Consider the following 144,179-nt stretch of genomic DNA (forward strand, 5'->3'; position numbering starts at 1 on the left):
AAATGTCCTACGAACACATTCTTAGTACTGATAGAAACGTAATAACCGTGGCATTCTATTACAGGTGTACAGTAACAATGTGACTATTACAGAGCCAGAGAAACAGCAGGCAAAGAAAAGCTAAATAAAATAAAATAAAATAAAAAAATTTGGGGGGGGGGGTTTGGTTCCAAATTGTCCCCATGTTGGGGAATAAGAGAATTTAAAGTCTAGATTTTAAGTAAAATATGTCACCAATTACCGTTCAGAAAAACATTGTCATATCTTTTACCTGATGGTGGCAAATTCCCATAGGAACACAGCCATTTTTTTTTAAACAGTTGAAACCAGATGCATCTGGTTTGATCTGGTTTGGGTAATACCTCACCTCAAGCCTGACATCGGGTAATCGGGACTTTTCAGTTATTCTTTTTTGTTGTTGTAAATAACAGACAGTTGAGGAAACCCTCAAACTTATTTTCCCAGTCATTTTTGTCATAGGAAACGATGGATCAACGGATGCATTTGAGGTAACGTCATATTAAATGTGGATCAAAAAAGAAATGCATTGCATTACGATGACTACCAGGGTGTACCCTTTCCACACATACAACATTTTTGCACTTTTGGTGACTTGACCTAAATTGCATACTCTATGAATATGACCACAGTTCATGGGGGGCATTCTTATGACATCACCAGCAGTAAGATTTGAGCTCAATTTTCAAAAAGACAAGTGCTTTAGCTTTCAAATGATATGTCACTTTCTTAAGCTCCGGAGGCCCGGTACCGGGCCCAAAACAACACTCAGAGTTTAACAGGTATGACTGTGTGTGTACATTCCAAAGGCTCAAGCAACTACCAGAGGAAGTGTACTGCATGACATGACTGTTGTGTATGGTACGTCGTACTGTACGTTATGGTTTACAACAGTGTGCTGCTTTGCGTATGAATGGGTTATCAGAATGAGTGGCACATGTTATAAAACATCAGAGTGATGTACAATGTGAAACCGTGCAGATGTGCGTTCTTCTCCAGCTGAGCTAGATACAACAATTACTAAATGCAAAGTAACAAAGTCCAAGGCCTTGTCCAGAAACAACCCCTATGTCCTGCCCCCTGTCCTCGATGACCTCATTATAAACCTTCATGTAGCAATATACGATAGCAAATCCACCTAGACTATCAAAGGGCAGAGCTACTATAGATCTACTGTACTCTATACAAGTGCCAAGGAGGTAGGGTCAAGGGGTTGTTTCTGGAACGGATTCAAGTCTTGAGCAGCAGTAGGGCTGCAGTCTGCAATGCATTTCAAGTGCCTGTGCATTTTATTAGGAAATTAGGTATCGTGTTCCTCAATTTCCTTTCTTTAGGACCATAGGCTGCTTCAGGATTGGGGAGAATAAATCACTAGATGTACTAGCCGTGCAGAACAGTCTCCTACAGTTCAACAGCTGATAAGTTACTGATAATGTAGAAAATGCTTATTGATAATGGAAACTTTGATGAGCCTTATTTGCGTCTCTCATCACAATCACACAAAGTACCAAAGCAAATGGTAACTGTCATCACCCTCATCGCTCAGGTTCCCTTAAATGTTCTTGTTGAAACAGCAACTTTGTTCCAGTGTTTTGATTGCCCTTGTAGTACACTACTGTAGTTAGTGTTCACATTCAAGGGTGCACATGCAAGTGGTTTGTGTTGCTTACATTGATCTGTGTGTTGGTTACATTCTGGATGTTCTCGAAGGTGTATTTCTCGGAGCGCCTCTTGCGCTTTTCAAAGAGGAGGGAGCCCCTGTTGGAGGCCAGAGACAGCTCCTCCAGCATCACATCCTTAGGGACACTCATCTTCTTCCCCAGGTCCATCTCTGCATCTGGAAGAGACACAACAGCTCTGAGAAAGTGTGAATGTGTGTGTGTGGGGGGAGGGGTTCTGGTGTGTGTGTGTATTGTGTCATACTGTACCTCCACATGTATATGCACTTATTATGTGTAGTTGTCAGTTTATCTGCGTTTGACTGAGCTAGTGTCCCATACGCCATTACTTTTAAATGACCCTATTATGCATATTCTGTCAAAGCAGTTTCTCATTATACTGACAATATGCACATTTTGCTAATTACATTCTACTGATTACCTTTCAATGTAAAACACATTTTACACATTCCCAATACCCACCTCACTGACTTAGTATACACTGAGTATACAAAATATTACATTGAGCAAGCTATGATCCCTTATTGATGACCCTTGTTAAATCCACTTCTATCAGTGTAGATGAAGGGGAGGAGACAGGTTAAAGAAGGATGTTTAAGTATTGAGACAATTGAGACATGGACTGTGTATGTGTGCCATTCAGACGGTGAATGGGCAAGACAAAAGATTGAAGTGCTTTTGAACGGGATATGGTAGTACAGTAGGTAGCAGGCACACCGGTTTGTGTCAAGAACTGCAACGCTGCTGGGTTTTTCACACTCAACAGTGTCCTGTGTGTATCAACTATGGTCCACCACCCAAAAGACATCCAGCCAACATGACACAACTGTGGGAAGTATTGGAGTCAACATGGGCCAGCATCCCAGTGGAAGACTTTCAAACACCTTATAGAGTCTATAACCTGACAAATTGAGGTGTTCCTAATGTTTGATATACTTTGATATAGTGTATACTGTCAATATGAGTAATGATGAATCATTTTCTCGTGTCAGCCAGCCTCTCATGTTGACCCCCTTGTTTGCGAGTAATACCTAATGCATGCTGATCATGGAGGTGTCATAGGCCTATCAAATCAGCCAAAAGCAATCTAGCCTGCCAGAATATGCTTCAGCTGTCAGTGACCCTCAGCCCCCCCCATCCCTCCCTCCCTACCGCGACAAGCCATGCAGTTGTCCACGCCCAGAAATAGCTTGTTCAAAGGACAACGACAAAGAGATTAGTTACTTTGAGCAAATAAAATTCTTATTTATATACAGGGCCTTAGATGGTGGCGAACTAGATGATACACTGCTACAAAGTGAGAGTGTTAAGTGTGTGTGTCAGAGGAGGCTGGTGGTGGGAGCTCTGGAATTAATGGAATGGCATATGTGGTTTCCATATGTTTGATACCGTTCTATTCATTCTATTCCAGCCATTACAATTAGCCTGTCCTCCTATAGCTCCTCCCAGCAGCCTCCGTTGGTGTGTGTGTGTGTGTGTGTGTGTGTGTGTGTGTGTGTGTGTGTGTGTGTGTGTGTGTGTGTGTGTGTGTGTGTGTGTGTGTGTGTGTGTGTGTGTGTGTGTGTGTGTGTGTGTGTGTGTGTGTGTGTGTGTGTGTGTGTGTGTGTGTGTGTGTGTACGCACGCGTTTGTGTTTGTTCACAGGCACTCACGTGTATTTATGTCTGTGCAGTATGTACACTATGACTGCAGTTACATTTATTCAGAGAATGAGAGGGGTACCTTCAGGACCCTGTATCTCCCTACAGATGGCTGCTGCTTGTAGCTTCCTCTCATTGGTTGTCATGGTAGAGAACTGTGACATTGCTGCCGCTGGGGAAACACAATATCACAAGGGACAGCATGTTACGGCACACCTCGTTCAATGACAGCTAGCTTAACATCACCCCAAAGGAGGCAACACTGTGCAGCATGCTATTGATCTGCTAACATTACACTCCCCCTGCCACGCACAAACACGCGCCGGGGCCGGTTGCATTTATTGGAGGCGCTAAAAGGGCAAAGTTAGCACATCCCTTTAAATAACCTTGGCATCACTTTAAATAACCTTGGCATCCCTTTAAATAACCTTGGGCCGTTAAAAGCTGAGCACATACTCATCAGACATGGCAGGAGCGAACCACGGTAGAACAAGGATCGATATGCTTGGAATTACCCATGTTGGTCGAAAATGGACAGGGGTACAGGACAGGACACAACAAACAGATGTGACAGTTGAGAAGATGGGGCGAGCAACAGTCCACAGCAAAATACACATTTTGCCCAAGTCAAGCTATAGCCTACTGCAATTTCCCAATTCTGGTCCTTGAGTACCCCAAACAGTACATATTTTTGTTGTGGCCCCAGACAAGCAAACCTGATTCTACTTGTCAGCTAATCAGTCATTTTATGTCCGGGGCTACAACAGAAATGTCTGCTGTTGGGGGTACTCGAGGACCAGAGTTGGGAAACACTGTATGCACCATCTTGTTTTTATTCAAATCTGAATTAATATATATATATATATATATATATATATATTTTATGAATAGGTACTCATAAGTAAAGTAAAACAACTCAAAACTGATCTTGTCCACTAATTTGGCCTTAGAGCCATTCATAGCTATCTGACCAGTCGATTAAAGCATGCTCACATGTTCATTCATAGCTTTAGTGTCAGCTCCAAGAAGTAAATCCACTTCCAAAGAATTCTCAATGTTCGTTCATACTCTGTTGTAAATGTAAAAATGTTAAGGGAATAGCACCAACAAAAGATGTATGGAGAACTAAGAAATAATGTGAAATTGCTGCACATTGTCATACATAATTAAATTAATCAACATAGAGTAAGTCATTCCAGCCTGGTCTCATAGACTCAATGTCTAGCAACCCAAAGGTTGAGTGTTCGAATCTCATCATGGACAAATTTAATTAGCAACTTTACAACTACATACTACTTTTTAGCTACTTTGCAACTACAGTACTTAGCAGGTTAGCTAACCCTAACCCTTTAACCTAACTCCTAACTTTAACCCTAAATTAGCCAACTAGCTAATGTTAGAGTTGACCACCTAACTAATGTTAACTAATTCGAAACATAGCATACGCATTGCAAGTTAGCAACATATTGTACAAATTGCAATTGGGAACATATCATACGAATTGTAATTCGTAACATATCATATCATATGAAATAGATGATGGCCATCCACAAATTAATACATATGTAACATATACTAAATGGTGGGAGACAGATTTACATTTACTATGTTACGTCTACCCCTGAGTCCAGGTTGGTCATTGACATAATGCCAGGTTCTATTAAATCTTAGGGGGTTCAGATGGACCTTACATATTAGCAAGACATTGGGATGCAAAGAACTTGTTAAATTGACAATAGTGCGGAGGGCAGCTCTGTCCCAACGGTCTATTGAGTGTCCCCAACAAGCTTGACTTGAAACATCAATGTCACCCTGTACAATCACACAGCAAAACATATAGGCACAACACCTAAGAAGTGGCCCTATGGTTATGACACCTTACCTGTGTGTAGGTCCCTTTAGGGGGATCTCAAGATATGTCTATATCCTTACGGAAGCTAGGAAGGCGTGGGGCGAGGAGGTCAGACTTGGTAGTGCGGCCTAGACGGGTCCTTGCGCTCCCCAGCTCTGAAGATGTTGCGGGTGTGGGTGGGAAAGAGGGGGAGGGGGTGGGGATCGGTGGCTGGCTGGGATGGGTGAGTGACTGGGTGGGTGTCAGTGTCTGTTGTCATTGGTATGTGGTTTGGCCAGCGTGGGAGGTGGCTAAATATAGCAGGCCTTGGCTACCACTTCACTTCCCGCTCTCTCGTGGACCGGTGTCTGTACAGTAGCTTAGATGGAGGTCACTACCAGACTAGCTCAGTCTTAGCTACTACTTCCCCCTACCCCTTTTTGATTCCATACCATCTCCCCCTCCCCGTTTGACAAGCAAGGACCTGTGGGAATGTTGTAAATCTCCCTCCCCCCAGCTGAACCAAGTTTCCAAACCCTTATATTACTGATCCTTCTCATATGTATTTATAGTGTAGATCTCAATGGTCTGCCCAGGGGGCTGAAACGATTGGATATGTATGAACTCTACCTAAGCCGCTGATTGGAGCTGTTTTGGTATTGGGCCCTAGGTGGCAGGAGAGGTCATTGCGAGGAGTTTTATATTTCCGGTGCACCAAATGCATCAATGACTATGGGACTACCAGTACGCTATGATAAAAAAAATATGCCTTCTGAGCTTAGAACCTAAAATATAAGCTTGTTTTACTCTAATGTTTGTAGACATTTTAAATGTAACCAAATACTGTTTAGCCTCATAACATGCTTAAAACTATTATTTAAATATATTGGATGGTCTGTCAAATCAAATCAAATGTATTTATAATAGCCCTTCGTACATCAGCTGATATCTCAAAGTGCTGTACAGAAACCCAGCCTAAAACCCCAAACAGCAAGCAATGCAGGTGTAGAAGCACGGTGGCTAGGAAAAACTCCCTAGAAAGGCCAAAACCTAGGAAGAAACCTAGAGGAACCAGTCTATGTGGGGTGGCCAGTCCTCTTCTGGCTGTGCCGGTGGAGATTATAACAGAACATGGCCAAGATGTTCAAATGTTCATAAATGACCAGCATGGTCCAATAATAATAATGCAGAACAGTTGAAACTGGAGCAGCAGCAGGGCCAGGTGGACTGGGGACAGCAAGGAGTCGAGTAAGTCGCTCTGGATAAGAGCGTCTGCTAAATGACTTAAATGTAAATGTAAATGTCAGGTAGTCCAGAGGCATGGTCTTAGGGCTCAGGTCCTCCGAGAGAGAGAAAGAAAGAGAGAGAGAGAGAGAGAATTAGAGAGAGCACACTTAAATCCACACAGGACACCGAATAGGACAGGAGAAGTACTCCAGATATAACAAACTGACCCTAGCCCCCGACACATAAACTACTGCAGCATAAATACTGGAGGCTGAGACAGGAGGGGTCAGGCGACACTGTTCCCCATCCGAGGACACCCCCGGACAGGGCCAAACAGGAAGGATATTACCCCACCCACTTTGCCAAAGCACAGCCCCCACACCACTAGAGGGATATCTTCAACCACCAACTTACCATCCTGAGACAAGGCCGAGTATAGCCCACAAAGATCTCCGCCACGGCACAACCCTGTCCATGCATCCATGGCTCTGTCTATGAATCTGAGAGTGGTTACATTTCTCCAGACCCATCGCTCAGCGCTTTACCAAAACCGAAGTTCTTCAATACATCTATTCTAGTCTATCCAACTAAAAGGAAGTGTTTCCCAAACCTTCCATAACAAAGCCATCACCTACAGGGAGATGAACCTGGAGAAGAGTCCCCAAAGCAAGCTGGTCCTAGAGCTCTGTTCACAAAACACAAACAGACCCCACAGATCCCCAGGACAGCAACACAATTAGACCCAACCAAAAATATAATTTCTTGACACATTGGAAAGATTTAACAAAAAAACTGAGCAAAATACCTGACCACTGTGACTGACTCAAAGGAAAGCTGTAGGAAAGGAAAAGGAAAGCTGTAGGAAAGGAAAAGGAAAGCTGTAGGCAGACCTGACTCTCAAAAGAAGACAGACAATGTGCACACTGCCCACAAAATGAGGTGGAAACTGAGCAGCACTTCCTAACCTCCTGCCAAATCTATTACCCAATTAGAGACACATATTTCCATCAGATTACACAGATCCACAAAGAATTTGAAAATAAACCCAATTTTGATAAACTCCCATATCTACCATGTGAAATACCACAGTGTGCCATCACAGCAGAAAGATGTGTGACCTGTTCCCACAAGAAAATGGCAACCAGTGATAAACAAACACCATTGTAAATACAACCCATATTTATGTTTCTTTATTTTCCCTTTTGAACTTTAATTATTTGCACATCGTTACAACACTGTATGTAGAAATAATATGACATTTGAAATGTCTTTATTCTTTTGGAACTTCTGTGAGTGTAAAGTTTACTGTTCATTTTTATTGTTTATTTCCCTTTTGTTTGTTATCTATAGTTGAAGTCGGAAGTTTACAAACACTTAGGTTGGAGTCATTAAAACTAGTGTTTCAACCACTCCACAAATTTCTTGTTAACAAACTATAGTTTTGGCAAGTCGGTTAGGACATCTACTTTGTCCATGACATAAGGAATTCTTCCCACAATTGTTTACAGACAGATTATTTCACCTATAATTCACTGTTTCACAATTCCAGTTGGTCAGAAGTTTACATAGACTAAGTTGACTGTGCCTTTAAACAGCTTGGAAAATTCCAGAAAATGATGTCATGGCTTTAGCAGCTTCTGATAGGCTAATTGACATCATTTGAGTCAATTGGAGGTGTACCTGTGGATGTATTTCAAGGCCTACCTTCAAACTCAGTGCCTCTTTGCTTGACATCTTGGGAAAACCAAAATAAATCAGCCAAAACCAAATTGTAAACTTCCACAAGTTCATCCTTAGGAGCAATTTCCAAACACATGAGAGCCGTTATGATGTAAGTGTTAGAATTATCAACAACAAAAAAACCTGTATTGTTTCTCAGTGCTTTTACTGTGAGTCAGGATAAGAGTATCTACTTGAAAGACCTACGTTTGCTCTCTGTTTGAGATTGTATGTTCATCTGTACGAACAATAGTACGCAAGTATAAACACCATGGGACCTCGCAGCTGTCATACCGCTCAGGAAGGAGACACGTTCTGTCTCCTAGAGATGAACGTACTTTGGTGTGAAAAGTGCGAATCAATCCCAGAACAAAGTAAAGGATGGAGGAAACTGGTAAAAAATTATCTACTGTATATCCACAGTAAAACGAGTCCTATATCGACATAACCTGAAAGGCCGCACAGCAAGGAAGAAGCCACTGCTCCAAAACTGTCATAAAAAAGCCAAACTATGGTTTGCAACTCCACATGGGGACAAAGATCGTACATTTAGGAGAATTGTTCTCTGGTCTGATTAAACAAAAATAGAACTCTTTGGCCATAATGACCATTGTTATGTTTGGAGGAGAAAGGGGGATGCTTGCAAGCTGAAGAACACCATCTCAACTGTGAAGCACGGGGGTGGCAACATCATGTTGTGGGGGTGCCTTGCTGCAGGAGGGACTGGTGCACTTCACAAAATAGATGGCATCATGAGGGAGGACAATTATGTGGATATATTGAAGCAACATCTCAAGACATCATTCAGGAAGTTAAAGCTTGGTTTCAAATGGGTCTTCCAAATGGACAATGACCCAAGCATACTTCCAAAGTTGTGGCAAAATGGCTTAAGGACAACAAAGTCAAGGTATTGGAGTGGCCATCACAAAGCCCTGACCTCAATCCTATAGAACATTTGTGTGCAGAACTGAAAAGGTGTGTGCGAGAAAGGAGGCCTACAAAGCTGATTCAGTTACACCAGCTCTGTCAGGAGAAATGTGCCAAAATTCACTCTACTTATTGTGGGAAGCTTGTGGAAGGCTATCCGAAACGTTTGCTCCAAGTTAAGCAATTTAAATGCAATGCTACCAAATACGAATTGAGTGTATGTAAACTTCTGACCCACTGGGAATGTGATGAAAGAAATAAAAGCTGAAAGAAATCATTCTCTCTCCTATTATTCTGACATTTCACATTCTTAAAATAAAGTGGTGATCCTAACTGACCTAAGACAGGGAATTTGTATTAAATGTCAGGAATTGTGAAAAACTGAGTTTAAATGTATTTGGCTAAGGTGTATGTAAATTTCCGACTTCAACTGTACTTCACTTGCTTTGTCTATGTTCACGTGTTTCCCATGCCAAGAAAGCCCTTAAATTGAAATGGTTCCAATTTTTCCACCATAATTTTTTCCCATACATGACTTTAGAAACACTTCAAATAAGGGCTGTGTTTCATGTAGGCTTACCGTAACATTTTGATTAAAAGATGCCGAAAAAATGAAATGTTAATTAGCTGCTAATTTGGCCATCATACAGAACTAGAAATGCCTGTCTCAAACTTCACGTCACTCACCAAGGCCATGATTATCTGGACGAGACTGTCGAATCGAAGCAGTTAAGACTCTCTCGATTAACTATCTAATGGTAGCTACATTTAGTAAATAATAAATTGGCTAAATGTGTTTAAATGGACAATTATGTGAACTGTCTTGGGAATGTTTAACATTTACACAATACCTGTTATCTAGCTAGCTAGCTCGCTCATGGTTAGCTATCTAGTTAGCAACATTAGCCTGGCAAGATGGCTGCATGAGCTATGTATTTGTGTATCCATTTAAATGCATGACAAATTCATAAAAACTAGTTTCTTTCTTTGGCTTTTCTAAACCAACTATCTAGCTTGCTAGTTAACTAGCTAGCTGACTTAGATGGTGAAGCTAGGCATTCTTGATGTTTGTTTGTGTCTGTGGCTGAGGGGTGGGTAGCCTACTTCAATTAGACTTCTCCGGTACTTGACATGTAGCTAACCGCATTATTTTGGTCTGGCTTTTTGAGAGGTTTCAGAAATGGCCTGATTTAGTATCTCTTCAGTCAACAGTGTACTTACTTTACTGCAGGAAGACATTGATCTGCTTGCTGTTAGCCTCTGGACAGCAAATCATTAGTATTGCCACTAAGCAAGGTTATGTAACCGTATTTATTCCTACTTGCTGTGGTGGGTTTTAATTGAATTGGTATTCACACATTTGTTTTTCCAGGTCAAATTACTGTCATGTTATTGATGCCAAATTGCAAACCTTATTTCTACCTTATCTACTCCAGAAGCAATGGGTGTGCCTGAGTCTTATCACCTCTCAACTAGGTATGCTGTTTCAACCTTCAACAATACTCCTGCTTTGGTCTGCTTCAGTCATTGCAGGAAGTCCTGAAGAGCAGGAGTGTGTGAAGGGCTCAGCCCAGCTCTAACATCCAACTTAAATAATCAACATAACGAATCACGGCGATAGGCTATGATTTGTTATCAGGTAGGAGCTGGGCTGGAACAAAGGCTTATACACACTCCTGCCATTCAGATCTGTAGATGTCCACCATTGTAACTCATTATTCTGTACTCTGGGTATAATTGGTGTGTGTGTGGGGGGTATAATGCATGCTTCACTCTTTAGTTGAAGTTTAATTTGTTGACTGATGCCAATGCAGCGGCTGCTTAGAAGGGGGCAGCTGCAGACCAGAAGACTGCAGCCAAGGCAGCGCCGGTCCACACCTGCCCTGTCTGTCGGGTGAGTAGTGTTGGTTGGTAATGAATTTGTAGGCTATTGTACTGGCCTGTGTGATAGTCTTTCATATGTGTAGTAGGTTGTTGCATCGTATTGCTTAGCTTATCATTTGCGTCAACTTTTAATTCAATATAAGTCACAGATGAACGTCCTCCATTTTGTAATTGATCTTTACAGACGCAAACCCAAAAACATTCAAGCAGCATTTTGAAAGCAAGCATCCCAAGTCTCCAATGGTCCCAGTACTGGTTGATGTGCAGGCCTAAGTGACCAAACAAACTCAAATGGACCTACTATTCCATCATTCACACACAGTGTGAACCACCATGTTGTCAACAAAATACTGTTGTCATTGCTTAAATTCTATAGTGCAAACACTACTCAATTTATTGGAAACGCTGTGATCACTTTTCGTCTTTAAAGTTGTGATTCACAGACACACGATGACCACGATTTTAATGCTGCAACTGATAGGGAATGAATGCAGGAACACACGCTGAGACCCCGAGTATGACTGGACATGGAAGTGATATTTGAGACAATAACCTAAAAGGGGTGCAGAAGCACACCAGCACACCATTTTATGTTTAATCCATGGCCAACCATCCCTCTAGCTACTACTTATTCCACACTATATTTTATGCCCCATGGTCCCACAACTTTGGACATTTTGGAACCTACACTTATTTTCCCTATGCTGCTTCCTTCACTTGTTCTTTTCCTGATTTGATCACTTCTAGACAGAGTAAAACATTTTAAAGTATTGTGGTGTACTGTTTCTGCCACCTTTTTATCACCTGTGTAATGATGTCCTCCTGCTGCATATTCTGGGGTTCAGTTCAGACTGAATGCAGTGTTAAATGTGCTGCTCACAATTGACAGCAGCAACATGGGATATTTGAATTGACAAGAACGATGTTGATATACAGTGCCTTGAGAAAGTAATTACACCCCTTGACCTTTTCCATATGTTGTGTTACAGCCTGAATTCAAATGAATTGAATTTAGATTTTGTTTTTGTCACTGGCCTACACACAATACCCCATAACATCAAAGTGGAATTATGTTTATCAAAATTGTATTAATAAAAAATAAAAAGCTGAAATGTCTTGTCAATAAGTATTCAACCCCTTTGTTAAGGCAAGCCTAAAACAGTTCAGTTATAGAAATTTGCTTAAGTCACATAAGAAGTTGAATGACTATCTCATCTAAGTACCCCACACATACAATTATCTGTAATGTCCCTCGGCTGAGCTTTGAATTTCAACCACAAAAACCAGGGAGGTGTTCTATCCCTTTGAGTATGGTGAAGTTATTAGTTACACTTTGAATGGTGTATCAATACACCCAGTCACTATAAAGATACAAGCGTCCTTCCTAACTCAGTTGCCGGAATTTCGTTTAGTTTATTAGGATCCCCATTAGCTACTTCACATGCAGCAACTACCCTTCCTGGGGTCCAGATAAAGAGTACAAATACATGGCAAAGTACCCAACTTCAATAAAAAAATGATGTTGGCCGCCAAACTATATATGCATGCTAAGATTTTCTCACATCTGAGGTATTGCCTCACATGCTGGTCACAAGGAGGAGCTACTATTCTGAAACCAATTGAATCACTCTTCAAACAAACACTTAAGATTTTTGATAAACCAAACTGTTATAACCATTGTCATATCATTTACAAACATAATAGTTTTAGTCTGGATAGCTTTAAGCAGTATGTACAGTTGAAGTCGGAAGTTTACATACACCTTAGCCAAGTACATTTAAACTCAGTTTTCACAATTCCTGACATTTAATCAGAATAAAAATTCCCTGTCTTAGGTCAGGATCACCACTTTATTTTAAGAATGTGAAATGTCAGAATAATAGTAGAGAGAATGATTTATTTCAGCTTTTATTTATTTTGTCACATTCCCAGCTGGTCAGAAGTTTACATACACTCAGTTAGTATTTGGCAGCGATTGCTTTTAAATTGTTTAACTTGGGTCAAATGTTTTGGATAGCCTTCCACAAGCTTCCCACAATAAATTGGGTGAATTTTGTCCCATTTGTCCTGACAGAGCTGGTGTAACTGAGTCAGGTTTGTAGGCCTCCTTGCTCACACATGCTTTTTCAGTTCTGCCCACAAATGTTCTAGAGTATTGAGGTCAGGGCTTTGTGAGGGCCACTCCAATACCTTGACTTTGTTGTCCTTAAGCCATTTTGCCACAACTTTGGAAGTATGCTTGGGGTCATTGTCCATTTGGAAGACCCATTTCCAACCAAGCTTTAACATCCCGCTCAGACTTTTTAAAACATGACTTAAAAAACATAAGCCTATGCAACATTAACCAATTAAAAACAGTTCTGTAGCGATGAGGTTTGTGCAGTAGGCTATAGGCCCAATACATTATCACTGCATATTGTCTATGCTTGAATTGCCCTGCCAATGTTGTTCTTATATCATTTTGAAGTTATATTTTTAAAAATGTAGGTATATGATCATAGATCATTTGTAGTATTACCTGTGAGGCACAGCTGAGTAAGCATAATAATTAGTTTAATTTGATGGCCTGCATCTGATGGTCAGTCTGAGGGGAGGGAGCAGCAATCCGATAATAATAACGCAAGCTTATCGGAACACTTTGCTATAGTCATTCAGTGCAGCTGCAGTGTTCGTTGTAGCGTGAGTGGAAGGAGGGAGAACACACATTTTCTGGATTATAAAAGGGTTGAACAGTGTTGACTGCAGAATAAGAACTTACTCATTAACTTACTCATAAAAACAGCAGCTCTCTGCTATATTCCTTGTCTCTTTCTAGTCATGGTTTTGAAATCAGACGGTATTAACTTTGCTGTGCGTTCTACCTTCAGACACATGAAATAGTCTTTCCCGGAGGTAGGGCTGCTGAATCAAGTGCACCTACCGCCAACAGTGCGAAACGAATACAATAAATAGGAACGCAAGGCTTTATCATTGAGTTTTTTACAGAAATGTTTGGCAACCGGTTGGTGACCACTGTTCTATCTTATGTAAGCACATCAAAAGTAACATATCATACTAATTTGAGTGTCCCAGATTTGCGTTTAGTATGTTAAGTCTAGTCTATGAGACCAGTCTGCAGAAACATGTCAGTCCCACAACAACACAACAACACAAATACGTAGTCAGTAGGCCAATGCGTTTTTATTTTCCGAAATGCCTCATACAGCTCAGAATAGTAGCCTACTGAAATCCAATGAAGAAATCAAAATCAACGAAAAGAACACTTTGAACTTCGGAATTATACAGTTCAAAAAGACATTGGCTAATTGTTTGGACAGAAAGTGTTTGTGTAAAATAATCAAAAAAGGAAAAACCATGAATACATCATTATCACTCAAACATCATTGCTGATGCCACAAATACAGTGGGCATCTAAAATCACATGATAGAGAGATATTAGTGTTCACTCTGTGAGACAACAATTTCAAATCTTGCAACAATAAGAGATGATACATGAACATTCAGAATTTGATCCATCGCATTCACACATACAGTTGGTAGGCCTGCTATGAAAAGTAATGAAAGAAATAAGTAACACAGACAAACGCATGTGATGTATCTCACAATTTCAACTTCATACACATCCATTAACCAAATAATTAACATACAATCATTCATTTTCTACTTTATTCTACATGATCTATTTGCTCGAAGCCTATTTCTCACCAGCCACGGACAACAGCAAATATCAAAGTCCAAGAACATCATTTCCATCCCTCACTCTATTCTCTCTAATGTGCCTGGTGTTAACACTGTTACATACCTGGAGATTATTTTTCCAGGTGCCCACAGTGTAATCACTTGGATAAATATCTTGCAAGAGAAAGAATGTCCTGTTAGATAAATTAGAGAGCTTGATGCTCTCCCCTTCATTCCCTATATAGTTCACTACTTTTGACCAGAGCCCCCGATCTACCCTGGTCAAATGTAGTGCACTTTATAGGGAATAGGGTGCCATTTGTGACACAACCCTTGTTGTCTGCCACATTTTCATGTAGTACATAAAAGGCAGCCAGGGAAAATAATGAATTGATCTCTCTAAGTGGAGAGCGTACTTAATAACCTGTCTTCCCAACTTGCTGAGTTATAGATTTATCCATTTCCCAAGTTTTAAGCCTGGTTTAGACCCATAATGCATCAGCAGTATTTCTTCTCACTATGCAGTAAGTGTTGAAAAATCCTGGCCTTGATATATTTATGTAAAGTCTTCTAAAGGACTTACCTAAATATTTATGATTTATGTGGATGTTTGAGATGTGATTTATATCCCAGATCAGTATTCAGCCCTGTGTCCATAGCTCCTTGCTCTGGGTGTAAAATGTGGCTTTCTTGGCTTTAATTGACTCCCTAAGCATTTCCCAGCATCATAGTGACACATTTCGTTTGACAAGACATGCGAGTACACAAACACCACAAAAATCAGGATCCATTGTAAATACATCCACAGTTGAACTTCAACATCATAAAACCATCCAACCTGAACCTTTTGTGTCTAACGCCACCAACCACTATCGTAGCACCTGTGCTTTGCTGTGTGTTTCTCACAGCTTTAGTGTCCTATCAACTAACGCTATCGTACTAGGTTTTAGCTTGTCGACGCACATTATTGTACTGCACCGCAATTTCACACTTGCCTTGTGCTGTGTTCATTGGTGAGAGTGGGTGATCTGTATGATGCACAGCAAACATAGCAGGTATACTTCCCACAGCATTCAAGGTCTTTGACACAAATATATACTTTTCAAAAATACAAACGCAACATGCAACAATTTCAAAGATTTTACTGAGTAACTGTTCGTATAAGGAATCAGTCAATGTAAATAAATTCATTAGGCCCTAATCTATTGATTTCACATGACTGGGAATACAAATATTCATCTGTTGGCCACTGACACAGTACCTTAAAAAAAGGTAGGGGCGTGGATCAGAAAACCAGTCAGTATCTGGCGTGACCACCATTTGCCTAATGCAGCACAATACATCTCCTTCGCATCAAGTTGATCAGGCTGTTGATTGTGGCCTGTGGAATATTGTACCACTCCACTTCAATGGCTGTGCTAAATTGTTGGATATCGGCAGGAACTGGAACACATCAATCCAGAGCATCCCAAACATGCTCAATGGGTGACATGTCTGGTGAGTATGCAGGCCATTGCCATCGATAAAATGCAATTGTGTTCGTTGTCTGCCCATGCCTGCCCATAACATAACCCCACCACCATACGTCACTCTGTTCACAACGTTGACATCGGCAAACCACTCGCCTCCACAACGCCATACACGTAGTCTGCGGTTGTGAAGCCGGTTGGAAGTACTGACAAATTCTCTAAAACAATCTTGGAGGTGGCTTATGGTAGAGAGATTAACATCATATTATCTGGCAAAAACTCTGATGGACATTCCTGCAGTCAGCATGCCAATTGCATGCTACATCAAACCTTGAGCCATCTGTGGCATTGTGTTGTGTGACAAAACTGCACATTTTCGAGTGGCCTTTTATTGTCCCCAGCACAAGATGCACCTGTGTAATAATCATGTTGTTTATTCAGCTTCTTGATATGCCACACCTGTCAGGTGGATTGATTATCTTGGCAAAGGAGAAATTTCAGCTCATTAAACATGAAACCAACACTTCACATGTTGCGTTTATATTTTGTTCAGTGTACCTGTCCATTCATTACTACTGTCCTTTCATTTTTATACATACCAATTACACATTCTGTCTTACAACATACTTTATGCCCATTACGTCCTCTAAAGAAATACTATTGGTTTCACTTATTTCGAATGCCACTATCGCCTCACAGTGTTGGACGAAATGAAAGCCTCTGAAGCAAAAAGAAGGGTGGAATTGCACCGTCAATCACTCATTGATTTTTGTCCAATGAAAACTTGATAAAGTTAAACTCAATAGTGGCCCATTTGCTAAAATAGAACCATCATTGACAGTGTCCCCAATACCAAAACATTTACTGGCTTAATCTGTCTGGTATTTATGCGCACTTGAATGCAATGCAACAGTCTGTCTCTCTCAACTAAATTCTGGTGCGGGAATGTCATCATCTGTATACTCCTAGCAGTATTCTCAGTGAAACCGAATAAGCAGATCTAAAACAGACCTCCCTCTTAAACTCTCTCCTATACACATCACAAACATAATAGCTAGCCCCTCACTCACCTCAATCAATGTGTTATCCCATTGTCCCAAGTTTTATTTAATGGTGATATATATGGCCACAATTACCAGCTTCATCTGAATATCCTGGAGTTACTTTTTGGTGTTGTTATGAAGTAACCATCATGTTTGTCTGCCTCTAGCGTCTCCAGCTCCAGTTAGTGTGGTACACAGATCTGTAGCTCGGCTGCTGCTGGCCCCCAAGGGGCCTTCCGTACCCATGAATAGCCCCAGAGGGCCCGATGTTGGTCTCCGTCAGGGACCTCTGTGGCTGCCACTGTCTTGGCAGCGACCTGTAACCAGTCGGACCAGTGGGGGCCGAGGCTATGCTCTTGGTCGGGGACAGGAACGGAGGCATAACTCTGCTGTAACTCCGACTCTGATCCTGGTTCTGACCCTGGCTCTGACCCTGGCTCTGACCCCAGCCCTGTCTCTTGTTCCATCTTTGGTTCGGGTTCCATACCTCAGTCTTCCTGGGAGGGTCGTCAGACACCCTAGCCTTCCACTCGGCAGGGGGCTCAGGGAGGAGCTTGCGCTGGGCAGCCGAGCGAACGTTGAAGGCGATGGCCTGCTGGAGGTTCTGGAAGGCGAAGGCCTCATCAACCAGGCCCATGGGGTGGTGAGCTGCGGCCTCCCAGGGGGAAGGAGGCTTGTGACTCCTGTCCAGCCATGACGTCTGCCTGACCGGGGGGGCCTGAGCAGACGAGGCCTGTACCAGGGGTTTGTATGAGGGAAAGGGGGATCCAGACGATGACCGGAGGCCCAGCGATGGTGCTTTGGCGGCGGGTGGGGACAGATTGTAGCTCCGGCCAAACTCCTGGAAAAGGGACATTCAGACATGTTTACTTCAGACAGAGGCAGATTTTGATATTCTTGTCTGTCTACTAGCAAATAGCAGAGTTTAACTTTGAAAATGTCTTCGACAAATTTTGAGAGCTTCCTTTGAGCATTTAAAATCCACATATAATCCACAAAGCTCTTCAATCTCATGCAGCACAATAATGTGTAACTATAAAACGTATGTTAGGTCATCGTTTCAAGTAATATTTTTGACCTGGTATATTATTATTATCATTAAATCGAGAATCTAACTAAAGCAATTCGATGTTTAGAACCCTCATTAGTTATGTTATGAATCATTTGTGTGTGTTCTCTTGAGTAAATGGAAATAACACAGCATTTGTCTTACATATATGAGGAGTATTTTGGTCATCAGAATCTTTTAGGAGTTAAGATTCATGCTGCGATGTTCTCTAAGAACAAAACTACCACAGTCAACCAGATAGAGGACGACTACTCAAGGAGGCTACTTCACCATTTTCTATTGTCTCAATTCCAACACTTAGACAGTCTTTGGATTTCTCAGAGCAATTGGCTTATGAGTATGTGTTTCCATTGAAAGTCACATTTAGCTTTTGAATTGGATCAGACTGGCTTCGTGGATTACATGCTTCACTTTTAAGGTATCTCAATGAGTCAGCAAATCTCCCCAATGGCTGTTATCTTGTGCCTCTCATTGTATCAAAGACCAGGGTCCTTTTAAGTCCCCATTAGAATGCCTGCACAGGCGGAGGAAATGTGTCGAGTGGGCAATGCTGGCAGCGTCTCTTGTACGATCGAAACAGTCTTCCTGTAATTTAAACCGCTCAGATGGGAGTGTGCTGCCATCTGGTGAATATGTGTAAAAACAGCCAATAAGATCAGCTCCTATAGAAACTTGTGACTCATAGGACAGCAAGAGAGTGAAGTCAATTGCAACAACATGTGAGTAATTTTAGGGCGAAATTCAATGAATAACTTGTTTAGTCAAGATATCCTGTAAGCTGTAAGAGGAATCCAAGATCCAGCTGTCTTTGTGATCCAGCTGTCATTATTTGGACTGGGACACATATGAATGGGTTTAACTAGATTAGAAGACAATGTAAACTCATATTTAATTATAAAAATGATGTTAAAGAGGATTTGTACGGCCTCCCGAGTGACGCAGCGGTCTAAGGCATTGCAGTGATTGGGGTGTCACTCCAGAACCGGGTTCAATCCCAGGGAGATCCATAAGGCAGTGCATAATTGGCCCAGTGTCGTCTGGGTTCGGGAGGGTTTGGCCGGATGGAATTTCCTTGTCCCATCGCACTCTAGTGACTCCTTGTGGAGGACCAGGCACCAGCAAGCTGACTTCGGTCGCCAGCTGGACGGTGTTTCCTCTGACACATTGGTGTGGCTGGCTTTTGTAATTTTGTAATGATTTTTCCCACTGTTCAGAGAAATTAGTAATTGAAGTTGTTGGGTTTATGTCTCATACTGATATTACCAGGTAGTGACCACTAGATTGTGTTGATCCTGAAATTAGGTGATTATTTTTTATAGTTCACCCAAATTACATATTGGTTTTCTTGTAAGCAGTCAATGGACCAGGTATGACAGCAACCCATGCTTTGGTTTTGTTTACATGGCCACTGTTTCAAATGCTAACTTTTTAGCATTTGTGTCACAAATCCAATGCAACTCAATTGTACCTATATTTTCACACTTCCTGTATCAACAAATGTATTGTGTAAGTCAATGATGTTACTTATAGATGATTTGAAAATGAAGTGTGAAAGGGCTAATATAGGTACTATTGACTTGAGTTGGATTTGTGCTACAAATGCTGAAAAGTTTGCTTTTTAAACAGTGGCCAAGTAAACAAAACCAAAGCATGGGTTGCTGTCATACTTTTTCCATCGACTGGTTAACGGGTAACCAATATGTGTTTGGTGATTTGAGTGAACTAACCCTTTAACAATAGGGGGAAGGGGGGTTCTTTAAAAATCATCTAATAGCAGGAACAGCATCATCTAGTGGTCAGAACCTGGCAATATCAGGATATCAGGATATATATCAGGATATATGATAGGACATAAACCCTAATTTCTCTGAACAGGTAAAAGAAAACTCAACAAATTTACTGAGAATATATTGCTCAGAAGGAAGGAAGGCCCCAAAAATTGTCAAAGACTCCAGTCACCCAAGTCATAGACAGTTCTCTCTGCTACCGCACGGCAAGCGGTACTGTAGCACCAAGTCTAGGTCCAAAAGGTTCCTTAACAGCTTCTACCCCAAGCCATAAGACTGCTGAACAATTAATCAAATGGCCACCTGGACTATTTACATAGTTTATTTAGCTAGTATTGTCTTAACTCTATTTCTTGAACTGCATTGTTGGTTAAGGGCTTGTAAACTAAGCATTTCACAGTTTTTATTTATTTATTCTATTTAACCTTTATTTTACTAGGCAAGTCAGTTAAGAACAAATTCTTATTCACAATGACGGCCTACCAAAGGGCAAAAGGCCTCCTGTGGGGACGAGGGCCTGGGATTAAAATAAACAAATAAAAACAATATAAATATAGGACAAAACACACATCACAGCAGGAGTGGCAAAACAACACTACATAAAGAGAGACCCAAGACAACAACAAAGCAAGGCAGCAACACATGACAACACAGCATGGTAGCAACACAACACAACAACAACATGGTACGAACACAACACGGTAGCAGCACAAAACATGGTGCAAACATTATTGGGCAGAGTCAACAGCACAAAGGTCAAGAAGGTAGAGACAACAATACATCACACAAAGCATCCACAACTGTCAGTAAGAGTGTCCATGATTAAGAATGAATGAAGATGATTCAGATAAAACTGTCCAGTTTGAGTGTTTTTTGCAGCTCATTCCAGTTGCTAGCTGCAGCGAACTGAAAAGAGGAGCGACCCAGGGATGTGTGTGCTTTGGTGACCTTTAACAGAATGTGACTCGCAGAATGGGTGTTGAATGTGGAGGATGAGGGCTGCAGTAGATATCTCATATAGGGTGGAGTGAGGCCTAAGAGGGTTTTAAAAATAAGCAAAAACCAGTGGGTCTTGCGACGGGTATACAGAAGATGACCAGTTTACAGAGGAGTATAGAGTGCAGTGATGTGTCCATACCCGAGAGAATAGACATCAAGAAAGTCAGTCAGTTGATTATTGACAAGTTTTTCAAACACTTTTGATAAACAGGGCAAAATAGAAATAGGCCTATAACAGTTAGGATCAGCCTGATCTCCCATTTTAAATAAAGGACGAACTGTTGCTGCCTTCCAAGCAATGGAACCTTCCCAGAGAGGAGAGACAGGCTTGGCAATTAAAGGGGCAGCAACCTTAAATAAGAAAGGATCTAAACCATCTGATCCAGATGTTTTTTTGGGGTCAAGTTTAAGGAGCTCCTTTTGCACCCCGGACTCAGTGACTGCCTGCAGGTAGAAAGCGAGACAGGGGAAAAGGAGGGAGAAGCATCGGGGATGGTCGCATTAGAAGGGGTGGGAGAGAGGAAATGTTGGACGGGAAAGGAGGCATGGCTGAGTCAAATAGGAATCCTGACATAATGAAGTGGTGATTAAAGAGCTCAGCCATGTACTTCTTGTCAGTAACAACCACATCATCATTAAGGGACATGGGCAGCTGTGAGGAGGAAGGTTTATTCACCAGGTTTTTAACTGTTTTCCAGAATTTATTGGAGTTAGACCCATAGAGAGAGAACTGCTCCTTAAAGTAACTAACTTTGTCCTTCCGGATAGCCTGAGTGCACTTATTTCTACATTGCCTGAACGATAGCCAGTCAGCTTGAGTAGGCTTGTGCCATATGCCTTTCGCCAAATGCAACTCTTGTGGTGGAGTAACTCTGCAAGATCACAGTAAGGTCTACTACACCTGTTGTATTCGGCGCACGTGACAAATCAAATTTGATTTGATTTGATAGAAACAATACTCCAAGCTGCAGCTCCATACTACCTTTCAAACATAGAGAATAGATACTATATACTCATTGTTTGGGTTGGATTGGTGTGGGGATCCGTGTATGGCTTTTGCCCACTTCTTTGGATTCCTCATGTCTTACTCAATAGCTAGGTTTCCATCCAATTGGCAACAGATTTTTATGTGAATATTCTAATATTCTAAAATCCGCATAAAGCAAATATGAGCATTTTCCCACCAGTGGTGTTTCCACCAAACAGACTTGTTGTGGATTAAAATCAGTGCCTGATGACATAGTGCACACAATGTACTTTTTTGCTTAAGTTTTCATGTAATAAAAACAATTTAAAAATTCAGTGTGTTTCCAAAGCATTTTCAACTCCCCCGATAGTTTTTCCAAAAAAACTGTTGTATTAAATAGCAAATGTGCCTACTCTGGTCTTGGCACGTGCGCTCTAAGCAACAACTCGCAGATACAATGTGGGTAGGCTAGTCTACAGGATGAGATTATTATGGATTCTTATTTGTCAAACTGCAGTCAATCATCGATCATCATGTCACCAGAATCTTACCCTCTATATTTATTGGAAAGGAGCATCAAGATCAACCTGTGCATCAAGATCACCCTTCACCACCCTGTGAAGTTCATCATAAGTTATTTCATCTGTAGCCCAGTAAAGTGCATGGTTTCCTGAGTGGTAGTGGGAGGACCACACACCATTTCATCACATGACTCCAAGTTAACTTTGATATGATGGTTATTATACTGAACAAAAATGGCCCTCAGAATCTCGTCAGAGTGTTTTTGTTCCTTCAAATTGCCATCGATAAAATGTAATTGTGTTCATTGTCCGTAGCTTATTCCTGCCCATACTGCCAAATTCTCTAAAATGACATTGGAGTCGAATAAATGGTAATGAAATGAACATTTAATTATCTGGCAACAGCTCAGCATGCTAATTGCACACTCCCCCATAGCTTGATACATTTGTGGCATTGTGTTGTGTGACAAAACTGCACATTAGGGACAGCAGGTAGCCTAGTGGTTAAAGCATTGGGCCAGTAACCAAAACATTGCTGGATCGAATCCCAGCGCCGACAAGGTAAAGTAGTGCGCTGAGAGTCAGGAAGCAAGTTCAGGGAGGGAGTGTTTTAATAAACACAACACAAAATAAGAAACACGAATAACACAGGAACAGAAACAATAACGTCTGGGGAAGGAACCTGTGTAATGAGTGACAAATATAGGGAATGGAATCAGGGAGGTGATGGAATCCAGGTGAGTTGGATGACGCGCAGGTGCGCGTAACGATGGTGACAGGTGTGCGCCATAGCAGCCTGGTGACCTAGAGGCCAGAGAGGGAGCACATGTGATAAGGCAGTTAACCCACTATTCCCCAGTAGGCCGTCATTGTAAATACGAATTTGTTCTTAACTGACTTGCCTAGTTAAATAAACATTTTAAAAAATTAAAGAGTGGTCCTTTATTGTCACAGAAAAAGGTGCACCTGTGTAATGATTATGCTGTTTAATCAGCTTCTTGATATGCCACACAGGTCAGGTAGATGGATTATCTTGGCAAAGGAGAAATGCACACGAACAGGGATGTAAACAAATTTGTGCACAAAATCTGAGATCAATACATTGTTTGTGCATATAGAACATTTCTGGGATTTTTTATTTCAGCTCATGAAACATGGGACCAACACTTTACATGTTGCGTTTATATTTTGGTTCAGTGTATGTCAATATTTGCACATAAAGGTATTTCCACTGCTATTTCTCGCATAATTAATTATAACGACACAAAAAGATCCCACCATGTCAAATTAACAAATGATCTCCATCACAGCTGTTGATTTATTTTATACGGTATAACTTTACTCGCATAAAAACAGTGGATAGAAACGTGGTTATTGTTAGAATTTTTGTTGGGTCCAAATTGGATGTTAGGTACTATAGTTATTGAATATTACATGCGTCCTATAAATTGAAATTGGCAATTTGGGTGCAATCAGTTAGCTTAATGTCTCAGAGATCAATTATATTTCAACAAAATATGGTTTCCGGAATGCCTATCTTATCTGTTTCTAACTATAGAAACGATTTCAGAACAATCCGAGATGGTGGGTGTCATGGCTTGCTGAAATGACATGGAATGACCCAGTAGGAGATTGAGAGATTTTGAAAATGATTGGAAAAATGGTTGTGGCGTGTTCTATTTAACTTTTCTATCTGTTTTCCATTGCTAACCCATAGCTTAAGTTTACTTATTCATAATGTATCAAAAATGTATATGAACAGAATGAAGGTTGTTAAATGTGGGTAGGATATGAATAAATCAAATCAAATTGTATTTGTCACATTTGCGGAATGTGGGAGTGGGGGGGGGCATGAACTAATCACTGATTCCCAGCCACAGCCAGGGGCGCTTGGGTGTCTGCCTTGGGTTGGAGGGGGTGACGGTAGGGGATGGAAGGTCAAACTTAGATGGGCACCATTGAGTCTGGCTCTACCACACCATTGGGGAGTCCAGTTAGCATTGCGTGTCACCGTTAGGAATTTGATGATGTCATGGCAACTGGGGCCATTAGAGAGAGAGTTTCCTGGTCTGTCGTGATAGTGCTACAAATGGATTTGATATTTTCTATGTTTCCACTTGGCTCCTACGTCACTGGTTTATAAGCAAGCGCTGTCTGTTGACTACCTGTTGACTACCTCAGGATTAAAATACTGAGATGAGGGCATTTGTTGGCAAAGACATAATGTGTGAACAACATACACATTTTGGGGTCTTGTCTCATATAATCTACCAGGAAACACGTTGTGCATCAACAAATGCATTTCTGTTCATTCTAGAACTCTCCCATTCCTTAGCTATAAGCCAGCCAGTTTTAGTCTTGATTGCGACTTTCCCGTAACTCATACAGAGGTCTATACAGTAATTAAAATGGACAAGCAAGTAGAACACATTTTACATTTCAAATCTAGTCATCTAGCAGACAGTCTTATCCAGAGCGATTTACAGAAGCAATTGTGGTTAAGTGCCTTGCTCAAGGGCACAACGACAGATTGTTCACCTAGTCATCACTGGGATTCGAACCAGCAACTTTTCAACCAACAGTCTTAAGTGTTAGACTAGCTGCCATCCATCTAAATAAGTATTCCTTAGCATGCATAAAATACATAAATCTACATGAGATTAAGAAGCAGGTGTAGCCAACAGGCCAGGACAGGACTCTTCAAGTCAGGTCATTCAAGTAGGGATCAAATTTCCACCCGATATAGCCTGTTCCTGCAGCCTGCTCTGGGCACCGATTGATATTAAGACTCCCTCTAAACAGATGACATCCCCTTGACAACCCCTCTAACATGGATCCCAAAACGACGTGATGATGCAAGACTGACGGGTAAACACTTAGGTCACAGCTTTGCTCATCCTCCAATCTTATCCAAAGAGGTCACTCCAAGCTCCAATTCGATGAGGTCGTCAAAGATCGAAATACCCTTGATGCAGAATCAGTGACCATGCGTTCAGGGATGGGAATGTGCCTTTTGAGCACTTTCCTAGCAATCTAGATAACTCTGGAGTTTGGGTGAGGAACATATCCGATTTCTAAGCAGGGGCAGCTGGCTGGTTACAAGGCTTTTATAGAAGGCGAGCAGTGAGCTATTATTGGAAAGTGTTTGGCTATCCATTGAATTTACAATAATAAAACACAGTGGTAACAGTGGTAGCTATATCCACTCTGACAGTACAAAATCATGTTGGCTATGCCAATAAACATGTCAGTTGTTTAGAAGGTGACATGGATTACCTGCACAAGTTTCTTCTCCTCTGTCCTAGTTGTCTCTATGTTCTCAAAGTCCCTTCGGCTGTGCTTATTGAAAGTACGATTTGTACTTTGCTATGACTGAAAATAGTCCAAGATGTGTTGCCGTTTTGTAAATCTAAACCTACAATCCATCCGTTGTCATATTTGAGTAAAGAAGTAACAAAACAATGAATACATATTTTAATTGTGTGGGTGTGGTCAATTGTTTTTTTTAAACAGAAAATAGGGTGAAGTGGTGACAAGGTGGGAACAATGTTGTGCCAAGCATAACGAAGGTATAGAGGAAAAGTAGAGTAACAAACAGAACGGGATCTAAACCATGCATGCAGAAGAGACCAACCAAGGAAACGCAAACAGAAGGATAAAACACATTTTAATTGCACCGATGTGAATCTTACAGAAAGTGCACTATGGAGAAGAAACACACAAAAGGAAACGAAACAGAAACAACTTGAAAAAAAACGAAAGGAAGCAGCCCTACACGAAATGATACCCTTTAACATTTCAGGGTGGTTTCATCCTAAGCTCACCTATTTTCAGTAACTGTGCTTATTTAAATATCCCTTTAATGATGTTTGTTTTTGGCATGACGTCAAATCAAAGAGCAGGTGGACAGAAACATAGAAGAAGGATGCAAAGCTGAAATCAGAAAAGTGAGAAAAGACAATTGTTCGTAGGCCAAAGCTAGAGAGGTAGTGCGTGACTGCCATTCGTGTAGGTGAAATACAAGCCGACTAACCCTCCCAAACCAACAGCTCTCACTACACACAAACATATGATCTGTGACATTGGGACAGTTTAAATGTAGGAACCTAACATGACGCAACAGCTGGTAAAAAGTTTAAAATAAAACCAAACCATTCAAGTAGGGTCTTTGGAAGACGCTGAAGGAAATTGTACACGATCTACATCCTACATTCGTCCAAGTACATTCCACCTCTCAGAGATGGGGGCCAGACACACACACACACACACCCTTTAAACCCCCTATGCTCCTTTGAGACCTCCCTTTCAAGGTCACTAAGATATCTTCTAGCCACGGTAGCCAAAATAATGGGCAACTGGGCATTTTTATACATGACCTTATGCATGATGAGATTAACATTTCTTAATGGACTTAGGAACGACACCTGTGTGGAAGCACATGCTTTCAATATACGTTGTATCCCTAGTTTACTCGTGTTTCCTTTATTTTGGCAGTTACCTATATACTTCCATAAAATACAATACATTAACTTTTTGCAATGTAATTTATGAATATTTTTCTGTGAACCTTATTTCGGCAGGTTTCCTATTCATTATAGCATATGAGCATTATATCCACCAAATCGAAATAATTTCTCTATACATACAAAACATACATATCCTCCTAAGATCCAGGAATTCATTTTCGTCCTCTCTAATGGACATTCATTTTTGGTCCGTATCTCTTAGGCCATACATGCCACTATGGTAGATCCTGTTGTACCTTTGAGAGGACATTCTGGGCTTTCCAATGGTAACATGTGTGGGGGTGTCACCTTGATCATTTTTTTCTTTATGATTATTCAAATTTCATAGTAAGTGTCTGTAATTGTATAATTATCATTTTTGTGAGTTTGATTTTCAAATGGTTTCTAATAGGTAAATATCTCAGGAATAGTTTGGTGAGTTTTAGAGCAATGTAATCATATGTGACATTAAATAAGAGCTAAACAATGTTCTTTACCTACTGCCCCCACCTACTGTAATCGTTCATATTTTTTCATATTTACTAACAACACAGTCCTAATGGCCACTACAGTGAACATCCTTTGACATGTTTTTTTCTTCTTCACCCCAAAAACTTAATAAACTTAATAAAAAATGTATAAATGATCTAAAACTGGGTCTCAGGAGAATATGTCAAATAAAGTCAGACAGTTCTCAAACTTGTCTCTAAATATATTTCAACTGACCAGTCCTGGTCTCCCTTACCATGTTTTAAACCTCTTTAGTCACTACTAATCATTTCGTCTTCTCTTTGTCATCAAGGTCAATTTTGACAAACTATTATTGCACATCTTAACAGCTAACAAATACACTGTTGATATTGCAGAAGAGATTCTCAAAATTAGCACTCGCTCCGGCACCTCCTTAGTACTCATCACCAACATTTTCTTAAATCACCTTTCAATCTACTCTCATTTCCATCTTTTCTCAGCAATAAACACTCACCTGTTCACATTCTGTCAATGCCTGCTCACAGACTCCGATGAATCAACACTGATTCACATCATAAGTCCATTGAATGCATTTCATGGCTTTCCTGAAAATCTACATTTTATCATTTTTGTTGGCTCGGGTAAGTAATAAGCTATACCAATATCATATACTTCATGTTCAATGTGTTTTGCATTGCATTAATGCTAAGAAACACACTTTGAAAAGCTTTGCTTAGCTGGTGGAAAACTGCATCTGAACTTTATGATATTTGACATTCTAAAATGTGTCATATTGTGACATCATTTAAAAAAATATGTTGGCTGTAAAATATTTAGAAAAGCCATCTTAAAAGCCTTCTATTAATATATTGCATTTGTATGAATGTCTATTTTAACTAGATCTTATGTTGTTTCAAGCAAATATCACTTAGTCATCCTATCAAAATCACTCTTTCTCCACAGGTGCTGGCTTCCATACCTGGGCTGAACTCTTTTTGGCCATGAACCTGGGCTTTGGAGCGGTGCTGCCCCCAGAGATGGACTCAGGCTTTGCCGCTATTGGAAAGCTGGGGACCACATAGGTACTGGGAGGTAGTGGCTGGTAGGGGGCTTGGGGTGCTGCTTGGTAAGGGGGGCTATGGGCTGGCTGATATGGACCTTGGGGGGGTCGGTTGGTAGGAAGAGTTTGGAGCTTGGGGCTGGGGATGGTGCTGGGGTAGATAAGGGGCTGGAGGGGCTTGTTGGTAAAGGGGATTATATGGTTGTTGGTAAGGGCCAGCAGGAGCTTGCTGGTAGGGATTATTAGGTGGCTGGTAAGCATTAAGTGGGACTTGGTGGTAGGGACTATCGTGCATGTGTGGTTGAGGGGGCATCCCATAGGGCTGCTGGGGCTGCTGTGGATAGGCAGAATTCATTGGTCCAGCCGGCTGGACAGGGGAAAGTTGCTCATAACTGATTGGTTGGTTTTGGTTTTGGTTTGGAGGGACTGGGGCAGGGGCTGGGGCAGGCTTTGGTGCAGCGGCCTTGGCAGCCTCGGCAGCCTCCACTGCTGGGCCATATGTAAAAAGGGAGGCATTGAGCTGATACGGCTGATGTTTCATAACATCTATAACAGCAAGGGGTTTGCAGGCAGGTTTGCCTTTCCCTTTCTTGGCTTTGGCCATAGGGCTAGATGGAGGGGGTTGCTTAATGGCCCCTGGTGGGTAGGACGGGGACTGTATGGGGTTGTAATTTGATGTAGGGGGAGCTCTGCAATTGGGTGAATATTTCCACGACTGAGGTACGGAGGGAGAGGGCGATGTGGACCTTGCCTTGTTTTCCTGCGCAGTGGCTGCCTGGGCTTGCTGGGCTGCCTGTGCAGTGGCTGCCAGCACAGTGTCCGAATCCACTACATACTTCTCCATACGAGACTGCCTCTTGGCGAACAAATCAGCTCCTTTCCCTGTAACAGCCGGCATCGACAAAGCTGAGCCCATGCCTCGCACTGGTACCAACACGCTGGCCATTGGATTGATGAGGGGTGACGATGACCTTTCTCCAAGCGTGTAAGAATTCATTCGCTGTGGGCGAGGTGGAGGAATAGAACGGGGAGCATTTTGTGGCGCATTCCCAGGTTTCGGAGAAGGTTGAGCCACTCTGTCCATCGGGGTCTGGGTATTTATTGGGGCTTGCTGTGGTTGTGGGGCCCAGGTACTTGTGTGTGTCTGAGGCTGTGCCTGAGCCGGGGCCCATGCATTAATAGGTGGCTGTGGGGGTGTCTGCTGTGGAGGTGGCTGTTGCCAGCATTGCTGGGATGGGGATTGGGTTGGAGTTGTTTGGGCCCAATGTGACTGTGGCTGGACCTGATTCTGATCTGGGGTCCAGGCATTAATGGGTAGCTGCGCTTGAGCCTGAGCCTGAGCAGGTGCTTGAGCCTGAGCAGGTGCTTGAGCCTGAGTAGGTGCTTGGGACCATGTATTCATATGGGGTTGGGGCTGAGCTGTAGGTTGGGGTTGGGCTGATTGAGCCCAAGGTGGCTGTGGTGGCTGGGCCTGGCTCTGTGGTGGTGTCCATGCATTCATTGGAGGCTGAGGTGATGACACCCAAGGTGGCTGAGGCTGGGCCTGGGCCTGGGGCCAAGCCTGTTGTGGAGGCTGAGGTTGTTGACCCCATGGTGGCTGGGGCTGTTGCTGTACATGTTCTTGAGGCTGAACCCAAGGTGGCTGGGGCTGTTGCTGAACTTGTTCTTGAGGCTGAGCCCAAGGTGGCTGGGGCTGTTGCTGAACTTGAGGTTGAACCCATGATGGCTGGGCCTGTGCTTGTACTTGAGGCTGAGTCCATGGTGGCTGGGGCTGTTGCTGAACTTGTTCTTGAGTCTGAGCCCAAGGTGGCTGGGGCTGTTGCTGGGCTTGTTCTTGAGGTTGAACCCATGGTGGCTGGGCCTGTGCTTGTTCTTGAGGCTGAGTCCATGGTGGCTGGGGCTGTTGCTGAACTTGTTCTTGAGGCTGAGCCCAATGTGACTGGGGCTGTTGTTGTACTTGTTCTTGAGGCTGAACCCATGGTGGTTGGACCTGTGCTTGCTCTTGAGGTTGAGCCCATTGGGGCTGGGCAGCCCAATAATGAATTGGTGGCTGAGGCTGAGCTTGAGGCTGAGGAGGAGGAGGTTGGGGAGTCACCCAAGGGAGCTGTGGTGGGGACTGACTTGGAGCTGGAGCTTGGGGCTTCATTTCAGCAGGTGTCCAAGTACTCACGGGTGGCTGCAGTTGTGGCTGCTGTTGTGCCTGTGTTTGTGGTGAAGCCTTAGAACTCACTTGAGGCTCGGGTTGTGAATGAGGCTGAGGTGGAGAAGGTCCATTTCTTCCCCAGGCTGGCGCTTGCTGGGGCTGCTGCTCTGCCTGGGACCCTGGGGGACTGCATGTGTGTTTTTCTGGGAGGGGGTGTTGGCAGGAACTTCCTGGGGTGCAAGAGGGGGGGCGGGTTCTGGGGCCGGTACAGGGGTTGGATCCAGTTCTGGAGCAGGGGCGGACTCCGGGTCGGAGGCTGTAGCAGGTGCGGAGACACTATTTTCAGCATGCAGTGGCAACTCCTGGTTGGCCAGCTCAGGCTGAGGGGACCAAGGCGGAGAGTTGGGATTAATGATGGGCTTGGGAGCGACTGGTGGAGGCGTCTTATGTTTGACCCTTGGTGACTGGAGAAAGTTGCAAGCCTCAGCCCCCAAGCTAAGGTAGTCCTCTTCCGTAGCTGACTCGAAATCCAACTTCTTGTCACTCCTGTTGAGGAGATTCATAAGCTCCGGGTTGGGTGGAACTTTGGGAGCCTGTTTGAAATTGAACATTGGCTTGCCCTTGAATCTGTTCCTTGTGTCCTGCAAGATCCCAGACTTAATAGCCGGCGTTGAAATGCGCTCGTCGCGCGAGGCAATCTGCTCCCCCTGACTCATCGCTTCTTGGTTGTTCCCACTCATTGGGGTAAGAAATGGGACGGGCACCTGGTTTTGTACCGAGAAGGGTTGGGGGGTTCGATTGCTCATGGAACTCTGCATTTCATTGCTTTGGTGGTTGGCGACGCCATTTATGTTAGATGAGTACTGTTGAATTTGCTGCTGCTGGTGGTACTGCTGCTGCTCGTACTGTTGTTGTTGCTGGTATTGCTGCTGCTGGTTGTATTGCTGCTGCTCGTACTGTTGTTGCTGCTGGTATTGCTGCTGCTGCTGGTATTGCTGCTGTTGCTGCTGTTGCTGCTCGTAATACTGCTGTTCTTGGAACTGCTGATACTGCTGCTGCTTCTGGTGCACGTTCACGTCCATGTAGGCCTGGCTCTCTGTGGTGGCCTGCATGTACGAGCGCTCCTCCATCTGCTGGTAGGCTGCATGCTTCTCCACCTCCTGCACTCCCTCCACAGGAATCCCCTGGCGCCTCATCTCCTCATGTTCGGCAGCGATCTCGTCCATGCGCTGGCGGCGCTGGGAAAACATCGTGGCCCCCTTGCCCGTGGTGTTGGGCAGTTGCTCCATCTCCTCTCCGGAATTGAGCTTGCGCTCGATATTGAGTAGTCCCGTGTCCCAGTCGCAGGTTATCACTCTGCCTCCACCATGGGCATTAGTAAAGAAGTCCTTGTCAAGCTCTGAATCGCTGGTGGTAGCTAAGAGGGTGAATTTGATCGCTCGGGGGTCTTTTTCCTCGTAGTCTTCCTCACTGTCGTCTTCCTCGTACTCTGGTTCGCTCTCACCAGTGCCGTAGCTGACGAGTGTGTACTTCTTGGCCCTCTGTCGATGCCTCTTGAACATCAACACCCCCTTGTTGTTGGGGTTGGGAGCGTCAGCGTTCAGAAGAATAGCAATGCGCTTACATTTAGACTTGGCCTCCTTCACCTGCTTGTCTGACAGGCTCTCACTGCGCCTGAGCCCTGCAAAATAAAGAGAGGGAGAGAGATAGCGAGAGAGAGACAGGTGGAGGGAGGGAGGAAGAGAGAGGGTAGAGGGAGAGAGACGAGGGATATTTCAAATGGTTGCTTCTTGTGGCCTATTTAATTGAACTGCATATAATGGTTATTAATAGCTTGGGTCTAATTGAGACGACCACAAATCATTCCATTTGGATGAACATCCATCGGAAAATGTTTTCCACACCAAGTTACACTGTTTTTAGATACCAGCAGGCCTGCAATGCAACCACATTTTCTGATGAGTCTTATGATAATCTTGAATACACCTTAACACTGCATGTCCACCCTAATGAAATTGTGAAAACATATCTTAATACATTAAAGCAACCACTCACTAATTACTTCCACTGATATTTCAGTGGAATCGATCACTGTTTAAATGGCAGACATGAAAAATAGCAGAAATTCTGACAAACTGCAAACTTAAATCACACCATGCTATTAGATAGTAAATTAAAAGCAGTGTTAAATATCATAGCAGACAATTGTATTCACCCCATTATATTGAAAACCGGAATCTTTTTTTCAAGCAAAACACATTTGTAGAAATCCCTCAAATGACATAAATGCAAACAATAACCTACACATTTCCATAAACATACATAAGAGCTAAATCTAATCCATTCATTCACTCATTCATTCAATATTTTCCTGGTCCTGATCTTATACTTGGTTATCTATAGCCCAACAAAAAGGCTTACCTCAGTGCCGAAACTTATCACAGATTTGATCATTCAATCTCCAAAATCTCTATTAAATCAACACAAAAAGCAATTACCTAATTCTCTGACCAACTGTCTAATATCCTCCTAGTTTGTTCCCCGATAATACACGATATTAACAAAGCTGTGAAAGCCTATTCAAATGGGTGGTCCCCCATAGTTTGAGCCAATGGCAGAGCATAGAAGAGATAAAATGAATTAAAAATAGCCTGTGGGACGGGAGTGCATTCACCAGCACCCAAGCACCTTTCCCACTCCTTATCTGTAAGTCCACCCTCGGATCTGTCACCTAAACCCGAGGCCACAACAGTCATGTCCACACACTCTTTCACAGCACCAACCCTACACACACATACGCAAACATAAAAAGCGGTGATTTAAAAAAGTACCCCGTCCTTACATTTTTATTTCTCTCAGTACGACTAACCTCAAGGTGGAGGAAGACTGGGAGTAGTGAGCGAAGCTCGCTTTACGGCTCGGGCTAAGACATACGGTTTTAAAGGATCGGGTAACGGGCTAGTGCAGCACATGCTGGTGTCCGTCAAAGAGCACGTCTGCAGGCATCATCAATGCGCTGGCATTCAATTAAATGTCATACTTATCACCCTGAAAGAGACATCCTCATCAAGCCACTATTCTAAGCTAGAGGAAAACATTTCTATATTTTTTTTAAAACATGATCATTCTCTATCTCTACCCATTATATTGCCACAATCCTGCCCTCAGTGATCTTGGATACTACAAACTGGATACTATTCAGGCTTGAACTGGACCTCTCTGCTTCAGTCCAAACAAAACCCCTCCCAAGTAAGAAAGAGCATCTACTATTTTTGGGGCCACATTTTTGTGTGCAACGGGGCACCGGGCTAAGGAATGCACACATGCCTCCCAGAGTTGAGTTGACAAATGCAGTTCACAGCAGTGCTACAGTATGTCAGTCTGCTATTAGTCTGTGCACCCTATAAGACAACAGTAATTTGACCCTCGTAAATACACACACAAAGCAGGACAAGTAGCAGTGGAAACAAGCATAGAGTACTCACTGGCGTGCCTGGCCCGGTGCTTGTTGGGTTTCCCAAGGTCCTTCTCCGAATCCGAGTCTGGCTCCTCTGCCGGCTCGGCACCCTCTTTGGGAATTCCGAAGGAGACAGTGAAGGAGGCAGGAGCTCCCTGGCTTTGCCCTGCTCCTTCCTCCCTGGGGGCTCCACCAACATTTCCACTGGCCCCACAGGCACCCTCCCCCTCTACCAGACATGGAGAACCCCTTCTGGCTGCGGGATGCTGCAGGGTGATCTCCACCACTCCATGCTGACTTAGGGGCTCCCTAGCTGGGCCACAGACGTAGAGCGAGTGGGTGGTGGTATGGAGGAGGGCCTTGTTCTGGAGGGCCTCTCTCGCCTGGATCTCCCCCTCTATTCCAAGAGCACTCCCCAGGGAGGTGCAGACAGGATCCTCCAGGGTGTGTTCAGAGAGGGACAACTGGAGCTCCACCATTGCCCCTGGGGAGAAACCCCCTCCCTGGGGTCCTACTCGACCTCCGTATTCTCCCCCTCCGAGTAACTGGGACTCTGGGCCGCAGAGCTGGGTACGGACTAGATGGGTCCCTCTGGCGGCCTCCGTGTCACTCTCCGTCTCCCCATAGTAGGTCTCATTCTGGGACTCAGCGATGTAGAGCTCTCTGGGTGGTTGGGACCTGCAAAGGGACAGGATGCGGAGGTTGGTGCTTTCCAAAGCCTCACCAGAGGACTCCCTTGTGCCAAAGTAGGTCTCCTCTGAATGAAATGCCTCAGGGGTTAGTGCCCAGCATCTGTATGAGCAGAGGGGGGGGGGGGGGGGGTGGAGAGTTAGGTGCATAACACATCATACAATAGTTCAATGAAAATCACTTTGAATTTACAAGTGTTTAGACTGTGCATAATAAGAGTATGGTCATTTGGTTTGAAATGGGATAGATAGATAGATAGAGAGAGATAGATAATATGTCTCAGTTTCCTTTTCCCTTGTAGACACAGGCAAAAGGTTATCTGGGGACTGGCATAAAACATCTAATTTTAAAAAAACAAACATGTTTTTTGATCTCATGGTTTGATTACCTGGATTTCCAATATGTAATATCGTTGAATATTGTGCTGCGCACCAGAGCACTTGACGTTTGTGTTAACTAAAGCTATCTCACCACTGGCCCCTCAAGTGGTCACCATAATCACGCAAACTCAATCTCTGTCCCTCATGTTAAATGACTAGAGTGAAGCACTAAAGTGGAAGGTAATCACATTTCAATTGGGCCCCACTTCATTTCTCCTTTCAGCATCATAGAGAAATGTAGTATGTCGTTGTGTCACTACAATTATTGCATTGGAGTCAATTAGAACCTAGCAATCAAAAGGGAAGGGGGTGAGAGATGTGACCAAGCATATTTAATTAAGTGATAATGCCCTCGAAGCCGGTGTTTGGAGAATATATTGGCACGTACTAATGCCAAAATAATACACAAAACAGGCTCTGCCCCACATGCCCTGAATTTTATTTATTTTTATTTCACCTTTATTTAACCAGGTAGGCTCGTTGAGAACAAGTTCTCATTTACAACTGAGACCTGGCCAAGATAAAGCAAAGCAGTGCGACATAAACAACAACACAGAGTTACACATGGAATAAACAAACATACAGTCAATAATACAATAGAAAGAGTCTATATACAGTGTGTGCAAATGAGGAAGGATAAGGGAGGTAAGGCAATAAGTAGGCCACAGCGGCAAAATAATTACAATTTAGCAATTAAACACTGGAGTGATAGGTGTGCAGAAGATGAGTGTGCAAGTAGAGATACTGGGGTGCAAAGGAGGAAAATAAATCAAATAAATAACAGCATGGGGATGAGGTAGTTGGATGGGCTATTTACAGATGGGCTATTTACAGATGGGCTATGTACAAGTGCAGTGATCTGTGAGCTGCTCTAACTGCCGGTGCTTAAAATTAGAGAGGGAGATATGAGTCTCCAGCTTCAGTGATACAGTCTATCACAGTGCCATCCGTTTTGTCACCAAAGCCCCATATACTACCCACCACTGTGACCTGTACGCTCTCGTTGGCTGGCCCTCGCTTCATATTCGTCGCCAAACCCACTGGCTCCAGGTCATCCATAAGTCTTTGCTAGGAGGCTATTTTGTAAATGACATCGCCGAAGTCAAGGATCGGTAGGATAGTCAGTTTTACTAGGGTATGTTTGGCAGCATGAGTGAAGGATGCTTTGTTGCGAAATAGGAAGCCGATTCTAGATTTAATTTTTGATTGGAGATGCTTAATGTGAGTCTGGAAGGAGAGTTTACAGTCTAACCAGACACCTAGGTATTTGTAGTTGTCCACATATTCTAAGTGTCCAGAGTAGTGAAGGTGTGAGCAGCGATCGGTTGAATAGCATGCATTTAGTTTTATTTGCATTTAAGAGCAGTTGGAGGCCAAGAAAGGAGAGTTGTATGGCATTGAAGCTCGTCTGAAGCTCGTCTGGAGGTTAGTTAACACAGTGTCCAAAGAAAGGCCAGATGTAACGGCTCTCCTCTTCGTCTGATGATGAGGAATAGGAATCATCGGACCAACACGCAGCGTCGTAAGTGTTCATAGTAAATTTAATTAAATAAACTGAGCACTGAATGACAAAAAACAACAAAGAGAGTGAATGACATGAAACAGTCCTGTAAGGTGAAAAACCACAAAACAGGAAACAACTACCCACAAAACCCACGTGGGCAAGAGCTACCTAAGTATGGTTCTCAATCAGAGACAACGATAGACAGCTGTCCCTGATTGAGAAACATACCCGGCCAAAAACAAAGAAATACAAAAACATAGAAAAGGGGACATACAATGCCCACCTTAGTGACAGTAACACCCCCCCCCCAAAGGTGCAAAACCTGACTCTAAAGGGGAGAGTCCGGGTGGGCCTTCCTTACGGCAGCGGCTCGGGTGCGGGAAGTGGACCCTTGCAGCGGGTCCCGGACTGAAGACCCTCGTAGAGGGCGCCACTGGACTGAGGGGCGCGTCTGGACTGAGGGGCGCGTCTGGACTGAGGGGCGCCTCTGGACTGAGGGGCGCCTCTGGACTGAGGGGCTGCGAGTCTGGCGGCTCCGGAGTGAAGGGCGACTCTGGCGGCTCCAGAGTGAAGGGCGACTCTGGCGGCTCTGGAGTGAAGGGTGGCTCTGGCGGCCCCGGAGGGAAGGGCGGCTCTGGCGGCTCCGGGCTGACGGGCGGCTCTGGTGCGATGGGTGGCTCTGGCGCCTCCGGACTGACGGGTGGCTCTGGCAGCTCCGGACTGACGGACAGCTCTGGCAGCTCCGGACAGACGGGCGGCTCTGGCAGCTCCGGACAGACGTGCGGTTCTGGCAGCTCGGGACAGACGGGCGGCTCTGGCAGCTCAGTTCTGGCTGGATGCCAGCTTCCACCCGGCAAATGCGGAACGCTGACACTGAGCACACCGGCCTGTGAATACTCGGCTGAGACACAGTGCGCATCACCCCATAGCACGGGGCCTGATCAGTCACATGCTCGACCCGGTAAGCACGGGGAGTGGGCTCAGGTCTCCAACCTGACTCTGCCACACTCCCCGTGTGTCCCCCCCCAAAATATTTATTGGCCTCTCGGGCTTCCTCGCCAGCCGTGTTCCCTCGTAAATGCTGGTTCCCTTCTCCTGCTGCCTCCACTCTCCTGACTGCCTCCACCTGTTCCCATGGGATGCGATCCCTTCCAGTCAGGATCTCCTCCCATGTGTAGGATCCCTTCCCGTCCAGAATGTCCTCCCATGTCCATTCCTCCTTTTCTCCACGCTGCTTGGTTTGTTTGTGTTGGGTAGTTCTGTAACGCCTCTCATCTTCATCTGATGATGAGGAATAGGAATCATCGGACCAACACGCAGCATGGTAAGTGTTCATAGTAAATTTAATGAAATAAACTGAATGACAAAAAACAACAAAGAGAGTGAACGACACAAAACAGGAAACAACTACCCACAAAACCCATATGGGCCAAGAGCTACCTAAGTATGGTTCTCAATCAGAGACAACGATAGACAGCTGTCCCTGATTGAGAACCATACCCGGCCAAAACAAAGACATACAAAAATCATAGATAACAAAACATAGAATGACACCCTGCCCAAACCAAATACAGACATAAAAAGGCTCTCTAGGGTCAGGACATGACAGTACCCCGGCACATGCGGGGCGCAGGCACAGGATGCACTGGGCTGTGCAGACGCACTGAAGACACAGTGTGCAGAGCCGGCGCAGGATATCCTGGGCCGTAGAGATGTACTGGAGGTCTGGAGAGCAGGACTGGCACAATCCTTTCTGGCTGGATGCTCACCCTAGCCCGGCAGATGCGGGGAGCTGGGATGTAGCGCACGGGGCTAAGAATGCGTACTGGAGACACCGTTCTGCCAACAAATTTTCTATAGGATTTAGGTTAGGGTTTTGTGATGGCCACTCCAATACCTTAACTTTGTTGTCCTTAAGCCATTTTGCCACAATTTTGAAAGTATGCTTGGCGTTCAATGTCCATTTGGAAGACCCATTTGCAACCAAGCTTTAACTTCCTGCCTGATGTCTTGAGATGTTGCTTCAATACATCCACATAATTTCCCCTCCTCATCACGCCATCTATTTTGTGAAGTGCACCAGTCCTTCCTGCTGCAAAGCACCCTCACACCATGATTCTGTCACCCCCGAGTAGTGGATTCTAGCTTTCACTTGGATTCACCTGGTCCGTCTATTTCATGGTAAGAGCATGTGTTGATAATGTTTTGGACACTTGTGAAAGTGGAATATTTGTCCCCATACTTTTGGTCCCCTAAAGTGAGGCGACTATGTACAAAAAGTGCTGTCATTTCTAAACAATTCACCTGATATGAAAATACCCTCAAATGAAAGCTGACAGTTTGCACTTTGTCTGCATTGTATCATTTCAAATCCAAAGTGCTGGAGTACTTAGCCAAAACAACAACAAATGTGTCACTGTTCCAATACTTTTGGAGGTCACTGTATGTGTTCCCTTAAATATGGGCATCGGCACAAATATCCGATGGCACACCAGACACGCATGGTGTGTGAGGCTCACTGAGTAACTGTTTAAAAGCTGCTTGTTGAGTGTGCACACAAATCTGCAACAGCTGGTTCGTCAGCAGCCAAGACACTCAAAGGTCAACGCACTTACCAATGAACCACTATCTGTCCGTCCGGCCACCATGTTCCAGGCCACTCAAACGTGTACATGCAATTTTACAATGGTTGGGTCTAAACCTGAATGCTGATTGGTTAAAACCGCATTCCAGCCGGTGTCTGTTCCACAAGTTGACGTTAAAATGCAATCCACTGTCTCATCATCCCAGCCAGGCAACTTGATCGCCACTATAAAAAGCATCTAGACATTAACTCACATTTTTTTTAGACTAACATCTACTTTTCAAGAGCGGAGATTTGTATAAACCTTACTGTCTGTCTTTCTGACTTTTGCAGCATTGTTTCAATATTCAAATTTGTTCTCCTGCTGTCCTATAGTAATGAATGTGTCGGGACGAGAGACAAGCAGGCAACGTTTCTCAGCCAGTTAAAATCATGAATCAGGTGGCATCATTTTTATGGATATATACAAAAATAATAATAATTAAAAAGGTCAAATGAAATGCAGCTTTTGAAGTCTTTCCAGCTTCAGTTTGGAGTGATTGTGTTACTGTAGCTGTGTTGTTGGCTAGCTCCTCTGAACAACTCTGTCCTGACGAGTGAGCACATTTTCCATGCCAGGCGAAATCATTGGCTCATTGTTATGGATGTATCCAAATAAATGTCACTAGAAAACAGCTTAAACAAATGCAAATGCAGCTACTTTGCTGTTATTCTGGCTGCACGTTTTGGCGTGACTCTAAATTAGCCGTCGTTCTCTAGCTAGCAAGCAAGGTATAAGAATCTTGCCAGGCAATATGGAAATGGACATTTAGAACGATCGACTGGATGCAGAACTAGCAACCCTAGATTTGTGTCGGGACTATATCTTGTAGAAGGATGAAATAGTATAAATTAATGAATCAGAATAACGTCTTTAATGAAAATATGTCAATTGTTATTTTAATATGTTGGTAACTCATTATATAAAAGTGATAATACTCTTGAAGCCGGTGTTTGGAGGATATATTGGCATGGTTTTCCGGCCCTCAACTTACTGTAGCCTCGGGCCGAACAACACCCGTGCCAATATATCCTCCAAACACTGGCTTCTCTGCCATTATCACTTAAATAATACACCCATGCTTGCTGTGTTGTGTTGACCCATGCCCTGTAGTATATGGCCCAGTTTATCACACCAATGCAACATTAAGTTATGAGAGCATTGACATAAACCTGGATAAACCTGTAGCACCCCAAGGTTGTGGTGTTAACTTGGCAGTCATTGTTTCCAAAAAAAGAAAACGAATCAAACGGCTATGTATATTTTGGGGTACATAATTCTGGATATTATGTGCAGACCCTGGTTTGAGAAACCATGGCGTAGTTAATGGTGTAGTTGAAATGGTGTAGTTAATGGTGTGGTTAAAAATCCAGCCTTTTGGGGTTACCTTTTGACCAGTAATTGCAGGCAGTTGACGCAGGCGTCAATGAGAGCAATAGCTTCTGGGAGGGAAAGGTCACCGCAGGGTTCTCCATTCAGCGACACCACCTCATCCCCCTCACAAACCCCGGCCAGGGACGCACGACCCCCCTCTTCCACCTGCGGAATGACAAGCAGTGGTGAGTCCCCAGGACATGCCTCACAATAACAAATCACCTACACCTATTATTCAGGTTAGTGTATTTACTTTATGTAACTGAGGTAGTTTTGGCCAACCACAGTTGTTTGATGAGGAACATTGCCTGAGATCTGAAGGCTTGTGTTAGCTCACCGAGTTAATGCCTAGGACTTTCTCGAAGCAGGCTAACACGGCCGTTTGCCACAAAAGATACCCAGGTTCAAACTCCACATGACTGTAGGTAACATTTTCAATAGGACATTTACATGGATAAAAGACAGAAAACATTCCCTATTGGACTATGAGGACAGTCAGTCAAACAGTTTGAGTATGTTTAACCAGCTGGATATCGGGTCCTTGGCAAGACTGCGATGATGTTAGTGATGCATTAAGCCAACTATTTTGTGTCACTGGTCTACACACTACCCCATAATGTCAAATAGGAATTATGGTTTTGGAAATGTTTACAAATGAATTTAAAATGAAAAGCTTAAATGTCTTAAGTCAATAAGTATTCAACCCCTTTGTCATTAAGGCAAGCCTAAATAAGTTCAGGAGTTTTTGAACGACTGCCTCATCTCTGTACCACACACATACAATTATCTTTAAGGTCCGTCAGTTGAGCAGTGCATTTTAATCACAGATTCAACCACAATGAAGGGCACATTTTTTGTTGTTGTTGAAAAAGCAGAAATTGACTATCTCTTTGAGTAGTGAATTACTAATTACACTTTGGATGGTGTATCAATGCAACCAGTCACTACAAAGATACAAGCGTCCTTCCTAACTCAGTTACTGGAAAGGAAGGCAACCGCTCAGGGATTTCACCATGAGGCCAATGGTGACTTTAAAACAGTTACCGAGTTTAATGGCTGTGATAGGAAAAAACTGAGGGCGGATCAATAACATTGTAGTTACTCCACAATACTAACCTAATTGACAGAGTCAAAAGAAGGAAGCCTGTACATAACATGCATCCTGGTTGCAACAAGGTACTAAAGTAATACTGCAAAGAATGTGGCAATGCAATTAACTTTTTGTCCTGAATATAAAGTGCTATGTTTTGGGCAAATCCAATGCAACACATTACTGAGTACAACTCTCCATATTTTCAAGCATAGTGGTGGCTGCATCATGTCATGGGTATGCTTGTAATATTAAGGACTGGTTCAGTCGGCTTTCCACCAGACACTGGGAGATGAATTCACCTTTCAGCAGGACAACCTAAAACACAAAGCCAAATCTACACTGGAGTTGCTTACCAAGAAGACAGTGAATGTTCCTGAGTGGCCGAGTTAGGGTTTTGACTTAAATCTGCTTGAAAATCTAAGTGCAAGACTTGAAAATGGTTGCTAAGCAATGATCAACAACCAATTTCAGAGAGCTTGAATCATTTTTAAAAGAATAATGGGCAAATGTTGCACAATCCAGGTGTGGAAAGCTCTTAGAGACTTGTTGTCTGATGCAGCCCTCCCGAGAGGACATGTCTATCCCCTCTCCTATGCAAAGACTGAGGCCATGGAGAGCCTCCAGCAGGGTTTCATCTGCCCCTCTACATCACCAGCCTCCTCAAGCTTATTTTGTGTTAAAAAGAAAGATGGGGGACTGCGCCCCTACACTGAACAAAGCCACCATTAAGTTCAGCTATCCTTTACTCCTCATCTCAACCATCATCCAACAAATGCATGGGGCGCAGTACTTCAACAAACTGGACTTGAGGAGCACTTACAATCTAGTATCTCATAATGCCCTTTGGCCTGTCTAATGCTCCTTCAGTCTTCCAGAACTTTATTTAACAAAGTGCTTCGGGACATGCTGGAATGGGGCATAGTTGTTTATATAGATTATATTTTGGGCTATTCTCCTGACCGCGCCCAACATGTCTTGTTAGTCAGGTCTGTGCTGGGAAGACTGTTGGAGCATGATCTATATGTTATACAAGAGCAATATTTATTTTTCCACCGGTCCTTGTCCTTTTTGGGCTACCTCACATCCACGGAGGGAGTGGAGATGGAGATGCAACGCGTCAGCGCAGTCAGGTCAAGTCCATCCACATCTCCGTGAAAGCAGTCCAACGATTCCTGGGGGCTGCCACCTATTTCCAAAGGCTCATCCGAGGCTTCAGCATGGTGGTCACGCCTCTTACCTCCCTGCTGAGAGGAGGTCCCCAGCGGCTTCGTTGGTTGGAGGAGGAGAGGGAATTCGAGACACTGAAGGCATGCTTCACCACTGCTCCTGTACTGGCACATCCCGAGCACTCAATTCCCTTCATCGTCGAGGTGGATGCCGTCGAAGTAGGAGTTGGGGCAGCGCATAGAAAATCCCTCCCAAGCTGTGGCCCTGAGCCTTCTACTCCAAGCAGCTGAACCCTGCCCAGAGGAACTATGACTTAGGGGACCTGGGAACTCTTGGTGGTCACGAAGGCTCTGAAGGCAAGGAGGCACTGGTTAGAGGGGTCCAAACACCCTTTCCTGGTGTGGATGGACCACCGCAACCTGGAGTACATCAGGGTGACAAAGAGGCTAAACCCGAGACAGGCCAGGTGGGCTCTATTCTTCGGCAGGTTTCAATTTACGCTTTCTTATAGGCCAGGCTCGAAGAATGTGAAGGTGGACACCCTGTCTCACCTCTATGACACATAGACCCCCATCATCCCTACGTCCCGTATCATCACGTCAGTGTTGTGGGACGTGGATGCCGACATACGGCAGGACCTGCGCACGGAACCTGCGCACGGAACCCGCACCTGCACAGTGCCCGGACGACCACGCCTACATGCCCACGGGTGTGCGAGAACGTCTCACCTCTCAGTGGACTTTGTCACTGACCTTCCCCCCTCCCAGGGGAAAACCACCATTCTCGTCGTTGTGGACCGGTTTTCCAAAGCTTGTTGCCTCCTTCCTCTGCCTGAGCTCCCGACGGCCATGCAAAACGCGTACATTTACATTTTACATTTAAGTCATTTAGCAGACGCTCTTATCCAGAGCGACTTACAAATAGGCTATTTTTACGCACGTCTTCCGGCACTATGGGATCCCGGAGGACATTGTGTAAGACTGTGGCCCTCAGTTAACCTCACGCGTATGGAAAGCGTTCACGGAACGCCTGGGGTCACTGTTAGTCTCACCTCCGGGTACTGTCCTCAAGCTAATGTGCAGGTGGAGAGGGTAAAATCAGGAACTGGGCAGGTTCCTGTGTTCCTGTCAGGACCGGCCGAGGGAGTGGGCGGAGTGGGCTGAGTATGCGCAGAATTCTCTCAAACACTCCTCCACTAAACTAAATCCTTTACAGTGCATGTTGGGGTATCAGCAGGCTTTGGCACCTTGGCATCCGAGCCAGACCGAGGCCCCTGTGGTGGACGAGTGGTTTCGGCGCACTGAGGAGACCTGGAATGCTGCACACACTCGTCTCCAGCGTGCCATGCGTCAGAACAAGGAACAGGCCGACCACCACCACAGTGAGGCACCTGTCCTTCTCTCCAGGCGACCAGGTCTGGCTCTCCACCCAGAACCTGCCCCTCCGCCTGCCCTGCCGGAAACTGAGCCTGCGGTTTGTGGGGGTTATTGAGGGTTATTGAAGTAACGTACCGTTTGCAACTCCCTGCTGATTACCGCAATATCAGGAATTTTCATGTGTCTCTCCTCAGGCCAGTGGTGCCTGGTCTCCTCGCTGAGGCTGGACCCAGTGATGCCCCGGCTTCTCCTCTGGGCATCGAGGCAGGTCCGGCAAACTCGGTCCGTGAAGTCCTGGATTCGAGGCATCAGGCGGGGCGTCTCCAGTACCTCATCGACTGGGAGGGGTACGGCACAGGGGAGCGGTGCTGGGTTCCTGCGGTGGACATCCTGGATGCTTCGCTGACCAGGGATTTTCACAGTCGGCACCCTGACTGACCCGCACCGTGTCCCTGTGGTCATCCCCGAGGCCGGTGTCATCCCGCTGCTAGTGCAGCACGTCAGGGGAAGGGACTGTCATGGATCCCCCCGGTACTGCTGCTCATTCCGTTCACCAGCTCCGGAGGTCTACGTCCCCAGCCTTCTATGCGTCACTGAACTGGATTCATTACCACCAACCCCGGACTGTCTTGTCTCATTATGTACGCCTGGTTCCCATTCGCCCTGATTAGTATGTGTATATAGGTGCCCTATGTTCCCCATTGTCCTTGTCAAATCAAACTTTATTTGTCACATGCGCCGAATACAACAAGTTTAGACCTTACCGTGAAATGGTTACTTACGAGCCCTTAACCAACAGTACAGTTCAAGAAGAGTTAAGAAAATATTTACCAAATAAACTATTATAAAAAGAACACAATAACAAGGCCACATACAGGAGGTACTGGTACCGAGTCAGTTTGTGTTTTTTTTTATTTTATTTTTTATTTTACCTTTATTTAACTAGGTATGTCAGTTAAGAACAAATTCTTATTTTCAATGATGGCCTAGGAACAGTGGGTTAACTGCCTGTTCAGGGGCAGAACGACATATTTGTACCTTGCCAGCTCGGGGGTTTGAACTTGCAACCTTCCGGTTACTAGTCCAACGCTCTAACCACTAGGCTAAACAGGAGAGGTTGAAAATGTCAGTGAAGACACCAGTTGGTCCACGCATGCTTTGAGTACAAGTCCTAGTAATCCATCTGGCCCCGCGGCTTTGTGAATGTTAACCTATTTAAAAGTCTTGCTCACATCGGCTACCGAGAGCATTATCACACAGTCATCCAGAACGGCTGGTGCTCTCGTGCATGCATCAGTGTTGTTTGCCTCAAAGCGAGCATAAAAAGCATTTAGCTTGTCTGGTAGGCTCACGTCACTGGGCAGCTCGCGTCTGGGTTTCCCTTTGTAGTTCGTAATAGTCTTCAAACCCTGCCACATCCTATGAGCGTCAAAGCCAGTGTAGTAGGATTCAATCTTAATCCTGTATTGATGCTTTGCTTGTTGGATTGTTCGTCTGAGGGCATAGCGAGATTTGTTATAGGCATCCAGATTAGTGTCCCACTACTTGAAAGCGGCAGCTCCAGCCTTTCACTCGATGCAGCTGTTGCTTGTAATCCATGGCTTCTGGTTGGGATATGTACGTACGGTCACTGTGGGGACTTCGTCGTTGATGCAATTATTGCACTTATTGATGAAGCCGATGATTGAGGATGTATACACATTGAATGAATCCAGGAACATATTCCAGTCTGTGCTATCAAAACAGTACTGTAGAGTAGCATCCGCATCATCTGACCACTTCCGTCTTGAGCGATTCACTGCTACTTACTACTTTAATTTATGCTTTTAAGCAGAAATCTGGAGGATATAATTATGGTCAGATTTGCCAAATGTAGGGCAGGGGAGAGCTTTGTATGTGTCTCTGTGTGTGGAGTAAAGGTGGTCTAGAGTTTTTTTCCCTCTGGTTGCACATGTGACATGCTAGTAAAAATTTGGTAAACTGATTTAAGTTTGCCTGCATTAAAGTCCCCGGCCACTAGGAGCACCGCTTCTGGTGAGTATTTTCTTGTTTGCTTATGGCCTTGGTTGAGTTGGTTGAGTGCGGTCTTAGTGCCAGCATCCGCCTGTGGTGGTAAATAGACTGCTACAAATAATATAGATGAGAACTCTCTTGGTAGATAGAGTACCTTATGATAAGCTGTAAACCACACTACCTCAGGCGAAAAATACCTTGAGACTTCTTTAATATTAGACATAACTCACCAGCTGTTATTGACAAAAAGACACACACCCCCACCCCTCGTCTTACCAGACGTAGCTTCTCTCTTCTGCCGGTGCATTGAAAATCCCTCCAGCTCTATATTATCAGTGTCGTCGTTTAGCCACGACTCAGTGAAACAGAAGATATTACAGTTTTTAATGTCCCGTTGTTAGGATAATCGTAAATCATCCATTTTATTTTTCAATGATTGCATGTTAGCAAGTAGAATTGATGGCAGTGGGAGTTTACTCACTCGCTTACGGATTCTCAAAAGGTAGCCTGATCTGCATCCTATTTTCCTCCGTCTTTTCTTCATGCAAATGACGGGGATCTGGGCCTGTACCTGGGAGAGCAGTATATCTTTCTCATCGGACTCGTTAAAGGAAAGCTTCTTCAAGTTCGCGGTGAGTAATCACAGTTCTGATGTCCAAAAGTTATTCTTTGTCATAAGAGATGATAGCAGCAACATTATGTACAAAATAAGTAAAGAAATAAGTAACAAACAACGCAAAAAAACAAACAGAATAGAACAATTGGTTATGAGCATGTAAAATGTCATCCATCCTCTTCGACGCCATCTTGTTCCATTTCCATTGTCCTGTGAGTACCTGTGCTATGTTGTATCGGCCTCCATGCTACGTGTTATTATGCACTTGTTTTACAGGTCTCGTCCCGTGTATTATTTAGAGGGATACACCTCGCTCTTTTGTTTGGGTGGAGAAATGAAAAACCCTATTACGTATTCCTGCACTTGTCTCCTATCATTATACAGTGTGACACTTACCCAGAAAGACTCACAGTTGTATTTGCTGCCAAGGGTGTTTCTACAACGTTTTGACTCGGGGGGATTGAATACTTAAGTAAATTATATATTTCTGTATTTCATTTTGATTACATTTGCAGAAACATGTGTCATTAAAGGTTATTGTGTGTAGATAGTTGAGAACAAAAAATATATCATAAAGAATAAAGATAAAGAATCACCGTCAAGGACATGAGGGGAACAGAGGGTTAAATACACAACATGTAATTGATGGGATTGGAACCAGGTGTGATGGAAGACAAAACCAAAGGAAAATGAAAAGAGGATCGATGATTGAAAAGGTCGGAAAATGAAAAGGTCGGTGACTTCGACCGGCCGAAAGCTGCCCAAACAAGGAGAGGGGCCACCTTCGGCGGAAGTCGTGACAGTGTGAATATTTTATGAAGGCACTTTTTTGTTATATATGTTTGTAATGTTTCTGCTATTGGGAAGAGAATATGATGTTTTGCAGAAAAATATGTTGGAAGGACATGGCTATGTATGTTTGAGCACATGGAAGTGAGTAATTTATGTTTACTATAGGTTAAATGAGGTTGTACGAATGTGATGTGACTAAAATGAAAGGCCATTTAGTTGACTAAAATGGCCCACTGTTTTCGTCATTAACTACACTAAATCATTATTCAACTGACAAAAATGTGACCAAGACTAAATTCTATTTTAGTCAAACTGACTAAGACTATACTAAACCTAAAAAAAGAGTGCCAAAATTAACACTGGCCTTAAGTCAAATGTCTTTATTGATATGAGTCCAAATGGAACCACTATTAAGATATCATTGACTTAGATGACAGCACAACAATACATTACAATACTCCTCCACACCACACATCTTCAGTGTAACTGCTGACAGAAAAGTGGTGATAAGAAATCACCACTGTATTCACATGTTAACCCAGTGCATATCTCAATGCTAGTGTGACCGGCCAGTGTACAGTCGTGGCCAACATTTTTGAGAATTACACAAATATTAATTTCCACAAAGTTTGCTGCTTCAGTGTCTTTAGCTATTTTTGTCAGATGTTACTATGGAATACTGAAGTATAATTACAAGCATGTCATAAGTGTCAAAGGCTTTTATTGACAATTACATGTAATATTGACAATTACATGATGCAAAGAGTCAATATTTGCAGTGTTGACCCTTCTTTTTCAAGACCTTTGCAATCCGCCCTGGCATGCTGTCAATTAACTTCTGGGCCACATCCTGACTGATGGCAGCCGATTCTTGCATAATCAATGCTTGGAGTTTGTCAGAATTTGTGGGGTTTTGTTTGTCCACCCGCCTCTTGAGGATTGACCACAAGTTCTCAATGGGATTAAGGTCTGGGGATTTTCCTGACCATGGACCAAAATATTCAATCTTTTGTTACCTGTGCCACTTGGTTATCACATTTGCCTTATGGCAAGGTGCTTCATCATGCTGGAAAAGGGACTGTTCGTCACCAAACTGTTCCTGGATGGTTGGGAGAAGTTCCTCTCAGAGGATGTGTTGGTACCATTCTTTATTCATGGCTGTGTTCTTAGGCAAAATTGTGAGTGAGCCCACTCCCTTGGCTGAAAGGCAACCCCACACATGAATGGTCTCAGGATTCCTTACCGTTGGCATGACACAGGACTGATGGTGGCGCTCACCTTGTCTTCTCCAGACAAGCTTTTGTCCGGATGCCCCAAACAATCGGAAAGGGGAATCATCAGAGAAAATGACCTTACCCCAGTCCTCAGCCGTCCATCCCTGTACCTTTTGCAGAATAACAGTCTGTCCCGGATGGTTTTCCTGGAGAGAAGTGGCTTCTTTGCTGCCCTTCTTGACACCAGGCCATCCTCCAAAAGTCTTTGCCTCACTGTGAGTGTAGATGCACTCACACCTGCCTGCTGCCATTCCTGAGCAAGCTCTGTACTGGTGGTGCCCCGATCCCACAGCTGAATCAACTTTAGGAGACGGTCCTGGCGCTTGCTGGACTTTCTTGGGTGCCCTGAAGCCTTCTCACAACAATTGAACCACTCTCCTTGAAGTTCTTGATGATCCGATAAATGGTTGATTTAGGTGCAATCTTACTGGCAGTAATACCCTTGCCTGTGAAGCCCTTTTTCTGAAAAGCAATGATGACGGAACGTGTTTCCTTGCAGATAACCAAGGTTGACAGAGGAAGAACAATGATTCTAAGCACCACCCTCCTTTTGAAGCTTCCAGTCTGTTATTCGAACTCAATCAGCATGACAGAGTGATCTCCAGCCTTCTCCCTCGTCAACACTCACACCTGTGTTAACCAGAGAATCACTGTCATGATGTCAGCTGGTCCTTTTGTGGCAGGGCTGAAATGCAGTGGAAATGTATTTTTTTTGCAATTCAGTTCATTTGCATGGCAAAGAGGGACTTTTCAATTAATTGCAATTCATCCGATCCCTCTTCATAACATTCTGGAGTATATGCAAATTGCCATCATACCAAACTGAGGCAACAGACTTTGTGAAAATGTATATTTGTGTCATTCTCAAAACTTTTGGCCACGACTGTAGACAAACCCGTCAGGTCATTTCTCCACTGTCAGAGTTCTGTGACATCAGAGTGTACAGTGTCCACCAGTAAACATACCACAACAGGTGCTCGTCGTGTGACACAACAATGCAAATTCAGACCCGTAACCCAGGCATTATGAATAGCCAAGGAGCTGGAGGGTGTTCAGGTGCAGGAGTTGCCACTGACCTTCTCTGGCACTTCAGATGTGGCAGTGATACTATATCTACAGCAAGAACACAAGTCAGCTCCGTAATGCTGTCAGCTCCAAACCATGTCAACTCCATAACTCAAGCATCAGGTGAGGTATAATATTAGATGCATGGACATACCTAAAGTAATAGGGACAACATAAGGTCTCAGCTGACACTGATACTTATTTTATTTAATATAACTGTGTCACTTGTGTATTGTTGGCACAGCAATATTAGGTTACTGTACTAATTGAAACTACATTCACCTCTAAAAATATTTGAGAAATACAATGTGGTGGGTACAATTACATCATGCACTGTAGATTAATATAACATACTACTGCAATAACGCTTCACATTATAAAGCTGTAGTAAACCAACTATAAATAGACTGCAGCTAGTTATGGAGTGATACAATTACCACTGTGCTGTGATAAAACAATATAGGGTAAAAGACACACAAACATGTGGTTATTAGTGGAATTAGTAGGATTTGGAAAACGTTTTTTGTTAAAAAAGGCGCAATCTGTGATTGCTAAATCAATTTGTTTTACTTTTAAATGAATGATATACGTGTATCCACAAATTCTTGAAGAATATACCTTATAAATGCATCATGAGCTCAGTTCAATTGCCGTACCCCATTAGAACCCAAAGTACAAGACTGTTTTGCTCCATTGTTTGTAAAGAATGTAATTATAAACAAACACTGTAAACATTTAAAATATGGTTAATTTGGCATACATAGCTGTGTCTATGAGAGTGGTTACATTTATCCAGCCTAATTATTCAGCAGTTAATCGAAAGAGTGGCAGAGTGGCGGCTTTGTTATTGTTTGAACTGCAGATTGCACCTTTAAACAATATCCAGCACTGGCAGTCAATTGCTTATGGTCCGTGTAGCACCTACTGAAATGGCCAGTGTTGTTTAAATGGAGGTTCTCAAGGGGAGTGGAGGCCAAAAGGTGTGCATAATTATTCATACAAACCATTTATATGCCAGCAAATCATGCAAACGCAACCATCACTTTTCATCCGTTTGGTAGTGAATCTGCTTTGTTCTTTATTAAACTCTCCATTAAATTGTATATTGCACAAATGACCCAAAAAGTGTTTTGAAGCAAAATGGTTTAAAGATATTTTATAATATGTCAATTCAAATGAATGATAAGGATCTGTAGTCAACTTTCAACAAAAAGAGTAATTGAAACATTGCTTATCATTGAAGCAAATAACAACCATTTCATGGCATCTGTATCCAACTAATTAAACAACTAAAGCCTCGATTGAAAGCATTCCCCTGGTCACACTTTATTTGGATATTCCAGCTGTAGATGCTCTACAGATGGTCATACTATCAACAAACTATCTGTTGATAAGCAACTGCTTGCTAAGGTTACGGTTAGGGTAAGGTTTAGAATAAGGGTTAAGGTTAGGGAAAAGGCTAAGTTTATGCTTAGGATAAGGGCTAAGGTTAGGGTTAGTAGATAGTCTGTAGAGCATCCACTGTACAGATGCACTATCCAAATAAAGTGTTACCATGTGTGGCTACATACGACGGTGCTCCATTTGAACAAATGTAAAGGGAACCCCTACAGAAAAACTAACTGGTTGAGGTTTTTCTCTCTTATAATTGGCTCCAAGACCCCATAAAATGGTTCATTAATATGAGGGATGTAATAAGCAGAAGTGTGTCATAAATTGTTCACAAAAGGCCATTTATACAGGATTAATTCTATATGTTTCAATGGGGGAGAGAGACGAAACTGGAAAAATGACTCAGTACAGATAATGGTGTGAAAATGAAATGAACAGATTTGTACTTTGTTATTTTTCAAATATCCCGGTAAATGATATATAAGCATATAAGCATTTACTGCATTTACTGCATTTACTGCAAGTGAACTCTAAACTGTGTGCAGTGGTAAACCGCATTCTAAACAAAGAAGGCATTCCAAACGGAACACGCCCAACAAATAACGTGTAGCTCTTATATATCATTTACTAATGACATTATTCCCAATTTCAGAAACAAATTATACTGAACAAAAATATAAACACAACAAAGTCTTTCTTAAACATATTAGTATTTATTCCATTTAACTAGGCAAGTCAGTTAAGCGAAAATGCTTATTTACAATGATTGCCTAGGAACAATTGGTTAACTACCTTGGTCAGCGGCAGAACGACAGATGTTGACCTTGTCAGCTCGGTGATTCAATCTAGCAACTCTAGGTCCTACTCTATGGATTTTACATGACTAGGATACAGATCTGTTGGTCACAGATACCTTCAAATAAATGGGCCTTACAATGGGCCTCAGGATCTCGTCAAGGTATTTTTGTGCATTAAAATTGCCATCAATAAAATGCAATTGGGTTCGTCGTCCGTAGGGTATGCCCATACCATAACACCACCGCCACCATGGGACACTCTGTTCACAACATTGACATCTGCAAACCGCTCGCCCACACAACGCCACACACGTGGTCTTCGGTTGTGAGGCCGGTTGGACGTATTGCCAAATTCTCTAAAACTAAATTAATAAAAAATGATCTGGCAACAACTCTGGTGGACATTCCTGCAGTCAGCATGGCAATTGCACACTCCCTCCAAACTTGAGAAATCTGTGGCATTGTGTTGTGTGACAAAACTGAACATTTTAGAGTCCCAAGCATAAGGTGCACCTGTGTAATGATCATGCTGTTTAATCAGCGTCTTGATATGCCACGGAGCACCATTTAATCCATTATTAAAAAGTTGAAAGAATATGGCACCACAACAAACTTGCCAAGAGAGGGCCGCCCACCAAAACACACAAACCAGGCAAGGAGGGCATTAATCAGAAAGGCAACAAAGAGACCAAAGATAACCTTGAAGGAGCTGCAAAGCTTCACAGTGGAGATTGGAGTATCTGTCCATAGGACCACTTTAAGCCTAGAGCTAGGCCTTACGGAAGAGTGTCTAGAAAAAAAAGCCATTGCTTAACGAAAAAAATAAGCAAACACTTTTGGTGTTTGCCAAAAAGCATGTGGGAGACTCCCCAATCATATGAAAAAAGGTACTCTGGTCAGATGAGACTAAACGTGAGCTTTTTGGCCATCAAGGAAAACGCTATATCTGCGGAAACCCAACACCTCTCATCACCCCGGGAACACCATTGTGAAGCATGGTGGTGGCAGCATCATGCTGTGGGGATGTTTTTCCCATCGGCAGGGACTGGGAAACTTGTCAGAATTGAAGGAATGATGGATGGCGCTTAATACAAAGAAATTCCTGAGAGAAACCTGTTTCAGTCTTCCAGAGATTTGAGACTGGGACGGAGGTTCACCTTCCATCAGGACAATGACCCTAAGCATACTGCTAATGCAACACTGGTTTAAGGGGAAACATTTAAATGTCTTGGAATGGCCTAGTCAAAGCCCAGACCTCAATCCAATTGAGAATATGTGGTATGACATATTGCTGTACACCAGCGGAACCCGTCCAACTTGAAGGAGCTGGAGCAGTTTTTCTTTGAAGAATGGGCAGAAATCCCAGTGGCTAGATGTGCCAAGCTTATTGAGACATACCCCAAGAGAATTGCAGCTGTAATTGCTGCAAAAGGTGGGTCTACAAAGTATTGACTTCTGTTTATGTCTTGTTTGTTTCACAATAAAAAATATTTTGCATCTTCAAAGTGGTAGGCATGTTGTGAAAATCAAATGATACAAACCCCCAGAAAATCTATTTTAATTCCAGGTGGTAAGGCAACAAAATAGGAAAAATGCCAAGGGGGCGGAATACTTTCGCACACCACTGTAAAGTCCCACGGTTGACAGTGCATATGAGAGCAAAAACCAAGCCACAAGGTCGAAGGAATTGTCCGTTGAGCTCCGAGACAGGATTGTGTCGAGGCACAGCACTGGGGAAGGGTACTAAAACATTTCTTCAGAACTGAAAGTCCCCAAGAACACAGTGGCCTCCATCAGTTTTAAATGGAAGAAGTTTGGAACCACCAAGGCTCTTCCTATAGCTGGCCACCTGTCCAAACTGAGAAATCGGGGGAGAAGAGGGAAGTGACCAACAACCCGATGGTCACACTGCCAGAGCTCTAGAGTTCCTCTTTGGAGAAGGGAGAACCTTCCAAAAGGACAACCATCTCTGCAACCATCTCTGCAGCACTCCACCAATTAGGCCTTTATGGTAGAGTGGCCAGATGGAAGACACTCCTATGTAAAAGGCATATGACAGCCTGCTTGGAGTTTACAAAAAGGCACCTGAAGACTCTCAGACCTTGAGAAACAAGGTCTTTTTTCCAAGATCGATTATACAATGCATGCGTTTTTGTTCGTCCTCACGATTGCTGTACACCTTTATAACATGTTAAAGCTTGATTATGAAGTTAGTTTGACAAGTTTAGTCGACATATAATATGTAAGTTCAATGTTTTGGTGCGCATCCACTTGACTTTTGGCTACATTTCAACCGAAATGTGTCGTGCTTGAGAACCGAAAGACACAGACTGCAAAACTAAATGCTGTTTTTGGTAAGTATAATTCCTTCCAGGTCTTCTGATGGAAGAACAGCAAAGGTAAGGGAATATTTATGTGGTAAATTTGGGTTTCTGTGGACTACAAGATAGAGGAGCCATAATGCTACTTTTTGAGCGCCGACTCATAGTATAGCCTAATGAACGAAACCTGTAACGTTAAAAATAAATGTAACACAGCGATTGCATTCAGAAGAAGTGTATCTAACTATATATATGTAGAACATGCATATTTAGTCAAAGTTTATGATGTGTATTCCTTGTTAGCTGACGTTATCTACCGGAGCTATCGTCATTTCTCAGGACATTTGAGTAGCATTTTTTGAACGATGCATCATTGTAAACAGAGATTTATGGATATATATAGCATATTATTGAAAAAACATACATGTACTGTGTAACATGTTATATTACTGTCATCTGATGAAGATTTCAAAAGGTTAGTGCATTATTTTTCTTTTAATCCTGCGTTTGTTGATTGCATATTTTTTTCAACTTGGCTATGCAAATTAGCTGTGTCTTCGGTGGTGGTTTGACATAAATATGTGCTATGTTTTTGCCGTGAAACATTTTAGAAATCTGACTTGCTGGGTAGATAAACAAGGTGTTTATCTTTCATTTGAGCCATTGGACTTGTTAATGTGTGGAGGTTAAATATTTTGGGGAATATTTTTGCGTTCCATGCGCCACCTTCCAGCTGAACGTGGGGGGGGGGGGTGTTCCAAAATTGGAACCCTAGTCCCCTTCTGGGTTTAAAGAAGATCAGTTTTATTGCTTCTTTAATCAGGATGACAGTTTTCAGCTATGCTAACATAATTTCAAAAGGGTTTTCTAATGATCAATTAGACTTTTAAAATTATAAACTTGGATTAGCTAACACAACGTGCCATTGGAACACCGGAGTGATGATTGCTGATAATGGGCCTCTGTACACCTATGTAGATATTCCATTTAAAAAATCTGCCTTTTCCAGCTACAATAGTTATTTACAACATTAACAATGTCTACACTGTATTTCTGATCAATTTGATATTATTTTAATGGACAAAAAATGTGTTTTTCTTTCAAAAACAAGGACATTTCTAAGTGACTAGAAACTTTTAAACGGTAGTGTAGGTGTGCCAAGCTTTTAGTGTCATACCCAAGAAGAGTCGATGGTGTAATCACTGCCAAAGGTGCTTCAACAAAGCATTGACTAAAGGTTCTGAATTCTTATGTAAATGTAATATTTCCATTATTTATTTATTTTATTTTCAAACATTTCTAAAAACCTGTTTTTGCTTTGTCATTATCGGGTGTTGTGTATAGATTGATGAGAAAAAATAACAGTTTAATCAAGTTTAGAATAAGGCTGTAACGTAACAAAATGTGGGAAAAGGGTCTGAAAACTTTCAGAAGGCACTTTATGGCAATACTGACAGTTGTCTTGTGAACATCTCTGATTTCTGACAGTTCTCAGTTCTCTCTGACTACCATAGGTCATATATTTAATGCCCCCTAGCTGCCATGATAGTAATCCATTCTGAGAGGTCCATTTGTAACCTAACACCCTTTTACAAAATAAGCTCTTCCATTTGCTATATTTATAGCCTCGTTACCCAGAGTGACCTCCGGCGACTGCTTTCCACAAAAAAATCATGTTCAGCTCTCCTTCCAAGCATAACATTTAGGCATTTATATACAGGCAATTACCAGGGACGATCCCCAAGGACTCTCTGACTATTTAAACAACACAGCTGTTTGAGGCTAACTGTAAATAACACTTTCCCATGCCTCGTAGGAGTCTCACAACAGTCAGTCCAATGAATAATGAAAGTAGAAATTAAAGTGTGACATTGGATTCATTGAATTGAGTGTGATATTAAATGCTTACGGGACAAAACTGCTAAAGGTTCAACCTCAATTTTGCTTTGTTGCTCTGTCCCCAACTGCCCGAAAATGGCACTCCCTTCACTGGTTATTGCTCTCAGATCACATGTTTTCCTGTGTACAATCATTGTGTAAATATTGTTTAAGGACACACAGCAGTATTATTACTATATTGTTACTTGTTATTTGCCATGGGATGTTAACCACTGACTAATCTCTCGTGGACAGCTTTGCAAGAGTTTTACTTCTGGGTAACCAAGATTAACCACTGACTGTCAGGGTTTTCCTGTGATGAAGTAGAGGACCAAAACACAGCGTGGTTATATTGACTCATGTTTCATAAAAAAACAGATAAACATGAACACAACAAAACAATAAATGTGGAAAACCAAAAACAGCCCTATCTGGTGCAAAACACAGAGACCGGAACAATCACCCACAAAACCAAACCTAAATATGGTTCCCAATCAGAGACAATGACTAACACCTGCCTCTGATTGAGAACCATATCAGGCCAAACATAGAAATAGACAAACCAGACACACAAAATAGAATGCCCACCCAGCTCATGTCCTGACCAACACTAAAACAAGGAAAACACATACGAACGATGGACAGAACGTGACACTGACAACAAACACAGCAGTCAATCCTGTTTTAGATAATTGTTCACCTTTGGGTGGGTCACAACATCTCATCATTTACTAAGAGGTGAATAACAAAGTTGATGACAGTGGAATTTAAAAAAAGAAAAAGTTATTTCAAGGGACACTAATTCGGACAAAAACATGTATTTCCCATATAGGAGTACTGCACATAGCCTTGTCTAGTCAGTCATAACCTCTTCCCCAGGCTATTGCACATTTGGACGGAAAGTGTCTGGGAATGAGATTAAGTCACTCACAACACTGATGTTTGTTCCTCTACTCTGGCACTAGAGGGCAGTGTACAGCCAATGTAGAGGAGCACAGGTCATAAACTGCATGAATATAGATTTTTCTCCCAACAGGGAATAAAGCTGGGATAAATAAAGTTGTCTCTACTCCCTTTATAAAAAATCAATAATTGGCTATTGATTAAAGGTAAAGGTCCAAGCTGTTAAGGTGCAGCTGTTTTTATTTCAATATCAAATCATTTATGGGTAACAATTCAGTACCATACTGTTGTTTAATTCAAATGCAATAAATTGTTTAGGAAAAAAAAAGCTTCTTAGAAAATAGCTATTTCCCAAGCAAGACTTTTCCTCAGACTGTCTAGGAGTGGTCTGAGTGGGGAGGGGAAAGCTATCTTTTATTGGCAGAGAGGTTTGGAACTTTCTTGTTGGTCTATTAACTAATTTGCTACCTGGTGAGACAGGCCAAAACTCCATCCCACCAAAATAGGATGAAATTTCAGGGTGTCTTTTCAAACGGTTCGTACACTAAAAGGGCATTATCATCATTTTTATAATTTCACAGAATTATTCCAAACTTATAGTGTGGAAATATATATATATATATATATATATATATATATATATATATTTGTATAACGTTTTGGACTGCACTGGGCCTTTAAACGCCCACACAAGTAGAAATCCACTTTTTGGATGGTCAGAGTTTACCCATGATGTTGCACAACGATTTAAGTCAATAAATCAAGTTTTAGTTGAAGTATGATATATTTTTGGCTTGAAGTGACAAATCCGAATGTGTGACATTGGATGTTTCTGTGAGTCTTATGTGTCTTTTCCTATGATATGACATGCAAATTATTTTCAGCCTACGTTTCGTTTCAGAGCTGGGTTTTATTTAAATGTTACCACCCACCAGCATGGCAATGTTTATTCATCAGAAACACCTACAGCAAAGTTCTTCCTATTCGTGAGTCAGAGAGCCCAACAGCTTTTCTCTTTAGCCTACAGTTGGGTTTCCACTAGATAAAAAAGCCTACAAGTCCAAATGTGCTATATCATACAAATTAATTAAAACAAAAATGAGCTTTTTTGTCTTAATTTAAGGTTGGCAGTGTGGTAAGGGTTAAGGTTGGCGTTAGGTTTAAAATCTGATTTTAAGAAGAACACACTTTTAGAAATAGACGGGGTATATGACGTTTCGTCTGTGTTAAATAGTGACGACCCTACCCTTGCACGCCTTACCATGGAGCAAATTCAAATAGCGGATGCAAACTAACGTTTTTGCACCTCCCCTTTTTACCAGCTAATTATCTTGATCCATTTGATAATTGATCAAGTTTCACTTTTTTTTAGCTAGTTTGCATTAAAAACATATGACCATAAAGCTCCTCCCGTCGCCGCAAGATGAATGATTTTCATAAAGTTTTAGGCAAATTCGATTAGCATGGCCTGGCGCCCCAGGTGTGCATGTTTTGCTAATTTTCAAAAATTCCATTGATCCTAAGAAAAATCTCCATCCCCCGGGGCACCGGTCTATACAAACTGAACTCGCTCATTGATTTCATACAGGTTCCAAACCGTTCAATAGTTAGGCTATCCATATTACCGGAGTTTATGTTCTTTATATTTCTATCGTGGATTTGCGGCCGCAATTTATACTGAACAAAAATATAAACGCAGCATGTAACAATTTCAACGAGTTTACTGAGTTACAGTTCATATCAGTCAATTGAAATAAATTCATTAGTCCCGAATATGGATTTCGCATGACTGGGCAGGCCCACCCACTTGGGAGCCAGGCCCAGCCAATCAGAATAAGTTTTCCCCCCAAAAAAGGTCTTTAATACAGACAGAAATACTCCTCAGTTTCACCAGCTGTCTTGGTGGCTGGTCACAAATTATCCCCCGTGTGGTGGTCTTGGGCTGGAGAGGTTTACACGTGGTCTGCGCTTGTGAGGCCGGATGTGAGGCCAAATTCTCTAAAATGACGTTGGGGGCAGCTTATGTTAGAGAAATTAACAAAAAATGATCTGGCAACAGCTCTGGTGGACATTCCTGTAGTCAGTACACCAATTGCATGCTCCCTCCCTGAAAACTTGACTTAACAGTCAGTATCTGGAGTGGCCACCAGCTGCATTAAGTACTGCAGTGCATCTCCTCCTCATGGACTGCACCAGATTTGCCAGTTCTTTCTGTGAGATGTTACCCCACTCTTCCACCAAGGGACCTGCAAGTTCCCGGACATTTCTGGGTGGAATGGCCCTAGCCCTCACCCTCAAATCCAACAGGTCCCAGATGTGCTCAATGGGATTGAGATCTGGGCTCTTCGCTGGCCATGGCAGAACACTGTCATTCCTGTCTTGCAGGAAATCAAGCACAGCACGAGCAGTATGGTCGGTGGCATTGTCATGCTGGACGGTCATGTCAGGATGAGCCTGCAGGAAGGGTACCACATGCGGGAGGAGGATGTCTTCCCTGTAATGCACAGCGCCCCAGACCATGACGGACCCGCTCAAGAGTACAGGCCTCGGTGTAATGCTCATTCCTTCAACAATAAATGTGAATCCGACCATCACTCCTGGTGAGACAAAACCATGACTCGTCAGTGAAGAGCACTTTTTGCCAGTCCTGTCTGGTAAGAGACGGTGGGTTTGTGCCCATAAGCGATGTTGTTGCCGGTGATGTCTGGTGAGGACCTGCCTTACAACAGGCCTACAAGCCCTCAGTCCAACCTCTCTCAGCCTATTGCGAACAGTCTGAGCACTGGAGGGATTGTGCATTCTTGGTGTAACTCGGGCAGTTGTTATTGCCATCCTGTACCTGTCCCACAGGTGTGATGTTCGGATGTACCAATCCTGTGCAGGTGTTGTCACACGCGGTCTGCCACTGCGAGGACGATCAGCTGTCCATCCTGTCTCCCAGTAGCGCTATCTTAGATGTCTCACAGTACAGACATTGCAATTTATTTCCTTGGCCACATCTGCATTCCTCATGCCTCCTTGCAGCATGCCTAAGGCACGTTCACGCATATGAGCAGGGACTCTGGGAATCTTTCTTTTGGTGTTTTTCAGAGACAATAGAAAGGCCTCTTTAGTGTCCTAAGTTTTCATAACTGTGACCTTAATTGCCTACCGTCTGTAAGCTGTTAGTGTCTTAACAACTGTTCCACAGGTGCATGTTCATTAATTATTTGTGGTTCATTGAACAAGCATGGGAAACAGTGTTTAAACCCTTTACAGTGAAGATCTGTGAAGTTATTTGGATTTTTAAGAATTATCTTTGAAAGACATGGTCCTGAAAAAGGGAAGTTACTTTTTTTGCTGATTTTAGTTACATTTAATTTACATTTTGGTAATTTTGGGACTTTCTCTTACTGGTTTGACATTGGGAATGTTCTCAAATAGTTCAAAGAATGTTAAGAAACAATGTTCTTCTGTAGGAATTTCACTAAATCAGGATAACATTTCCAACAAGTTTCCTCAAATCAAATCAAATGTTATTCGTCACATGCGCCGAATACAACAGGTATTGTTGTGAAATGAAATGCTTACTTACGAGCCCTTAACCAACAATGCAGTTTGAAAAAATATGGATAAGAAATAAAAGTAACAAGTAATTAAAGAGCAGCAATAAAATAACAATAGCGAGACTATATACATGTATCATGGTTCTATTTAAAGTAATGTTCTTAAATTGTTCCAAGAACATTAAGAAACAATGTTCTTCTGTGGGAGTTTCAGTACTTCAGCATTACATTTCCTATGGTTTCCTCATGATTCTATTTAAAGGCATGTTCTTAAATTGTTCCAAGAACATTAAGAAACAGCGTTCTTTTGTAGGAATTTCAGTACTTCAGCATATTGTTTCCTACAGGTTTCCTCGTGGTTCTATTCAAAGTAATGTTTCTCAAATTGTTCAGGGAATGTTAAGAAAACTTTCCATAACAAAACATAAGAAACTTTTGTTACGTTCAGAGAATATACAAACATATACATTCCATTCAAATCAAATCAAATCAAATTGTATTTGTCACATACACATGGTTAGCAGATGTTAATGCGAGTGTAGCGAAATGCTTGTGCTTCTAGTTCCGACAATGCAGTGATAACCAACAAGTAATCTAACTAACAATTCCAAAACTACTGTCTTATACACAGTGTAAGGGGATAAGGAACATGTACATAAGGATATATGAATGAGTGATGGTACAGAGCAGCATACAGTAGATGGTATCGAGTACAGTATATACATATGAGATGAGTGTGTAGACAAAGTAAACAAAGTGGCATAGTTAAAGTGGCTAGTGATACATGTGTTACATAAGGATGCAGTCGATGATGTAGAGTACAGTATATACATATGCATATGAGATGAATAATGTAGGGTAAGTAACATTATATAAGATAGCATTGTTTAAAGTGGCTAGTGATATATTTACATCATTTCCCATCAATTCCCATTATTAAAATGGCTGGAGTTGGGTCAGTGTCAATGACAGTGTGTTGGCAGCAGCCACTCAATGTTAGTGGTGGCTGTTTAACAGTCTGATGGCCTTGAGATAGAAGCTGTTTTTCAGTCTCTCGGTCCCAGCTTTGATGCACCTGTACTGACCTCGCCTTCTGGATGATAGCGGGGTGAACAGGCAGTGGTTCGGGTGGTTGATGTCCTTGATGATCTTTATGGCCTTCCTGTAACAACGGGTGGTGTAGGTGTCCTGGAGGGCAGGTAGTTTGCCCCGGTGATGCGTTGTGCAGTCCTCACTACCCTCTGGAGAGCCTTACGGTTGAGGGCGGAGCAGTTGCCGTACCAGGCGGTGATACAGCCCGCCAGGATGCTCTCGATTGTGCATCTGTAGAAGTTTGTGAGTGCTTTTGGTGACAAGCCGAATTTCTTCAGCCTCCTGAGGTTGAATAGGCGCTGCTGCGCCTTCTTCACGACGCTGTCAGTGTGAGTGGACCAATTCAGTTTGTCTGTGATGTGTATGCCGAGGAACTTAAAACTAGCTACCCTCTCCACTACTGTTCCATCGATGTGGATAGGGGGGTGTTCCCTCTGCTGTTTCCTGAAGTCCACAATCATCTCCTTAGTTTTGTTGATGTTGAGTGTGAGGTTATTTTCCTGACACCACACTCCGAGGGCCCTCACCTCCTCCCTGTAGGCCGTCTCGTCGTTGTTGGTAATCAAGCCTACCACTGTTGTGTCGTCCTCAAACTTGATGATTGAGTTGGAGGCGTGCGTGGCCACGCAGTCGTGGGTGAACAGGGAGTACAGGAGAGGGCTCAGAACGCACCCTTGTGGGGCCCCCGTGTTGAGGATCAGCGGGGAGGAGATGTGGTTGCCTACCCTCACCACCTGGGGGCGGCCCGTCAGGAAGTCCAGTACCCAGTTGCACAGGGCGGGGTCGAGACCCAGGGTCTCGAGCTTGATGACGAGCTTGGAGGGTACTATGGTGTTGAATGCCGAGCTGTAGTCGATGAACAGCATTCTCACATAGGTATTCCTCTTGTCCAGGTGGGTTAGGGCAGTGTGCAGTGTGGTTGAGATTGCATCGTCTGTGGACCTATTTGGGCGGTAAGCAAATTGGAGTGGGTCTAGGGTGTCAGGTAGGGTGGAGGTGATATGGTCCTTGACTAGTCTATCAAAGCACTTCATGATGACGGAAGTGAGTGCTACGGGGCGGTAGTCGTTTAGCTCAGTTACCTTAGCTTTCTTGGGAACAGGAACAATGGTGGCCCTCTTGAAGCATGTGGGAACAGCAGACTGGTATAGGGATTGATTGAATATGTCCGTAAACACACCGGCCAGCTGGTCTGCGCATGCTCTGAGGGCGCGGCTGGGGATGCCAGCATCAACAAAACTATCTCTATCCTCTATCTTGTTAAGTGTGTTCAGGTGTGTTTGTGCCCACTAATTGGCCACATCTGATCTTAACGAGTGCTTGTTTCTTTTAAACTGAGGTCTGTTTGAATAGAATAAAATGAACAGCTTTTTATCTGTAAAAAACATGGCATGCTAGCTCCATCCTGGTGACGCAGGCAGGTGGCTAGTGCACTAATTCCGAGGATAGAGAAGATTACAGGTTTTAATTTCACTGATGCCGTGTCACAATAAAAAAACACATGTGTTTGCATGATTAATGCTTAAGGAAATACATTTCCATGTGTCTGTGCTTGGAGTTCAAAAAGGTTAACCCAAAATATGCTAGCTGTGTTATTAAGGCTTATTGAAACATTTAGTGAATGTTTTAAGGAAGTTATTAAAAAAACTCAAAATAACCTAGAATTTCCGTTCTAAGAGAGTTAATAAAACCTCTCAGGTAAACTTCAAAAGAACCAGAGTAAAACATTCTCAGAACCTCCCTGCAACCTAAAAATAAATGTTCCCAGAATAGGCTAAATGTTCATTTCTGTTCTCAGAATGTTTAAAAAAACATCAGGAAACGTATGGTTTTGTTCCCACAACCAATGTGAAACCAAAAACATACATTCCCACAACTTCCAAGGAACCAAATTTGCTAGCTAGGCTGTTTCCCCTAGCTGTCACTCATTCTGCTTACAACTGTAGCCCAGAATTTATTGTCGTGCCTTGCCTACATTATGTTGATCTCCATCCTAGCCACCTGCCTCTGTCAGAGTCAAACCAGAGTTCCCGGTCTGTCCAAAATAGTATCAACATGACACACATATGTATACCATACCATAATAGTAATATACTTCTACTCCTACAAAAGTACAATTTACAGTACATCACATTATCAAACATTTCAGAGCATAAAGCCAAAAGGTGAAAAGGCTACTACGAAAAGGCCACTACCTGACAATCTGTGATAAGAACAAGACCTTGCTATATATATACAGATATGTTTTATGGGTTTCTTTTATGAGCTGGTAACCATCTGATAAAACAGTGTGACTCCAGCCTGGGTTTTAGGAGCAGTCTGTGTGCAAACAGGGCCCTATATGGAGGCCTCCTGTGAGCCTGTGTTTGGACTCTCTGTGGGAGGAAAGTCTGTCTGGACCACCACAGCACCATTCCTCCCTCCCTCCTCCAAAAAAGGAGGGGAAACCTTTCATTTCTTTCCCCTCCTAAGCCATAGTGATAGACACAGATGTCAAACAATGTTCTGGACAGGACTGCTTTGCCACTGTTAAATGTCAGCCATAGATTGCTTATAAAATGTTCCTCAGGGTACGCTATATGTTCCACTGCAATTGTTATTTCTTTTTTGCTCTTGGTATAGAAAGATCAACATAGGAAACACTCGCGTATTAGTGTTCATAAGAGTGTTCATAAGAGGTTTGAATCTGTCATTTATTTGTCACGTGCGCCGAATACAACGGGTGTAGACCTTACAGTGAAATGCTTACTTACAGGCTCCAACCAATAGTGCAAAAAAGGCACTAGGTGAACAGTAGGTAAGTAAAGAAATAAGACAACAGTAAAAAGACAGTGAGAAACAGTAGCGAGGCTATAACAGTAGAGAGGATATAACAGTAGAGAGGCTATAACAGTAGCGAGGCTACATACAGTAGCGAGGCTATATACAGTAGCGAGGCTACATACAGACACCGGTTAGTCAGGCTGATTGAGGTAGTGTGTACATGTAGATATGGTTAAAGTGACTATGCATATATGATGAACAGAGAGTAGCAGTAGCGTAAAGAGGGGTTGGCGGGTGGTGGGTGGCGTGACACAATGCAGATAGCCCGGGTTAGCCAATGTGTGGGAGCGCTGGTTGGACAGGCCAATTGAGGTAGTATGTACATATGTACATGAATGTATAGTTAAAGTGACTATGCATATATGATAAACAAAGAGTAGTAGCAGCATAAAAGAGGGCAGTGTTCAACACAATCTTGTGTAGTTACAATGTGGCATTTACCATACATAAAGATTTTAACAGTAACACATTTTATATTGCCAGCTGTAGGGCTTAAATGAGACGATCTATGCTCACGGCCTGCTTGACTGCTCCTCTCCCAATTTTCCAACATCATTTTTAGTGTCTTAAACACAACACAAAACCACAGGAAATACATTGTGCATTGAACACATAGCTTCAGGCAGTTCCAACTCCATGCAGCTTTAAGTAATGATGTTTTTAAATCTCAGGCAAACACATTCCATCTGTCTGACAGGTAACTATGGAAGTGGGTTCTGCTGTATAGATTCATTTAATCAATAAGGCAATGAGTACAGTATAGAAAAACTCAACTTTGATATCAAGCACTGATTGACCTCCACAGTGAACTCCCGCAATCACCACAAATGAATGGACCGAGCCATTTGTCTCTCTCTGTACCAACTCTGCGACTGCAGGGAATGCTTGAGAAAAGCGTATTTGATAGTACAGCGTCTTTATCAAGCTCATGTGGTCTACCATTAGGACCAATGCACAAGTAACAAATGGCCTCTATACTCTCAGGGCAGGTTTCCTGGACACAGATTAGGACAAGTCCTGAACTAATAGGATGTTTCAAAGAGATTCTCTACTGAGCATGCTTTTTAGTCTAGAAGACCGGTCAAAAGAAGGTGAAAACGGCTCTGATCCAGGGGCGATATTCCACCGAATATGGGGAATGACTTTACTGCCCCCTTCTGAAATTACTTCCGTGCGCCTCAAATTCAAAGACAGAGCTATGGATGCCAGGATTGGCCATCCATGATATCCAAAATATACACTGCTCAAAAAAATTAAGGGAAAACTAAAATAACACATCCTAGATCTGAATGAATGAAATATTCTTATGAAATACTTTTTCTTTACATAGTTGAATGTGCTGACAAAATCACACAAAAATTATCAATGGAAATCAAATTTAGCAACCCATGGAGGTATGGATTTGGAGTCACACTCAAAATGAAAGTGGAAAACCACACTACAGGCTGATCTAACTTTGATGTAATGTCCTTAAAACAAGCCAAAATGAGGCTCAGTAGTGTGTGTGTCCTCCACGTGCCTTTATGACCTCCCTACGCCTGGGCATGCTTCTGATGAGGTGGCGGATGGTCTCCTGAGGGATCTCCTCCCAGACCTGGACTAAAGCATCCGCCAACTCCTGGCGTTGGTGGATGGAGCGAGACATGATGTCCCAGATGTGCTCAATTGGATTCAGGTCTGGGGAACAGACGGAGCAGTCCATAGCGTCAATGCCTTCCTCTTGCAGGAACTGCTGACACACTCCAGCCACATGAGGTCTAGCATTGTCTTGCATTAGGAGGAACCCAGGGCCAACCGCACCAGCATATGGTCTCGCAAGGTGTCTGAGGATCTCATTTCGGTACCTAATGGCAGTTAGGCTACCTCTGGCGAGCACATGGAGGGCTGTGCTGCCCCCCAAAGAAATGCCACCCCACACCATGACTGACCCACCACCAAACCGGTCATGCTGGAGGATGTTGCAGGCAACAGAACGTTCTCCACAGCGTCTCCAGACTCTGTAACGTCTGTCACGGGCTCAGTGTGAACCTGCTTTCATCTGTGAAGAGCACAGGGCGCCAGTGGCGAATTTGCCAATCTTGGTGTTCTCTGGCAAATGCCAAACGTCCTGCACGGTGTTGGGCTGTAAGCACAACCCCCACCTGTGGACATCGGGCCCTCATACCACCCTCATGGAGTCTGTTTCTGACCGTTTGAGCAGACACATGCACATTTGTGGCCTGCTGGAGGTCATTTTGCAGGGCTCTGGCAGTGCTCCTCCTTGCACAAAGGCGGAGGTAGCGGTCCTGCTGCTGAGTTGTTGCCCTCCTACGGACTCCTCCACGTCTCCTGGTGTACTGGCCTGTCTCCAAGTAGCGTCTTCATGCTCTGGACACTACGCTGACAGACACAGCAAACCTTCTTGCCACAGCTCGCATTGATGTGCCATCCTGGATGAGCTGCACTACCTGAGCCACTTGTGTGGGTTGTAGACTCCATCTCGTGCTATCACTAGAGGGAAAGCACCGCCAGCATTCAAAAGTGACCAAAACATCAGCCAGGCAGCATAGGAACTGAGAAGTGGTCTGTGGTCCCCACCTGCAGAACCACTCCTTTATTGGGGGTGTCTTGCTAATTGCCTATAATTTCCACCTGTTGTCTATTCCATTTGCACAACAGCATGTGAAATTTATTGTCAAGCAGTGTTGCTTCCTAAGTGGACAATTGGATTTCACAGAAGTGTGATTGACTTGGAGTTACATTGTGTTGTTTAAGTGTTCCCTTTATTTTTTTGAGCAGTGTAGTTTTAACAATGTTTTTAGGCTGTACAGTGTTAGTTTACGTTTACTTTGTTTACAAACATGGAGTAAAACAATTGTATATTGTCAGTTCTGATGGGGTACGACAGTTGAACTAAGCTCACATACAAGTTATATTCTTCAAGAATCAATGAGTACATAGCATTAATTTGTACATCCAAATATAAATGTAGAAACTGCAGATTGCCCCTTTAACATTGACATTTACATAAAGGGAGTCAGAAGGTCTTTATATTAAGAAAACATTTACTCTGGTCTTTGGACGACGGGATTGACTTGATACGCAGTGACATACTGTATCTCAGTAATTGGACGGCCCAAATAACCCTATTCATTCACTTACTGCCATCTGTGTAGACTACGTAGGATGGTAACTTGAGGGTAACTGTCAGGATTTCTGGATTCAGTATGGACACAGAATCAGGTTAACTTACAGTTCTTATCTCATAGGATTTCATCATGTTGTGCTTTCAAAAGAGCTGTATTTGAATCCAAGGCCAGAAAGTAGCCTTCATGGATGAATTCCCAGGGAGTTCATCATCTCATGCATTTTCCCATGTCTGTCTGTCTGTCTGTCTGGAAACTGATACCATTTCAAGGGGCTGTAGAAATCAAAGGACTCCGTTTGTCACAACCCCCTGCACTGTGGCAGGAAATGCCACCTGACAGTAATTGTTTAATCAACCATGTGTTTCAAGCACAGTGAATGTTACTCTTTAGGACTATGACCATGAGAGATAGGGGAAAGGGAAACATCCATGTGGACTGAAAGTGAGTTTGGTGTGGTGCAAGTGTTGTAATGTTTCATTGTATGATTAATTCAGTAGCTAGACTGAACCTGAAAGTACTAGTTTGGTCTCTTTATGCTTTTATCAGAGGTAGGCCTTTCCTTTGGAGTTACAGTCCCCTCCATATGTATTTGGACGGTGAAGCAAAATGTTACATTTATCTCTATACTCCAGCATTTTGGATTTGATATCAAATGTTTCATATGAGGCGACAAGACAGAATTGTCACCTTTCATTTGAGGGTATTTTCATGCATAGCTCCAGTGATGAACAAAAACTGTGATAGCCACGCACAGACCTCTGCGTTTTAAGTCAGTAGGCCTAATAGATATTATTTTTCTGTAGGTGTTTTTGTCTATTTTTCTCCAACGGCATAAGGACGGACACAGTGGTCAAATGGTAGAGTAAGTTCAAATGACATTTATTCAACATGCTGACTTGTAAAGGGACTGTTCCGTCTTCATGAATCTATATGGTAGCAACGAGGAGACAACTCCACACTAGGAAGCCTAGAGGCCAGCACTACGACGTCAAAAGTTGTCAGTCAGCATCGGCGTAACATGTTTCACAAATTCGGTGTGGCAGGATGTGGAGACACCGATGTGTTCAAGTATAATACAATTTCCAGATGCAAAATACTTCTAAATTGAAAGTAATTAATGTAGGATTGTCTTTACAGTGAATCAGTTAAGGAAATTAAATGAAAATAGACCATGAATAAAGCCAACAAAGAAATATCCCCTACTTATTGAAATGTGGCTGCATTTCAGCCAGGCCAAAGACTTTCTGCACTTTAAAAAAATGAAGTGGGTTGTGACTTCACCAAGTTTGTTCTCCCAAAAACTCAGATTAAAAAACAACTTCCCATATATGGACAACAGCTTCTTGAGTGTTACGAGACCCCCTCGCACTGTGGGCCTATTGCATGTCAGTACATTCAACAGTCACTTTCTCTTTAGAAAGGGAGCCCTGCTCACACAATCCAACAGAAGCTTTGAATAACTCCAATTTATCAGATATGAAAGTGCCCTAACTCTGCTAGTGGAGTATTTCTCACAATCTTGGTATGTTAGCTTTTAAAACCTATACTGACAGCTCTTCTCCCCACTCTCTGCTCCAACCCTCCTCAAAAAGTCTCGAGACAAGCTTAAAGTTATGTCTTCCAGATGACTCGCTGTTACCACGAGGTCACTCTTCAGATATCCTCGACTGAGGCATAGACTCGCAAGAGACGTCATCTATTGCCATTTCACACCGGTACAGGCAAATATTTGGCAGTTAAGCCAAAGAAGACATTAACACAGGGCTTATATAACAATGTGCTCAAACTTTGGAAAGGCCTTCTTTTGGAACTTGGCACCCTTGACCCTAAAATACTGCAGTTTAATCAAACTTCATTTGTTTGACAAATCCAAAAACGAGTTCAATGAGGATGTCATGCGCAAAGCCCTTTTCTTGAGGAGTGGTGCGCGTTTTCATTCCACTTCCCTACAAATGTAATTCAACTTTCATTTAATTCAATTTGCCCCTATTCCTTATGCTACATTAGAAAGGTCTCGTTCACAGCTGCCTTGCCTAAAAAAAGGCCTATTGTTGCTGTCTGATGTGAATTAAGCCAAGTTTCTCCACATCAGTCTTTTTTGGAATGTCAACACACTCCGCAATTCTGAAAAGAACAAGGTTTAAAACGAGACTATTTGTCTAAAAATGGATGGTCGTTTGACTTATTTACAGATGAACATTACTGGAGTGGCTGTGGCCGAGTGAGGCTTGTCGTGGATGATACGATACAGAAGCGTTGTAATACTGTCAATCAAAAGCTATAGAACTTGCTCTGCCCTAAATAAATAAACTAAATCAATTGAATGTCAACATCAGTAGAATCAAGGATGACATTAGTTGAAATGGAATTACACAAAAAGCTAACGTTCTCTAAATAGCCACATGTCAGTGCAACGTTGCATGTCCAGAAGTCTGTGTATGTACTGTATTTATGTTCCGTTAACATTTCAAGTAGAACAGGACCAAACTACAAAAACTCACTCTGAAACACATATACCCAGAGGCTAGCATAGGTTCATAAAAGCAATGAAGTTACGGTAGCATAGTAACTGAGTGTTTGTCCAGAAAAACAAAGATATTCCCTTTGATCATGCTCCATGACACTGAACAAGTGCCAGGCACTTAAAGCTCGGTGATAGGCGATTCCTCCCACTCTCTTTGAATACCAACCTGACTTCTATCAGATTCTTCTGACCTTTGTGTTACACTGCAATGCTGTTTTGTTGAAAGGCCACTGAGCATATAGGTAAATCGATAATTTAATAGTTTAGGATTGACCTCAATCAGTAGAACAAATTCAGACAAAGTCAATAGGCTGAATTAAAATATTATAATATATTTTATATAGAGGTAAATGCCAAAATAAAGGAAACACTTGAGTAAAATGAGGGTTCTGGTGCCTCTTATGGTGTCGGGTGCATTTTACTGAGGGGTATCGTACAAAGCAGGTTTGAGGAGTTAGAGGTAACATTGGTGGCTCACCTTCTAGCCAGCTAAATTTCTATGGCAACAAATCCTTCGGAACTAAGCTGCTCCAGGCCAGGCTAACTCCACTCACCCAGAATGAAATGACTGAGGACCAATGAAATCCGATTCCCTCCCTCTTGAAAAGATTGCGTCATCCACAGGTGGCTGGTGTCATCATAATTGGGGAGGACGGGCTCATAGTAATGGCTGGAACTGAAAAATTGGAATGGTATCCAACACCAACACATGGTTTCCATTAGCTCCATTCCGGCCATTATTAACTAGCGTCCTACCCTTAGCAGCCTCCTGTGGCATCATCACCTTCATTTCTTGGAGACTACTGATTACATGTTTTATTAATCAAACTGTTTTTTTTTCCTTAAATAACACCAAAATGTAACACTTGTATCAGGAGTGTTTAAATGTGCTTGTGCATTGATAAGCACACCAAAGACAGCATTAAAGATAAGTAATAAAATAAAGATGGCACTTCTAAAAGCCTATTTAACACCATAGCCTCATGAATTTGCAAAATAACATTTCATTTTCATTTCGGCACAAATTAAAATGTGGCACTGACTCGCTCATGGATTCACGTTTTCAGCATTGTCTCAATGAAGAGTCTAGCGTTCGACTAGTATCGTGCAACATGCACAAGCAGTTATAAGTGTCACGATCGTAGTAAGGATTGGACCAAGGTGCAGCGTGGTACGGATTGGACCAAGGTGCAGCGTGGTACGCATACATTTTATTTTATTTAAATGAACACCGAACAAAAACAACAAACTACTGACCAAAACATGCTGCTACTGGTGTGCACACAGGCAACTAACTGTAGACAAGATCCCCAAAACACAAATGAGGACATGGCTACCTAAATATGATCCCCAATCAGAGGCAACGATAAACAGCTGTCTCTGATTGGAAACCATATCAGGCCAACATAGACATACAAAAAACCTAGAGGACCCAGCCTAGTCACTATCACACCCCAACCAACATAGAGAATAAACAGCTTACTATGGTCAGGGCGTGACAATAAGCCTGCTAGAGTTAGCAGCAGGAGGACAAGCAATATCCATACTCGTAGTATGAATGAAGCCTGACTTAGGAAAGTGAAGCTAACTGAAGCTGGTTAGCTTTAGAAAACCCTGAGTAGATCTAGGTTGCTTCGTAGGATACCGCTGTGGTATGGTTTAGGTCCACTCAAGGTGAACACAAATAAATACACAGCCATTCTGAGTGAATCATTTCTATCCTGATAGGAAAATGCCCCCATCCACAGGGCTCGCCGTGGCCCAACACTTTAAGACACTTTGTTGGTGTTTCCTTTATTTTGGCAGTTACATGTATATTATATGTTATAAAATATGTCAGAGTTCATAAAATATTTGATTTTCATCTATTGTGGGGATTTTTTGGCACACATTTTTGATGTCACAGGAATGTATTTACGCTCTCTCTATGGTTGACAAGTTGATGACAGATTTCCATAAACAAGACCTGGGGAGTGTAACATTCCAACACCTGGAAGAGAAAATTTGAATTATTATATGAGCATTCTAGCTTCAAAGTCTAACAAAGTAATGGCAGTAGCCTTGTGGTTAGAGAGGAAGGTCAGTTACCACCCACTGGGCACAGATGTCAATTCAACACCTAAATTTTTTTTGGGTTCAACGTAATTTCATTGAAATTACGTGAAAAAAACATTGATACAAACATTGTAGGCACAGTGATTGGAGGGTTTTCAGTTCAAGTGAAGCAGTTTTGGTTATTTCGGTCAGCCTTGATGTAAATGCTTTTCACATGGTATCATATGATGTACAAACAGTCTTTGTAAAAAAATGTTTTTGATAAGTAAATTAATAAATGTTTCACTAGAGGTTAAATAAATAATATTGCTGCTCAAAGGGAGCATTATATATCTATGAAGTGAACAGCTCTTTTAAAATGTATTTACAACATTCTATTTAAGGAATTATGCCATCTATGAAATGCTGTACAGTGTACGTTTCTGTAGATAAATGGAGGGGCTTCAGTAAACTATACTCTCATGATGAGTACATTTGCCTGAGACCTGAACACTTGTGTTAGCTCCCTGAATAGTTCAGTGGGCTAACAGTCTTGTGGCACACTTTGGGCCGATTTCCAGGACACAGACTAAGCCTAGTCCTTGAATACAAAAGTAAGATTCTCCATTGAGCATGCTTTTTAGTCCAGGACTAGGTGAAATATGTGACTGGGAAACCACCCCTTAGTACTTAGTATTTGGTGACATCATCAATCCTGTCAAAAAATGACCTTTAAAATAGTTGAATTCTTCAAAAAATGTAGTCCATATGTTACCAATGTCATTCCCTGGAGTTCCACAAAGCAAAACCAGGCTCTCCCTAAAACAAAGGATGTAATGACTAAAAGAGTCCTATAACCAAGTAAATGGCTACAAGTGAGATTTGGGTCAGTGATGTGGGTCCACTTAAAATTTCAATTAGGAGAGAGTACCCCCACAAAGCTTAGGAACCCTAAGTTATTTGGCCATTTGAGAGTTAGTATTTCATGATGAGATATTAAAATATTTATTGGTTCAGCCTTTTTTATTGGGCTGCCTATTAGAACTTTTAGTGCAGGGGAAAGCATTGCTTGCGAGTTGTTCTCCTTCCCAGAACAAATCAATGCCGCAGAGTCCTAGACCCCCTCTAAGCTACACCTTGACCCCTTGCTGGGGGGCTGGATGTGGTTGATGGGGTACCCATCTACACCATCATTCACAAGCATAGTCATTTTCATTTCCTTTACAATGCACTTGACATAGCCTAGTCATACTGATCCATCAACTGTCTTTGGATGGCATTCCTACACAAAGCATCCCTGTGCTTTAAGGGTCTGTTTATCCTTACCTGATGCTTCTTAGGTAGCTCCATGTGTGGCCAATGAAGGAGCGGATTGCCTTTTGGTAAGTATCTCTGTCAAAATGGACTTACTGTCCATTCTCTAAGACAGTAGTGTACATAGTAATGTATAGCCAAGTGGCCACTGTTCCTAAACATGTGGAGAATAGAACCGTGTTGGCCACACATGTGACCAAGAAAGTTATGCCATTGGGAAAGGCACCATTATTCCAGCTGGACACAATTACTAACATGTAGAAAGTAATAGGCTACAAATTAGACCAGCATGGGATAGGTCTACTGTATGAATCAACATGTGGTTGGCTGCACAATTTTGCCTATAGGCTTCAATTAAACAAGATTGAACAAATCTACCATTTTCGATTGAGACTTATCTAAATAAAAGTTCCCATCCAACAGCTTTCCATCTTTTCCGTTTTGTTTAGGCTTTTATCACTCCGTGACCCCTGAAGGCACTGTCTCCACAGCTCGAGGATGTTTAGATTCCAAATTAAATGTTCACTTGTGATAACTGATAGATCGCGCTGCACGCCACAGTCCTCGAGCCCTGACCATATAAGGGTCTCCAGGAATCATACCATAAAAAAACCCATCTCCGACACACCAGAAAAAAAGGGGAATTCTGCCCGTCTCAAACACATGCTCTCTAAACTCAAAACATTTGCCCAAATAAAGTATTTTCAAAACAATTAATTCACCATATGAAATGTAGGCCACAACATCAACCCTAAAGATCAACATCAGTAGGATACCTGTCTCAAATTAGCATCAAATAACCTACATGTCCAGCGTAGCTAATGGATTCATTTCCAAGTCGCCACTGTTCCTGAACATGAGGAGAAAAAAAACTTGTTGGCCTAAAGCCGCATTGTATGACATGTAAATGCACGTTTTACATGGTTCAATAGAAACATTCCACAAATAAACGCGAGACAAAACAAACTTGCAATGCGACAAATCATGATCTTGATGAAGGCTCCGTTGACCTATGTTATACACTGCAACGCCAAAAGCATAAACAATTAACAAAAAAATACTTCAAACTAATTATGTTTCTACCTGATAAACCTGCAAAGGTCGGTAGGCATCCCCCTCTCCTTGGCAGAGACTGAAGCCCCAGGGCGCGCCTCCGCGCACCGTTACACAGATATAATCCCCAGTGCCCATGCCACACGCAGCAGGCTCCCACCAAAACCGCTATCATCAAATTGTCCGGGGTTGGACCAACAGGGCTCTAGGAAACCAAGAGCAGCACAGTGCAGTATAATTCCCATCATCTGCAAATTATCCCGATTCCAGCCTTCTCGTCCAGCCCGCTCTGAAACGTCATTGCACATTGCCCCGCCTGCTCATCTAGTTGTGCGCTCTTGGGAATGTCTTGTAGCTGCATTTGTGTGGGGCCACTGTCGGGATTGAACTTCTCATACAGTGTAGCTACAATAATAATGAGCTTTGATATCTCAATTAAGTTTATGTATCGATTATGATGGCTGTTTTCTAGTCATATGTATGTGTTGGCCTATAGCCTATTGGTTGAAAGGGATTTAGGCCTATTTTTTTATTTATTGTGTATCCCTATAAATCAGTTGATTACTTGCATTGTAAATATAAAAATAATATCTGATGACTAGACAAATAATGGACTATTGGAACCTAACTTTGCTCCTTGTAGTCCAAGGACCTTACATGCTCTTTTAATCGGTGTGAAATGGCTAGCTAGTTAGCGGGGTGCGCGCAAATAGCGTTTCATTCGGTGACGTCACTCGCTATGAGACCTTGAAGTAGTTGTTTCCCTTGCTCTGCAAGAGCTGGGGTTTTGTGGAGCGATGGGCAAGGATGCTTCGTGAGAGGCAGTTGTCGATGTGTGCAGAGGCTCCCTGGTTCGATGCGAGAGGAGGGACAGAAACATTACTCTTTTCGGAGGCGAATTGGCTCTGGCAGCCAAAACAGCCAAATACTCCATCCACACACAGGTGTTTGGAGACGCAGATATAGCTAATTAGCACAGGTACCACCTCTGTTTTCCATAACATGGAAATGCTCTGTATAACATGGAAATGTGGCTTAATATGTGTAGTAATTTAACCTTATGTTTTTGGAAAATTATTTATCGCTGAGCGTTGGGGCTCTTAACAAACTCCCCCAGGCAGAAGATAGGCCCATTGTGAATAGGCGCTAAAGGTTGTTAACGTCTATGAATGGGTTGTCAGTAAGTGGTGGCCCGCGGAAAATTCTCGTGTATGTGCATGTGTGGTACCCAGGCTATTGAGTGTACGGTTTGGCAATAGGCCTACCTATACAATATAATAAAATACAATATAATAGCCTATAATAGAGAGACTAACTCTTGGCAATAGAAGATAGTAGAGACATTGCATTGATTGGGAACTTGTCTTGTGAATATGCAGGCCTATAAAACACAAGCAAGTGAATAAACACAATACAGTCACATGTAGTCTACAAATATGCAGAGATTCAAACCATTGAATTCAAGTGCTGATTGTATATTGAGACGCTTTATGTTTACACATCAAATACAATCTGCACCTAACCTAGAGTTGGTACTGTTATGATCCAATTGGCCTGGTCTCAATTACATAGACATTGTTGATAAGCCGTTTTAGATCACCTGATAGTGGATCTATTCCAATTGCTACTGCCTATTGAATGGAGAACGAAATCAAGTTTAGATAGGCCTACTGCTTAGTTTCATGCTGCCAAGTTTACATTATGAGCAGTTGATTGCCTGCGTGACAGATCAGAAATGCACACATTTCTAGATAATTTTATGCTACGCAATCGGCGCAATAATATTTGTCTACGCTGACGTGTTGGGTTTCCCACATGTTGGTGCATGCGCATTTACCACTGGGAATTACAGCGAGTTACGTACGGACCGGTGCTGTGTTGGAGTTTGACGTGGCACTCTACTTTGACTATCAGGAATTCGTAGAGAAGAGGACTCGGCAGGTACTCCCCAGAATACAGGTAAATAATTAAATTAGTCAGAGAAGCCGAATGCGTTTTATAAGAGGCTATTTCACTGTCTGTTGTAGGCATATTAAAATGCATTTTATACCAGAATGCTTTCATAGCTAGCTAACGCGTTAGCAATTTCCGTGTATGAACGACACATTTTAGTTTATTTGTAACGTTAAATACACCGCGCGCACACTAATCACAATGGTGCTGGATAGATGGATATTGTTTCGGGTGGTGTTAACAACCGATATATTTTCATGCGGTTGATAAATATTGATGTATGTCTGGTTGTAACTGAATGGTAGCTAGGCTACCTAGCCTAGGTCCTGGGTTGGTGAAGCTCAGCTTTAAACCATCATAACGGTCTTTGACGTGGCAATTCTGGGTTGTGGCTGAGCTACTCGTCGTACATTAGCCTACGTTTTTAGCCATGACTGTTTCTTTTGATATTTCTGTCTTCATTTATGGATCCCCCCTTTTATTCGAAGTACTTTGCATTTGATATGAGTCGCAATGCCAGACAGCTGTTTGTGGCCTTAATATAGCAATATTTGACAGCTGTTGTGTTGGCTTGTGGAAGTCCATCAGGTCAAGCTCAGGTTGTTCTAAAACTGGAAAGAAAATGCAACTTTACCGAGAGATTTAAGGACAAAGAATAGTTTACAAGGGAGACCAATAATTCGTTGAATCCATTATTATTAATTGCCTATTTGGAGAAGGTGACTAAATGATTTAGGCCTACTGTATGTATTTATTTATAACCATTGGACTTACTGAGAGGCCTATTGCTCAATAATGATTTCACCAACACTGCACATGAGCTTGTGAAGCAAGGCCTGAATCAGTCATTTAATAATTTGAACCCCAATTAAGAGAGATTGTATCTACCTACAATTTCTGCTCCAGTATGTCATTAAGTAACCATTACACCGGCTTTCATCAACCAACAGTTGTAAGAAATAATATATATATATAATAATAGTGTAATTACATTGTTTTATCGCATATATTCATCTTGAGAATATTATTATTATTTTAGGACCATTGTTGCAGGAAACTGACTGACAACAACAGTATAAATAAGTCATTTGTAGATTAGTCTATGTTATCAAAGATGGAACTCTCTTATCTCCTAATAGTCCAATGTTCTTGGGTCTTGTTACACGTGAGCGTTGACGTTGTTTTGAGGTCAAATATCGCTTGTTGGCTTTGCCTGGTGGAGAATACCACTTATTTACTTTGTACTGGAGGAAAGTACTGATGTTAGGTATGAGGAAAATAGTGAAGACAACAAAGGATATTAAGTGTGCAGTCTATGAAAAATCTTCCCATGGGCAAGGTGACAGTTGTAGGTTGGTTTGTGAAATTCTGTGAATTAGAGCTTTTGTAATCTCATTATTACACTCAAACTACTGCTTTGGGCCTTCAAGTCAAGACTACGAGAATGCTAGACCAATAGACACTTCCTTAAATTATCTGCCTCGTCAGGTAGCAAAGTTCCTTACTCTGTGCTTTCATCTTTGCAGATTGTTGGATCTCTGCCATTTTGTAATGAGAAGACCTTAACAGCACAGGATGAGTCAGCAGGGTTATGTTGCCACACCTCCCTATTCCCAGGCCCAGCCTGGGATGGGGGGATACCCAGCCGGGTTTGGGAGCGCGCCTGCCCAGCCCCTCTATAGACACTATGGGGGACCACCTCAATCATTCCCCGCCCCACCAACAGGTAAAGACACGTGCCTTTGGTCTCCCATTCCTCCTGTGAAGTCTTCTGTTTAGCTTTTAATTTAACAGGTCTGATCTTGTCAGTTGGAAAGTGTCCCGTAGACAAGTCAAGCGATGCAGCTTCAATTATAATGACAACATTTAAGACTACGGATATGTTTTTTTCTGCATGGCCATGCTATTTCCTAATACATTTTTTTTTGCTCATGTGTGTATTGTACTCTGTATGTAATGTGTGACCGTAATGTGTGATGCTTTGTGTATAGCCATGCTATTGCCATAGCATTTTGATTAGATGTTTTGCTCAGGTGCATGATTTGTATATAATGTGTTGCCATAAGAGAATGCTTTACCTTCCAGGTATGATGAAGCCTGTGTCGTCCCCTTCCGGCATGCCTCCACCACAGGTCCCCAGCCATTACGGCTCAAACGGCCAGCAGAACGGAGCTCACCCTCAAAGGTAACAGAGCTTCCTCCACCGAGCAGAGTCCATTTACTACAATAACATTGTTATGGCCAATTCTACCCTTCTCCCTGAAGTATGCACTTGATCTGTCCACCTTCATGGAATTTGATTTCATTTAAAATGAATGGACTGGTGCAATACGTATGCTAGAAACGCCCTCTAGCCAATGTTAACACCAATTCATTGCTTTCAAACCCATGAGTGGGAGGGAGATAATGCACACTTCAGGTAAAGAATTGGAAGGCAACCATCTGCATTCCAATACTCTTAGTACATTCCTTCTTCCATTTTCTTCATGACAAATAGGTGAGTTGGTTTTCCTCTACTTTCAAATCAGTAATGAAGGAAAATAAACAAGGAAGCTAATTGATACTATTGGAACAGACTAAATATGTAGCTCTTTGTTTACTTTCCTCCAGCTACCCCGCCCCTCCGTATGGACAGCCACTTCAGTCCCCCTATCACAGCATGGCCCACCAGGGCCCGCCCCCAGCACAGCAGCTCACCAATCAGATGGGTGCCATGAACCTCGGATATGGTAATTAACCACTGTAGAACTCAAGACTGATGTTTTAAGGATGGTTAGGGCATCCACTTTAGCTGGTTAACAAGATGCAAACCAACTCTCAAACAAGTTAAACAAGTAAAGTGCCTTGTTGGCCAAATAGTAAAATGGAAGCCTTTAGGTAGATATACTATTCTTGCTAGTGTTAGTCTATATATATTCAACAGAGGCACCACAACTTAGGTACACTAGCATGCAGTATGTTATTGTTAAGGCTTCATTCATGCAGTGTGTTGAAAGTGGATCACCCTCCCCCCTTGCTTTTCCTGCAGGTCCAGGGCCCGTGCAGAGCCCTCAAGCACCTCCCACCTCTCACCTAACCCAGCAGCAATTCCAGACTGCCCCTCCCACAGCCATGGGACATCCACCCATGGGCCCCCACTCGTCTCAGATGGCTCACCCACAATCACCCCTAGCTGGTCCAACTATGGCAGGGCCCCCATCTATGGGTGGCCCCCCACCCATGGGAGGCATGGGTAGGCCCTTCCCTGGCCCACCCCCTCCAGGTGCTGGGGGCTTCCCGCAGCCTGGGCCTGGAGCTGCCGGACCACCAGGACATCCTCAGCAACTACAAGGTACAGATAGCACAGTAACCTGGAGCTCAACAGTGGCCATTTCAAAGCTTTATGGATTTGTAGGGCCATTTTCCAGGAACCAGATTAAGCCTATTCCTGGAATAAAAGTATGTTTTCAGTCCAGGGATAGGATTAATCTGGGTCCTTGGATATGGGAACTCCCTGTGGAACTCAAGCTTATTGTATTGAATGTGGCGAGGAGTGTGCACAAATAGATTTTGGAGGACTGTACCGCTAAGTGTGTTCTTGCCAATAGGATTGCACCAGGTACAGGTCACCAGAGCCTTACACTGTGGTATTGTTTGTGTGTCACAGGTCAATTTGGAGGGCAGATGGCGGGACCCGGGATGGCGGGACCCGGGATGGCGGGACCCGGGATGGCGGGACCCGGGATGGCGGGACCCTTCCAAGGTGGGGCAGCACAAATGGCCGGCCCACCTCAGAAAAAGCTGGATCCTGACTCCATCCCTAGCACAGTGAGTCCATATTTAATTATCCCGTGACTTCACGTCTTTGCATATCAGAATGCCATTTCCCATGTTTCCGAGCTACCTCCAGGCCAGTATTTCCTTTAAAGGCATTATAGAGTGGACCCACACTATACTCTTTAGAAGATTTGGCTACTTCACATACAGTATGGGCCCAGGATAGACATGTTAGCCTATCCCCCCCCCCCCCCCAATTACCCTGTTGATCATGTTTTGGGGGAAATATATGACTTACAAATGATGACGTCAACCCTGTGTCCCGTAGTTAAAAACAAAATGTTTGACTGATTGTTGTTGGGTTGTTGTCAGGCAAACGGCAACAAAGCAACAGTAGCATGTGAATTTGTACAATACCAATCTGTGTCCTATACCACACGCAGCCAGCAAAAACAGAGTGGAACTGATTGAAATCATTCACCCAGCCTGACTGTTTGTCAAGGAAATGGCTCACCACAGTAGAAGCTCTTTTACCAACAATGCAACCTCTTTTGGTTCAGACACAAGTCATCGAGGACGACCAAGCCAAACGAGGGGGACAGGTGTACACTACGAACCTCAGGGGCCAGGTGCCCCCGCTAGTCACCACTGACTATACAGTACAGGACCAAGGTAAGGCACAGGAATACCAGCGTACAGTACTACAAACCTGTCGGTGTCATTGAACAGAACTAAAGGACACAGCTTTACTTCAACACACTTCTGAAATTCGTTATTGCTTTATTTCCAGTCCATCACTAGCACACCTCACTCAACTAATCAAGGGCTTTGTGATTACTTGACTAGTTGAATCTGGTTTGTTTGTGCTGGGATGGAACAATGTGGTGTTCCACAAGGAATGAATAAGTAAAACGTGACCGATGGCTTTGGACAACACCGTAATAGCCTTAGTTCAATTATACACTTTTGAAAGATTTTTTTAATGGCAACATGGGGGACATGATATGGGTGTATTCATTAGTGCACATCGTAGCAAACTAGCAAAACGTTTTCGCAACGAAAATGAGTTTCTTATTGGACAAGTTCAGGTAGGTTCCTCCCCGTTTCGGACTGTTTGCTTCCGTTTAGGTCGAAGTGAATACACCCCTGCTCTTCATCAAACAAATAACTCAGGAAGCTATTACTATTAACAGCTCTACTTCAGACACAAACAGTTATTTACAACCTGATGAATCTTTAAAGTTATGAGGGAAGAACTGAATGATATTGTGAAAATGCAAACCTGTTTTTAAATTGTATTTATATTTTTTTCTTGAAACAAACCAATATTATTACATTCTTTACCAACTTAATTCAAATATATTTTTTATTTTTTAAACTGGATCTGTTTCCATTTCTTCTTCCCCTTTAGGAAACGCCAGCCCAAGGTTCATGCGTTGCACCACATACTCTTTCCCCTGCACGGCTGACCTGGCTAAGCAGTGCCAAGTTCCCCTGGCCACCATCATCAAACCCTTCGCCACAGTGCCAAAGAATGAGGTAGGCACTAGCCCTCTGTATGTTTGCAGAGATTATCCACATTGTTTTATGAAGTCGGACAACTAAGCCGCTTATGAATTCTGAAACCAATATGTTTAAACCCAAACACTACATAGACCTCAGGTACATAATTGTAGAAATGTTTGGGGAGGGAGACACTAGCACTTTTTGTTTTCCTCAGAAGCTCAATGACTCAAACTTTTTAATTCCTTATAAAATTATACTCTTGTCCAAGTGCTGTAAAAGTATGTGTCCCAAGGACAACCTTGATGTAGTCCTGTGTGGTCCCAGGAAACCTGCCTTGGATATTCTTCCCCTCGCCTTGTCATCGGCGCCAAAGGCCCTTTTTAGGCGATGTTAATGTAGCTTTTTTCTCTGTCTCGTAGAGTGCTAATCAGCTAATGTCAAGATCTGCAGGGACCACAGAAGATGAAAGCAGTTTAACAAAGCGCTCATGTCAAGCGCCATCTCAGGTTATCGCTCAGTGTCCAGACAGTGCTAGCACGATTCCCATAGTAGGAAGTTAACGTATGCTAAAGCCCTGCATGGATTCCAAATCAAACGGACTAGCATTTTATCAGCGTGTAGCATTATTGTTTGGTTGTTTGGAATTAATGACTTCACTGCACAAGCACTCGAGTGTTAACGTTAAAATCTTGTATCGTACATGTACTTATTATAAACAAATATATAATAACTTCATGTCCTCTTTGGATGAACTGTTCTAATAATATAACTACTTGGCTGCATTGACGTCTGTCTGCAGTTTTATGGCCTTGGAGCCCATATGAAACACATACTGTTGTTTGTAAAAGCCTCCCTTTAAGAAAGAGGAGAAACCAAGGTTTTTGGTTCTGTTCCCTGAACCGGTTTCTTCCTCTGGTTAAAAGTCTAATTGGAGTTTCTCAGGATAGATTTGGATTACATTTACGCCTAGTAGTGACCATCTTTTAGACAATGTTTTGGTTGTTAGGCTACAATCTTTTGGATAGTATATCACCTTATGTGGTGCTAATAAATTGTCTGAACTCATTTGAATGAGGCTTGGCCCTAAGATTTTATGCCCTCAAATAAATCTTCTAACTAAGGCTATATTTGAACTGTGTGTGTGTGTAACGTGCACAAAGTTGTTTGTTTTTGTTAGTAAATGTTTGTGCATTTTTAGAGGCAATTTGTACCATATGTTCCCATGGGTTTGTTTGTGTGTGTTAGTGCTGAGCGATTAGTGCTTTTTGAGGTCGGTTTTCGATTATTGAAAAATAATCAGATTGTTTTTAGACATTTAATGCATTATACATTACATGGGTTGAATGCTGTAACACAGAATAGAACAATTAAAAAACATCCCATGATGGTAGTGACTACCCATTACTGCTTATCACTTATTAAACCTAATTTATTCACATTACTTTAATAAATTATTTCAGTTTTAAATTACATTTGTTTAATTAGATGATTTTATTATTTATTTCCAAGTCATCTCTATAGAGCTGCTGCCTATGCTGTCAGAAAATATATATATTTTTCTTGTAGTTTTTCAAAGTAAATAAGACATACTTTTATGACTGCTCAATACCAACTATCTATAACTTAGTTCATGTATTTTCAGGTAGAGATACCTCGTGAAGAAACTGCTCTCCATCCCTCCCGATTGTGTATTGTTCTGTCTCTTCTCTGTCTGCTCCTACTGTAGCAGGTGTAAAAGAATCACACTATCGTCATTGTAGTTAATTACCACATTTTCTGCGCTAAACTATGTTGAATATTGGCCTGTTGGAAACTAACTGCCTACTACATCGCACAGTTCGGGCTTGATCTGATTTATCTCCAGAGAAACTGCGCATTAAAGTCACAGAAATAACCCCAGAACAAAATGGAATTCAAATAATTGATTCAAATAACATCGTTGGTCAATTAGTTGTTTAAAAACCAAAAAATAACCAACGTTTCAGTTAATCGCTCAGCACTACTGTGTGTGGGCTGGATAAGCTATAGGAGCACCTTTACCATCTTTATTCCTACACATCCCCACTCGGCAGGAGACAGACATATTTCATCTTTACATTAAACAAAGCCTTATCTGGCAAGAAACATTCTGCAATGGACACATGTAATACGTTCAGTAGATGTACCATGCAGGTATTTACATGGCCCATGAGATGGCATGTGTTGAGTTGCATGAGAATAACTGTTTTGAAGGTATAGATGAGATCACCGACAATTTTAAGATTAAATGCTTTATGACTGAGTGTGTGGGTCTACACAGGCAAAGATCTTGATAGAACTCACACTTGTTTAACAGGGCAACAACTTCATACTTGTAGACTGTTGCACTGTGTTAGCCTTCGTGAGGGGGGGGGGACTACTTTTTTTTTAAAGGTTTGAATGCAAAATTGAACAGTTAGAATGATTATCTAGTGTTGCTGAACCTAGGGATGAGGCATGAACTGAGGCCTGGGAAATTGGTCTGCCTTTTGTCCAAGGCAGTTACTACAGCTCAACTACTCAGGAGGACAGGCACACCTTTAAACATTCTTCCAATCTTTCCTCCAATATAAATAGTTGATATCATTTAAACGTTTGACATCCCTGTCAGTAAGCTATCTTACTTCTGCAAAAATGTTTTTTTAAATAAAATTTTAATGTAAATGATCTAAAAAACAAGTAAAATCGTATAATTGTTATATTCACATGTAGCTTATGCCCTATTTTACATCATTTAACGTGTATTATGTGTTGTGCCCAGCATTGGTTGAGACAAAATGCCCTTGAATACAGGGTAGGTGTCATATTTTGGTTGATAAAAGTACTAAAATGAGAATAAAGTTGACATTTCAACTTTCAAATGGTACCACAGAGATGGTTGGAGGTCCACACATCAGAGAATGTTGACTTGAATGGGAATGTTTTTTAAAATTCTACTATCAATCATCCAAAGAAACCTATTGAAAACATAGAAATATAGAAAATAAATGACAATTTTAAGTTGACATTTGATGGTGGGTGGACCTGCGGTCATCTTTGTGATAGTAATTAGAAGTGAACATTTTACATTTCGATGGTGTACCAGCTAAATTGCAGTGGTCTGAATGGATAGGTCCATTCTATTAATTATATTTCTATGATTGAAATTACTTTAAGAGCATGTTGAGTCTCAACCGATGGCGGGCAAAACACAAACATTTTTTCAGATCTAAGCTACAACGTGAAGGGAAAAAAAGAGTTAACACATTTTTATAGAATTTACATTAAAGGTTATAAAAATGACAATTTGTATTAAAGAAGTTTGACAACACTGTTTTGTAAGCTTTTAAATGCTATCAAACTCAACCGTTTATATTTTCCAGTGATGAAGACATGGATGTCTCATGATATGGTAGGGTATGCAAAATGGGTCAACTTTTATCTCTTGAATGTTTTGGCATTCAGGTCCAAAAAGTTACTTTCTGAGCACTTCTACAATGGGCCAAATATTTTTGGAAGGTTTCATTCAAAACAAAAGGGGTGCTGTCAAAGTGATTGAATTCAAATGGAATTTATCCAGATAGCACATGGGCACAGTGTTTTAAATCACTCTGTTTGACAAGGGTTAAGGGTTTGATAAAAGTTATATTTTTGACTGTAACCTTGCATCCTGGTCCTGTTTACTTATATATATTCATTTGGATGCTTCTGTTGGTGTATAGCCAGCTTCACCAGTTTATAGAGCAGCACCAGATGAGGCCAATGAAATGCATTGTTATCATCATGGTTAACCTGAAGCCTGTCTATTTCACACAAACTACCAAATAAGGAATCATCTATTTGTACAGTTGACTATAGCCTACAGTTGACTCTAAAACAAGCATGTGTGCGACTGCTGTCGTGTGTGTGTGACCACTGTCTTATGAGACTGCCTATCTCCTCTGTCGTCTGGCCCAGACTCCTATGTACGTCGTGAACCATGGTGAGACTGGCCCAATCCGCTGTAACCGCTGCAAGGCGTACATGTGTCCCTACATGCAGTTCACGGACGGTGGCCGCCGCTACCAGTGTGGCTTCTGCAACTGCGTCAACGAAGGTACGTCTACCCGTAACAAGGATGCCATGTAGGGCCTTACTGGGTCTTAATGGTCTGTGGATAAAAATAAGTTAAGGATCTGACCAACCTTTTTGTCTTTTAAGCTCAAAGCTAGAACAGGTTTCTTTAATTTGGGTAACCAATATCTGAATGATTGTTTTTTCGGGGAGGGTTATTCTTAATATTTCAGATATAAGTTCCAACCAGTGCTGTGCTTTGGGTTAATTTTGAACCCCCTTTTCCATAGAAACAAGTGCACTCTGTTAGGGGACACTGCCTGAGAAAGACCGTAAAGGGGGGTGGTTGCTAAGCGGAGGCAATATTATGTTTGGGTTTGTTTTTGTCACCACTGCTAAAACACGTTCTTTTGTTCTTTCATAGTGCCAGCCTTTTATTTCCAACACCTGGACCACATGGGCAAAAGGGTGGACTTCTACGAGAGGCCAGAGCTGTCGCTGGGGTCCTACGAGTTCGCCGCCACCCTGGATTATTGCAAGGTACGCCATGCCCTACTATAGCGGTTTCTCTGCCTTTATAGTGAACCGTATGTATAATATTGCTTTGTTCCATTTCATACAAATTGATAGGAATTGGTGGAATAACTAGTTTGAATGACATTTATATGGATGAAAAGTAAATTAAGTAGTGGTATATATCACCAATAGACCTAATAGCCTACAATGTGAATTGACATGGGGGAAGGCTGTGACGATGCATGGATAAAACGTTCAATGCTTGGCAAGAGTCTATCTCCTAAAAACTTATGGACAGAAAGTGAAAGTTATTAGGATCTCCATTCCCAGTGGTCTTTCTGAAGGGGGGGTCTATAAAGTGTTTTGTGTGTGTAGGGAGGAGGTGCTCACCTCTTTGCAGACACTGCATTCATTCTTCATTCAGGACCAAATGATTAGAAGGAAGCACAGGCAAAAGCATGTTCTGTTACATTGAGACCACTGCATTAAAGCCAAAAGAGATCTATATGTTCTTGATTTTGTTGCGCTCTGTGGGGTTTTCTTATCTTGTACATTATGGGTAGAGGTAGGTGGGGGATAACAACTTCACGGTTCGCTACTTAAGCCAACATGTTACTTCAATCTGTTTATTAATATTTAGAAATGAAGTCCTGGACAGCTTTTATCAAAAGCCTCGAAGGTAAGCAATGTCACAGAATGTTAGCACGGAAACAAAACAATGGCGTGCTCATCCACATTCCTAACATGGAGGGCATTTGGATGTTACATAGTCTTTCCTAACGGCTCCAAGATCCAAGCAAGCTGTAAGTTTAAACACAAATAAAGTATTGAGTGTGGTGGAGGTATACACCGGGCAAAACATGAGCAGAAGAGGGAGTATTTGCCAAAAATTAGAGTCCATTGACCAATTTAGTTTTGATAAGAGTAGCCTACAATTTCAAAGGTTAGGGGATAAGTGGCTTCAGTGTAAACACTTCTTATGGGAGAGGGAGACGGGGGAAAAAACATGAACGGAAAAGGAAAGGGTTTGACCTAAAATTGGGGTATATTAATGAATGGAGTATGATTTCAAAGGCTAGTGGGAAAGTGACCTCTGATTCAAAGTCTCTGGTGTGTTCGTTGTTATGTGTTTGACATTTACATTTTATGTTTAAGTAATAAGGCCCAAGGGGGTGTGGTATATGGCCAATATACCACAGTTCTTATGTGCACCACGGAGTACCTAGATGCAGCCCTTAGCGGTGGTTTATTCTCAATATACCACAAACCCCTGAGGTGCCTTATTGCTATTATAAACTGGTTACCAACATAATTAGGGCAGTAAATGTTTTGTCATACCCGTAGTATACGCTCTGACATACCACGGCTTTCAGCCAATCAGCATTCAGGGCTCCAACCATCCGATTTATAATAATATTTTTGTCATTAAGCGACACTCTTATACAGAGCCACTTACAGTTAGTGCATTCATCTTAAGATAGCTAGATGAGACAACACATCACATTCAAATCAAGTACATTTTCTCTCAAAGTATGTATCAGTCAATGCTAGTGGGAAAAGAAGTGCTATTTTGGGGGGGGGTGTCGGGCACCATGACTCATTTAAGATACTCTTCAAAGCGGTAGGGTTTCAGACGTTTTCAAAAGATCCTCAGGGACTCCGCTGTCCTGACTTTAGGGGGTGCTGGGAGAGAGAAGAGATTTGTTTGGGCTGGATGGGAGCTGCCCTCCCGTAGGGGTGGGAGGGCCAAGAGACCAAAGGTGGCAGAGTGGCGTGCTCGGGTTGGGGTGTAGCATAGCCTGTAAGGAGGGACAGTTCCCCTTGCTGCTCTGTTGGGAAGTACCAGGATCTTGAAGATGATGCATGTTTCGACTGGAAGCCAGTAGAGTGTGCGGGTGACATGGGAGAACTTAAGGTTAAACACTAGGTGGGCTGTGTCATTCTGGATAAGAGCCCAGGCAACAGAGAGTTGTAGACTAGACGGGAACTGACAAGTGCCTGGATTAGGGCCTGCGCCACTTCCTGTGTGTGGAAAGGTCATACTCTACGGATGTTGTAGAACATGAACCTGCAGGAGCGAGTCCCTGCTTTGACATTTGCAGAGAATGACAGGGTGCTGTCCAGGGTCATGTTAAAGTTCTTTGCACTCTGGGAGGGGACAACGTGGAGTTGTCAACCGTAATGGAGAGGTCTTGGAGCGGGCAGGCCTTCCCCAGAAGGAAGAGCTGACATCCGAGCTCTGATGTCTGCCAGGCACCTTTGGCCATTGGAGGCACGGTCAATTGTGTTGATTTTATGGTATAATTGAACAATAGTTGTGTTTGTGTTACAGGGTTTTAAAACTGTATTTAGACAGTCAAATACATTTGACATTTTAAATATCTGCAAAATATGAGCAAATAAAATAAACAAGGTGAAGTAACACTAGTTGAATTGAAGTTGTAAATCAAAATGTCCTCGCTCTTTCTCTATCAGAACAACAAGCCAGCCAGTCCTCCAGCGTACATCTTCATGATCGACGTGTCCTATGCCAACATCAAGAGCGGACTGGTCAGACTGGTGTGTGATGAGCTGAAGACCCTGCTAGACAACCTGCCCAGGTACACACACACACAAATAAGCATACGCACGCACACACACTATCAAACACTGACCTCTCATAGTCAAGGAACGGAACCTTGAACGGCCTGCATTTAAGCACTTTATAGAAACTGTCCCAGCATCTCTCTGCCTACAGCCTAGCTCCAAGGTATTTTATATAAGATCTGCCAACTTGGAGTGATAGAGGACTTTGAGACCCACTACATAGCCTTGTAGGTCACAGTAGGATTACGTAAGCGGTGGCCAAAATCAGAGTCCTTCATGCAATGCTGTGCCCTCCAAGGTAATTGGATACCATGCTAACTGGTGTCTCGAGGCAGAGAGAAATTACATTGGATTTATGGAAGTGTTGGTTTTCCATACCCCCATCACCCATAATGTGTAGCTGGGTGAATTGTTATTTGGGTGGTGGGCTGTGATACACTGCCAAATAAGGAGGTCCCACAAGTCCAAGGCAAAGAAAAAAGCATTAAGCCAAGTATTCAAGTATCTCATCGGTTGAAAATTGTTGCCTGAAGGTTGCTGGGTCTGGGTTGGTGGGAGGGGGGAGATGCTAGGGGAAGGGAAAGGAGGAGGGCGGGCTAAAATGGAAAATGTTACTGTGCAGATTCCAACCTTGAACCCCGTCCAAAACACAAGAAGTCAGCTGCACAGATGGGTCTGATTTTGGCTGTTTTATGTGGGTTGCCGGCGAGGAATAAAGGTTTTGATTTACCACTGAGAAAACAATGATATACTTCACCTGGACTTTCCTAAAATAACTTATTTGGAAACTCTCTCGTCCCTAGCCTGCAGGACATATTTGTACAGAACCCTTACATCACCCCTGAAACCGTTAGGTAGTGCTCTCTAAATAAGCCCTCTGTTTTTAAATCAGACTTTTCTTCCCTGTTCTCTGTTTTGAAGCTTTTCTCTCTGCTACATTTAAACTGATGGAAAACATGTTGGACACCCAACACTTATACGGATCAACGATGCTGCCGAAATAGCCACATATTTGCCTTTAAAATAGCCACATTTTTGCCTCTCTCTTGCTAGTGTGGAAAAGGGGCTCGGAGAAAGCAAAAACAGGTGTAGACTAAATCCTGTGGCATTTCTCTGTCATCTTAATATTTCATCACTGATACTTGGAATGAAAAGAAGCAATAACAAGCCTGCATTGCCGGACTACTTCTACTATCAGTTGTTATGAATGATGTAGATAGAAGTCCGCTCTATGGGACTTTACATTGAGTTGAGGTACATGTTCTGTATTGCTCTTGCAGTGCTCAGAAAGGAAAGGAGACAAACCCCAGTTGCCCCTTGTCAGATGGGAATGATTTTAGATGCAGGCCACAGTTCAACAGACCTACTAGTCCCACAGGCCAATTCCAAGTGCTCTGGTCTATGTCACACTTGGTCAGGTTCTCTTTTTGTGCTAGTGCAGCTACTTTCCCTCGAGCCTCGTCGAAACAGAGGTGTATAAAGTAGATGAAAAAATAATTACATCTCGACTGCATTGAATTCTCCAGTCCATGAAAATTAAAGCGAGGTCTGTAAAGGGAGGAGAACAGTCATATATTACCTTGACAGTTTCTTATTAATGTAATTGAACTTCTGTTGAGGTTGGAGAGGTGTGTGTGTGAAAGAGAAGGAAATTGTTGGTGTAGTTTAATGTGCGAGAAAGTGTGTGCTTAATTGAAAGCATACGAGGCCCCTTGTTTCCTTCACCAATCAGCACTTTGCCCTGAAGAAAAACATCCCTACGCCTCTCTCTCCTTAGCCCCTCCAGCCTCTCTAAGCCTCAATACCCCACTACCCCTCCTAGAGAAAAAGCATAGTCAGGACCTTCTCATGTGTAACTCTCCAACACACTTGTTCTCTTCTTCCCACTCTCCTCTGCCAATAAACAATCCCATATTCTGTTATTCTACTTTTCCGTGGATGTTTGTGTAAGTTTGTTAGGCGTGCCTGGGTAATGGCCCTTTTTAATTTGCTGAGTGGTGGCTGCTGCAAGAGGTGCCCATACCCGGGAGTAAGACATTTTCTTTTGTTTTTGCAATTCTGCCCCCAGGAATGTTTTTAGCGTATCAGTTGCCTACCCTAAAAATTCACTAATTTATAGGGCGAGAAGTTATTTGTGATCCGTTCATATCAGGAACACTGTATTCTGAAAAATCATGTTTAGAGTAACACTTCAGAATAGCGGACATATTTGCTGCTTATTTGCCATTATGTCTAAGTGGATAAACGACTACAACAACTACGTTGTTCATATATGCTGTAACATAGTGCCCTCTAAGGACCAGCATGTTTAGTAAAAAAAAATTCCCTATTCTGACACTCTCCTCGTCACCTGGTCCCTAATCTGTTTTTTAGACAAATATGATCAATGACATGACTATAATTCATGACTCACGTCAGGCTACTCTCTCTTTCCTTCCATCTCTCTCTCTCTCCATTGACACACACACATCCCCTACTTTTCCTCTCTTCCTCCCCCACAGAGAGGATGGTGCTGAGAGCTCGATGGTGAAGGTGGGCTTCGTCACCTACAACAAGATCCTACATTTCTACAACGTGAAGAGTGCCCTGGCCCAGCCCCAGATGATGGTAGTATCCGACACTGCAGAGATGTTCGTCCCGCTGCTCGATGGCTTCCTTGTCAACTTCCAGGAGTCGCGGGCAGTCATCAACAAGTAAGAGGAAGGGCACATATCTTACATGACAGTTGATTTGAGTAGTGATCCCTGATGGCATATTTTGTAATATTTAGATATGTTAGTTAGTGTGTATGAATGGCCATAGGTATTGTGAGGAAGCTGAACCTCTTGAAGAAGGCATTGCCACTCTTTAGCTTATGTAGCCCAATGGAAGCTCTTTGTTAAAAAAAAACAAGATCTCTGCACACTGCAATCTATGCTCCAAAGGTAGACAGACAACCTGATGAACACCAAAGGGTGAAAATCTTGTCTGGATGAATCTCACTTTGGAGTGCAGTGTGTAAGTAGTGGTCGTTTTCTTTTTCCTAAGCGTATACTTTGTCTTTATCTCCAGCTCCTTCTCAAAGCCCATGGATGTGTATTTGAAGTTGGAAGTTTACATACACTTAGGTTGGAGTCATTAAAACTCGTTTTTCAACCACTCCATACATTTCTTGTTAACAAACTATAGTTTTGGCAAGTCGGTTAGGACATCTACTTTGCGCATGACACAAGTAATTTTTCCAGCAATTGTTTACAGATTATTTCACATATAATTCATTGTATCACAATTCCAGTGGGTCTGAAGTTTACATACACTAAGTTGACTGTACCTTTAAACAGCTTGGGAAATTCCAGAAAATGATGTCATGACTTCTGATAGGCTAATTGACATAATTTGAGTCAATTGAAGGTGTACCTGTGGATGTATTTCAAGGCCTACCTTCAAACTTAGTGCCTCTAAGAAAGAAATCAGCCAAGACCCCAGAAGTCTGGTTCATCATTGGGAGCAATTTCCAAATGCCTGAAGGTACCACGTTCATCTGTACAAACAATAGTACGCAAGTACACTGCTCAAAAAAATAAAGGGAACACTAAAATAACACATCCTAGATCTGAATGAATGAAATATTCTTATTAAATACTTTTTTCTTTACATAGTTGCATGTGCTGACAATAAAATCACACAAATTATCAATGGAAATCAAATTTATCAACCCATGGCGGTCTGGATTTGGAGTCACACTCAAAATTAAAGTGGAAAACCACACTACAGGCTGATCCAACTTTGATGTAATGTCCTTAAAACAAGTCTAAATGAGGCTCAGTAGTGTGTGGCCTCCACATGCCTGTATGACCTCCCTACAACACCTGGGCATGCTCCTGATGAGGTGGCGGATGGTCTCCTGAGGGATCTCCTCCCAGACCTGGACTAAAGCATCCGCCAACTCCTGGACAGTCTGTGGTGCAACGTGGCGTTGGTGGATGGAGCGAGACATGATGTCCCAGATGTGCTCAATTGGATTCAGGTCTGGGGAAGGGGCGGGCCAGTCCATAGCATCAATGCCTTCCTCTTGCAGGAACTGCTGACACACTCCAGCCACATGAGGTCTAGCATTGTCTTGCATTAGGAGGAACCCAGGGCCAACCGTACCAGCATATGGTCTCACAAGGGGTCTGAGGATCTCATTTCGATACCTAATGGCAGTTAGGCTACCTCTGGCGAGCACATGGAGGGCTGTGCTGCCCCCCAAAGAAATTCCACCCCACACCATGACTGACCCACTGCCAAACCTATCATGCTGGAGGATGTTGCAGGCAGCAGAAGGTTCTCCACGGCGTCTCCAGACTCTGTCACGTCTGTCACGTGCTCAGTGTGAACCTGCTTTCATCTGTGAAGAGCACAGGGTGCCAGTGGCGAATTTGCCAATCTTGGTGTTCTCTGGCAAATGCCAAATGTCCTGCACGGTGTTGGGCTGTAAGCACAACCCCCACCTGTGGACGTCGGGCCCTCATACCACACTCATGGAATCTGTTTCTGACCGTTTGAGCAGACACATGCACATTTGTGGCCTGCTGGAGGTCATTTTACAAAGGCGGAGGTAGCGGTCCTGCTGCTGGGTTGTTGCCCTCCTACGGCCTCCTCCACGTCTCCTGATGTACTGGCCTGTCTCCTGGTAGCGCCTCCATGCTCTGGACACTACGCTGACAGACGCAGCAAACCTTGCCACAGCTCGCATTGATGTGCCATCCTGGATGAGCTGCACTACCTGAGCCACTTGTTTGGGTTGTAGACTCCGTCTCATGCTACCACAAGAGTGAAAGCACCGCCAGCATTCAAAAGTGACCAAAACATCAGCCAGGAAGCATAGGAACTGAGAAGTGGTCTGTGGTCACCACCTGCAGAACCACTCCTTTATTGGGGGTTTCTTGCTAATTGCCTATAATTTCCACCTGTTATCTATTTCATTTGCACAACAGCATGTGAAATTGATTGTCAATCAGTGTTGCTTCCTAAGTGGATAGTTTGATTTCACAGAAGTGTGATTGACTTGGAGTTACATTGTGTTGTTTAAGTGTTCCCTTTATTTTTTAGAGCAGTGTATAAACACCATGGGACCACGCAGCCATTGTACCGCTCAGGAAGGAGACGTGATCTGTCTCCTAGAGATGAACGTACTTTGGTGCGAAAAGTGCAAATCAATCCCAGAACAACAGCAAAGGACGTTGTGAAGATGCTGGAGGAAACGGGTACAAAAGCATCTATATCCACAGTAAAACGAGTCCTCTATCGACATAACCTGAATGGCTGCTCAACAAGGAAGAAGCCACTGCTCCAAAACCGCCATAAAAAAAGCCAGACTACAGTTTGCAACTGCACATGGGGACAAAGATTGTATATTTTAGAGAATTGTCCTCTGGTCTGATGAAACAAAAATAGAACTGTTTGGCCATAATGACCATCGTTATGTTTGGAGGAAAAAGGGGGATGCTTGCAAGCCGAAGAACACCATCCCAACCGTGAAGCACGGGGATGGCAGCATCATGTTTGTGGGGGTGCTTTGCTGCAGGAGGGACTGGTGCACTTCACAAAGTAGATGGCATCATGAGAAGTTAAATTATGTGGATATATTGAAGCCACATCTCAAGACATCAGTCAGGAAGTTAAAGCTTGGTCGCAAATGGTTCTTCCAAATGGACAATGATGCCAAGCATATTTCCAAAGTTGTGGCAAATTGTCTTAAGGACAACAAAGTCAAGGTATTGGAGTGGCCATCACAAAGCCCTGACCTCAATCCTACTGAAAAAGCATGTGTGAGCAAGGAGGCCTAAAAACCTGACTCAGTTACACCAGTTATGTCAGGAGGAATGGGCCAAAATTCACCTAACTTATTGTGGGAAGCTTGTGGAAGGCTACCCAAAATGTTTGACCCAAGTTAACCAATTTAAAGTCAATCCTACCAAATATTAATTGAGTGTATGTAAACTTCTGAACCACTGGGAATGTGATGAAAAAAATAAAAGCTGTAGCTCAGTTGGTAGAGCATGGCGCTTGTAACACCAGGGTAGTGGGTTCGATTCCCGGGACCACCCATACGTAGAATGTATGCACACATGACTGTAAGTCGCTTTGGATAAAAGCGTCCGCTAAATGGCATTTATTATTATTATAAATCATTCTCTCTCCTATCATTCTGACATTTCACATTCTTAAAATAAGGTGGTGATCCTAACTAACCTAAGACAGGAAATTTGTACTCCGATTAAATGTCAGGAATTGTGAAAAACTGAGTTTAACTAGATTTGGCTAAGATGTATGTAAACTTCCGACTTCAACTGTATTTCTGTCGAGGCTTGATTCCTGAGCTACATGTTTCATGTGGTGAAAATTGATTTGATTATTTGCCCATCAGAAGGTTTCCAATGCCTAATTTTCTCTGCATCTCTAGTTTCAAATCCATTTTTATTTGTCACATGCGCCGAATGCAACAGGTGTAGACGTTACAGTGAAATGCTTACAAGACCTTAACCAACAATGCAGTTTTAAGAAAAACAATTGTTAAGTAAAAAAATTGATAAACCAAATCATTTTATTTAATTTAAAAAAAACTTTTCATCATAAATGCCAAGATGGAGATAAAAAAACGTTATGTCCAGAGAATTCATAGGAGGTTAAGTGGTCCCTGGAAGGATTTTATATTAAAAAGGCCCATGTGGATTTAAATGGAAAAATAGTCTTATCTTTGCAGTTGTGTATGGCACAGCACCAAAATGATTTACCACTTGATATTTTGATATGTCTATGCAGGCGTACAGAGTACATGGCGGTAGTCCATCTCAAACAGGGACTTCTGGCAAAATCTCTTACTCCCGATATAATTAAACAAATGTGAGTTGAGGCCTTGGTTTAGATCCAAATATGACTTTGGAAGAATTGAGTAGCTGCCTTGCAGGGTTTTTGTCTACTGTATGACCTGTGAAATGGACTCTTCTGAACTGTACTTGTGCATCATAGTCCCCCAATGATCTGTGGAATTGTAAGGACATTGCCTTTGAAGCCAACCACTGGCTGTCCCAGTAATCTCTAAAATGACTTTCCTTTCCTTTATCCCTTGGAAACCACAGACTTGTGAAAGTACTACGGTCAATGTCCATCCAGTTAACTATCTGTTCAGATTAGCTGTCATAAAGGAGGCAATGAAACAAAGCTGTTTAACATGATTATCTACCAAGTGTTGAAAACATTATACCAGAGGTGAATGATTGTGACACTGTCCTTTTCTCCTAACCCCCTGTCCAGTCTCCTGGACCAGATCCCTGACATGTTTGCCGACACCAATGAGAGCGAGACGGTCTTTGCCCCCGTCATCCAGGCTGGGGTAGAGGCACTGAAGGTGAGAGGCTGGATGTCAACTCTCACTCGAGGGAAGGGGAGATGGCAAGTCAACTGTTACTTTGTCCAGGCGGTGATGGACTCTAAAGTGCTGATTTCATTTGAATTGTTTAAATACATTAGGACAGATACAAAAACACTGGCACATTGAAATGAAAAGTCAACAGATTAAAAGACGACAGAAGCACATAAGTTGATACAGTGCATTGTGTAATCCTACTAGATGCTTATCAACCAAGCTTAAAACTAAAGGAAGTAGAATAGTCCAAACAAATCACAGCTGTGGAGGCCAAAATAACTTTTTGCAGTCACAGCCTCCTTACCGCCAACTCTTTTTTTTGTTTTTTTTTGTTGACAGACTGTTATACTGCGTTTCCGCAATAGGCATTGTGCAGTAAAGTTTCTCCAACCCAATGACTCTGCAACTTTCCTTTTCGCTTCCTAACAGAACTGCTTATTTAATCGGCTCCAACTGAATATTTCCCAACGACTTGCCTTCAGTTTGATTGAATGTGTGGTAGAGGTCAAATAGATTTGACATGCAAACAGACAGACTTGCAGAAAATGCTAGTACTTGAGCATTATGGTGAGTCAGCAACTAATTTGGGTCGGTAATACCGTTGACTATATTGCCTTAGCAATCTGTTGACCTAAACTCCAACCATAGAATCTCCTTACTGAAAATGAACACACAGAGACCCGTCCAGGTCAAATCAATGTTGTCTCCTTCATGGAAACAGTCCCACAATGAAATGCATGCATGTGCACACCTTATATTAGCACACTTTTGTTATCTTTCTCGTCTCTGTCTCTAGTGTGATATTTATTTTTGTCCTCTCCAGGCAGCAGAATGCAGCGGCAAGCTGTTCATCTTCCACTCCTCCATCCCCACCGCCGAGGCCCCTGGGAAACTGAAGAACAGGGACGACAAGAAGTTGATAAACACAGAGAAGGAAAAGGTGAAGCAAAATTGGCAGTATTTAAAAATGTGTATTGAAAATGCAGACTTTAAGTGCACCATATCATCGGATATCACATTTCTTTTGAGTGTTTGAGATATCAATAGCCTGCTTTCTAACGTGTGTGTGTCTTGTTTGGGTCCCCTGCGGTGTCCTAGACTCTGTTCCAGCCGCAGAAGGCTGTCTATGAGCAGCTGTCCAAGGACTGTGTGTCTCAGGGCTGCTGCGTGGACCTCTTCCTCTTCCCCAGCCAGTACGTGGACATCGCCACCATGGGAGACGTTGCCACACACACAGGAGGCTCCGTCTTCAAATACAGCAACTTCCAGGTACGTACACATTACACACGCAGCCGAGGACAGACGCCACAACAAAACATCTAAATATTTTGGTACTGGCTGTACATTGGCAGCTAAGAGCTGAGTTGCAATGCACAGTCCATAAAGTAAAATAAACCAATGAAGAAATAATGTGATAATGTGGAGGGGAGGGAGGGACTTAGTCACAGCCTCTGGAGCCTAGGTCCGAGTCAGGCACCACCACCAAACATGGCCAGAGTGCTCCTAGTATGCCACAGAAAATTGGATTTTGTCCAAATTGCCATTTGAGTCCATCAGTTCTGTTATTGAACACATGTGATGTATCAAATGACCTTAAATGCATTAGAGCCAGAATCGCATTGATCTTGGCCCTGGTACAATAGTCCATGGAGAGTAAATTGGGGAAACTCTGACACCTTGTGGTTGACTGTAGCACTACCTGTGTATTTCAGGTGGAGAGGGATGGACAGCATTTCCTGAGTGACCTGAGGAAGGATGTGGAGAAGGCCATCGGGTTTGATGCCATCATGAGAGTCCGCACCAGCACAGGTAATTCAGCCATCTAATCTATTAAGTGTACGAGCTCATTTCATTGCCCTTGTATGTACTCAGGAACTCCAAAATATGTGGTCTCGATTGTAGGATTTTTTGTTGTTGTTTACAACGCTGCCAGATAATAAATTATTAATTGATTCAAATTTGAGGTAAAATTGGTTTTAATACTGCTGGACTGTAGTGGCGTGCCAAGATACTTACTAATATGTTTCACTTGTGTCTCCTTCCAGGCTTCAGGGCTACAGACTTCTTTGGTGCCATCCACATGAACAACACCACAGACGTGGAGATGGCTGCCGTGGACTGTGACAAGGCTGTGACGGTGGAGTTCAAGCACGATGACACACTTAGCGAGGAGACGGGCGCTCTCATGCAGGTCTGTGTCTCGCACACCACTCAAAAAAAATCTAAACGAACACTGAATCTGATTTTAGAGGGGTTACCACTAATAGATATATAGGCTCACTGCAAAGTAGGTATTTGACTCCAACCAAAATAAAAATATGCATCCCATTTAATAACCAGTGGTGTAAAGTCATTGAAGTACCACTTAAGTCGTTTTTGAGGGTATCTGTACGTTACTATTTAATTTGACAACTTTAACTCCACTACATTCTGAAAGAAAATATGTACATTTTACTCCCATACATTTTCCTACACCAAAAGGTACATTACATTTCAAATGCTCAGGCAGGACAGCAATATGGTCCAATTCATGCACCTATCAATATAATATCTGGCGGACTCACTAAACACACATACTGCATTTATAAATTGTGTTGGCGTGTGCCCCTGGCTATCCGTAAATACAATTAAAAATAATCAGGCTGTCTGGTTTGCTTAGTAAAAGGAATTTGATGTATAACATTTACTTTAACTCAAGTATGACAATTGGGTACAGTGGTGGAAAAAGTACTCAAGTACATTTAAAACCAAATACTTTTAGACACATTAAGTATTTTACTGGGTGACTTTTACTTGAGTCATTTTATATTAAGGCATCTTAACTTTTACACACGTATGTACTTGTACAAGAGTACTTTTTCCAACACTGCCAATATATCCCTTTCACAATGTGTGTTTTCTGGCAAGGGTTCCATAAAGCCTTAAACATCCCACTCTGTTATGTTAGATTAAAACCCTGACAGTCTTTAGACCCACTAATGGCTTCTGTGTGTGTCGTTTCCCAGTGTGCATTGCTGTACACGACCATCAGCGGCCAGCGGCGTCTGCGGATCCACAACCTCAGTCTGAACTGCAGCGCCCAGCTGTCTGAGCTCTACAAGAGCTGTGAGACGGACGCCCTCGTCAACTTCTTCGCCAAGTCAGGTGACTACAGCAGAGTTTTACTGTCTTTAGGCCTGTGTCAGTCAGTATGGTCCAAATGAGGGAAATATCCTGTGTATCATAAGACATTATAAATCCACTTTAAAGCCATTATGTATGTTTGCCTCATAGTAGTTACCAAACGGTTTGATTGCAGAAGAGATGCCTCCTGGGCTTGTCCACTTGGAATGTTCATTTAGGTTTCCTGTTTGAATATATTCGCTCCCTCCCATCTAGGCATATTTAATGAGATTCCGGTACAAATAATATCAGTTAAATACCACTTAGTAGTAGAACATAGCTGGCTGATGTGTAATTCTGCATTATATACAGCATACTCATACCCTATATGTACAGCGAGCTCAAATGATTTCAACAGTGCCAATTTTCGTTGTAGTTTTGTCTCTGTACTCCAGCACTTTGGATTTGAAATTTGAAACACTTTTTGTACATGGGTCCCCCATTTTAGGAGACCAAAAGTATTTGGGCAAGTCACTTGTGTGTATTAAAGTAGCCAAAAGAGTATTTGGTCCAATATCCCTAGTATGCAATGATGACATCAAGCGTGTGACTGCAAATGCATCCAACTAGTTTGTGGATTGTTTCGGATGATTTAGTGCCCAATAGAAATTAATAGTAAATGTATTGTAATTTTATTTTAAACAATAATAGAATATGATTCTAAACACTTCTACATTAATCATGGTAGCATTCACATTATAGATAAACATGAATGAATTGTGAATAATGATGAGATGGTAACGGGCATAAATATCATACCCCCCCAAAAAAAAAATGCTAACCTCTCCTATTATTGGTCATGGTGAGCATGTCTTGTGGGTATGATCTTTGTGCATAACTTTTCACTCATCATTATTAATGATTATCTGTAATTTTCAAAAAACTTCATGCTTCACTTTAGCTACCTTGTATATGTAAATCACCTTAAAAAAAACTAAGAGGTGAGGTAACCCATATACCTCCCATAAAGTATTAGTGACAAACAAACCCCTTGTATGAGAGCACGTCAGACGGCTTTGGTGTGTGAACACAGTTACTGACCTTCAAATGCCCTCTTCCTCTCAGCATACCGTGCCATGCTGAACCAGCCCCTGAAGACGGTGAAGGAGATCCTGGTCAACCAGGCGGCCCACATGCTGGCCTGCTACAGGAAAAACTGTGCCAGTCCCTCCGCTGCCAGCCAGGTCAGTGGCATACAACAACACAGTTAACTTGGATAGAAAACTTTATTCTCAATTTGTGACAAATTTTCTTTGTGTATGTAGGGTAATATGTGAAAGATTTCTACTAATCCAGCACTGAGTGCGGTGTGTAAGATTGTGGTGTGATTCACTCATAGGTCAGTGTGTGAATGCTAGAAACTGAACATGGCGCAGCATGGTCTCTAGGGACATCTCAAGGATCTAGTTTCAAAGAAGTGTTCTAACATCTAGAAACGTACAGGTGCAGAGTACAAAAGTAAACTGATAAGACAGATTCCGGCACGATTGATTCCAACTACAGTTTTAGGCATGTTTTCGTCTTTTCAAGAATTGCAAACAAACTGTTACATCAGGGAGTCCTCACTAGTTCGTCTCTCCTTGTGTAGCTGATCCTGCCTGATGCCATGAAGGTGTTCCCAGTCTACTTAAACAGCCTGTTGAAGACTGGTCCCCTGGTGGGCAGCGCTGAGCTCTCTACAGATGACCGGGCTCACCAGAGACTCAGCACCACAGCAATGGGGGTGGAGGATACCCAGCTGCTGCTCTATCCACGCCTTATCCCACTGGTGAGACAACACACTAGGCACTCTCTCCTGCCTTATCCCACTCATGAAAGTGTGCGTGCACACACACACACTCTCATACTTTTTACCAACTTTAAAAAAAAGTAATGTTTCCTTTCTCATTGAGGCTAATGGACCTCTTAGTAGTTTTATATCACTCTTTTCCAATCCCACTTCATGTACTCATATCAGTGCTGAGTTCTGACTACAAGTGATACAATAAAGAAACAAAGATATTCTGTGTGGATCCCAGGCTAGCTGAAGGATTCTGAGGTAAAGAACTGTTTTACAGATGAACAGCAGAGGGCAGCCTTTCAGTGTGTCTCCTATAATTGAGTTGATGCATTTACTAGTTATTTGGTATTGGCATCCCTTAGGTGTGACATCCTCTTATTTGATATGCCAACTAATTCGATAAATATGATGGCAGTGTATGAGGCTGTGTTATTGCATGCCAGCACACAAACAATTACCCAGCACTTTATCAAAACCTGCCATTTTGTGGTAAGAAAAGCTCAGTAAATGGTGTCCATGAAAGACTTCTGAGAAGTGTGTTTGAGTTTAAATATATAAGTTGCCCTCAGAATAATTACATGCTTCGTAATTGTGACCAAATGTCTCAGACAATGGCAGTTGTTCTCCTTCACTTCAATTGCAGTGTTTGCTGGGAAGTGGCCAGGCATTTGTGATTCATTTGGTTTTAATTTGTGTGTCAATGTCACCAAACACTGTAATATTGCATAATTAGGGGTGGAATGGTCCTCCTAATAATATGCTGCAAACTCTGGATTACCGCTCACTCTGACCTAAATGAAAGATGGAATTAACTTGTCAGGCTCATTTCTCCAGCCATTCCTTCATCGATTCCTTTTCTTCCAGCACAACATGGACGTTGCCAGTGACGTGGTGCCAACTCCGGTGCGCTGCTCTGAAGAGCGCCTGACAGATGCCGGCATGTTCCTGCTGGAGAATGGGTGCTCCCTCTTCCTGTGGCTGGGCCAGGCCTGCCCCCCAGAGATGATCCAGAGCATCTTCAACGTGCCCTCCCTCGCCCATGTGCCCGTTGACCTGGTGAGGACAGTAACTTCCTTAACCCCAAGCACTACAGAAGATGGTGTTCGGAAACACCGAAGTTATTTAGATACCATTAGTTTAGATGGTTGAAAAGTTCATTTTAGACTGTATAGAAAGCACAGCATATCACTAATATTCATGTGTGTGCTTTCCAGAGGTCCCTACCAGAGCTGGATAACCCCCAGTCTCAGAAGCTGCGCTCCATCGTTGACTCCTTGCTTGACCAGAGGCCCAGCTCCATGAAGGTACACTATTCAATGTTGGTTACTGTTACAATGCATACTTTCCTCTGGATGTCTAAACTACTTTGATATAATGAAAGAATGATATTTACATTGATTTAACTAGGCAAGTCGGTTAAGAACAAATTCTTATTTACAATGACGGCCTACCAAAAGGCGAAAGACCTGCTGGGGTTAAAAATATAAATAAAGGACAAAACACACATCACAAAGAAACTCAAGACGACAACATGGCAGCACAAAACAGGGTACAAACATTATTGGGCACAGACAATGGCACAAAGGGCAAGAAGGTAGAGACAACAATACATCACACAAAGCAGCCACAACTGTCAGTAAGAGTGTCCATGATTTAAGAATGAATGAAGATGATTGAGATAAAACTGTCCCGTTTGAGTGTTTGTTGCAGCTCGTTCGTCGCTAGCTGCAGCGAACTGAAAAGATGAGCGTGCTTTGGGGACCTTTAATAGAATGTGACTGGCAGAACAGGTGTTGTATGTGGAGGATGAGGGCTGCAGTAGATATCTCAGATGGGGGGGACCTAAATAAATAAGCAAAAACCAGTGGGGCTTGCGACGGGTATACATACAGAGATGACCATTTTAAAGAATATCTGTTTGTTGAATTGGGAAACAAACATGTAACCAAATTGACCACAACTGTCTTAAGCCCTGGACACAATAACAGATCAAATTCAACAGGCTGCTCAAGCTTACCAGGTTTTGCTGTCTATTCTCACTATTTATCAATTAAGTGCCAGGGAGAAACAAGCAGCAGGACTGTATTACTCCAGTGCACAGTTTTGTCCCTCAAGGTTGAGTGAAAAGTCATAAGCTGACTATGTCCCCATTTTTATTCCCCCCCCATAGCTCATGATTGTGAAGCAGAAGGACCGGTCTGAGATCATGTTCCGCCAGCACCTGGTAGAGGACCAGGGGCTCCACGGTGGAGCCTCCTACATGGACTTCCTGTGCTATGTCCACCGTGAGATCAGACAAGTCCTCACTTAACACCACCCACTGTGGATATCACCTAGCTGGGCTGGGCTAGGACCAAAACAACCAGAGGACCACATCACCTCTGACTCCAGAGCTGCCTTTCCAACACCCCTTTATCCCCATCCCCTTTATTCCACACAAACCTATGGGGCTACCGCTCGCTCTTTGTCAGTATACCAGGATCTGTGCTCCAGTCTGCATTGTACATTTTCGTGTACTTGTACGTGTCAGTCTGACTGCTTTATCTGTTGAATTTATGTACATTAACAATTTAACTGATTTCTATGTAAATGGGCCAATGATGGTAAAATTAACTTTGTGGGGTTCAGAACATCAGGACCACAGGGTTGGCTACATTTTGTAGCCAATGTTTCACTATTGACCAAACCAAATTTAAATTATTTTGTGTTTTTCTGGTGTGATATAAATTGCCAAAATCTGTTTTAAGCACATATGCATTCTTTCCAAAATTGTAGGTTTGTCACAATTTCTCATTATTAAGGAATAGTTTTGACAATGTCACAGCACCAAATGGTAATTTAGCTACATGGACTAGAATAAACATCTGGTTGTAATGACTGAACACTGGTGCCGTGGCTATTAAATTAATGATTCACTCCACCATTTGTGATTGGATCCATTATTTTTGCCATTCCCCTCAGGAATGGAGAGGATGTGCTAGCAAGATAATTCATACAAGGCTGATTCCAGTGACAAATCACTACTGTAAAAAAGGAGAAATAACCAAAATCAATTTATCCGTAAAGATGCAATTAAACATTCCACACTTAATTCATTCCAGTTATAGAACTATATGCCGTTTTGTTTTTATCAAGTTATTGCCGTTATTCATTTTAATATTATGTCAAGAATTGTGCTCTGCAAACCAATGGTTGTGTTAGTATGCGACGTGGAGGTTTTGGGGGGGAACTGTTCCTGTGCCAGTTAACCGTCTGCCTTAATTCAATTGTTTTTATGGTAGTAAATACTAGAGGCCATTATTCTATTCCAGTGTGATATAGATTGCATACAAACCAAATAGATTGAAAACATCTCAGGTAATTTGTGTACCTAACAATTGTGGTGCAGCGCTGGAACACGGGGGCGTTACTGTTTTAACTGGAAAGACGGAAGTGTGGCTGGAATGGATGTGTTTGAGGGAAGGGCCTTGGAGTGGTGTGCCATGTACATTTTGATCTAAAAAATCTCTTGTTTTTGATTAAATTCCTGACTATCAAGATTGAGAGGTTGTGTGTTTTTTAAACTTAATTCCACTGATTCTCACTAACAATTGAGTTGGTTTAGTCTGGTGTAGAAGTTTAGTAACAAAATAATGTAATTCAGTAAGTAGTATGGTATAGAATACTAAATCAAACTGTATTTTGTCATTTTGTCAACCAAAGAACATTTCAGCACAACCACACACACACTTAATATCAGAACACAGGGGCCCGTGAACATTCTGAGCCTTTAATTGAATCGCTGTGTAATTAGGTGAGCGCATTAAATGCCCAGTGAGCTCACTACTTGAAGTCCTTAATATCTCACTGCTAGGCCCCTACACAAATTAAACATCCACTATCGATGGTAGCAGTTTCCAAGATGTAGCAAATGGCAGATTGTTGGGGTGTGAAAGAGGAATATAAATAGTTGATATCTCTCTCTATATATATACACACACAGTACCAGTCAAAAGTTGACACCTACTCTTCAAGGGTTTTTCTTTATTTTTAATATTTTCTATGTTGGAGAACAATAGTGAAGACCTCTAATCTATGAAATAACACAGAATCATGTAACCAAAAAGTGTTAAACTGATTGGGGATGCCAGGTCATCTGTTGCAGGAATCTATCACTCTTAGTCAAATAGCTTAAATGCCATAACACTCCTTCCGTGGCCTCTGACTGCTCTTAAACGCTAGTAAAACCAAATGCATGCTTTTCAACCATTCGCTGCCTGCACCCGCACGCCCGACTAGCATCACCACCCTGGATGGTTCCGATCTGGAATATGTGGACATCTATAAGTACCTAGGTGTCTGGCTAGACTGTAAACTCTCCTTCCAGACTCATATCAAACATCTCCAATCCAAAATCAAATCTAGAATCTGCTTTCTATTTCGCAACAAAGCCTTTCACTCATGCCACCAAACTTACCCTAGTAAAACTGACTATCCTACCGATCCTCGACTTCAGCGATGTCATCTACAAAATGGCTTCCAATACTCTGCTCAGCAAACTGGATGCAGTTTATCATAGTGCCATCCACTTTGTTACTAAAGCACATTATACCACCCACTACTGTGACCTGTATGCTCTAGTCTGCTGGCCCTCGCTACATATTAGTCGCCAGACCCACTGGCTCCAGGTCATCTACAAGTCCATGCTAGGTAAAGCTCCACCTTATCTCAGTTCACTGGTCATGATGGCAACACCCACCCGTAGCACGTATCTCACTGATCATCCCGAAAACCAACACCTCATTTGGCCGCCTTTCCTTCATATTCTCTGCTGCCTGTGACTGGAACGAATTGCAGAAATCGTTGAAGTTGGAGACTTTTATCTCCCTCACCAACTTTAAAGATCTGCTATCTGAGCAGCTGTACATAGTCCATCGGTAAATAGCCCACCCAATTTACCTACCTCCATCCCCATACTGTTTTTATTTATTTACTTTTCTGCTCTTTTACACACCAGTATCTCTACCTGCACATGACCATCTGATCATTTATCACTCCAGTGTTAATCTGCTAAATTATAATTATTCGCCTACCTCATGCCTTTTGCACACAATGTATATAGACTTTTTAATTTAAAAAAATTCATTGTGTTATTGACTTGTTTATTGTTTACTCCATGTGTAACTCTGTGTTGCTGTCTGTTCACACTGCTATGCTTTATCTTGGCCAGGTCGCAGTTGTAAATTAGAACTTGTTCTCAACTAGCCTACCTGGTTAAATAAAGGTGAAATAATAGCCCTTACACAGCCTGGAGGTGTGTTTTGGGTCATTGTCCTGCTGAAAAACAAATTATAGTCCTAAGCGCAAACCAGATGGGATGGCGTATCATTGCAGAATGTTGTGGTAGCCATGATGGTTAAGTGTGCCTTGAATTCTAAATAAATCAGTGTCACCAGCAAACCTCCATGCATCATGGTGGGAATCACACATGCAGAGATCTGTTCACATACTCTGCGTCTCACAAAGACACGGCGGTTGGAACCAAAAATCTATAATTTGGACAAATCAGACCAAAGGACACATTTCCACTGATCTAATGTCCATCGCTTGTGTGTCTTCGCATAAACAAGTCTCTTCTCATTGGTGTCCTTTAATAGTGGTTTCTTTGCAGCAATTTGACCATGAAGGCCTGATTCACACAGTCTCCTCGTAATAGTTGTTGAGCTGTGTTTTACTTTAACTCTTATTTGGGCTGCAATCTGAGGTGGTTAACTCTAATGAACTTATCCTCTGCAGCCGTCTTCCTTTCCTGTGGCGGTCCTCAAGAAACATTTTCATCATAGCCCTTGATGGTTTTTGCGACTGCACTTGAAGAAACTTTCAAAGTTCTTGACATTTTCCAGATTGACTGACCATGTCTTAAAGTAATGATGGGCTGTTGTTTCTTTTTGCTTATTTGAGCTGTTCTTGCCATAATATGGACTTGGGTCTTTTACCAAATAGGGCTATCTTCTGTATACCACCCCTACCTTGTCACAACACAACAGATTGGCTCAAAGAAATTACACCTGTTAATTCAAATGCATTCCAGGTGACTACCTCATGAATCTGGTTGAGAGTGTACAAAGCTGTCATCAAGGCAAAGGGTGGCTACGTTGAAGAATCTCAAATATAAAATGTATTTTGATTTGTTTATATGAATAGTGGTAGGCTCAGAGTACCAGAAGGTGGCAGCATTATATTATTTTTTCACCACAGGCGGCCTTTCTAATCGACCTGGCCCGGGTATCCTGGAAGGACATTGACCTCATCCCATCAGGTGAGGATGCCTGGTCATTCTTTAAAAGTAACTTCCTCACCATTTTAGATAAGCATGCTCCATTCAAAAAAATGCAGAACTAAGAACAGATACAGCCCTTGGTTCACTCCAGACCTGACTGCCCTCGACCAGCACAAAAACATCCTGTGGTGGACTGCAATAGCATCGAATAGTCCCCGCGATATGCAACTGTTCAGGGAAGTCAGGAATCAATACACGCAGTCAGTCAGGAAAGCTAAGGCCAGCTTCTTCAGGCAGAAGTTTGCATCCTGCAGCTCCAACTCCAAAAAGTTCTGGGACACTGGAGTCCATGGAGAACAAGAGCACCTCCTCCCAGCTGCCCACTGCACTGAGGCTAGGTAACACTGTCACCACCGATAAATCCATGATTATCGAAAACTTCAATAAGCATTTCTCAACGGCTGGCCATGCCTTCCACCTGGCGACTCCAACCTCGGCCAACAGCTCCGCCCCCCGCAGCTCCTCGCCCAAGCCTCTCCAGGTTCTCCTTTACCCAAATCCAGATAGCAGATGTTCTGAAAGAGCTGCAAAACCTGGACCCATACAAATCAGCTGGGCTTGACAATCTGGACCCTCTATTTCTGAAACTATCCGCCGCCATTGTCGCAACCCCTATTACCAGCCTGTTCAACCTCTCTTTCATATCGTCTGAGATCCCCAAGGATTGGAAAGCTGCTGCAGTCATCCCCCTCTTCAAAGGGGGAGACACCCTGGACCCAAACGGTTACAGACCTATATCCATCCTGCCCTGCCTATCTAAGGTCCTCGAAAGCCAAGTCAACAAACAGGTCACTGACCATCTCGAATCCCACCGTACCTTCTCCGCTGTGCAATCTGGTTTCCAAGCCGGTCACGGGTGCACCTCAGCCACACTCAAGGTACTAAACGATATCATAACCGCCATCGATAAAAGACAGTACTGTGCAGCCGTCTTCATCGACCTTGCCAAGGCTTTCGACTCTGTCAATCACCATATTCTTATCGGCAGACTCAGTGGCCTCGGTTTTTCGGATGACTGCCTTGCCTGGTTCACCAATTACTTTGCAGACAGAGTTCAGTGTGTTAAATCGGAGGGCGTGCTGTCCGGTCCTCTGGCAGTCTCTATGGGGGTGACAAAGGGTTCAATTCTCAGGCTGACTCTTTTCTCTGTATATATCAATGATGTTGCTCTTGCTGCGGGCGATTCCCTGATCCACCTCTACGCAGACGACACCATTATATATACTTTCGGCTCATCATTGGACACTGTGCTATCTAACTTCCAAATGAGCTTCAATGCCATACAACACTCCTTCCGTGTCCTCCAACTGCTCTTAAACGCTAGTAAAACCAAATGCATGCTTTTCAACCGATCGCTGCCTGCACCCGCATGCCCGACTAGCATCACCACCCTGGATGGTTCTGACCTTGAATATGTGGACATCTATAAGTACCTAGGTGTCTGGCTAGACTGCAAACTCTCCTTCCAGACTCACGTCAAACATCTCCAATCGGAAATCAAATCAAGAGTCGGCTTTCTATTCCGCAACAAAGCCTCCTTCACTCACGCCGCCAAGCTTACCCTAGTAAAACTGACTATCCTACTGATCCTCGACTTCGGCCATTGTCATCTACAAAATGGCTTCCAACACTCTACTCAGCAAACTGGATGCAGTCTATCACAGTGCCATCCGTTTTGTCACTAAAGCACCTTATACCACCCACCACTGCGACTTGTATGCTCTAGTCGGCTGGCCCTCACTACATATTCGTCGCCAGACCCACTGGCTCCAGGTCATCTACAAATCCATGCTAGGTAAAGCTCCGCCTTATCTCAGTTCACTGGTCACGATGGCAACACCCATCCGTAGCACGCGCTCCAGCAGGTGTACCTCACTGATCATCCCTAAAGCCAACACCTCATTTGGCCGCCTTTTATTCCAGTAATCTGCTGCCTGTGACTGGAACGAACTGCAAAAATCGCTGAAGCTGGAGACTTATCTCCCTCACCAACTTCAAACATCAGCTATCTGAGCAGCTAACCGATCGCTGCAGCTGTACATAGTCTATTGATAAATTGCCCACCCATTTTCACCTACCTCGTCCCCATACTGTTTTTATTTATTTACTTTTCTGCTCTTTTGCACACCAATATCTCTACCTGTACATGACCATCTGATCATTTATCACTCCAGTGTTAATCTGCAAAATTGTAATTATTCGCCTACCTCCTCATGACTTTTGCACAAAATGTATATAGACTCCCCTTTTTTTCTGTGTTATTGACTTGTTAATTGTTTACTCCATGTGTAACTGTGTTGTCTGTTCACACTGCTATGCTTTATCTTGGCCAGGTCGCAGTTGCAAATGAAAACTTGTTCTCAACTAGCCTACCTGGTTAAATAAAGGTGAAATTAAAAAAATAAGAGTGAATTTTTTTGTTTTTTTGTTATTTATAATAAGGGTTACATGGAGAAAACCTGGACTCTCAAATTAAAGTGAAGGCCTTCCCTTCACCAAAATATATTTGAGCTAAATCCTCGCTTGAAAAAAGTGACCCTCCCCTATACCCAAAATAATAATTAAAACAAAGTGGGTAAAGACCATCTCTACCGTTTACCCTCACTTTTTGGACAGACCAGAGGTTTAGATATGCAGTTTTAGAAACTGTTCTTCATCCTGTAAGTGTTACATGGCAATGCAGGAATTTTGATAGCACACAGGACCGCGGCCAGGTTGTGGGTTCGCAGACCACCGGCGACAAGAGTAGGGATTGAAAGATCTCCATTGTAAAAGCATTGCCGGAATCAATCATTGTATTTGCAGGTCCAAGAAAATTGGTATTTTATAAACATTATGCAATTCTGCATCATTTTACATATTAACAGAATATTTGAATACCACACAAATTACAGGCCTGTGTTCATCTTATTAACAGAATATTTGAATACCACACAAATTACAGGCCTGTGTTCATCTTATCCTATTTCTCCAATACCAAGTCAGTGTGCCTTGTTTGCAAATAATTATATTTGAGACGTCAAATATTTATTATGAATCTGAGCATGGTACTTTCAAAAGTTAGGCCTACCGTTCCACCCCAGAGTAGACCTATGGGGAAAATGGAAGCTTTAACTGCTGGCTACTTTTCTTCTGTGGCTTAACCCAAAAAGAGAAGATCACTAGTGTTTTCCAAAAATCTGTCTAGGTTTAAACATCTATTGTACAGAAAGTGAATAGCTTAATCAATTGATAGTGACAGAATTAGATTGCTTCCCAAGCAAAGTACATTTTTTGTCTCCTTGGCTATAGACGGTTGTAACTCAGCCTCTGAATGTCATACAAACTAAACAATGATATCCCCATATGCATCGCTGCAATTTCTTTCCTGGGTATTTTACAGCTTGTTTCGAGCATAAAGCATTGCGGACCAAAGCGCTGTTAAAAACTGAACATGCAACAATTTCAACGATTTTATTGAGTTATAGTTCATATAAAGAAATCAGTCAATTTAAATGAATTCATGAGGTGCTAATCAAGGAATCTCATATGACTGGGCAGGAGCGCAGCCATAGGCCCACCCACTTGGCAGCCAGGCCCAGCCATTCAGAATTACTTTTTCTCTGCGGTTTTAAGGCCGGTTGGACATACTGCAAATTCCCTAAAACGACATTGAAGGCAGCTTATGGTGGATAAATTAACATAAAATCATCTAGCAACAGCTCTGGTGGATATTCCTGCATGCCAATTGCATGCTCCCTCAAAACTTGAGAAATCTGTGGCATTGTGTGACAAAACAGCACATTTTAGTGCCTTTTATTGTCCCCGGCACAAGGTGAACCTGTGTAATGAACATGCTGTTTACTCAGCTTCGGATCTTAAGCCAAGGGGTCTGTGCTTTTGACCTTTTTCTTTAATAAAAAGGTAGGCCTATGGTATACCCTCTAATACCCCCTCAATTCAAGTCTTGGTTTTAAGTCAACAGCCCTTCACTGACACGGCGGTTGGCCAAAGAGAACATGGTGGGTAGAGGAATTGACTGAAAAATCTTTGGATATAGCAGCCTATAGCCTATTTTCATCTGTCAAACAGGTAGACCTACCTCTTTTCTTGAATAGGAAAATAAGAAGAAGACAGGCTCCAACACAAATCCCTCGTTGTTAGTAAATCTAATTAAAATTAATCCGGTTTCATGACCATAAGCTGTCCATTTCCGATTGATTGTGCTGCTTCTTCAAGTTTCAGCACCACAATATACAGTTGAAGTCGGAAATACTTGTTTTAAAACTTGTTTCAAAACCACTCCACAAATGTATTGTTGACTAACTATAGTTTTGACAAGTCAGTTAAGACATCTACTTTGTGCATGACAAGTAATTTTTTCAACAATTGTTTACAGACCGATTACTTCACTGTATCACAATTCCAGTGGGTCAGAAGTTAATATACACTAAGCTGACTATGCTTTTAAACAGCTGGGAAAATTCAGATAATTCCAAAGGGTTCGCATACTTTTTCTTGCCACTAAGTATTCTGACCCTTAACTCAGTACTTTGTTGAAGCACCTTTGGCAGCAATTACAGCCTCAAGTTTTCTTGGGTATGACACTACATGCTTGGCACACCTGTATTTGGGCAGTTACCCCCATTATTCTGTGCAGATCCTCTCAAGCTCTGTCAGTTTGGATTGGGAGCATTGCTACACAGCTATTTTCACTGATGTTCGATCGGGTTAAAGTCCAGGCTCTGGCTGGACCAATCAAGGACATTCAGAGACTTGTCCCGAAGCCACTCCTGCATTGTCTCAACTGTGTGCTTAGGGTTGTTGTCCTGTTGGAAGGTGAACCTTCATCCTAGTCAGAGGTCCTGAGTGCTCTAGAGCAGGTTTTCATCAAGGAACGTTCTGTACTTTGCTCTGTTCATCTTTCCCTCGTCTCCCAGTCCCTGCCGCTGAAAAACATCCCCACAGCGTGACGCTTGGCATTCAGGCCAAAGAGTTCAATCTTGGTTTCATCAGACCAGAGAATCTTGTTTCTCATGGTCAGAGTTCTTTAGGTGCCTGTTGGCAAACTCCAAGCGGGCTGTCATATGCCTTTTACTGAGGAGTGTCTTCCGTCTGGCCACTCTACCATAAACGCTTAATTGGTGGAGTGCTGCAGAGATGGTTGTCCTTCTGGAAGGTTCTGGAACTCTGGAGCTCTGTCAGAGTGACCATCGGATTCTTGGTCACCTCCCTGACCAAGGCCCTTCTCCCCCGATTGCTCAATTTGACTGGGCGGCCAACTCTAGGAAGAGTCTTGGTGGTTTCAAACTTGTTGGGGACCTTCAATGCTGCAGAAATGTTTTGGTACCCTTCCCAGATCTGTGCCTCGACACAATCCTGTATTGGAGCTCTATGGACAATTCCGTCGACCTCATGGCTTGGTTTTTGCTCTGACATGCAATGTCAACTGTGGAACCTTATATAGACAGGTGTGTGCCTTTCCAAATCAATTCAATTTTCCACAGTTGGACTCCAAGTTGTAGAAACATCTCAAAGATGATCAATGGAAACGAGATGCACCTGAGCTCAATTGAGTCTCATAGCAAAGGGTCTGAATACTTACGTAAATACGTTTTTTAATTTTTTAAATACACTGCTCAAAAAAATAAAGGGAACACTTAAACAACATAATGCAACTCCAAGTCACACTTCTGTGAAATCAAACTGTCCACTTAGGAAGCAACACTGATTGACAATAAATTTCACATGCTGTTGTGCAAATGGAATAGACAACAGGTGGAAATTATAGGCAATTAGCAAGACACCCCCAATAAAGGAGTGGTTCTGCAGGTGATAGGATGGGACATCAATGCGAGCTGTGGCAAGAAGGTTTGCTGTGTCTGTCAGCGTAGTGTCCAGAGCATGGAGGCGCTACCAGGAGACAGGCCAGTACATCAGGAGATGTGGAGGAGGCCATAGGAAGGAAACAACCCAGCAGCAGGACCGCTACCTCCGCCTTTGTGCAAGGAGGAGCAGGAGGAGCACTGCCAGAGCCCTGCAAATCGACCAGCAGGCCACAAATGTGCATGTGTCTGCTCAAACGGTCAGAAACAGACTCCATGAGGGTGGTATGAGGGCCCGACATCCACAGGTGGGGGTTATGCTTACATACAGCCCAACACCGTGCAGGACATTTGGCATTTGCCAGAGAACACCAAGATTGGCAAATTCGCCACTGGCGCCCTGTGCTCTTCACAGATGAAAGCAGGTTCACACTGAGCACGTGACAGAGTCTGGAGACACCGTGGAGAACGTTCTGCTGCCTGCAACATCCTCCAGCATGACCGGTTTGGCGGTGGGTCAGTCATGGTGTGGGGTGGCATTTCTTTGGGGTCCGCACAGCCCTCCCAGAGGTAGCCTGACTGCCATTAGGTACCGAGATGAGATCCTCAGACCCCTTGTGAGACCATATGCTGGTGCGGTTGGCCCTGGGTTCCTGATAATGCAAGACAATGCTAGACCTCATGTGGCTGGAGTGTGTCAGCAGTTCCAGCAAGAGGAGTGGTCCTTCTGTAGCTCAGTTGGTAGAGCATGGCGCTTGTAACGCCAGGGTAGTGGGTTCGATCCCCGGGACCACCCATACGTAGAATGTATGCACACATGACTGTAAGTCGCTTTGGATAAAAGCGTCTGCTAAATGGCATATATTATATATTATAAGGCATTGATGCTATGGACTGGCCCGTCCGTTCCCCAGACCGGAATCCAATTGAGCACATCTGGGACATTATGTCTCGCTCCATCCACCAACGCCGCGTTGCACCAAAGACTGTCCAGGAGTTGGCGGATGCTTTAGTCCAGGTCTGGGAGGAGATCCCTCAGGAGACCATCCGCCACCTCATCAGGAGCATGCCCAGGTGTTGTAGGGAGGTCATACAGGCATGTGGAGGCCACACACTACTGAGCCTCATTTTGACTTGTTTTAAGGACATTACAGCAAAGTTGGATCAGCCTATAGTGTGGTTTTCCACTTTAATTTTGAGTGTGACTCCAAATTCAGACCTCCATGGGTTGATAAATTGGATTTCCATTGTATAATTTGTGTGATTTTGTTGTCAGCACATTCAACTATGTACAGAAAAAAAGTATTTAATAAGAATATTTAATTCATTCAGATCTAGGATGTGTTATTTTAGTGTTCCCTTTATTTTTTTGAGCGGTGTACATTTGCAAGAATTTCTAAAAACCTATTTTTGCTTTATCATTATGGGGTATTGTGTTTATTTTGATGAGAAAAATAATTCAATCCATTTTAGAATAAGGCTAACAAAATAAATAAATAAAAATAACAAAATGTGGAAAAAGTCAAGGGATCTGAATATTTTCTGAAGGCACTGTATACAGTATACAGCAACTGGTTAAGCAGCACACAATAGTTTTTTGATCAGCAAGATCAGAGCAGGGCTCATTGTTGGAATATCCATTGCAGTGTGTAATGCAGCCTAGTATTATTTACACCATCCCAGCAGCTATCTTTGAAAATAACTTTTTTTTCTGTGCTTCTCTGAGCATGCACTTCATAGACAATAGGCTATGGATCATTTGATTGAGACCACACTAAATAGCCTACAGGCACACTTGATATTGCGCGCCCGGCGGAGAATCAGAGGTGAGGGGCTGCAACCGGCACACATCAATCTATAGCCTAATTAGCAACTCATTCTAAAATACTGAGAAATATAGACATTTCATCAATTACAAATTACATGACCCACCGCTGGACTAAATAAAATATACTAAACCCTCCCCTTGATTGAAATTGAAAAAGCATGACCCTCCCCCTTCCTCCAGATACCCATTCTGTACATTTATATCCATCCCTAAGTGTCTGTCACAGTGCTAAAGTTGAAGGTATATCATTTGGTAGGCACAAGCAAATTAACATTCAGTGCAGAAGTGTTTAAAAAAAACATGAGAAATTGTTGGTTGATTTTAACAGGCTTTTTTTTCTGACGCAGTCAAATTCTCCAAGATCCGAGTTTGAGTGCATAAAATCAGAAATCATAGAACCCAATTACTACCCTCATGCTATAATGATCGATTTAAACACATTAGGATGTAAGGTTGAATAACAGAATGGCATAAGCCACTTTATCATTAGGGAACTTGTTTTCCCAGTGACATATTCAGTAAGGAGAAAATGTTTCGAGATGAAACAGGTAGTACCCGAACTTGCCTAAATATCAGACTTATGGTTACGCCATGGATAATCAGTCTGAAAAAAGTCGCAGTTAAAAATATGCAATAGTCTCTACAAACTAAGTTACTTTACCGGTTGTCCGTGCTGTTGGTCCTTTCGCTGGAAGCTAGTGGCGATCAAATGTCCATAGGAAAGTATTGTTTACCTGACTTTTTGCTGCGCCGGTAGGTTCGGTCGCTTGTATTTTCCACCTCCTGACGCATTTCACGTGATGCACAATATGTGAACAATAGCCAAATGTAACCGAATGTAGTCGACTAAAGCCTGTTCCCTGCAATCAGCTGGAAGTGCTTGTGAAATTAGTTTGGGACAACGTTCAGTCTGTACTTCGGTTAAGCTCGGCCATTGTTGACATATTGTGCAAGTTGCATGCAAATTGCGTCAGCATTGAAAATACATACCGATATAGACCAGCGTACTGAAAGTCGGGTAAATAATGCTGCTCGGTGGATATTTTGTCTCAGATGACTTCCTACATAAAGGACAAAAATCAGCGGACAACAGGTAAAGTACGTTCAAATTAAGTTTATTCGACATTCTGACTTGTGATGAGACTGTTCACAAAAAGTGAGCCTTCATGTTAGAGACGAGAGAGAGGAGTCTTCCACTCTTGGATTTGTAGAAGCTATACCTGAATTTGTCCAAATATAACTTGTTTTTCATTTCAGGCTTTTCTGTGCCCTACTTAACTTGACCCATATGTTTAGGAGATAATTAGCCAGCTGAACAAAATCATTGGTCAAATAAGATCAAGTTAGGTACACAAACAAGTTATTGTCCTAGACTTTGCTTAATCATATGGACATCAGAACATATTCCAATGGATACATAAGGAATTGCCAATTAAGGCAAGAAAAATGAATTGTGCAGATACTACCTTGCTCGTACCAACCTTTTAGATAGAGGAGGACTAAATAGTAGGGTTTTTGGAACCACCTGTGAGTGAGATTGGGGAGGGTGAGGCCCCATCTGCTGCCCAGCATGTTCTGTGCCTGCCCACATTTGGGGCCTATCGGGGCTCTAATCAGAGACGGCCACGGCCAATCAGTCTTCATTATGCAAAGAACCTGGACACATGCCCCAAACAAGAGGAAAGAAAACACAGACCTCATCCAGAAGCAACCTCTATCCAGCAACAAAATCTAGACCCTTAATTAACTTGTAGGTGGTTTGATGCCTGGTCATTCTAATTGGGTTGAATGGTCAAATCTGATTTCCCTCGTGTGGTTTTTAGACTTAGTTGGCATATATTGTTGCTTGCTAGCTTGTTGACAGTTTAAACAAATGAGTTACCTACTACATGTTCTTATTAAACACATTAGTGAAAGCTAAACAGCTACCACTTGTTTTGAAAGTTGGATAATCTTATCCTTGGATCATCTTATCCTTAAAAGTGTTTGAACATTCAAAGCAACTGGGAAACTTCCATGGCAGACATTGTTGTCCCCTTAACTTGCCACATAACTTCAGAGAAGCACGAGCACCACCACCAATCAGCCTACACCACTGTGCACACACCCGTCATTACTATGACAACCAGCAAATGACTGCTGTCTGAACACACAAATCCGATTTGGTCACTTGTAACCTACTGTTTAGACAGTCAATGTTCCAAAATGGATTTTAAAAACAAAACTGATTTGAGCAGTGTGAAGGCCTGCAGTGTAAACAAGGCTTGAAAGGTATGGATAGATACAAAGTGAAGTAGGTTATAACTCCACCTTGCCTTCTGACAGGCCGAGTGGAATTATCGCCATATTGATTACACCTGTCCAATCCTCCCATATCTCTGCAATCGCCTAGAAAGTTGGGGCTAGGGGTTGTTTCTGGACAGGGATATATATTTACAAAACTAAAGGTGACAGAGATCAGATTTGCTTGTATAACTTCATCCCAGTGATCCTCTTTATAAGACAGTGATCAATATACATTACATACCCAAGAAGACCGTAAATTCACCCCAAGAATTAGCTTCTGCTTAATATTGAACACCTGACTATCCCTTTGTACACTGACTACCATATTATATAAATAAAATCAAACATACCACAAAATAGTGATTCGAAACATGAATGGAAACATGTCGACAGGAAACATCTCAAAACAGGGAAATACACACATGTAGGGTCACAAAATACATTTAGAAGCAGCATAATCTTGTGACAAGATGACCCAAGGTAAGTAACACCAACCTGTGTGCTTCTAAGGATACTGTCCAGACTCATCAAATGCAATGTGGAGTGCATTGTCTCATTCTAGTTGGCAAGTAAAACATGAACAAAGTTGAACAGTCCTCAGATAGTATATACATATATATTTTTTGAAATGGTACAATGTTAAGTCTACATTTTATCTGGGTCCTGGGAGAGCAAAGGATGGACCATGGTGGGTGGAAAACCGCTCACCTTTCAAACTCGTTGTTGTCCATCTGTTCAAAGGCAGTGGCAAAATCTAACACAGCTGGGTTTCCTGTACTGCAGATAAATACTGACTGCGCAGGTTTGAAGAGTTCAATTTACTCAATCAAACCACAAAACTCAAATTGAAAAAGGTAAGATTGGAAAACATCAATGCTTTTTTTGCAGTTATTCCAGAATGTTTCATACCGTTACATCTATACTGTATTTGCCGTGTGACAATACTTCCTTCTGTTTGTCTGAACAGCGTACAGTTGATAGAATAGCGTCTGTCGATAGTCCGGTCCAGAGCTCTCCACGTCAGCCACAAGTTAAATGACGTTATCAAAGAGCTGCATCGATCTCATGATGTTCTCATCCTGGTGGACAAACATACATTTTTAGAGATATGTCCCTACTTCACCGAACAACTCTTATGTGAATACCAGAGGTACTAAATACTGCATTGTGCAAAACATATGATGCGATTGCAGAAAAGAAGGCAGACATAACTCACATTTTGGCAGCAGTCAATAAACTCATCTATGGTTACAACTCCATCCTTGTTTTTATCCATCTTCTGTTGGTCAGGAAGGGCAGAGATGTTGAGAATGCAACGCAATATGATGTAACAGTATAGACAGAAATAAACTGAAAAGATGGTCAACTGTTCCTTTCATTCCACACAACAAATGTCACTGTACTTTGGGGTTATTTGTATCTAAATGTGACAAGCATTGGACTATGGGTCCATACAATAAATGCTGCTAATGGTGAATATAATATGCACATACAATAAATGCTGCTAATGGTGAATATAATATGCACATTTTGGCAACAATGTACGGAACTTACAAATAAAAAACATACCTGAAAAAATATCTCCACGTGTTGCCGAGGCGTATCGTCTTTGAGTAGGGGATATGTGCATTTCCCCATCATGTCATAGATGGCCTTCATGATGTCAAGCATTTCCTTTAAAACGGAGAGTTAATAAGATAACGGAAATGTTGACAAGTACTTTATGCAATAGCCGACTTTCAGGGTATCATACTATGAAACGTTGACAAAGTAGGCGATCGTTCTTTACATATCATTAGACTGGTTGTCCAGTATTCAACAGACGGCATGCTTTATATCTACATACAGTAGGTCATCTCTCATACAACACGTTACAATTATTAGAGCGGTATGGTTATCCCTTTTATTCGTATTTAAAGAAATCAATATATGATTCACTCTGTTCAATCATCTAACCATATCAACATCATCGTTGACAGCAAGTTGAGACATTAATGGTAAGTACCTCCTTAGTAATATAGCCATCCTTATTAATATCATACAGATTAAAGGCCCAGTTGAGCTTCTCCTGGACTGAGCCTCGGAGCAGGATAGAGAGGCCCATGACAAAGTCCTGCAGTAGAAACACAACCCATTAGACCTTTGCACTTATACAAACGCAATACAATTGTACCAAGAATATCTCAAACATCAGCTAAACCTGAATGGATTGATATGATACTGGTACATCCAACATACGCAAAAGTATATTCATGTAGAAAGAATGAACTTGAATTGAACTTTGGTAGAGCATGGCGCTTGTAACGCCAGGGTAGTGGGTTCGATCCCCGGGACCACCCATACATAGAATGTATGCACACATGACTGTAAGTCGCTTTGGATAAAAGCGTCTGCTAAATGGCATATATTATTATTATATTATAACTTAGTTTGATTACCATATCTAGTCTAAAAAGACATCATTCATTCATTGGTATCATTCTTCCCAACAATATTCTTCCCAAAAAGCAACAATTGAACAAAGAGAACATTATATCCTTGATGTGCTGAAACTTAAATATAAAAGAATGCATATGATTTGATTTGTAGAGGGTTTTTTTAGGATCCCAATGAAATAGGCTTGAGGTTTATCCAGTACTATGGGACAGAAGGTACCAGTGTTTATTAACACCAGATAACTACGGTGTAGAGCAATGACAACATGTCTGTTGTAATACGTAAGCCTATACTCTTCCTTAATGTTAATTATATGTATGCTGAGGGGGATTACCATATATATATATATATATATATATATATATATATATATATATATATACAGTTGAAGTCAGAAGTTTACATACACCTTAGCCAAATACATTTAAACTCAAGTTTTTCACAATTCCTGACATTTAATCCTAGTAAAAATTTCCTGTCTTAGGTCAGTTAGGATCACCACTGATGCTGCCACCCCTATGCTTCACAGTTGGGATGGTGTTCTTCGGCTTGCAAGCCTCCCCCTTTTTCCTCCAAACATAACGATGGTCATTATGGCCAAACAGTTCTATTTTTGTTTCATCAGACCAGAGGGCATTTCTCCAAAAAGTACGATCTTTGTCCCCATGTGCAGTTGCAAACCGTAGTCTGCCTTTTTAATGGTGGTTTTGGAGCGTTGGCTTCTTCCTTGTTGAGCGGCCTTTCAAGTTATGTCGATATAGGACTTGTTTTACTGTGTATATAGATACTTTTGTACCTGTGTGTACCTGTTTCTTCCATCAACGTTTGTTCTGGGATTGATTTGCACTTTTCGCACCAAAGTATGTTCAACTCTAGGAGACAGAACATGTCTCCTTCCTGAGCGGTATGATGGCTACGTGGTCCCATGGTGTTTATACTTGCATACTATTGTGTGTACAGATGAACATGGTACCTTCAGGCGTTTGGAAATTGCTCCCAAGGAGGAACCAGACTTGTGGAGGTCTACAATTTTTTTTCTGGGTCTTTTTCTGAGGCCTTGAAATACATCCACAGGTACACCTCCAATTGACTCAAATTATGTAAATGATCCTATCAGAAGCTTCTAAAGCCATGACATAATTTTCTGGAATTTTCCAAGCTGTTTAAAGGCACTGTCAACTCAGTGTATGTAAACTTCTGACCCACTGGAATTGTGATACAGTGAATTATAATTGGAATAATCTGTCTGTAAACAATTGTTGAGGACTGAGAAGACCAACTTGAGTATCTCATCAGAGACTGATATACTGTATATAAGGAATCTCCACAACTGTATATTCTATATGAAAACCTGTAATGTAAAAAAAAATTGAGATATATAAATGGAACATTCCTGGGTTAAATATAAACTAAAAAAAGGTATGAACTAGTGTCTGTCAATCCTTTTCCTGGAGACCTGCAGGCTCTTGTTCTTGCCCAGCATTAACACACATGCATCAACTTGGACACTATAGAACCAAATCTCTAATGTAAAATGTATCAACGCCATTATACTTTAGAGAGTGACGTCAGTCAGTGATGAATTGTCAAGGACACATTAGCTCACCTCAAAACTCACAGATCCATCTTTATCCGTGTCAAACGCGTTGAACAGAAAATGTGCATATGTCGAAGCGTCTGAAACGAGAGACACAGTCTCGGTCAAACATTGTAATGACAAGTCACAACCTTAATTGACATGGACAATACATGCTGACAGGCGGTTCCAACTAGACATTTTCAACTGTGGTGTTTTTTTCTCCTTTGGTCAACATAAAAGCCATCATAAGTTTGTTTCCCAAAGCAGAGTAAGAATAAGAGATTTTAGAGTTGTTTTAATTTGATAGTTTTCCCAGTAGCAGGCCTTTAAGCAAGATGTGTTATCGCTCCCTTTCAAAGTTACATCTTTACACGTTTTAGTTGCAACTCTCTGGCAATCCTAAAATAGTTTCAAGCAGCATAACAGAACTAAGCGTCTGTGTGTGTGCCTGCGTGAGCTCTCAAACCTTGGCCTGTTTGCGGCTGACTGACAGAGTGTGTGTTTGCTGTAAAGATGAGAGATAAAAATAAAAATGGCCTGAGTTTCTTTTGTTGAGCTGTATGGGCTAATGCAGATGACATTCCATCAAACGCAAGGAACCCAGGGGGACTAGCAGGAAAGACTGCCCCAGTCAGTGTAACAAATAAACGGAGCACAAAAGAACAAGCGATATAACGACATTACAATGTAACATTGCTTCTTAAAAGGAAATCCATCATTGTACAGTGGACAATAAGACACATACTGCAGATCTATTACCTACAGTATGAAGACAATATTGCTTCATGTGCTGGTCGAGGAGAACATATCTGTGTGACTTTGGCTGCAATCCAGCACTTTCATATACAAACAGTTTATATAGAAAAGTTCTATTTTTTATAGGTTTTTAACGTACTATAGGCTCCTGTACTTTATCATTGGGAAAGAAATGAAGATGTGTGTTTTGCAGAGGTAGACAGGTCTTCCCATATCCCTGGCGTTTGTCTCTCTTGCTGTAATGCTAGAGACCTCCAGAGCCATATATTTTGAGCTATATTTAGCCAAGGACACATCATATAAAAGTGATTTGGGGGACACATCCGCCAGTGTCTTATAAACATGTTTTATTTATATTTGGGTGAGATATAGTGCCTTAAAAAAAACATGTGTGAATTAGAAAATGGGAGAACTTCGAAGTAGAAGAACATGACTTTACCTTTGGGCTTTGTGAGCTGAAATAACTGAATATCGATGTGCCACAGAAGGTTCAGGTGCTCAGGTGCTTATTTCCAAGAACCCAAACCCCGGTCTTTCCAGTCATACCAATTCCACCGTGTAATCAAAAGAAAAAGCACACCTTTGGCCAAACACATTTTTCCCATCCAAATGAACAATTCTCACCAGATGTGTCAACATACCTCCCTGTGGAAAGAACTGGGAGTAGATGTCTTTGAAGGTGTCTTCGTTGACCACACCACTAGGGCACTCCTGCAAGGAAAAGAGAATATCATTCCATTTGATTCAGAGCATTCTTAATTTGCCTCTGACATGGCCAACCCCATGCTGCAAGACATGAAAAAAGCTATATTTTGTACTGCTTAAAAAAAGACCGCCGTAGCCTTTCAAGTTTTAAAGTTTATTTGTTACGTGTAAAATAGTACAATTAAATTCTTACATTGCAGTGATAAAATATAATAAAACGTTTAAGACTAAAAAAACTGCAAAAAGTATATACAGATCAGTGCCAGTGCCATTCAATGTGCAGGGGTACTGGAGTGGTTTAGTTGGGTTAATACATAAAAAGTGACTGGTAGTAGGATATATATGTAAAGAGCAGCATACCACCCTGCATCCCACTGTTGGCTTGCTTCTGAAGCGAAGCAGGGTTGGTCACTGGATGGGAGACCAGATGCTGCAGGAAGTGGTGTTCGAGGGCCAGTAGGAGGCACCATTTCCCAAATCACCAGGGCAGCGATTGGGGACATTGCCCTGTGTAGGGTGCCGTCTTTTGAGTGGAACATTATACGGCTGTCCTGACTCTCTGTGGTCACTTAAAATCCTATGGCACTTAATGTAAGAGTAGGGGGTGTTAACCCCCTGTGTCCTGGCTAAATTCTCAATCTGGCCCTAACACTTGTCACCTAATCATCCCCAGTTTACAATTGGCTCATTCATCCCTATAACTATTCCCCAGGTCGTTGCTGTAAATGAGAATGTGTTCCAGTCAATTCACCTGGTAACAAAAAGGGGCTGAAAGGTGACTGGTAGTAGGATTATATACATACTAATGGTAAAATATACACATGTGAACAGGAGTAAGTGTGACCAGTACCATGATAAATGTTAATAGAAATCAATGGACAGTGGTGTAATAAATATAATCAATGATAATTGTAGTAGGAGGGTGGTGTTCAATCCCTGGGTTAATACAGGGCTTGTAGGGTGACAATGTTGGCGATGCATTTCCCGATGAAGCCCAAGACGGAGGTGGTTAGCTAGTCGATACTATCTCTGGAGTCCCGAATCATATTCCAGTCAGCGCTAGCAAAGCAGTCCTGCAAGATAGCCTCTGACTCGGAAGGACGATTTCTCTACAGAGCAAGTCGCGGGTACTTCCTGGAAACAGGAGCATAGACACATGATCTGATTTGCCAAAGGGGGGGCCTTGAATGTTTAGTTGTGGGTTGAGTAACAGTGGTCTTTATCCTAGTGGCGAAGGAGACGTGTTGATAAAAGTTGGGCCTCACGTGTCTTACTGACGCAGAAATAACTCAGTAAAATGTTTGAAATTGTTGCACGTTGTTTATATTTTTGATTAGTATACTTGTAGTGTGGTTTTCTTGATTTACTGATAATAGGACTCAGTGCTAAAGGCGTCACTACAGACCCTGGTTCGATTCCAGGCTGTATCACAACTGGCCGTGATTGGGAGTCCCATAGGGCGGCGCACAATTGGCCAGTCAAAACAGTGCGATGGGTACAATTAATCCATGAAACAGTAAGAGGAGTTCATGAGTGGAACCCATTAGGAAATGTGTTTCAGGCAAATACACTGGCATTCAGTGGGGAGCGGTCTTCACTTAACAGCACAGAACTACAGTATATCAGATGCATTAGGCTGGCCATTATCAACCAAAAGAGTGTTGAGAAAAGTGTGTACAGTTCACAATCACTAAAAGGAAATAGGGATATGAAAGGGTTTGTGGTGAATGGTGATGTCCTTTTTGAGAAGAAAATAGGGTTTGTGGGGCCTCTTATCAAATGTGCAGAGGGCGTCTTCCTCAAGTCCAGAGCTATACATGTGCCCTTGTCAGCGCAATGGAAATCTGTAAAATTATATTATCACAAAGGCCTAACCTCTGGAGCTATTGTCAATGCAATCTAGCTTTTGTTTCTTACAAGCTAGAAAAACCGTGCTCAATTTCTGTTTAGATATCCACCAAGGACACCTTTTAAAAAGAGATCAATGCTTGACATGAATAACTGTTTCCTTTCATTCTTGTCTGTAAACAATGAGCAGCAGCATACAATTCAACTTTTATCTCGTCTCTGTACAACAGGACAGAACTAGAATATCAATATTTTATTTACACATACAAAATATCATTCTGATAATGTAAATAATATTGCTTGTGTCTCATTTCGTAATCTAAAGGACATGAATGGATTCCCAGGTCAAGATGCCATACGCCTTTAACCCCTAGAGTTGACGTCGGCACCCTCGCAGAAATTACATAAAAAAAGCGCCCGAACGATGATGAAGACGATGGTGTTCAACGATCCCCACAAGCGTTACAGGACTCGTCTGAAGTCGGTCCCACCAATCTGCCAACTTTTGAATGTATAGCATCCGAACAGCTCGGGTTACACACTAATGACGCCTCTACGGAAAGATGACTCACGAACACGTAGAGTTGAAGTCGGAAGTTTACATACACCTTAGCCAAATACATTTAAACTAATTTAAAGTAGATGGCCAAACTGACTTGCCAAAACTATAGTTTGTTAACAAGAAATTTGTGTAGTGGTTGAAAAATGAGTTTTAATGACTCCAACCTAAGTGTATGTAAATGTCTGACTACAACTGTACATGTTGATTGTTTTACAAGACTAGTCCGAAGGTAGCTAGTTGAAGTCAGACATTTACACCAGTTAAACAAGTGAATGGAAGTAGTTTAGTGCCTAAAAAAGGGGTTATATACAGTATGTGTAAATAAATATATTCATAAGTTCCTGATCCTTTTTGTGTGTGTGAATACATATATATATATCTCAGCAAAAAAAAATGAAATGTCCTCTCACTGTCAACTGTGTTTATTTTCAGCAAACTTAACATGTGTAAATATTTGTAAGAGCACAAGATTCAACAACAGGCATAATCTGAACAAGTTCCACAGACATGTGACTAACAGAAATGGAATATGGGGGGGGGGTTCAAATCAAAAGTAACAGTCAGTATCTGGTGTGGCCACCAACTGCATTAAGTACTGCAGTGCATTTCCTCCTCACGGACTGCACCAGATTTGCCAATTCCTGCTGTGAGATGTTACCCCACTCTTCCACCAAGGCACCTGCAAGTTCCCGGACATTTCTGGGGGGAATGGCCCTAGCCCTCACCCTCCGATCCAACAGGTCCTAGACATGCTCAATGGGATTGAGATCCGGGCTCTTCGCTGGCAGAACACTGACATTCCTTGCAGGGAAGCACGCAAAGAACGAGTAGTATGGCTGGTGGCATTGCCATGCTGGAGGGTCATGTCAGGGTGAGCCTGCAGGAAGGGTACCACATGAGGAGGGAGAATGTCTTCCCTGTAAAGCACAGTATTGAGATTGCCTGCAATGACAACAAGCTCAGTCCGATCATGCTGTGACACACTGTCCCAGACCATGACGGACCCTCCACCTCCAAATCGATCCCGCTCCAAAGTACAGGCCTATGTGTAACGCGAATCCGACCATCACCCCTGGTGAGACAAAACCGCGACTCGTCAGTTAAGAGCACGTTTTGCCAGTCCTGTCTGGTCCAGCGACGGTGGGTTTGTGCCCATAGGCAACATTGTTGCCGATGATGTCTGGTGAGGACCTGCCTTACAACAGGCCTACAACACTCAGTCCAGCCTCTCTCAGCCTATTGTGGAATGTCTGAGCACTGATGGAAGGATTGTGCATTCCTGGTGTAACTCCTGTACCTGTCCCGCAGGTGTGATGTAGCGATCCTGTGCAGGTGTTGTTACAAATCAAATCAAATGTATTTGTCACATACACATGGTAAGCAGATGTTAATGCGAGTGTAGCGAAATGCTTGTGCTTCTAGTTCCAACAATGCAGTAATAACCAACAAGTAATCTAACCTAACAATTCCAAAACTACTACCTTATACACACAAGTGTAAAGGGATAAATAATATGTACATAAAGATATGAATGAGTGATGGTACAGAACGGCATAGGCAAGATGCAGTAGATGGTTTCGAGTACAGTATATATATATGAGATGAGTAATGTAGGGTATGTAATCAAGTGGCATAGTTTAAAGTGGCTAGTGATACATGTATTATATAAAGATGCAGTAGATGATATAGAGTACAGTGTATACATATACATATGAGATGAGTAATGTAGGGTATGTAAACATTATATTAAGTAGCATTATTTAAAGTGGCTATTGATATATTTTACATCAATTTCCATCAATTCCCATTATTAAAGTGGCTGGAGTTGAGTCAGTGTGTCGGCAGCAGCCACTCAATGTTAGTGGTGGCTGTTTAACAGTCTGATGGCTTTGAGATAGAAGCTGTTTTTCAGTCTCTTGGTCCCTGCTTTGATGCACCTGTACTGACCTCACCTTCTGGATGATAGCGGGGAGAACAGGCAGTGGCTCGGGTGGTTGTTGTCCTTCATGATCTTTATGGCTTTCCTGTGACATCGGGTGGTGTAGGTGTCCTGGGGGGCAGGTAGTTTGCCCCCGGTGATGCGTTGTGCAGACCTCACTACCCTCTGGAGATCCTTACGACTGTGGGGGGAGCAGTTGCCGTACCAGGCCGTGATACAGCCCGACAGGATGCTCTCGATTGTGCATCTGTAGAAGTTTGTGAGGGCTTTTGGTGACAAGCCGAATTTCTTCAGCCTGCTGAGGTTGAAGAGGCGCTGCTGGGCCTTCTTCACGGCTCTGTCTGTGTGGGTGGACCAATTCAGTTTGTCCATGATGTGTACGCCGAGGAACTTAAAACTTACTACCCTCACCACTACTGTCCCATCAATGTGGATAGGGGGGTGCTCCCTCGGCTGTTTCCTGAAGTCCACAATCATTTATTTATCATTTATTTTCCTGACACCACACTCCGAGGTCCCTCACCTCCTCCCTGTAGGCCGTCTCGTCATCGTTTGTAATCAAGCCTACCACTGTAGGCCGCAAACTTGATGATTGAGTTGGAGGTGTGCATGGCCACGCAGTTGTGGGTGAACAGGGAGTACAGGAGAGGGCTCAGAACACACCCTTGTGGGGCCCCCGTGTTGAGGATCAGCAGGGTGGAGATGTTGTTACCTACCCTCTGCCACTGCGAGGACGATCAGCTGTCCATCCTGTCTCCCTGTAGCGCTGTCTTGGGTCTCTCACAGTACAGACATTGCAATTTATTGCCCGGACCCCATCTGCATTCCTCATTCCTCCTTGCATCATGCCTAAGGCACGTTCACGCAGATGAGCAGGGACACTGGGCATCTTTCTTTTGGTGTTTTTTAGAGTCAGTACAAAGGCCTCTTTAGTGTCCTAAGTTTTCATAACTGTGACCTTAATTGCCTACCGTTTGTAAACTGTTAGTGTCTTAACGACCGTTCCACAGGTGCATGTTCATGAGTTGTTTATGGTTCATTGAACAAGCATGGGAAACCTTGTTTAAACCCTTTACAATGAAGATCTGTGAAGTTATTTGGATTTTTATGAATTATCTTTGAAAGACAGGGTCCTGAAAAAGGGACGTTTCTTTTTTTGCTGAGTTTATTAATCTCAGATATAGGATAGACTACGCTTTGGCGGTATACCGTATATACCCTAGGTATTTGGTATTTGGAAAAAGCCACAGGAAGGTTTTTCAATACTGTCAAAACTGTTAACTTGAAAATGTGAATATTTGTAGCTACTTTTTATGTAAATACCTGCAGTCAACTTGAGCCATACGTAAGAAGCTAAAGAACATTGCATTCTTCATTTCACCTGTCACATTATTATGTAGCTTACGGTAGTCCAGTCACGTGATGTTTGTTTACAAGCACACAGCGACACCGGAGCCTTGTGACTCACTCACCGTCATGCAGCATACACCAGGTGATCGAATTACACTATGGAATTCACAACTAAATGTTTGCCAGCTAAATATCTTAGAACTATTAAGTGAAGTGTCTAAAATGTGCTAAATACTTTGCTAATTTAGTAGCTAGTTAGCTATCTAGTTAAGTGGTGGGCTTCTTCCAAAATCAAGCATTTGCTTAGTAACAGCATAGAATCCCATCCTGGATCAAGACCCTTGCAGGCTAATATTTGTTTTGAGCATGAAACTAACTGTGTCGCGTTTTTAAGTTACTTCATTGATTAGGTCAGAAACTGTACAAATTGTTCTCAATGTGCTCCTTAGCATTGAGTTAGCATTCTCTATGACGATTCCCTAGTACTTGTTAGTATTTTGTTAGCATTCTGGAAAGTAATGTTTTTTGGGCTTTGAATATTAGTACTTAACTGCAGGTATTTATTTAAACTTGTGCACTCGGTAATATATAAAATAGATCGCGTTCATCGTTTCTCCCGTTTAGATTTTTCATTCTGAAACTTTTTCAATATGAAGCTTACTGGTACTCGCCACCTCTCATTTCCCAAAACAGCGGTTTAAGCCAGTCGGGTGTGTTTGTTTACAAAGAAGTACAACAAGCAAAATGGGAGCTTCATAAAATGAGTCACTCCTGCAGCGCAACTTAAGTGAGGTGATCAAGTTACACTTGTATGAAATTCATTACTAATTATTAAGTTAACTATCTAAGATGTGCCAAGCTGAGTTGTTAATGATATCTAAACTCGCAAGATCAAGCTTCTTAGTAATATCTACAGAGACAATCCCCTCCTGAATTAAGACACATATTCTGCTTTTACAAAATGTTATGCTGTTTTCAAACACAATAACTTGCTCGTTAAAGCTCTTAGAATTGATTTGTTTGGAAATCCACAGTGTTATTTTATCGTTATGAATACTGAGGTAGCACCGGTCATTGCTACGGTGGCAATGTGGTGCAATACCCCCAAAACAATAAGAAATTGGATAGAAATAAAATGAACTTGACAAACTAAATGAACGTGTCATAAACTGAATGAACTTGATGCGAACACAACTAAGTTGGCACAAACAAAATATAAATTGGCCACAAACGGTCACTTACAACATTTATAGAACTCACCCATGCATGCAAAACTGTATCAAATCTGAGGGAGACAGCGAAGGTTGGTAATTGTGTGGGCCACAGCTGCTGTATTGATGTTTGTGGGTGAGGGCCAACTACATAAACAAGGCTGGTAGGTGGCACCCTCAGACTTTAAGGGCTGCCTCGACTTGTCGAGAGGCAAATCACATCAACACCAGCAGGCATTCGATCAGCTGTGTGGCACATGCAAATGCAAAACCAAACCTTGCCACACATTAGATAAATTGTACAAGAGATTGTACAAGAGAGTAAGTACTAGAGAGCTGTGTACCTAAACAAAAAGGTTTCTGCTCTACAGACAAAGTTTGACGTAGACAATATTTATTTGAGCCTTTGTTGTTCTACAAAGCTACAGTACTGCTAATTAAAATGATGTTTTGTGTTCTTGTCAACCCCCCCCACCTCTTGTTCATGCTGCATGAGGGCATATCGAGTAATTACACTCAGAAGGGTTACAGTACACTTCCCTTAGCTCACCTCTGTTGTCTGCTGGTCAAAATAGAGTGGAAATACAGTTTGTTCACACTATCCTCAAAAACCCAGGGACTGTTGGGACATTAGATGTCAAAACTAATTGGACTTAGTGACTAAATGTGAAAGTAATGAAGAATTTGTTCCAAACCAAAAAATGTTCTACCTCTGCCCTTTATAAAGTGCAGTAACTCGACCGAGCACATTTGAGGAGACCATATAGATGAAAGCATATATGCGATTCAATAACATTGCTTAATGTATGCAGTCAATCCAACGTGATGACGGCAAGTCAACAAGGGCAGGGAGAATGTAGGAAGTTTTCGGTTTGGAATCCAGCCAATTGACCCAAATTTAAGCACCTGAACAATAGCATCTTTACTTCAGATCACACAACATGCCACACTTTGCTGCATGTGTTGCTTTTCATGGCGAACATACATCTAAAATGGTTAAGAGATACATTTAGAGGAGAGGGTTTGGATAAAGGCCGCGAAGACAGGTCAAGTGGGCAAGCCTGCTGAAAGAGACAACTAAAATATTTTCTATCGACTCCATCAAAAAGCTAGGCTCAAGAACCTGCAAGAAACTGCCAACTTCACTTTTGTCTCTTCGTCCATCTAAGTTTTTATTTCAAATCTATAAAGATCAGCGTTTTGAAACGGAGTAGGAGGGACATATCCACTGGGGAAATCTCATGGGGACACTTGTATTTCAAACTTTGATTCTCAGAGGTGTGCTACACTGTGTCCCTTGTTGCTTCTTATTTGTTGTTTAATAAACCCATTTTAATATCCTGTCAGGAGTAGCTTAGGTCAAGAAGTCCCTGAACTGAAAAGAAGGCAAAGAAACAAAGTTTGAACTAAGTAGGTCACAGGTTTTTATTTTGGCTGTTTCGTGACATGATTCGGTGAAAAGTGAAGTGTAAGGGAGCTGTGAAGGGTGTTGTGGGGTTAATCTCTGACCTCTCTGTGGATTGTCTTACTTGTGATAGAGAGTACTAGGTAAACACTGATTATACTATCTACGTAAACATGATCTATTCCTGGCTTCGAAAGTACTGTGGTGGGAAATTCTTGGTCACACTTTGAGGCTGTCACTGTAATAAATACAGCATATTTTACAAATGCATAATCATGGATATTACGGTAATTCTAATGTACCTCAGATATTTGGTCATTTGAAAATGGCATTCAATGAAAGAGCAATTTCAATGAGGATTTTGCATAGTCATGATACTGTACCACAGGTCATCTGAGGCCATGGTCATTATTGTGGACACAGCACAGTGATTACAAACATGTTTCTATCAAATGCAAAACCAAACCTTCCCTCACATTATATCATTTTGGTTACCACACATTTCGAGAGATACAACGGAGAGAGTACTAGAGAGCTGAATCAACTTCAAACCTATTCCTTTTATACCTAAACAAATCAAGGTTTCTGCTGTACAGACACAAAGTTCGACATAGACCATTATTCTTTAAAGCCTTTGTTGTTCTGCAAAGCGACTGCTAATTAAAACTTTTGTGTTCTTGTCAACCCCCCCCACTTTTTGTTCACGCTGCATGAGGCTATAGAGGAGTTACACTGAGAATGGTTACAGCACGTCGGGATATTATACCGCTTCCCTTATTTCACCTCTATTGTCTGCTAGTCAAAATACTGTATGTTTGTGAGTCTTGCAGAGTGGAAATGCAGTGTGTTCACGCCATCCTCGAAACCCCAGGGACTGTTGGGAGATTACAGATGTCAACGCTAATAGTTCATAGCGACTAAATGTGAAAGTAATGAAGAATGGCTGGGCTCCAAACCAAATAAGGTCCTCCTCCTTTCTATCATACAATGCAAAAATCCCCAGTTGCCCATTATTTTGGATACCACGGCTAGAAGAGATCTCGCTGACCTTGAAAGAGGGGCCTCAAAGGAGCATAGGGAGTTTAAAGAGTGTGTGTGTCTCAGTCACCAGATCTCAACCCAATTGAACTATCAACACACACCTCGCCATAATAAAAACTGAAAGCACGAACCACCGCATTTAACCATGGAAAGGTGACTGGGAATATGGCCGAATACAAACAGTGTAGTTATTCTCTCCGCAAGGCAATCAAACAAGTGAAATGTCAGTATAGAGAAAAAGTGTAGTCGCAATTCAACGGCTCAGACACGAGGTGTATGTAGGCGTACACATCACGGACAAACTGAAATGGTCCACCCACACAGACAGTGTGGTGAAGAAGGTGCAACACTGCATTTCCACTCTGCAAGACTTCATACAATGCATTCGGAAAGTATTCAGACCCCTAGACTTTTTCCACATTTTGTTACGATAGCCTTATTCTTAAATGGATGAAATAAAATATCCTCAACCTACAAACAATACCCCACAATGACAAGTTTTTAGAAATGTTTGCGCACTTGTTAAAAATAAAACATAGATACCTTATTTACATAAGTATTCAGACCATTTGCTATGAGACTCGAAATTGAGCTCAGGTGCATTCTGTCTCCAGGATGCACACCTCATGAGGCTGAAGAAATGTGGCTTGTCACCGAAAACCCTCACAAACCTTTACAGATGCACAATTGAGAGCATCCTGTCGGGCTGTATCACCACCTGGTACGGCAACTGAATCGCTCACAACCGCAAGGCTCTCCAGAGGGTGGTGCGGTCTGCACAGCGTATCACCGGGGCAAACTACCTGCCTTCCAGGACACCTACAGCACCCAATGTCACAGGAAGGCCAAAAAGATCATCAAGGACAACAACCATCCGAGCCACTGCCTGTTCACTCCGCTACCATCCAGAAGGTGAGGTCAGTACAGGTGCATCAGAGCTGGGACCCAGATAATAATGTTTACATATCTTGCATTACTCATCTCATATGTATATACTGTATTTTATACGATCTATTTAATTTTGCCAATGTCATTGCCATTTTGCTGTTGCTGTCATTGCTCATCCATATATTTATATGTATATATTCTTATTCCATTCCTTTACTTAGATGTGTGTGTATTAGGTAGTTGTTGTGTTAGATTACATGTTAGATATTTCAGCACTGTTGGAACTAGAAGCACAAGCATTTTGCTACACTTGCAATAACTTCTGCTAACCACGTGTATGTGACCAATAAAATGTTATTTGAGTAGGGAGAATCTTGAGCGGCGCCGAAACAACGTTTTCAACCACCATCAACAAAACATGGAATTCCTTGTGGAAGAATGGTGTCACATCTAGAGTTCCAGACAGTTGTAGAAGCTATGCCAAGGCGCGTTCTGGCAGCTCATGGTGACCCAACGCCCCATTTAGACACTTTATGTTGGTGTTTTCTTTATTTTGGCAGTTACCAGTACATAGTCAGCAGCATTCACATACACATCTTGAACGGGCCCGTGGTGACTCAATATATCTGTATTCATTTGATAAGCTTGTGAGATGAACTCATCCATGACAACAAAATCATAACTGTAATTTGTGGAATGCAAAAACCAGCCGCATGTGAAATTCGTTTCAATGACTCATCCCGGCAAGATTGGGAAGAAAATGTATGGGGAAAATAAGGTTATTGACAGAGGTTTGAACAGTGGCATTCGCCACTGATGGAATTGAATGTGTCACAATCTGAGATGGCAATCTTCTGCCCCATGCCGATGCCCTGGCTCTGAATTCCTGAGTAGCGCCGAAGAGTTTGTCAGACGTGATGACATCTAGGTTGCAATTACCAGGAGTCTGGCATTCAAAAAGACGATATTCTACCACCCGTGGACGCTCACCCTGGAGCCATTTGATTCGCACCCAAGTCTGAGACGTCAAAGACACAGAGCCAAATTGCTCGTAATGGAGACTGTGCCAGACTACATTTGTCTGGCTAGTTTTAAATATTGCCTTTATTCTGCCCTTGTCACTGGGTTAGTGTGAACCATAGATCAGGTATTTGACTAGCACAAAGGCCGGCTGATGGCGATATTGAGTCGTTTCATCTTATCCTCCAAAAGGAATATATACATATGGCCAAACACTCGTATGTCCCGTGGGCCTATTCGTACATAAAACATTCTCCATTCAGACCGCAAAGGCATCGATTTCCTCAACTATATTTCATGCAGTTAAGAAGTGATGGGTCTAGCTTCTGCTGAGAGAGGCCACTATTATTGAACATGCAAGACCAAAAGCCACCTTAAAAGGTACTCAGCAAAACAATGTTGCCATGAGCAGCACCGCAGATATTGAGCGAGATGCAATACATTCTCTCACATAGTCACACACAGTATCTGCGCATGTGCACGGGTTCCCTTCAGGCTGTTACATAGTGGTAGTCAGGGCACCAAACCGCCGGAGAAGTTGATCGTCACGCTTCAACAGCCTTTGTTGTTGCAGAAATGTACCCACTATACCGCTAACTTTCTGCATCTACGTCATATCGCCGAGCCTACCTTTAAAACCCTGGTCTTGGTCGAAGAGGAGACAAAACCAAAAGCTCTAGAGGTAGGAGAGCGGAAGGGGTCTAACAAATCTTTTGATGGGAGATCTCATTGGGGAAAGGAGTCGGGGAGATTACAGGGTGCCAATTAACAGCCGCCTCACTCATTAGACCACTTATCAACCCCTATTTCCAGTCTCCTGTGGAGAAGGGCTAATGGGTAGAGTTGACCTCCGTCCTCCCAGGGTCTCGGGTTAGGGTCCATGGGGGCCAGGGCCACTCAGGATGCAGGTATCATAGACCTTGGCTCCCTTCTTCCATTTGTCACCAGACAATTTGGGTCAAATTCATTCTGGGTCATCTCATTACGGTTCACAACAGAGGTGACGATTTCAATTGTATACATACCTCTCTAAGGATCTTTGTGTCATCTGATTGTACACTAGAATGGAATATATTCTAGGTATGACCTAATTGTTCCTTGAGTACTCTAGAATATTCTCGAGTGAGACATCTTCCAACTGTGATTACACTTGTGCCATTTGACAGAAGATCACACATAACATTTTTTGGTCCATTAAACCTATTGAATACTTTCAACGCACCCCCTACAATTCCATATACAGAGTTGAAATGCCATGAACCCAAGGTCAGGGGACAAGTTTAAAATGTTTTTCCCCTGCACCAATAAGAGCTCAATAAGGCAGACAAAATGAAGTTCAATAGGTCAGATCATCTTTAGAAAGGAAAAACAAGTGTAGCAAGTAGACTAAACATCTACACACCTGGCCATAGTAGGAACAAAATAAATAAATAGCTATCTAAGAATGGAGACATGAATTCGACTGGATGGAGGAGGACCTTAGCGTTGAGACAAAAAAGACAGTGCACGTTATTTCAATGGCTTTGGATGCGTGGTGAAACTGGGCCACTTACGTTCTTGAAGCCTCGGTAGAGGATCTGCAGCTCCTTGCGGTTGAAGCGGGTCAAAGCCTCCAGTTGCTCCAGACCCTCGGGGCGATGGCGGACGGCCGACAGCTCCAACTCATCTTCCACGCTGTCTGGAGAGGAAGAAGAAGGAATCTGACTCATTCAGAACAATTCAACACAATTGGCTGCATTTCACCCATAAAAGAAAAGTGTGTCCTGTCCTACTTCAGTAAGTTTTGCAGTGCCACACGGCATTCTGGAGCCCACAGAGGTCTCACAGCACTGACTCGCCCTCTAAGAACAGAGATTAGCAGTGTAGTTTACACTCGCCACGTTAACCAAAGGATTTATACGAAATAATAATGCTCTACCGTATGCTAGTTTGTGTTAAAGCAGCAAGGTTAATGGCGTGAATGATATGAATGTCAAACACATTCTAAACATGCTAATTCTGGATCCTTAAGTAAGTACAGCACTGCAAATATTGTGAAACCAGTTACTTCACAGGCTATTGTTATATAATTGTAGGGATAGCATGCCATTACCATAGCAGCACCATAGTGAGCCAAAGGAGTCTATAGCCACTTTGAAATGTTTGATTATTATGGGAGGAGCAAATGAGGATACGAATAAGTATTGGAACCAGCCCACCTGTCGCTGTTATCTGTCTGATATGATCATTTTTATCACCCATGTTGCTAATATAATCCCATTGTAATCCCATTGAAATGGCGTTCACACAAAGGCCTACAGCCAGTTGAATCTCAGCCACAGACTCAGGAGGGGTAGAATATAGGCTAGTAGTGTGTCCATTGTCAGTTTAGCCATACCCACTTGATGATCCCTACAATTTGATGTTATTTGATATTAGGCTTAAGGTTAGGCTTCAAGCACACTTCAAAGCCAACCAATCGAGGAAGATCTTTTCACATCCTTGCTTGGTCCCTCCACTACAAAACCAGGCAAAACCCCCAAGCACTTGGCGGTGTCCCGATCTCTCCTCATGAAATATCACAGCAGAGGTAATTAGCGTTATCGAAACCCAGGAACAAGGGCCCTCTGGCAGGGAGCCTCCTCGAGATGGGGGCCGTTGAACTCGGAGAGGCGCTTTAATGGGCCTGTAATGATGGCAGCCGCAGTCTCGGGCCTGTCAATGCCAGCGGTTGTCCTCAGAGCCGAGCACTTGAAAAGTCTCTCTTGCACACACTCACCTGAGGTATGCCAGCGTCTCACCACCTCTCATTAGCCCTGAGAGGAGTCTTGTGGACGGTGGCCAAAATGCTACATCTCTTCTCTATTGGATTAACCTGCCGAAGAGCTGGTGTGTATGTGTGTGTCTACAAGCATCAATAGGATAGAGAAGACACTCTCATAGCTCATATGCTGCCAATTTCAGAGTTTCCCTTTGATGTTGGTGAAAACCCTATGCTCCCACTCCAAAAGAATACAGTATCTTGTGATCTGGTTTATTATGCTAATGACAAGGTGCTCGTCGTCCTCAGATTGCTGTAATCAAATCCTGCCATCCCTCACACTTTCAAGTCAATTAATCACACACAAAGGCCATGGTGAGTCTGTCCAGTCCACTGAGCGTGTTGGCACCACACGGTGAGGCAAGAAACTGTGTGACGGTGATTCTTCAATAGCGCTATGGAGTCTGACTCTACAGTGAGCAGGTTGGATGATGAATGGGACACACACAGGAACACACAGACAACCCAGATTAACGATTCACCCGTTTCTACTGACTCAGTTATGATATAGTCATAGGGTTTCAATTCATGTGTGTGTTATTTAATAGACAAAGTACAATGAACAGGTGGGTTGTATCAGACTTAGCTTAACATTTCGCCCTCAGTGTCTAACCCAGTTCTTCCATATTGACACTTGCATGTCTTTTCCCATGCATCTTATTTCTCATGACATTAAGGAGGTCACTCAGTAAAGTTTGAAATTGATTTGAAAAGGGGGGGGGGGGGTTTAGACTTTAGTATTAGGTCCCACATTTTGTGTAGAATCTAAAGTAAGGATTAGGTCTCTAAAAATGTTGCCTTGGTGGTGCCTCTGGCCATTGGCCAGCCACATACGGACACCAGAGAAGAGACTGGAGAAGCAGTGACTGCTGGCCTGAGGTTCCTTTCAAAAACCTCTCTGACTGTACTACAACACCACAGAGTAAAGGGTGGGAGGTAGGATAATATTTAGGAGGAAAGAGAGGTAAAGGGGGTAAAGAAAGAAAAAGAGTGAGAGAAAAATATGTTCTGGGAGAGAGATGTTCTGAGAGAGAGATGTTCTGAGAGAGAGAGAAAGTCACTTGCTTTGGCTACTGGCAGATGACTTTTTGACGGCGGAGCACGGTAAGAGCTTCATTAGTCGGGCTTTGACGCCGTGCCTGTCGCCGTTCTGAGGGGAGACATAACCTAGGACAAACAGCATGGTGAGTGTAACAGTTACCCTGACAACCGACGGCTGCTGTGCATGCTGGGAGACTGAAACGGAACGGAGAGTGCAAGCTGTGGAGATGAGTGACTGTCACCAATGGCTCTCAAGACAACACTGGACGTGTGTGCATTTACGTGCCATGTGTAAACATTCAGAGTCGGCACATATATTCCTCAAAGGAAAATGAAGCATCTCAAATCTGGGCACAAATGAACAAAGAGCATGCATCTCATGTCCATTTATTAGTGTGCAGATGCAGCCCATAAGACCTTGTTAAAGCAGCTTGCGCTCACGATAATTCAGTCAAGTATTGAAAAATACTGCAATGCAGCAACTTTGCTATGACAACACTGGTACATCAAAGAATCTATCCACTTCAGTACTGTATATTTTTTCATTTTTAACTGTATTTATTTAACTAGGTCTTTCCTCACCGTAAATCAGCTCCAGAGTTGAATGTTTACTGTATTTATATGACATAATCTGTGTATTGACTCCTGTCTGTATCCTGTTTGCACATTGTCAATTGCTGGCAATTGAAAGCAATCCTAGGGGAAACACTGACTGTAGAGATTCAACTCTTATCAGTCATTTTAATCTCCTATTGCAACGTTTGCTCCATGGAAACCAGTCAGTATGTTACATGACGTATTAATATAATGTAGTATTGTGGCACTAAGTCATCACTGTAAGCGTGGCTTTGAATACAATCTGTAGCACATGACCTCAGGTTGGACTTTTCACTTTTCACACACACAGTCAAGCGTATCGCTTCACAAAACACACAGGGTCCATGTTGTACTTGCCACTGTAAGCAATATTATACATGACTGACAAATGGATAATGTTCCACATAATCCACTCTCGCAACAGCATCGTGTGTCAACACAATTTCTACCCACTCAAGGGGATCCAAATGCTCAATCTTTATGATCGCTATAGCGTGTAATAAAAAAACACTACAAACATTACCTACTTAGTGTTCTAATGGTGCCCCGCACTCAACATGAAAGTCTTTAAATAACACGTTTAAGAGTCCTCTCTTACAAGCACTAAAGTTGTTTCTACCCTCTTGCCAGAGGCAGTGCTGAAAAAATGTAGTTCAAGGCTTTAAGGTAAGCATAGGAATGAGACAAGCTCTCAAATGATGTCGTTCACCACTCACTTCCAACACGTGTAATTCCAAGACAGCTTTGATGTTCGGTATAAAGAATAACAGCAGTGTTGCGTGTTTGTGAGGAACACACAGTGAGGACTCCGACACACTGACAGTCTGTAGATGGGAAATCTACAGAAATTCTATAGTGGCGTCCCTTTACTTGGGACTTGTTCAGTAGGGGGCTACATTTAGCAGGTTGAAGTACACTATGTAAAGCTTACAATGATCTGACACTGCAGTGTGTGTGACAATGGTTGGTCAAATGCAGCAGTATGTGTGAATTATGACATACAATTTATAGTTTATATTCTAGAATCTACAGTGCATTCTGGAAAGTATTCAGACCCCTTCCCTTTTTCCACATTTTGTTACATTACAGCGTTATTCTAAAAGGAATGCAAAAAAAAAAATCTCAATCTATACACAATACCCCATAACGAAGCGAAAACAGGTTTTTGGAAATTCTTGCAAATTTATTTAAAAAAAAACAAAAAAAACAAACATACCATATTTACATATGTATTCAGACCCTTTGCTATGAGACTCGAAAATTAGCTCAGGTGCATCCTGTTTCCATTGATCATCCTTGAGATGTTTATACAACTTTATGGGAGTCCACCTGTGGTAAATTCAATTGATTGGACATGATTTGAAAAGGCACACACCTGTCTATATAAAGTCCCACAGTTGACAGTGCATATCAGAGCAAAATCATGCCATGAAGTCAAAGGAATTGACCGTGGAGCTCGGAGACAGGCTTCTGTCGAGGCACAGATCTGGAGAAGGGTACTAAAACACTTCTGCAGCATTGAAGATCCCCAAAAACACAGTGGCCTCCATCATTATTACATGGAATAAGTTTGGAACCACTGAGACTCTTCCTAGAGCTGGCCACCTGGCCAAACTGAGCAATCAGAGGAGAAGGGCCTTGGTCAGGGACGTGACCAAGAATCCGATGGTTACTCTGACAGAGCTCTAGATTCCTTTGAGGAGATGGGAGAACCTTCCAGAAGCACAACCATCTCCATAGCACTCCAACAATCAGGCCTTTATGGTAGAGAGGTGAAGATGGAAGCCACTCCTCAGTAAAAGGCACGACAGCCCGCTTGGATTTTGAAAAAAGGCACCTAAAGAACTCTCAGACTATGACAAACAAGATTCTCTGGTCTGATGAAACCAAGATTGAACTCTTTGGACTGAATGCCAAGCTTTATGTCTGAAGGAAACCTGGAACCATCGCTACGATGAAGCATGGTGGTAGCAGCATCATGCTGTGGAGATGTTTTTCTGCGGCAGGGACTGGGAGACGAGGGAGAGATGAACAGACTAAAGTACAGAGAGATCCTTGATGATAACTTGCTTCTTCAAAGTAGCCACCTATTGCCTTGATGACAGCCTTGGACATTCTTGGAATTATCTCATCCAGCTTCACTTGGAATGCTTTTCCAACAGTCTTGAAGGCACCCTTAACCAGCATGGCTACCACAGCATTCTGCAGCTATACACCATCCCATCTGGGTTGGGCTTAGTGGAACTATCATTTGTTTTTCAACAGGACAATGACCCAACACAACTCCAGGCAGTGTAAGGGCTATTTTACCAAGGAGAGTGATGGAGTGCTGCATCAGATGACCTGGCCTCCACAATCCCCCGACCTCAACTGAAATGGTTTGAGATGAGTCGGACTGCAGAGTGAAGGAAAAGCAGCCAACAAGTGTTCAGAATATGTGGGAACTCCTTCAAGACTGTTGGAAAAGCATTCCAGGTGAAGCTGGTTGAGAGAATGCCAAGAGTGTGCAAAGCTGTCATCAAGGCAAAGGGCGGCTAGTTGAAGAATCTAACATAAAATATATTTTGATTTGTTTAAACACTTTTTTTGATTGCTAAATGATTCCATATGTGTTATTTCATAGTTTTGATGTCTTCACTATTATTCTACCATGTAGAAAATAGTAAAAATAAAGACAAACCCTGGAATAAGTAGGTGTCCAAACTTTTGACTGGTACTGTATTTTTTATATTTAACAAATGTGCAAAAATGTTTATTTTTCATTAAAGGGTATTGTGTGTAGAAAATCAAATTGTATCAATTCTAGAATAAGGCTGTAACGTAGCAAAATGTGGAAAAAGTCCAGGGGTCTGAATAGTTTCTGAATGCACTGTAAATATAGAAGCTGATTAATGACATTAATCTGGTTAGTTCTTTGAGACAATATCCATCCAGGCCAATAACCTGTGTGAGCTATGTCGCAGACAATCTCACAGACACAATCGCCTCCTCCTCTAGCATGATGTCAGACAATTTTATTGACAATACGGTCAGATGTCTTGCGTTTGTCATCCATTCTTATTACCACACTGACACACACCCTTCTGCTGACTGGCAAGGAGAAGTCTGTGCGTCCTCGCTAAAGACAAAGCGTGTTGGCAGTTCTTTGGAGAGCAGACATTTATGTGGAATGATTAAGGTAGTGCTGTGACAAGCCTTTAGTAGCTCAGTGTTTCAACTAGAAATGTTTTAAGCAGTGGTGGCAAGGGTAGGGGTGTGCATTGCTACTAACGTTAGCACAATGACATGCTAGCTGTTCTCATAGACTTCCAGTCATTGAGCCAACAACTATCCATTTAAAAGTGCGTCTAGGCAGAAATATATATATATATATACTGCATATACAACATTTTTGCCGCTGCTAAATGAATCTAGGGGAAACACTGAGTAGCTCCACTAAGAGCTAAAGGGAATAAGCAAAGGAAGTAATGTGACTACTGTGGCCAGTATTGACGACATTCAACAATAAGGTTTGTCTGAAGTGAATGCGCTTATACAAACATATAATTGCATGTTTTGTTATTTTCTGGAGCTGTGCAGTAAGGGAATAAGTGTCTGACTTGAGAAATGGCAGACAACAGTGGAATTAATGTAGGGTCTGAGTGACGCGGCCCTTAATCAAGGAGGAAAAGAGCATGCAGCCAGTGTGTCTGGAGAAATACATGCCCTTTGTTCCTTTATTGACTAAATGGATGTGATATGTAATATGTAGGGAACAGCTTTGACTAGTAGTTGGCAGGGGTCACAGGGGCTGCTTCCTTACCACTGCTCCAGTGAATTGTCGTGCCAAGTTCATAGTGTGACATACAGTATTAATGATACGCAAAGGTTGGGCGTTGTTGTTCCTAACCAAGAACTGTTGTAATGCGGACAAACTGGGGGACCCAGCATTTTAAATCACAACGCAGCATAAAAACACAACATGGACACTGCTGTGATTTAATACTTTTGGCTTCTGTGAAAAAGTAAACAAAACCTGGAACAGTTAGTTAACAAATAGATTGATACAGTGTTACAGGAATGGTAGGTTGTTAAGTCCAAAGCTCATCAAAATGTTGGAGCATTTTACTTTGATCCAGCCTCTCATCAATAAAGTGGTTGCCTTAAATATTTTTGCCCTAGAGGGAAAATGAGGAATGAGTTCCGATCCCGTCAATGGTTTAGGAAAGGCAATAAATGCCCCAGCAAAACAATTACCAGGGGATGCTATTGCTTTGCGGCCTGACAAACACAAAGTATACAGTTATGCTAAAAGACAAAAAGGATGCCAGAATAGCGCTATTCCCTACAGACTGACTTCGGACACATCAAATCCCAACTGCTCAATTTCATAAAAGTATGACATTCACAAGAGTCATTTTTCCTACAGTAGAGCTAACGGTTACAATTACACTCACTGCCATTAATATGATATATGGCCTGAAAAACATGGTTTAATTATTTGATAGATTAATAGTATGTATAAACTCAATTGCCTTTGTTTGAGTAGACAAATAGTTAGACATAGTTGCGAATACTTCTAATCAATTCATAGTTAAATAGCATTTTTCTGCTGAAACAAACAATTTGATGATTTCTGCTGCTGTGCTTGTGTAGGTCCTATTGTTTTGTTAAAAGGTGAAGGGTAGAGTTTCCATAGTTCTGAGGGGCCACGTGCTGACGTTATTCAGTACACATACAATCCATTGTTTTGCTGACTGAAAGTTCCATCACATACAGTAGCTTATCTTATAAAGTATCTGCAGTTTATTGCTTACATTTAAGCAGACCATAATATTTTTCCACAGATGACTTACAAGCTGAGATGCAGTATACCAAAGGCATGACAAAGTCCAGATCAGGGAATCGTCCTGAACCTATCCACGATGAAGAGTATTCTGGGTGAATGTCTTATTATCAGCACAGACCATGTATCATGAAGAGGAAACATAATTCCCTTCCAGCTTTTCAATCTTAACATCCCTCATGTAAAGCTCTGACCTTCTCATGACTTGCATCAAACCTCATCGGTTACCCTCCCCTAACATCCCTTACAAATATCCCCCAACAGTCCAATATTACTGGATCATCAAACAGAGATAAACTTCAGTTAGGACTTACAGTGCTCTGTTCAGAAAGCCTTTGTTTCTCATGCCTGTCAAGGTCTTACCCTGGCATGAGT

General features: G+C 42.4%; 5 protein-coding genes across 10 annotated transcripts in view; 1 reads left to right on the forward strand and 4 right to left on the reverse strand.

Annotated features, from left to right (window-relative positions):
• LOC124007681 (myozenin-2-like) overlaps positions 1 to 5,378 on the reverse strand; it is a 10,070-nt gene extending 4,692 nt beyond the window's left edge. The window contains exons 1-3 of the mRNA XM_046318368.1: positions 5,219 to 5,378; positions 3,419 to 3,508; positions 1,689 to 1,855 (exon numbers count right to left, since the gene is read on the reverse strand). Of these exons, the coding sequence (XP_046174324.1) occupies positions 1,689 to 1,855; positions 3,419 to 3,500 (249 nt within the window). The 5' untranslated portion in view covers positions 3,501 to 3,508; positions 5,219 to 5,378. The remainder of the gene's footprint in view (positions 1 to 1,688; positions 1,856 to 3,418; positions 3,509 to 5,218) is intronic.
• Positions 5,379 to 16,565: 11,187 nt separating this feature from the next.
• On the reverse strand, positions 16,566 to 30,639 carry LOC124008109 (extensin-like). 2 transcript variants are annotated; one of them, XM_046319091.1, is made up of 2 exons: positions 29,245 to 30,639; positions 16,566 to 17,955 (listed from the first exon to the last, which is right to left on the reverse strand). In XM_046319091.1, exons 1-2 carry the CDS (start codon positions 30,637 to 30,639, stop codon positions 17,278 to 17,280), a joined length of 2,073 nt encoding a protein of 690 aa, XP_046175047.1. In that variant the 3' UTR covers positions 16,566 to 17,277. The 2 variants fall into 2 exon arrangements, with proteins under 2 accessions (XP_046175047.1, XP_046175048.1); XM_046319092.1 differs by lacking the exon at positions 29,245 to 30,639 and adding an exon at positions 28,413 to 28,959.
• An 80-nt stretch (positions 30,640 to 30,719) lies between these two features.
• On the reverse strand, positions 30,720 to 75,105 carry LOC124008108 (synaptopodin-2-like). 2 transcript variants are annotated; one of them, XM_046319090.1, is made up of 4 exons: positions 74,896 to 75,105; positions 40,679 to 40,830; positions 34,122 to 34,771; positions 30,720 to 32,317 (listed from the first exon to the last, which is right to left on the reverse strand). In XM_046319090.1, exons 1-4 carry the CDS (start codon positions 75,001 to 75,003, stop codon positions 30,720 to 30,722), a joined length of 2,508 nt encoding a protein of 835 aa, XP_046175046.1. In that variant the 5' UTR covers positions 75,004 to 75,105. The 2 variants fall into 2 exon arrangements, with proteins under 2 accessions (XP_046175046.1, XP_046175045.1); XM_046319089.1 differs by having other exon boundaries at positions 34,122 to 34,885.
• A 1,562-nt stretch (positions 75,106 to 76,667) lies between these two features.
• Positions 76,668 to 105,103, forward strand: sec24d (SEC24 homolog D, COPII coat complex component). Its single transcript, XM_046319024.1, has 23 exons — positions 76,668 to 76,824; positions 78,345 to 78,544; positions 78,904 to 79,003; positions 79,429 to 79,547; positions 79,847 to 80,149; positions 80,465 to 80,625; positions 81,135 to 81,246; positions 81,986 to 82,113; positions 86,035 to 86,173; positions 86,555 to 86,670; positions 89,122 to 89,246; positions 91,734 to 91,925; positions 96,511 to 96,604; positions 97,446 to 97,562; positions 97,721 to 97,891; positions 98,335 to 98,431; positions 98,668 to 98,813; positions 99,628 to 99,766; positions 100,850 to 100,968; positions 101,373 to 101,552; positions 102,429 to 102,620; positions 102,779 to 102,868; positions 103,735 to 105,103. The coding sequence occupies exons 2-23, from the start codon at positions 78,394 to 78,396 to the stop codon at positions 103,873 to 103,875; spliced, it is 3,132 nt and encodes a 1,043-aa protein (XP_046174980.1). The 5' UTR covers positions 76,668 to 76,824; positions 78,345 to 78,393; the 3' UTR covers positions 103,876 to 105,103.
• Positions 105,104 to 117,995: 12,892 nt separating this feature from the next.
• The window catches only part of kcnip4a (potassium voltage-gated channel interacting protein 4a), a 270,469-nt gene continuing 244,285 nt past the window's right edge, over positions 117,996 to 144,179 (reverse strand). For all 4 annotated transcript variants that reach the window (XM_046319225.1, XM_046319224.1, XM_046319226.1 and 1 more), the window contains exons 2-8: positions 136,095 to 136,219; positions 123,214 to 123,283; positions 121,844 to 121,914; positions 119,807 to 119,914; positions 119,371 to 119,475; positions 119,018 to 119,080; positions 117,996 to 118,880 (exon numbers count right to left, since the gene is read on the reverse strand). In XM_046319225.1, the coding sequence (XP_046175181.1) occupies positions 118,833 to 118,880; positions 119,018 to 119,080; positions 119,371 to 119,475; positions 119,807 to 119,914; positions 121,844 to 121,914; positions 123,214 to 123,283; positions 136,095 to 136,219 (590 nt within the window). In that variant the 3' untranslated portion in view covers positions 117,996 to 118,832. The remainder of the gene's footprint in view (positions 118,881 to 119,017; positions 119,081 to 119,370; positions 119,476 to 119,806; positions 119,915 to 121,843; positions 121,915 to 123,213; positions 123,284 to 136,094; positions 136,220 to 144,179) is intronic.

The sequence above is a fragment of the Oncorhynchus gorbuscha genome, linkage group LG21 (genome assembly GCF_021184085.1).
Source record: "Oncorhynchus gorbuscha isolate QuinsamMale2020 ecotype Even-year linkage group LG21, OgorEven_v1.0, whole genome shotgun sequence".
Taxonomy (NCBI): Eukaryota; Metazoa; Chordata; class Actinopteri; order Salmoniformes; family Salmonidae; genus Oncorhynchus; species Oncorhynchus gorbuscha.

Excerpts from the sequence above, each read along its gene's own strand:
- LOC124008109 (XM_046319091.1), bottom strand. The coding sequence starts at position 30,639 with ATGAAGCCCCAAGCTCCAGCTCCAAGTCAGTCCCCACCACAGCTCCCT. Across the intron at positions 17,956-29,244 it reads CCACTGCGCAGGAAAACAAG|GAGTTTGGCCGGAGCTACAA; the intron begins GCAAGGTCCACA and ends TCCCTTTTCCAG.
- sec24d (XM_046319024.1), top strand. The coding sequence starts at position 78,394 with ATGAGTCAGCAGGGTTATGTTGCCACACCTCCCTATTCCCAGGCCCAG. Across the intron at positions 86,671-89,121 it reads CCACCCTGGATTATTGCAAG|AACAACAAGCCAGCCAGTCC; the intron begins GTACGCCATGCC and ends TTTCTCTATCAG. Across the intron at positions 97,563-97,720 it reads TAAACACAGAGAAGGAAAAG|ACTCTGTTCCAGCCGCAGAA; the intron begins GTGAAGCAAAAT and ends GCGGTGTCCTAG.
- LOC124008108 (XM_046319089.1), bottom strand. The coding sequence starts at position 75,003 with ATGGGCACTGGGGATTATATCTGTGTAACGGTGCGCGGAGGCGCGCCC. Across the intron at positions 34,886-40,678 it reads CTGCAATTACTGGTCAAAAG|ATGCTGGGCACTAACCCCTG; the intron begins GTAACCCCAAAA and ends CTGCTCATACAG. Across the intron at positions 32,318-34,121 it reads GCACCGGGCCAGGCACGCCA|GGCTCAGGCGCAGTGAGAGC; the intron begins GTGAGTACTCTA and ends TTTATTTTGCAG.